Source organism: Colius striatus, chromosome 3, assembly GCF_028858725.1.
Source record: "Colius striatus isolate bColStr4 chromosome 3, bColStr4.1.hap1, whole genome shotgun sequence".
Taxonomy (NCBI): domain Eukaryota; kingdom Metazoa; phylum Chordata; class Aves; order Coliiformes; family Coliidae; genus Colius; species Colius striatus.
Genome location: NC_084761.1, coordinates 88,764,174 through 88,908,352, shown reverse-complemented (window position 1 = coordinate 88,908,352; position 144,179 = coordinate 88,764,174). Strand labels below are relative to the sequence as shown.

General features: G+C 39.5%; 2 protein-coding genes across 2 annotated transcripts; both read right to left on the bottom strand.

Annotated features, from left to right (window-relative positions):
- Positions 1–45,288: 45,288 nt before the first annotated feature.
- On the bottom strand, positions 45,289–80,453 carry CPZ (carboxypeptidase Z). Its single transcript, XM_061993530.1, has 11 exons — positions 80,366–80,453; positions 67,785–67,808; positions 66,170–66,544; positions 65,173–65,385; positions 62,750–62,946; positions 61,627–61,788; positions 55,745–55,903; positions 51,332–51,467; positions 50,095–50,234; positions 47,387–47,486; positions 45,289–45,644 (listed from the first exon to the last, which is right to left on the bottom strand). The coding sequence occupies exons 1-11, from the start codon at positions 80,451–80,453 to the stop codon at positions 45,289–45,291; spliced, it is 1,950 nt and encodes a 649-aa protein (XP_061849514.1).
- Positions 80,454–100,120: 19,667 nt separating this feature from the next.
- GPR78 (G protein-coupled receptor 78) lies at positions 100,121–105,596 on the bottom strand. Its single transcript, XM_010210889.1, has 3 exons — positions 104,929–105,596; positions 104,185–104,298; positions 100,121–100,358 (listed from the first exon to the last, which is right to left on the bottom strand). Exons 1-3 carry the CDS (start codon positions 105,594–105,596, stop codon positions 100,121–100,123), a joined length of 1,020 nt encoding a protein of 339 aa, XP_010209191.1.
- Between the last annotated feature and the right edge of the window lie 38,583 nt (positions 105,597–144,179).

The following is a 144,179-nucleotide window of genomic DNA, read 5'->3' as shown; positions in this document are numbered from 1 at the left end:
CTGTTAGTACTGTTTCACCAGTTTAAGAAGTTGCTGCTTATCTGCAAAAACAAACTCCTGCTTGCCTCTTTGCCAAAACCAATAGTGAGATCACACAGTTCAGCCTACCTTTTTGTTAGTTATACACTTATACTGCCTCTGTAATTTGCCTCAGGATAGGAACACTTTTCTTTGGCCAGCTGACCTGGAGTGGCTGATATGCATAGAGTGCTGCACTTACTTCCATGGCATAGAGCATTTAAACAGTTCCTTGGCTCTGCCCCTACCCACACACCTTTTCAGCTCCTGAGCACAAGGACTGTGTCATGTATAGAATATACCGGCTCCATACTCCTCACACAACCACATCAGCTCACTTTGTAGACTATATTTCATTTGAAGATGTGAAGAGCTGTCTGCATTTATTGGAGCAGAATCACAGGCCAAGTCTGTGAACTAACTATGAATTTCATTGTCTTTTGTTGCATGCCAGAAGATGAGCTCGAAATGATCTAGTAAGCACTAAGGTTGCCATGACCACCTAATTTTTAGCAATTGCTGACAGAAAAAAAACACATCTAATTTCTTCTAAAGGAAGAAATAGCAATAAGCATAAGTATTACTGCATGTCTACTACTATTTGGTGCATTAGTATTTACACGAAAGGCAGCATTACTTTTTTTATTGACATTTTTCCTTCCATGTCTCAGAAATAGCAATGCTTCTAAAATTGCTAGAATGCTATAGGGAAGAGAATTATGAGATGTAAAGTAGAGACCAAGCTCCAGTTTTCTTTTCATCTATGCGAGCTTCTGTAAGAAGTTCAAGACTCTTAGTTTATCTGATTCACTGGGGCCTAAAAGAGCTATTTTTTTAGAACCCCAGATCAGCTTTATAAGTAGCAGATATTAAGAGTAATTTGAAGGGGATTCAATGTTAGCAAATATCATTGCTTTTATTTAGAAGCACTACTGGTCTGTACATGCAGCTATCACTATGTTGCGCTTACTCGTGTTATCATGGCAGTGCTAATCCCAAAAGAAGCTTGTTTTACATGAAATCCCTTAGGAGTTTCAATTTGTTCTGGTAGGATGTTATCCTATTATTTGCATTTCTAAAATCAGAAACAATGGCACACTGATGAGATTATTATTATCCTCTCTTCCTCCTCCTCAGTGGATATTCAGGGGAACACTTAGCCTGTTGAACTCTCACAAATACCAAATGCTACTCATACAGACCTTAAAATTTTGGTTAGGATTGGACCTTTTAGCTCATTACTACACTGATTACAGAATCACTGAATGGTTGAGGCTGGAAGAAATGTACGGAGGTCATCTGGTGAAACCTCTCTGCTCAAACAGGAAAGCAACCTGAGTAACAAAATGATTGTTTCAAAATTAGGAAATCTGACAAATGTCATCTATACTAATTACTGTTGGAAACCAGGTGATAGTAGCCCATGTGCAAGCAGGGATTTAAGGAAAGAAGTTCAAACTTGATATCTTTTCTTGTGATACCTACGGTTTTAACAACAAGTGGACATTTCCTATGTTTTCACATCTCCTGTGACCTAGAAATACATGTGTATGTACACAAAAATCCATACAACAATTCCCTGGGACAGAACTCAGCTTTGACCATCTATGTATGTTCTTACCTATGCCCCAGATGTTCAGCTGTCACATTGCCTATGGTACAGTCAGACATGCAAGGATGAGAGATAGAAGGAGAATGCTTTGAAGCTACTCTGTCAATGTTTGAGAGTGAAAGATTATCCAACTGTTCTCAATAGTGCAACCAGCTGCAATGTATTCTCACTTAAACATTCTTAAAAGCAAAGGGGTCTGGTCATCTGGAAAGGTGAAATACCCTATCATTTTACTTCCGCACCAAGGGGACACCGAGACTGTGATTGATATCAAAAGAGTCCTAAACAAGAGGTCCCAGATGATCTTCAAGATTCATAGTTTTTATTTTTTTCCCCCTCAGTTTAATTGACTATAGAAAGTAGGTGTTTTACAACAGAATCAAAGACCCCTACCCAAGCTAGTCATGTTTCAGGGGTATAGCACAGGTACCATGGTTTGTCAGGGAATGCAAGATTAAGTTAATAATTTGTACTTCATTGTTTTGTTGCATTTATCTTGTAAAATTTTCATAAGAATTAAGTAGAAATATTAATTTTCTTTTTAAACTTTAATATGGAGCTTGTCTCCAGCCTTTTAGGAGCAAGAGGAACAGATCAAAGTGGGTGAATTATCCAAGAAAAAAATACTCTAAAGGAAAGTGATTGTCATTTGGGCTGCTGTCACCTCAGGAAAAAAATTACAGCAATATGACTAAATTCTTTCTCTCTCTAGGGCTTCTGTCAAGGTCAAAGTCATTTGCACAATATGTCTGGTATTAAAAGACATCATTTTAACACAGAAAAGAGAGATGACCCAGAGTAATGTTTCAGAGTGATGGATCCCTTGCACAAAAGACATCTCCAGACTCATCACTCCTCCATTCTCTTGCAATGCTCTTTCAAACATTTCCCAATTATTTCTTACGCTGCTTCTGTGAGCTATTTCAATTTTTCATCTCTCCCCGCCTTTACTATCTGCATAATCTCTTAATCTCCTTTCATCTGTCCAACTCTCTGGCTCAAGATCTGTACCAAACAGATGATAAAAAAAATTAAAATAAATAAAAGAGCAGACACTGACTTCAAGGGTAGAGTAAATGTCTCTTTCAACCCATACCATTCTATGAAATGTGATGTGTATGTTATGAATTGGTGACCTCTGGAAATGGTTTTGTATAGACCTTGACATCTCCTTTCCTATTCCAGTCCTGCTTGGTTTTGTTCTGAATGTTATATCATGACTGCCACATTCAGGGGTGAAGGCATTTTAATTGTTGTTTTCTGTCTTTCTGATCCTTTTATTCTGGCTCACATTTACAGTTACGATAATGTATCATTTTTTCTTCTGACACAAATATCCCATTCTGAAAAAAGTGTCTCTTCACAGAGCAATAGTGTAAGCTGGAGGCCCTGTAAGTCAGCTTTACAGGGGAGGAGAAACCAGTGACACAATGTCTGAGTATATTCTAAGTGTAAATTATTTTGTTTGTATATATAAACCAGACCTGGTAATAGAAGTAGTAAAACAGCACTTTAGGCAATTATTATTTTAAGGAATATTTGTTTAACACTGTGTTTAATTGTCAGAGAATAATTATGTCAATTAAAATATTTAATCAGAGAAGAAAGGAAATAACAAATACCAGGGTCACCCACTTTTTTCCAGATCTTTATTCTAAAAAGGCAACATTATGTGTCTTCTCAAATCGAAAATTTGCACAGGTCATAGGAACTTGAAAAGCTGAAAGTAAAAGTAGTACTTAGAAACATCACAAAAGTATTTTCTTCTTCAGCCAATATTCCAGGGCATTTCTTACTTGTCATTACTTCAAACTATTGGACTTTGACCCTCCTTTGAAGTCTGTGGCATATGCTGAAAATTAAGCAAGTTCTTAAGTGTTTAGAGGATTGGTTTCACTTAGAAATTGTCAGTACATTTAACTTCCAGGGCTAATTCTAAACTTCTGTCTGCAGCAAACTGTGTCTCTAGATGACATTGCATTCAACCATGCTATAATGCCATGGCTTCTTACAGTCAGTTATACCCTTTACTTTCACTGAGATTATGCCTGAAGTGGCTTACGATCAAAGCACACAGTAGTGCAAAGCCATGGCACAAAGGTGGTGCCACCTTGAGCTGCCAGCTGCCAAACTTTGGCAGGAGCATGGAGACCTGAGTATGAAGCAAATCGCAGCCTTGGTCTGATGATAAACGTGTGTGATTAGCCAAGAGCTAATATATTCGGATTAAAACCGAATTCTTACAAGTAACTGATAGGGATCAAGATTTGTAATCAGAATTCTTGACAGAATTGAAAATTGCAGCCCAAACACATTGTGTTGAAGATTGAGATAATTTAGCAACTCGGAATTTCATAGTTTCTTTGGTATACTGATAATAGATTTTCTTCTCTGTCCTCCAACCTTTCTCCACCCCCAGGTCTGGAAGATCTCACATCAGATTTTTGCAAGAGAGTTTCTTTACCTACAGAGACAGATGGGGAGCCTGCTTCCTTCCTTTAATGGGTTTCTGCTGAGTTGAGATCCTGCTCATCTATAGAAATAATTGAGAGTATGGGGTAGGAGAGGAAGCAACAACTAGTCTGCACTGATTACTTACATAAATTTTCTCAGGGATGAGGAGAAAGGATGGATGATGGATTTCTGGATAAATATTGTTACCTTCTCTATTGTCCCCTTTAGTGTCACTTCTGTCTCTGTGGTAAAGAAGATGGATTGAGCCTTAAGGCAGAAACTTCTGCCAAAGTGGTGGAAAAGGACTGGAAGATCCCTTATTCTATGTGCTCAGAGATTTTTTTTTTCCATATGAGGATGCAACTAGAAATGTAAGACCGAAACTACAAGCTGCAAGTTTACTCTTCTAGTGTGATCCTCCCCCTCAGATTAACACAACAGTCATACAGAGACCTTGTAGTTGCCTTTAGTGTCTGGGCAGTTTTGTGTATGGGACTTGCTGTGAAGTCAGATGTCTGTTTGCACAGGTATAAGTTGCCATCCACGTAGTACGAGCACACAGGATGTAGCACTCAAATCTGATACTCCAGGTTGTTATACTCTATTTTAAAGCAAACTGTTTTCCTCCATTAATTCACTCACCAGCTGAAGAAAACGGTGGGTCACAAACATGCCAGGATGTACTAAGCAGAATACAATGATATTGAAGATAATACACTGATTGCAAAATCCTTAAATCTTTTCCTAACTTTAAGTCTGCAATTATCCCACTGACTTAATGAGATAACTGTCAGAAGTGAAGTCAGGCATTGCTTAGTTTTCATCATGTTCATCACTCAGAATACTTCAGACAGTTATTAATATCTTAAAAAACACGTTGCATTTTATTGGAAATTTCCCACTATTTGGCTGTGTGGTAGAGTTTAAAGAAAAAGAGGAATCTCACAAAAGTATTTGCTCACTTGAAAAACCCGTGTCAGCTTCAAGGAGCTCTTCTGGGTATGGATAAGAAATATCGGCTTTTGAAAACGATAGGTACAGAGGATCAAAGGGATTGGCATCACACCTGGAGGCCTTCCATTTCTTATCCTCAGTAAGCTGTACCTCTTGTACAGATGGCCTTACGGGCACATGTCCAGAGCCATGCTTAGCACACTCAAACTTACAGCAGGTTGTCTTACTTGCTCTAACATTACCCCTCTTCCTCTTGAGCAGGTTACAACAAAAGCATCTCCAGGCACAAGAGTTTTTCCAGAAGCAAACATTTTGTGAGCTGCTACTTTCTTTTTGGTAAGTTGAATACTTCAGGTGAGATCATTGACTACTGTAAATTGCCTTAATTGTCTTAAATAATGCATATCATTGTTTAACAACTCAAAATCTAGATCTGATGTTGAGGTTATAACAACATCCTATTGAAATTCATGTTTGTTTAGTTACTTGGAAAGTTGTCCTATAGAAAGTACACCTCTTCTGGTCAGCAACAAATTTCTCCAGAGTTCACTGTGCTGTAGAGGTCTGTTAATGACTTATGCTGAAGGCTATGGAAGTAAAGATGTCTTAGACAATAAAATCTCCTTTAATTCTATTTACAGTTGAGGTAGGTTTTTTAAGCACTGAGATACCCCAACTAGATTTGGTTTTAGATGGGTTAATGATGAATATTTTCTGGTTTGTGACCACATCAAAAAAGAAACTGACTTATGTTAGAATCAAACAGGATTTTGGTTGCACACAGAGCAAAAATGAACTGTGAAGCAATAGAAATGAATTTTGAACCATGTAAAGCTCTTTTGCTCTATCTAACTCTTATTATTTTTTTATTATTTTTTATTTTAGGTCTGTTTGAAAGCCAAAAGAAAGCCATTTGAATTAAAAGATAATCCTTAGGAAATAAGAACAAAATATCTGATCTTTTTTAAGCTATTGCCTCTACATTTTCTAGTTCTTCTATCCCTCTTATTTCCTTGACTGAAACGAGTTTCAGTGTTTAGCTGTTTTAATATTTTAATTAAGTGTTAATTTCTTCATCTCTCTCACTCAAAAATTCAGTTTCTGGGAGGATATTACTTGCTAAAAACCTCCTTGTCAGCTCTTAATAGGGAATGACAAGTAAAAAGTGGAGAAAGCACCCTGAAAATGACAGATTTTGTGTGAGTAGCAGGAATAACTCAAATGTGTTCTTGTGATCTGGGCACTGTGAGTAGTAGGCAAATGGTAATTCTATTAAGTAACCTAAAACCTAAAATCAAACAGGAAATTAGGAGATTTAGAAGGCCTTCCACCTTTGACAGAACAGCCAAGTACTAGGACGTGACAGGTACGATAAAGAGCTTAGATGTTCTTCTGATATTGTTCTTAGCCATAAGCCCCCAGGCTTTGTTCTACATGCTTAGTTAAACTGTTTTTATCTTACATAAATCCTGGTAAGCTACTTTAAGACCCATCAGACTACCTCAATTGCCATTTAAGTGTTTTTTTCTGCACTAACTGCTTCTTGTTAAATAGTTTGACATTTATGTGTCTAGACTTGGGTTGTTTTGTTATTGATTTTGTACAGAATGATAATGGAGCATAGTGGCAATATTACTTTTGCTGTCATACCTAGTAGCAATATATCTCTTTGAACTTCTTGTGTTGGAAGCAAAATCTACACATATATGAGTCTAAATTTGGTCAATTCTTCAAAGCTACAATTCTGCTTTGCTTATTTTCAGCTGCAACTATCATTTCTCTCCTTACAGTGCTGAGAATCTTTATTTTGTCAGAATACAGAGCTTCCAGCTCAGTATCTGCACAGGAAAGATGATTGTGGTATCAGCTAACTCTCTCCCTCCCGTGTTAATGACCTTACCCTGGGTATGGAAAGCTGCTTTCTGTAGATGCTTAAAGTATCCATAATAAGCCAATCACTTTTAATATAGCTGCTGCTATCTGTTAAATGAGATGAGCTCCCCCCTCTCCATGTCTTTTGCTGTTTATCTACCTCAGTTCAAAATACTGGAAAGAACCTCATTTGTCTGGCTATGATTTAAATAGAGTTACATAATGTACAACTCAGACACAGATTTTTAGGTAGAAATTAATAAAGTCACCAATTTTCTGGAAAAAATCCATGAGGTAGGAAACTTTGTGCTATGAGATACACAGACCAGTGTCAACAATCAACATTTTTAGATGAAAAAAGCTTTCTCTTGAGGCATTTACATTAAATATTGTATTAATTTTGTATGCTAAAATCTTCGGAGCCAAGCTGATGACAGTGTTGACCTTTAAAACTGCTTGGGTATTCACCTCAGTATTTGTTTCAAGTCTTTGATTGTGCAAGGATCTGGAAGTCATCTTTTTTGAGTAGATGGGAATAGATTTTGCCTGGAAACAACTGAGATTTTTCATGCCATTTCTTCCTCTGACTCTTCCGCCAGTGTACAGTGGCTTCTCTTCCTCTGTCCTCTTCACCTTCCTTCCCTACTTTGCTGATAACTGAGGCAGCAGAAGCACACGGAGGTGTGTGCTTGGGGATGGCAGCTCAGCTGCTTGCCTACAGCCAGGACTCCTGACACCATCAGTTGCACAGCATTCTAAGGTGCAGTTTGTCACAGCTCTGCCTTTCTTGACGGTAAGTAGATGCAAGAAATTTTGAAAAGGGCATTTCTGGTTTAAGTAAATATATCCTAAACAAGCCAGCAAATAAATTCACCCATATTAAATACATAAGTTGAGAAAACACAGGATAATAGTTTCTTTTTTTTTCTGAAAGTAAAGATAATCACATATAATCTGCCTTTGTTTTTTCTGTATATCTCCATTGATATTAAGTAGAAGACATCTCTATTCAAGATACTTATTCTTCTTTTTCAGCATTTGTATATTCAGAGCTTTTTAACCTAAAGAAATGAAAATACTGGCTGATGGATGAGGTCTGGCCAACCTTGCTGCAGTGATTTAGAACAGTATGGATTGGAAGGGATCTTTAGAGATCATCTAGTCCAACTTCTTCATATCCTTGGGCTAGAGGTTGCTGACTCATAGTTCAACTCGCAGGAGATAAATAGCCTCGTGAAGCTGCCATCTGGGGTGACTTCGACAGGAGTGGCCAAACTTCATACTCAAGTACTGACTGCAGCTCAGCCATGTATTTATCCTCAGAAAATTGTTAACTACTGCAAACACCATGTTTTTATTAGTACAAAAATACAAGAAGCACCAGGTCATTTTAATATTTATTTTAGAAATTGCTAGTAAACCTTGGTTAACTGTTCTGACTCCCATGACACTGTCAATCTTACTGTACAGGTGTTCAAGTTCAAAATTCTCTGTTTATAACTGAAAGGAAGATCTCATGGGTATTTTTTTCACTTGACAATGCAAATATATGGCTTAGTCAGTTCCAGCTAATGCAAGTCTAAGTAAAGAAATTACACCTTTTAAGCACACCGACTAAGGCCAAATTCTCCATGCCTATTTGCACTTATTAACACAACATTTTTAGTGCAACCTGTGATATGTAAAATTTTACCTTCAGTTTTCATCAGAGTGATGTAAAATGACTATTTCTATAGTGTTCATGGCCACCAAGAATTTAGTTTTCCATTAATTCTAACAGGTTTTTAGAGCTTAAAGATCCTTCACTTTTTTATTCCTTCCCTCAAACATTTTGTATAGACTGACAGCCTAGTTTGCTGGAAATTTTTACATAATTGTGCTCCAAATTGAAGGTGTGACCTCTTAAAATAGGAAAAAAAATTCCAAGGAAATATATCTATTTCAGGAGTTTTGGTGATTGCTTCAGTTTCCTGTAATCCTTGTCTAAACTTGATGGTTTTGACTTCTAGCTGTAATTTCTCATACAGAGGGAAATACACATTGCCTCTAGCTTTAGCCCAGACAATCTTATCTTTGCCCAGGGCTGTCCAGCAATTCCAGTCCTCTGGTTTCCACTTATATAAAAATATAATATCTGTGAACTTCAATACTCTCTGTAATTTCAAAATCACAGACCTTATGATGAACATGACAGAGCAATACAGGTAACACACACATACAGAGAAACATTTCTTTTGGTCATGCTTGAGAGTTGTATTGAGACATTGAGGATAAAAACCATTTGGTATCTAAGATATCTTCTAAAATTTCACTCTATGTAGTAGGAAATATGCCCTTTTGATACAGTCAGTTAATTTTGCACAGCTGTATGTATGTACAAATCTTTTTTCATTTACCAACCAGCTATGTGTCCACTTGATCTGGGATCCCCAGGACCATGAGAGAATCCAGTCCCTCATGCATCTTCTTCCTCTGGGGAAGGCAGTCTTCTGCCTCTCTATGTTTCCCTGATTCTTGCCTTTTCTGAGCTCTCCCTGAATCTGTTCATGAAAAAGCTTCTCTATATTGCATGCCTTGGAATGATAACTTAAAATATATCCTAGACATCATGTTATTCTCTAAATTTGGTGTCTAATTGAGCTAGTTGTCCAGGCTTGCAATGTACTCAGAAAAGAGAGATGGGAGATTCCAGAGGGCTATCTATCTCAGATAAAACTAGGTGGCTAAGACAGCAGCTGAATTACCCTCTAGAAATGCACGTTTTAAATGATTATCAAGAAAATTTGAATGATTACCTTACCTGTTAGCAAAAAATAAGTAAAAGGGATCCCTTTCTCAATTAAAATATAAGAAACTGGGTGTTTCAGCAGTCTGGGATTTCTGGAGTGCGTTCAACTTGCCTAAATTTGGTCCTTCACAGTAAATTTCCATTACAGTTAGTCAGATGAAACAAGCTTTTCAAGAACCTTTCTCATTTGCTTTACATAACTACATTTAGTCTCACCTATCAGTTTCAAAAGCCATCACTACTGCCACTGCCATTTAACTTATTTCTTTGCTAATGAGAGAAAAAATATTCTACAACAGATCAGTCTCTTCTGTGACAAAAGATTAGCCTTTTACATACTTATGTGTATGATACAATGCTCTGCTTTTTCAGATGTTTGTTTGGAGCATGTCTGTAAGTGGAGATGGGAGAACAACACATAAAATGAGCAAATGAGTGCTCCTCAACATCATCTCAGCTCATCTCGGTAAACAACGAGCTTTATAACTGAAGCTATGCACTTATGTCAGCAAAGGATAAAGCCCAAATTGAAAAAAACCCCAAGAGTCAGACTACAGTAAATGAGACCTAGTCCTTTAATGATGTAATTAAACATCTTTGAATCAGAATGAGCTCATGGACAGTATAACCCCATGCCTGTTTAGAGCATAACACATAGATATCTTTACTTCATTGATAATGGTCTGTTACTGTGGAGTAGTAGATGAATAAGGTTTATTGTCACCCCTAATTTTGGATAAAACCTTAGAGTGGTTGCCGGTTGTAATAACTGTGACATTTTATACGGTTGTGTGACTAATTTGACCTCAAATTGTTTTAGCTGAAGTAGTTTGTTTTACATTGCATTACATTTTTTTTTCTATTTAGTTTCTCAATGTGGTTAACAAAACAGATACAAATGCAAACCTTCATGGGCCAGATGTTTCTTTCCTAGTGTTCGATGTACTGCCGGGTACATTAAAGACAACTTAATAAGCCTAATAACACAGTGGTGGTCCACAGAACCTTCCCATTAAAGTCCTATAAAGTCCCAGTCCCATAGGCTTCACTGGAAAGCTTGGACTTGTACTTTTAGACCATAAAATCGTTAAAATATTTTGGAACTTTTGGAGCTGGTTGGTAAACACTTGTGAAATTAGATGAATACAGAAATTAGGCTGGAGTAAGAAATTTAAAATGAATTGGGCTACCATTTTGGTGGCTGAAAATATATCTATGTCAAAACCTGTGGGCTTGCTGCAGCTTACATTTTTCTGTGTAGGAATTGACATGATATTGAATCAGCCACATACTGCCACCTATTTTGGTAAAGCTTGCAATAGAGAGCTATGACGATCATGTAGTGGTCACATGGAGAACTGAGAGTTCTCAGAGTCTGGTAACAACCTGCTGCTGGGACAACTTGCAGGTTCTTCTACTGCCTACTCTCACACCATGAGTAAGTTACGTGGCACCATTGGCACATCAGACTGCCATGGACCATCCCTGCCTTGGAGGCATCTGCCCATCATCTGCCCCAGCGAGCAGTTGGAGATGTTTTGGAGCTTGAAGGTGTTAATAGCCTGGGATTAGATGAGGCTTGAATATGGCCACAATTGAAAGTACATTTGGAGAGGCAATGAGAGCTTCAAGGGAGGGACACTTGAGGCTGGGACACTGGACAGAGGAAGAAGGAAAAGAAGGCAGGCAGAAGCCAGAGATATCAGCTCAAGGAAAGGGCCAGTAGAGAGAAATGCAACACAGAGGTGACTCCTACTGTGAAACATGAATGGAAATGGCAGAGGAAGGTAGAAATTTAGAAAGAGAGACAGAAAGATTAAAAAAAAAAAGAAAAAAAATGTGGGGAAGGATATACATGATAGAGAAGACCAAGGAAAAATGATAATGTTTGGCAGTGCTAGCCAGAGTGAGCAAAGATTGTGACAACAGGGCCTTGCCCAGAATGTACTGATAGGTTTTAAGAATGGCTATTGGTCTTCAAAGGAGAACTTGGATTCTTAGCTGCCTTTGATATCTGAATGATCACGCACTGTCTAAGTGAGCTTCAGGAACGTGCCAGGGAGATTTTACAACTCGGGAAAAGTATTCCTGCTTTTTAATGTGATAGCAATAAACAAGTACCAAGTGTGGGAACAATTAAATAATAATAAAAAAGAGATGAAGAATACGGTATGTGTTCCCTTCTCTCATCCAAAAATAAATTCTCTTTGTTGAAAGTAGACTTCTTCCAGCAGACTGCAATGATAAATAGGAATGGGTGTAGTTAAAATAAAAATGGCTATAAAAATAGCAGTTCTGCTTCTTTGTAGTCCAGTTGGAAACCACTCTGATTTGAAAATTGGACACATGACAATGGCAAAACACACTAACTTGATAACTTGCAGGCTTTACAGGTGGATCAACTATGGAGTTATGAGACCCAATAAAAATAATGGTTGGACAGATATCGAGTCCATAAAATGATGGCAGTCAGGCACATGGTATAATACAGTACAGATGTAGGTGTATTGCTCTGAATAGTTTGCACTCTGTTTCAACAATAAAAATGTGTGATGTTTCCAGTACCCACCACCAGCCATGTGAGAGAATAAGTTACCCATCTGTTTTCAATACGAAATACGCCATCCTAAAATCACTTGATATTTCATACTCTTTGTATTCTTCTTTCCTGCACATGCAGGAAGTATTAATGGTGACATGATTGTAAGTTTCTGTAGTTTAACAAAATGATCAGGAAGACAAGCTATGTTAGCAGCATTATTCAGACATTTAATAGCATTTATCCTTTTAACTTCATTATAGTGCAATGCCCCACGGCCCAAAGAGTTATTTTTAACATGACTTCAGACAGAAAGGAGTAACTTCTCATATGAACATGCACTGGCCTTTTTGCTGAGATATATTACCAAGGCTCCAGGGTACAAAAATAAGGGTCTGACACTTCTATCTCCCCTCTGCCCTCACTCTTCCTTGCAACTATTCCATGTGGTCAGTACTCTCCGGTTTCTCCCTAAGGTCAGAAACAAAAGTCCCAGGCCCTGAGGCCTTCACAGATGTTACCACTCTCCAGATGTCAGCACTCGCCTTTTCCTTGCTCCTCCTTCCTTCTCCAAAAACCAATCCAAGTCTATTAAAGCTTGCATGTTTTCCTGTGTCCTCCTTCAGAACACAGTACGAGCTACTCTGAGAAGCTGAGCATGTGTTTATGTGTTCAGATGTGTGTGCCTGTGCAGGAAAAAAACATCTTTTTCTCAATGAGTATCCTCCCTCCCCTCCCAAAAGGGGAGGAGAGGGAATGAAGAGAAGGAAGACGAGACATTATCCCCTCTTGCACACAGCAGAGCCATTTGATTCCATCAGATGCTAGTGATTTCATTAGTGCCTACATGGTATAGTGTTTCATGTCATCCCCCTCAGATAACCAACCTCACCACCACCATTCTTCATGTCAATGAGAGAAAAGTTTCCAGACAACACTGCTAGTGCTCTGGAGCAAGTCATTGATAACATTTAAACTTGTAAATTTAATGTAAACTTCTCTGACTGTATACTGCCTTGTTCTATTTTCATTTTACTTCTCCCCTATACTCATTTCATTTACTATGCCTTTTTCTATTTCCTTTACTCTTCATCACTCTTCGAGTTTTCCACTTTAGCCTCTCTGTTCCTGTTCTTCTCCTGTTTTCTATTGCTTAACTACTCAAACCTATCTTTTCTTCCCCATTCATTTTTCCTCATCCCTAATCTTTGTTTATTTATTTGAGGCTGAAATTGACTGATATAATTTCTGTAATTACAACTACCAGTCCGAGCAGTTACTCTGTTATTCTGGCATTTTTTCCTATCTCTTAGCTTTGTTTCCTCTTGAAATGTGAATTCTAGTACTGATATATTTACATCTTTTCATCTCTTGGGTGAAAAATCTCACATTCTCTCATGGGAGAGATAGTGTTTGTTTTCTCTATGTCTCTATGACACGATTCACTTTCTTTGGACTCTCATTTCAGCAATACAAAAGATGATGAACAAACCCTATCTCAGTATTGCCATTCATGGATACTTTTCTTACTTGTTCTTCCTTTCAGAGTTCTGTACTGGATTATCTACTACCCATGCAAAGAAATCAGCATTTTTCATAGCGGTGAAACATCGCACCTGCTGCTCACAGATCCATCTCCTCCCATTCTATGACTGTCCTTTGTGGAATTCTCAGCTATTTCCCATATAGCCTGCTAAACCTGTAATTTCATTCATTTCCCTCAAGGGTTCCTCATTGTTCCTGGTTTTATTGATCTTTCTTCATGGTTCTTCATGAACTCAATTAGTCTTATATATAGTGTGCTACTTCATAAGGTAACTGTCTTTCCCCTAACATCTTGTTTAGTGTTAGATACAGCTAAATGATCTTCTACAGCTCTTTTCTAGCCTCATTCCTTCCTACTTTGATGTGTTCAATGCACTTCAAGTAAAAAAATCCTAGTGTCTATGGCTTTGCTCAGGTAACCTTCATCTCCCCCCGGCCTCCATCCTGTTAAGGTTTTTCCCTATCTTATTAAACATAAGAAGTGGTGATGTTTTCCATCAAAAGGATCTCATGTCCCTTTAAAACTCTATGTCAATCCTGTTCTAGAATAAATGAGAACATCAAACACCATACAGTCACCCTAATCCTGCAACAGTCAATTGGCTAATGCACTAATCAATTTGTATTTTCAACATAAACCACTTCCTTATTCCTCCAGTTTTGCACAATTATTTCTAATAAAAATTACACCATAATAACACTGTAAGCTTTATTTTGTAACAAAAATAACACTGTAAGCTATTCACCTCATCCATTTGTTCTAAGTACCCATTTCAGCTACTGGGAGACGTGCACGTCTGCCATCTGATCTCAATGCAATAATAGCCCAACTATAGTGTATAAAACATCACTGTGCTGAACTAATCAGACAGGGAAGGAATAAATTCCTGGAAGTTTAGGATCCCAACCTCTTCTGTAAAGTAGGATTGACCTCTCTGATTGCTGCACTGACTCCAGCACTGGTGAGTTTTTGAGGGATGGAAGCACTTTTTTGAGCAGGCAAAGCTTCAGACAATTCTGTCCTGTTTGAGCTAGTGTGACAGAGTCAAGGATATATGCATAAGACTATCACCCACTGTCTTCTACTTTTTTCCCTTTTGGCTATTATGAGTAATGACCTGTGTCTTCTCTCCAGCTCTTGTTAAAACCTGAATACTTCAAATTCTTTGACATAGTCTCCTTGGTTGGGATCCACTGCACCTCATTCTGGTCATGTAAAAATATGTATTAATTCTTAATTAAAATGATGTATAAAATAGCTATACACAAGAAGAATGAACATTATAGAAATGTTTTTAAAAATCCAAACAATACATTTTGACTGCTCATAAAACACATATATTAACCCTCAAAATTTGCCTGCTACACAATATTGTTTCATGTTCATATCAAGAAATAACTTTAAAGGAAATTACACATGTGTGAGAACACAGGATTAACAGACGATCATCTGGCGTATTTACATGCAACTGTAAACAACACAGGCAATGAAAATGGTGGAAATGACATGCCAAGCTGGCAGAATTTTACTGAAAAGTGTCTAAAAAGAGAAAGTGGGATTTTCCTCCGTCTTCTTATCTTCTGTTCTAATTGTGTGGTCATGTATTGTGACCCCAATAGCCTACACTGCTTGTTTTGGTAAGAGTATTGCAGCATGTTGTCCTCAGGCTTTCATTGCACGTGTTCCCTGTTGAGGCAGGTTGTCATAGGAACACCTTGCACACCGCTGTCTTTTCCCTCCCATCTGAATCGGAGAAGTGAATGTATCACCCACATTGAGGATAACAGCACAACGGGCTGATGAAGGTAGGGGAAGATTACGAGGATGGCTGAGGAGGCTGCTGTACAGAGAACCAAGGAAAAGTGCTGCAAAGGGCATGAAACACCACCACATCACTGTGGTGCAGGATAACGCCAAGGAAATGAGAGGATGAGATGTAACTAACTCATGAGTGGGAAATAGCAGATGTTCTTCCTCAAGGGCATAAGCAGAACTATAATTACAGAAAGCAATGACATCCTATCAAGCAGAAGAGCATTAGATATGCAGCTGAGAACGCCACAGATAAATTGACAAGTATTATTATTTGCCTTTGCATAAACTAGGTATAGAATAATGACACAGGGACATCCCCAGACACGAAGAAATAGGCATAGGACAGACAGAAAGGGCTAAGAATACAAAAGAGAACATTTTCTTTGCAAGAACAGAAGACATTTAGTAGTGCATCAAGAGCAAAATGGTATATGATGTGCTTTAGACAAAAGAAAACTTCATATATACTTCATCAGATCCCAGTGAATTAGTCATAGTCTACTCAAATCCCATTTTATATGAAAATAACCATCAGTCAGTGTAGTCTCATGTCATTCAGTGGGAACATGCCTGTATGAAGGATTGGATGTATTTTTAAAGGATTAATTTATAAGATGACACTGAATTGCAGTGTCAATTATTCAAGCAGTTGCTGCTGCTTCAAAAAAGCAGTGCAGTTGGTACACGGTAGGGAGTCATGATGATTGGGGCTGGAGGAGCTTGAGGACACCAGAATCATGCAAAATCCCACAGACTGAGTACTTGTGGCAGATGCTATGTGCCGAGCTCTATTCTGTTCTATGTGCCTGTACTTCTGGTCAAGCCGGCGTGATCAGGACACTCTGCAACATCTCAGCTGGAATGGACATCAGCATATGCTGACAAAAACTTTGTAGGTATATGAAGCAGATATGACCAAGTGGACTGATTGATCTTGTGCTGAAATGATGTGCTTGCTGACAGAAAATAATATACATATTTCCAGGCAAATAGAACTAGTCTAAACACTGCCATCCATCTGGCAAATCCATTATGCTGCTTTACAGCTACATTTCTGAATAGATATTTTTTACTATAAGATACAAAACCAGGTGATAACACATGCAGTTAGTTGAATGGTGTGGGAGCACTGGCCAGATGTCCTTAAGAACTGATGAAGGTTGCTACTGTGCTCTGTTAACCTTCATGTACAAAACATACCCCTACAGCCCAAGGAGAAAAACAAACCTGGAGCTGTTGTTTACATTTCACTTCTTTGTCTATCCACCCTATTTTGATGTGCAATTGACAAGTGCAACCCTCATCCCTCAACAAATATCCATACAGACAAAAGAAAAATCTCTAGTACCATAAAGTACTAAATCGGCAAAGATAATAAAAAATATCCTAAGGGAGAGAGAAATTTTCACTGGCATTCTGTCAGCTGTCAGTCATACACTTTTATTATCCTTGTCTGGCCTCTATAATTTGCCCTCTATGTTGGTTAGGAGAGAAACTTTACTCTTTTTATCTTTTTTTAATTTGTGAAAGGGAAATTTTGATATCAGCATTAATGTGATGGACCCTATGCACCTGAAATGTGGCAGCACATAATGCAGTGTGACATGAAACAAAAGATCCACAAACTAGAATTGTTCTTAGATACAAACACACTTAGAAGGTTCAAAAGTGTCCTGTACCTTGCAGCTATTCATTCTTCTTCTCCAAGTACCTTTATCCACCCGCTTCTAAATTCACTTTTTCAAAAATCCCTATTTCTCACTTCCCAGATCAAACTTTTAGAGGAAAATAGAGGAGTTGGTCTTACATTGCAAACTGGCTTTATGTGGGGAAGAAAGGAAAGAGCTGAACAAGGAGCCATCTTTACTTGAAGAGATTTGCTTTTGAGATGTTAAAGTAGTCTCAAGAAACAAAGTTAATTCAAAAATATTTTTTGAGTTATGAAGGAATACACAAATGATTCAATATGTTGGGCTTGTTTTTTGTGTGAAGGGTAGTCTTGGGCAGTGCCACCGTCAAGAGTATCAAGACCCAAATGATTCTTCCATTGGAATTATTATCCTGAACTATATTAGAAATTTATTTCTCCTCTGGCTTTAATGAAACCCTAAAGGTGCTGAATATTTTCCATTCATAAAGGGAAATTATACACCAAAGCTTTTGCATAGGTCTGGAGTGTACAGCAAAATAATGTGGAAACATACTGTAAAAATCTGTCCATAATATATTTGCTGCATTTTGTCCAAAAGCCTCCGCCAAGATTTAATACTTCTTTGTTTTAAAAGAAAATAGATGTGTAAATTGCGGATTGTTTCTTGGCAAATGATGTTTTCAAAAGCAGAGTTGGCAACATAGGTTGCCTCTAGAGACTTTGCATCCTAGCTTTGGTTGTTATTAAAAATAATTTAAGTTTAATCCCGGTCTCCAGTTGTCAACATCACAAAGTCATCACATAGTCCCAAACTACTGCAGTCTGTGGTTAAAAGGAGTCCAGAAGTGAAAGTTCAGAAGTGTTATTATTACAGGTCATGACTGACATGGCAGGGACCGGGGCAGAATTACACACATGAGAGATTGCATAACATCTGCTTACATTTTGTGTTCCTCAGGTCTATGTTACTTGATTTTGCTTTTTAATGAGCACTGAAGTCACCCATTAAGAGGGCAAAATGTACCTTAGGAAAACTAAAAGCAAGATAGTTTTCCTTTATTCTGCAATGAACAGAAGTGCCCTGATTTCCTACTTCATGATGACTCACCACAAGTTCTTTTTCTAATGATCATTTAAATGCTTCTGAGGTCTCTAAGTTGTCAGTATCTATAACTTTACTGCTTCTTTTAGTCCTTCTCACCCTCACCTTTTCTGCTGTGCTGGTAGGTGAAGGGCTTTTCCTTCATTTTCCCTCTCATTCTGTTTTTCCCGTTCTTCTATAAATATCCTTCTGCAAATTCCACTCACTAAAACCTGCTTTGTCTGGCTATTTCAGTGTCTGACTTTCCTAACCCTCAGTGTCCATGGGTAACACCTACAGCTTTCCTCTGCTTCACATATGTATTTGCCTAATCCTGTGTTTCCACATTTCCTACAAATGCAATCCTATCCACAGAGTATTAAATTCTCTCCTTTTCTGTGCACGTCTGTTGAGCAGTCCCGATTGACAGATCCACCTGGAACCACTCAAAACACCGACAATAAAAGTGATTAACAGGTTAGATTGAACAATTGATATAAATTCCATTGGAACAGTATTTTAAAGCTTTTATTATAGTATATATAAAAAAAATTAAGACTATGTGATGGAGGCATGACTCTTCAGAGATTAACTCCTTGTAATGGTTATTTATCAGAAATTCCTAGAATGGTTTGTGTTGGAAAGGACTTTAAAGATCACCTAGTTCTGAATCTCTTGCTTTAGGCAGAGACACCTTCCACTAGAACACGTTGCTCAAAGTCCCCTCCAACCTGCCCTGGAACATTTCCAGGGATGAGGCAGCCACAACTTCTCTGGGCAACCTGTTCCAGTGTCTTACCACTCTCACTGTAAATTTCTTCCTTATATCTAAATCTAAATCTACCCTGTTTCAGTTTGAAACCATTCCTCATTGTCCTATTACTACATGGTCTTGTAAAAAAATCCTTTACAGGTTTCTTGCAGGACTCTTTAGGTACTGGAAGGCTACTAGAAGACCTCCTTGGAGCCTTCACTTCCCCAGGCTGAACAACCCCAAATCTTTATCTGTATTCATAGGACTGATGCTCCATCCCTCTTACTATCATGTATAATTTCAGACAGAAGTCAGTAGCAGGCTGTTTTCTGTAAAGTATGGTTGTCAACTCTATGCCCTAGAGAAAAGACACATTTTGTCTGATATTGCAAACTACTTTATCAGACACAAAGAAGTATATTACTTTTCTATGGGTAAGATTCTGACAGAATGACATCAAACATCTAGTTTGCCAGACGTTGTAGCTATTTTCAAAATGTTGAGGAAAGTTATTAGAAGTTCAGAGCCATTTTCCAAACTGAAGTCCAATAATATGAGAGAAAAACTGAGAATGGGGAAAATACAATCATGCATGAAGCCTCTGACCAATCTTAAGTAAAGAGAAACAAAAGTTTGTACACATCCCAAAGTGAAGGGTACTTCTTGTAAAAGACCTCTCTAATCAAACTCCCTGGTGCTATGGGTTACAAGACCATCTACATCTATGCAACTAGGTATGAGATGGAGACAGGTCTCCTGGATTTGATCTTGTAGACAAACATGATTTTACTTTCTGTCTCCTGCATCCCTGTAAACCTTTGTAATGCTATTTTGGATTTAATAAACAAAGAAATACTCTTAACTAGGCTCAAGGTAACTATAGAAGGTTAACATTAGAGCATCCCATTAGTAACATGGTATCCCCAAAGAATTTTCCAAGGTACCCAAAAGGTAGAAAAGGTCATCTCTGAAAAACTATTGAGCTAGCTTAAAAGTTAGTAGCATTGAATAAATAGTATGGAATAAATGTCTTCTAGTCAACAAAGCTACTAAGAATAGCTCTTTGGTATACAGCAAAATATCTCTAGGGCCAGAAGAGAATTTATAATAGCCTCACACTATTGAAAAAGATATGAACAAAAATCAGATCTGGAAGTAGGCAAGAATGAACACAGTCCCACTGCACCTTTTCACAAACAGAAGGTGCTGAGAAATGGTTACTTAAGTTGCAAATACTCGAAGCATGCTGAGATATCCTCTGCCAGATGTATGTGTCCCTTACCTCATCTAGCCTTTCATGGGAGGTTTTTTTGTTTACAAGCCATCCATATGGCAGCACCATTAAATATGTCATAAAAGGACTATTCAAGTGTTTGTCTTGTTACTCTAATGAAATTACATGTTTTTTAAAACCTTGCCATTCCAACTGCCATATGTTATGAAAACTCAGGCCTACTGGGATGCCACTTCATGTAAAGTTTAAGTGCCTCACCAGTGAATATAATTAACCATAATAGTATTTTATTAGCTTTAGTTACAACTACAACTAAAAGAACACTTTGCAAGTCATGCCAGCACACATAAAGGAGAAAATACATCAGCTAGGAAGGAGACAGCTACTCCTAGCAATTGCCCTCCTGTCTGGCTTAGACAGCAGGGATAGAGGATAATCCTCAGAAATCACTGCTATAGGACATAACCATTGCCATCAGGAGGATAGCAAGGAAGGAGGTAACTGTTGAGGATTACTGAGGGAAGGCAAAAGCCAGACTGATTCCCTGCAGTCAACTCAGATCACAGCTGGGAGAAGACATAAAAGAGAAATAAGGGATGATAATACTCATGGAGGGTAGGAAAAAAGCAGGCAAGGTAGAACAGAGGAAAAGCCAAATGCTTGCACAGGTGAATAAACATTCAATAAAAAAAGAAAGCTCTTAAACCTGGTGTGCTCATGTTGATGTCCACAGGTCCTTGCTGAGGACACTGAAGCCAGTTACATCTTTCCTATATGTAGGAACTATAAGACTATAATATATATGTATGTATATATATGAACAATTTCTTCTTGCCTAGGAAGAAGGTGAAATATCCTAGAATGGATCTCATTACACTGCTCTGAACCTGGGAATGCTTCAGGAAAATGTAGTTTAACTCTATCTGCCCCCTTCCCTCTTCCCTTCTTTGTATCTCTTTCCCGTCTTCTGTAGTATCCACTGTAACATATTACTGTCATCACGGATCTGATTCTGCTTAGCTTGTTGCTACCAGTAAAAACCAACAAAAATTACAATAAAAACTCCTTGAAACAATTCAGATACACTGCATATGGCAAAAGAAAGGAAGATTTTGGCTGAAATCACCCCCTCTTTCAAAATGGTCTTTTAACAAAATGCATTTGCTAGTGAATGTTTTGGTGAAATATAAAGATAGTCAAGGAAAACAACGTACTTCTACAACTGCTTTAAATAGGCAAGTTTAGATTTTACATCATGAGAAGGGCTGCTATGCAGTTGAATGAGTTTTAACCTTTCTTTAGGGTGGTGAAGCATGTAGTGGAAGAACTTGGTGTTACCTTTGATCATGTTAATTATCAGGGTAGGGTTTTATCTTTATATATGTTCAAAACATAGAAAAAGAAAATAAAGAAAGATATTGATCTTTAAAAACTTATTTTATGTATTATAGCATTGCAATTAGGTAGAACCCTGCTGCTAAAGACCTGACAGATGACAAAAATATTTTAGTTAAAAGGCAATTGACAAAAAAGACAGCAGCTGAGGGACCACTAGCCCCGTAGATATTTGAGGCATTTACTTTGTCAGACTTGGGAACTGAACTCAAATGTGTTGATTTACAATCTTGTAGAGGAAAAGTGGGCTTTATTTTGCATCTGTTTATCATAGAATCATAGGAACGTGTTCAGTTAGATCTTAAAGACTTCCAAGGAAGGAGACTTCACAAAATCCTCTTAAATAAGTTTATCTTAAATAGCTTCCCTGTCATTTTAATGTTGGCAGAGAATAGCAGACATCAGATCTATGTGATGTCCAAGAGCTTCAAGTTTCTATGAAACTGCTGCTGCCTTGGCCTACAGAGCAAAAAAGGAGATAATCTGTTTTATTTTCTGTAACCGAAAAGCCCAGTGTGTGCATGGCATCATTTCTCTCCACATCTGCACATGACATAAACAGAGATCAAAGCTTCAGTCTGTTCAACCTTTCTTCTGTTTTAATGCTCCTTCTCTTCCCGTGGCTCACTGGAGTATTTTAAAATAAGACACTCTGTGTCAGGATCCTACAGTAACAGGCTTTGACCTTTTTGTCTCTGCTTTGCCCACTGTGGTTATTTGTTCTTTGTGTTAGCTTAAGCAGGATCAGCTGACATGTTGGGGATGTGGATGATTTCATCTTCAAAGTCTGGGGACATTTCTTTACTTTTGAATGGTTAGGAGGTAAAAATACCCACCCTGTAAACTCTGCATCTTCTTATCATGTTTGTTTGGGTCTTTTTTAATTCCTCTGCAAATTACAATGGAGAGAAGACTAATAAATTTTAGAGGAGTCAAAATACTGCTTTGAGATTCTTAGAAATAATTAATTCCACTTGAGAGGCACAAAGATATAGGCTTTTCACTATCTCTTTGAAGTAACTCTGTACTTTTAAAATCCATAATCTGGGAGATTTGATATTCTGTGCATCTCAAATTTGCTGTTTCAGCCCTTTGAAGCACACAGCAACAAGACTCTTCAAGCATCAGAAAGCCTTTCCTGAGACCTTGCAGGACATTAGATTTGAGTTTTATTGCCCTTTCCCTCCTCAACCTCCTACCTAGCTTTTGCCATCTTAAATGTCTATTTTCTTTCTCCACGTTTTCTGTCCTGTCCATTGAGATGTCAATCTTTTGTGTCAATGTCTGACTGACATAGCTTCAGCATAGGTCTCATCTGGATTGCAGACTGATATCATGACAGATCAAAGCAAACCATTGACTCATTGGTCATAGAAATGTCACAAGTCCTTGATTTCTATTGATGGGCTCATTCTTCAGAACTGGGGAATATTTTTCAGACAGAAGTTTCAATAGACAAGATACTACTTGCTAATTTTTATTCCAAATTCATTATTTATAACATGTGACTCACTATTCAATCAAATGGCACTATCATAATTTGCTACCTGGATGAGAGATTCTTTAAAGAGGAGAATAAAAAATACAAAGTCCATTGTATATTTTATATATCATTTTTCTATCATATTTTCATCAAACATGTCCATCTTTCCAAGGTTCTGTCTACTGTCCACCTCTCTTAACACCACATTGAAATAAGTGGTACTCATGTCCTCTAAGCAACTGGAAACTCTATATGGCCTCATAGAAAAAAAATCAAGGAAGAATATTTCCAACAAAAACCAATTAGTACCACACATATTTAGTATAGTGTGTGTGACTTAAAAACAATCCATGATGTAAAAAAGAGGTACAGTAGACATTCAAATGTGCATATTTGTTTAATATTTCTTTGTGATATTATTCAACCATCAGATTTTCAATGATAAAAACAAAAGAAAACTTTTAATTACACAATACGCAACCTGATCTAGGTGGACCTGCTTCTGCAGGGGGGTTGGACTAGATAATCTCTAACATTCCCTTCCAACTCTACCATTCTATGATTGTATGATTGCAGAAACCTACTCTTCTGTTTGCCCTGTACTCAAAGGCATTCTCTTCAGACATTCCGAGCCACATTGCAGAGACTCTATAAGATATCCAAACCGAGTCCGATATTTACATTAACATCTGGCAATATCTTTATATACAATTTTTCTATCATATTTTCATGGTATGTTCACACTCTGTTTTTTATAAGCAGCTAAATTCAGGAAGTCCATGTCACCTATAGCACTCTGAATTTCTAACTCTTCCCTTAATTGCTATCCCTGACATTTTTTCTAGAAACTTTTGTCCTCAATACATGTTCTTGACTCTGCATTGCACTGGAATTTTTTCTGAATTTTCTTTAAAGTACATTCTTAAACACATTGAATTTCACAAAGGGCATTATCATTGGGTTTTATCATTGAGTTAATGACAGTGGTGCTAAACACCTAAACGTTAAAGTATTTTGAACGTCACACTGGGTTGTTTTTTTTTTTAATGTGACTCTCAAGGAAGACTCTTGCAGTTTCTCTTTTTATATAGAATATAAGTAATGGAGCAAAAGAATGTTCTTACATTAAATACAGAAGAATATTTCACAGTAGTATTGCTTTCAATATTGTTCATGTATAACAGGGCATGTAATCTAATAAATGTTTTGTTTAACAGAGGATAATGTAAAACAGACAGAAATAATGTCTTCTGTCTATTGTTAGGCATTTAAATTGTATCTCTACTTCTTGTTATATCTTAGACTCTATGCCTCTAATTCTCATCCAAAACACATCTCAAATTTCATGTACTTTCTCTTTCCTTTCTACAGCATTCCTCCTTCTCCATCCAGTCCTCCAGTCTTTTACTCCTGTTCTCACCCATTCTCCCTCTTTGTAGGAATCTGCCTGCTCTGGCTTCAACCCAAGTGAGTAATGAGCTGAAAAATCTCCTCTACAAGCCTTATTTTTCCAGCCGTTTTTCCTGGCTACTCTCCCTAGCATTCTCCACAGTCTTCTTCCTGAAGTTTATGTAATGCTTTCAATTGCCTTTTGATAGTGAGAGTTGAAAACTGAAACCACTTCTACAGAGGGACAAAACTGTGCAAAATAAGTTCTAAACCACTTAAAATGTTTCATTCCTGAATTTCCTTCCTCTTTCACGGATAATCCTATTGAAGATCTCTATTAAAGTATACCATATAACAGCTATAGACTTTGCAGTTTGGACAATTATAAACCTATGACCCCTATAAACTGTTTAATATCACATTCTGTCTTTTCTGAGTATTGCCTTCTGCTTCCTTCTTTTTTTTTCCCTGCAAAAGTGGTTGAATTTTCCTAGCCACAGGCTAGTTAAGAGACTACAATTCCATTTCTACTGACATATAAGCTCATTTCTCATAATAAAACCATGGCAACAGGACAACATTCTCAAAAAGATTAGCCAGTTAAAGTTTTCTTAATAGTGGAAATACCAATGGATTTTTTGGGAGGAGAAAAGTAAATCTACTTAAATTTTAGGTGGAAAATATCTGATACCGCTTTAAACCTCACTCAGCAAGTGTTAACAAAAATGCCAAAATGAACCAACCTGCAGCATATGTAATATAACTATATATTAAATAAGATTATTCATAGCAGTATGAGTCAGTCATTTATTATTTTTAAAGAAAACCAATGTACTTTATTAATTTCATAAGAAGAGACATCTTTGCAAGCTTCACAGTTTCTCCCTGTATAATAATGTCACAGCAAACCTAGGATCGGGTCTTATATCATTGTCAGTGGGATAACTCTAGCTACATTTAGTGAGAAGAGATTCATCCCCTGAAAGTCCCTTTAGTTTTGTTTACATGTTGCCATGAATAGGCTACTAATTTGTTTCCATTTATTCTAATTTTCAGTATTTTTTCACATTAGCCTTAGTAACTCTCTTGTAATTCTCAGGCTATAACAATGACAGAAGGCTGTAAATATACCATTATACCATTGATAAGTATATCAAAATGTTCTTCTGTAACCTGCTTTAGCAGGGGTTTGGAGTAAGGCAGTAAAATAAAAGTTATAGAAAGAAAAATCCTATAAGGAAGGAAAGCTTTTTTTTACTGAGGAAAATATGTCAAAGAAAGATAAAAGATTGCTATTTGAAAAAAAATTAGGGTGTAGCAATTGTTTCCCCAAATACATCTAAATCTGTGCAGCGCAGCGTTACATACTGTGTGATCACAATATTCCAACTCTATCGTCCAGATATTGAAAGTATTAGTCCTTATTTTTGTCTGCTTGTCTGTTCTATGGAAAACATGAGTTCCAGTAAGCTTGTGGCAGTACATGATTCACAAGAAATTTTGGGGACCATATATTTACTTTGTGAAACGTTGTTTAACAAATATCATCTTTCACCCTAGACGTGAATTAACTGTTAAGAGAAAGAAAAGAAGAAAGTGAGGTGTAAATCAAGAATGAAAGCAAACACCCTCAAACCTAACTCTATGGCAGTGTTATCACAATCTAAGGCTGGTATTCTTTTGCTTTTCACTGTAAACTCAAAGTGGCTTGCTTAATTTCCTAGAAAATGTCTTCACTTCTGTCGGTATTTCCAAGTAGAAATGTATGCATTTTCCAGGGAGAGTAAAAGGATGTAAAATCAAAACCAGACTTATTTCTGAAAGGAAACTGGCTCATTTTTAGAATGCAAATATGTCTTGTGTTAGGGAAGTGTGATCATTCTTGATTTTGTGACTTCCAGCAAACAGAAACTCCAAACCCCCAAATCCTATTTGTGAAATGGAAAGAACGGGACTTTCCAAACTGGATCAAAACAGAGGCCTGGGTAGTTCAAAATCCTGTTTGTCACTGCCCAAGAGAGCAGCTTCAGAGGAAAGCATGAGAATGCCCCCAGGGAGCTTGTTTGACAAAATCTATACCCCTCCTGACAATTTCTAAGGGTAATATTAGCTTCTAAAATTGGAAAATTATATAAGTTCTTAAGAGCTTTAGTATAAGTTTCAGGAATTTACTCACAGGCTCTAATTGAAGGTATATTTATATACTCCTGCTATCATAAGATTCTAAGTCACCCTTGTTTAATTTGTTTGTAATGAATTGTATGCAGGAATTTATATTATTTTAAGGTTTGCAAGAAAGGTTTGCCAGAAATTAATCATCTCAATATCTGCAACCAATTAAAGCATTTCTCTCTGATGACTACTGAAATTTTCAGAGGAGGAGAGGAAAAAACATGAAAAAAAGAGGAGAAAAATATTTACCTGGTCAATATCTAAGCACTTAAAACAAGCTCCAGGTAGTGGAGGTGCAGGTATGTGATGCAGGAGTGTGTGGAACTGGCGAGTAACACTGGTGTGGGGCAGAGGCAAAGAGCTGCCCTGCAGGATGGGGCCATGTTATGTGGCTGCTGCAGCTATTGCAAGCTGAAGAACATCAGTGACCAGCAGTGAAGCATTAACAGTGCCGGCCTACCTGCAAGTGGCCTGATGCTAATGTGAAATGGCAGCTGAGAGCAGCTCCATACAACTTTCTCAGCCTCCCTAAGTAATTGGTAACCTCTGAACCCTGCTCACATGAGTAGCTGGGGAGAGCTGCTCCCAGTTAGGCAGGGAGGTCAAGCCAAAGCCTGATTGTCTGGACCTTCAAACATGTGACCTTCTTCCTCGAAACTTTCTTTCTCACACCTAAAGATCATGCCACTGGCCCCTAGAACTGCACTTTGATCCGTGCTTGGAGCGTTTTGTTTACCTTATATATTAAGCCCAGTCAAATGCGCTTGAACTGTACAGTATCAATTTTTCTCAGGTCCTTTAAATTTGAGCAAAGAGAAACTAGCCCGTCTTAGCAAACTTCTACCTTACTTAATGCTGATCTTGCATTTTTGCAAAACTGACAGTATTGCTAATCTAATCCTGATGTCTGCTATGAGGTTTAACACTTGGAACATCCAAATGAAGTTTAACCAGAGCAATTGACTGAACTTTGAGGTCCAGTATTTTTCTGGTGCATATTCTGCTTTTAGATTGAATATGACAGTATGTCCTGATTAGCCCAGTGCTGTGAAAAGTGGAATTAAAGCCTCATTCCAGGCAGCTACCAGGTACTGTGGCATTCCTAATCACACTTAGCATTTGACCATGCACACATTAAGTTTTGCCAGGGCTTTTGAAAGGTCAAATCAAGTTTTTGGTTTTTAAACAGAAAAGTAAAAGAATGGATATCAGCAGCTGTTTAGTTTTTACGGGCTTTAAATATTTTTATCTGGACAAAAATCCAAATATTTTAGTTGTAGCACAAAATGGTTATTTCTTCTCTACTTTCACTACCAACATTTTCTGGAAATACTCTTCACTGGCTAGTCGTGCACTTATATTCCAGATAAAGATTTGCTACATGTTTTTCTCTGGCAGAAACTCTCTTGTGCAGAATCACTGATTCTGGCTCATGTTAAATATCTAATTTCCTCTAATAATTAAGAAGACAGTTTGGATACAGTTATTGCTATTTCCTTCCTAACTATTCATCTGCTCTACTCTCTTTTTCTTTTCCTGTATTTTGATTTTGGCGGAAATAATTTTCCAAGCAGGCCACTAATAAACTGGCAATGGTTCTGCTCAGAGTGGTATTAAGAACAAACATTCTGCATTCTCTTATGCTGAATTTTACATAGAAATCATTGGTAAGCCCTAAAATTGTTGCAAGTTTTACCAATATGAAAGGACATCCTAACACTCCAAAAATTTGATACTCACTTAACCTAGTCAAATTCTTTTACAGTTTAGAAAGCCAGCTGCCTTGCAGTGACCGTCAATTTTATTGTACAAATCAATTTGTCTCCACTGACGGAAAATAATTGCAAAGCAAACAAATTATCTATGCTACATTGAACCCTATTCACTCCGGGGACGCTGAGCTTACAGCTTGAGAAGATTTTCCTCTGCCTGTCTCAGAAATGGAGCTTGCTATTAAAAAAACAACAATAAAACATTTTAAAAATGTACTGCTCTTACTCTTACTGCTGCTGGAGAATTTCAGTATATTAATCTAAGTATATTCAAACCCAAGTCTATGACGCTGCTTTATATAGTACATTTTTAGTACAAAGAGCACTGTTGTTGAAAGTGAAGGATTTGGAAGCTGCTGAATGCTTAAAAGTCGCTCAGGATCTTATGTAAAAGTACAGTCCAGTGGCTTTTTATATGGGCCAATATCCACAGAGGGATTTAAACTCCTGAATAGACTATATGGTTGGAGTCTGTTTACTCAAATTTCATTCCTCAAAACCACCACCCTCTTTTCATCTGCCACTGGAAACATTTATGTTCTATCAACACGCCTAATGCCCCAGCTCCTGCAGTCCCCCCAAAGTACCTCTGCTCAGCGTGTGTGTCTGGCTGCCCTGTTTAGAAGACGGAGAACACTAGTTTGGACTTTACAAAGTGTGGGTGCTGCAGGTGTAATTTCCCAGGAAACACCTATCAGTGACTAGTTGTTGCTCAGTAAATGTGGACAGCCCCTGGAGCTGGTGTTGAGCAATGTCATATTCCTTCTTTCTCCCTCTAGCATAACAAATATTTAAGTACTTTGATGAAAAGTAGAACAAACTTAACTCCTTCTTGGGAAGACTGTAAAACATATGTTTCATCTGCTCCTCCATGTCCCTGTGAAGCCTCCCCAAGGAGAGCGTAGCCTCCAAGGTGACTTCAGTCAGCTCCTGGGAAGGTTGAGATGAGGCGAACACCAAATCTGAGTAAGACTGAAAAAAGAGAACTTACCTTTAGGGAAAGGTCTGCTTGTAAGCCCTGAGCAGAAGGAGGTCTTTCATCTGTCTGGGAAAGCTGTACAGCTGCTGCAAGAAATATCTTGTACCTTCAGCACTCCCTAAGGAGCTGGAAAAATACATGATTAAGACCTTGTTGCCTTTGAGAATCAAAGTCATTATATCTACAAATCAGGAATGCCAGCTCACAGTCTTAACTGAATATGTCCAGCTGCAGGCCATATAGTTTTTTCAGATTCTTGTCCTAAATTCAATGATTAGAGAGCTCAGTGCCAGGCCTTGCAGACCAGTTCAATATCCAGTGGAGAAAAATGTATTTCATTTTTTTACATCTATCTGCTTAGAACTGAGGTGCTGAAGGTGAATCTTCCTCTCATTCAAAATCCTTCCTTATTTTCTGATATCAGCTCTGTGGGGTTATTTATTTATAACCAACATTCAGTGATATGGCAGAAAAAAACTTCAGTATTTGCATTGTTTTGTGATATCAGTAAATTTCAAAAGAACAATAGGATCATCTTACCTATTTTTAAACAAAAATAGGGCACTATATAACTCTTGCTGATCATTCCAGTCTGTCCCAAAGATCACCTAGGTTAGAATTTCTTGTCTCAGTAAACCAGTCTTTAGAGTAGCATTACATTCCAAATGTAAGTATTTCATTTCACTGTCTCAGCATTCCAAACAGAGATGCCACCTGGCAAGAAATGCAGTGGTAAGCTACATTTTTTCCCAACGATGACATTGAATGGATTATTTAAATAAATACATCCCACATGGTTTCTCTTTTTTAAAGCTGGAGTTTCCAAGAAATCAGTCCTGTGGTGTCATTCTAAGTGAATATTAAAACCTATTGGATTGTCCATTTTTCTTATTTAGTGGAATATTCTAGCAAAATTTATCAACTTGTATTGATATAAACTTGTCAGGGGGGCAGCTGGAAGAGATCTTATAGACACTTATTATTAGGGAAAAAAAGTTGTAAATTTACCTCTTCTGAGGAAATAGTTACAGTAAAAACCCTACTTCTTTCTTGACACCATAAAACCTGCATGAAAGAAAAGCCTTAGGAAAGTTTTAAATGCACAAAATGAGGCATAGACTGGGGTAGAGGTTGCTTCTTAGGTGTCAAAGCCTTTAGACAAACAGCAATGAGGAGCCAGACTTCCTCAGTTCCAATGTTCATCAACCACCTCAAGCTACTTACCAGACATGAAAGAAAAAGAGAGGCCAAGAAGTCAGTGGAGGGAGTTACAAAATACTTGGTAGCATACAGCCTAAATTCTTTAATGACAGTTTTTAGTAAATGTTCTTGCTGCCAAATGTGGTTTACTTCACTATCAGATCTGTCTCCACTAATAATGCATAGCTCCACTTCAAAATTATTCCTGTAAAGCACTTTTTTAATAGCAGACATCAGCTTTGTGCATTGCTACAGGAGTCAGTCAAACTCGGGTTTTGTAAATGTATGGAGTTCTTTATCTGAACATTTGCAAGTTAAAATATTAGTAAGAACTACAAGAATTCCCGGCAGAAATCCATCCTGAGAGACTAAAGTCAAATCACTGGAGACACATTTCTATGATCCTGACCTGGGAAGAATATTACCCAATCTATTCTATGATGGCAAAACATTTGAAACAGGGACAAATTTTTCATTGACCTCCTCTTTCCCCCACTAAACTCACATTCTTTACCTCCACTTCATAATTTTTCATGGAACTAGAAGAACAACATGTATTTTTTCCATGTGTTTCTACTCAAACTCTAGTTGCATTTGTAGAGACGTTAAGTTTCCAAATAAGGAGTAACCTCCATGTTTCTATAAGAAATAAGAAGGGGTAAGGGTATAACCTCCATATTTATATAAGAAATATGAAGGGACAAGAGTATAAGCATTCAAATGCTAGCAGGAGTAGAAGGTCTGAAAAATAAAGAATACATTTTTCATGAAATTTCCACAGATGCCTTCAACTGCTCCCCAAATAACCTGAAGTATTTTTGCCTTAATCGTGTATTGCTTTATATCTACTTCCTGTTGAAATTTTGTGAGGTTTTAGAAATTAATATATGGGAGGGAAAAAAAAAAAGTGAGGAAAAAATAGCCAAAAGGATTCGTTTCACTGCTCATTAACATCCCAAGAATGGTCTGTAAACCACCTTTATCACTGTAACCTACTGCTAAACATGATATATGTTCAAGTTATAGATTAAATATCATAGAATAAAACTTGGCTCCTAGTGAGCATTTTAGAAGAATTTCTACTTAAACGTCTGATGTTTTTCTCTCTCTTTTTGCATCTCATTTATCTGCTAAACACTAAAAACATTAATTATATGGTTATCATAATATCATTATGTAAAAGGAACCAAGACAAGCACTAAACTCAATCATGTATAAAGTAAACAAACCTCAAACAGGCAGATGGCACATTTGGGACCTGACTCTGCCCTGTGAAGCCTTTTACTGTTCTAAAACTGAAAGAGCAATGTCTGCATGCTCTTTGTCACTGGTTTAGCAAACCCCTTTTAAAATTACCTTTTTCCTCAAGTTGGTACAACCCTTCTTGCCATGGCCATGCTTTACAGGTTCTGTACATAAATTCATGAAGCACAACTTACAGATCTATGCTGATTTAAGAGTCAGGTAACTCCTCTACCTTTAATGTGCTTCCTCCCAATTCCCACCTGCAATTCTGAGGGATAAAGAAGCCCATTGCACTCATTTAATATTTCATTAATTGCATTTTAAGTCCATGGTATAACCACGCACGGCTACTGGGAGGACAGAAGGAAACACTGTATAAAGATAATATTGATTTATTTAACTAGCATAAAATGAGGAAAAGGTCAAACTGGTGCAAAGCTGGTGCAAACACATACATCTCTGAGAGTTCACTGTTGTGATTCAGCTACAAACAACCGCAGGAAAGACATGGTAAGACTCTCCAGTGCTCACTAAAGTGTGCCATTAGTCTGTTCTTTGGAGTCATCAGACAGCCTCGAGTTGGGTTTTGTCCCCTAGGCAATCATCACAATTAATTGGGCATGCAATTTATCATAGACTAATTAAGTGACTTCTACTGCATTTATTACTGCTTGTAAAGTGAAGGAACTCAATCTGGCTTTTTATTTGTATCACTGGCAGTTTAAAACATATGGATTCATCACTTCTAGATGAGTATTAGATTCCCAGCAAGTGAGCACCCTTGCACCCAAGAGGGAAAGGCAGTTCACTCCACTGGCCTGGGGCAAATGTGTTTGCATCTGCAAGAGTATTAGGCTGGTTTCTGCAGGAAAAGACCTTGGTACGCTTATGGATATGCATGGGTGTGTCTGCATGTGCTCTCAGGCAATTTTCTGTACTCTCCACTGACTTTTGGTCAATTGCAGTCAAAATTGGAGAGAGAGAGGAAGATCTCAAAAGAAAGAAATCCTGCCAAGGCTCCCACTGAGAAGGTGACTTTACAGTGAGTTTATCTCTGCTTGGACATGGGTGATCTTCTTGGGAACTCTACCTTAGGGCACAAATCAATAGTACATCGGACACCTTTGGTTCCCATGCTCACAGTTATGTGCACTCACCATTGCTCTTCTGTTGCTATAATAACTTTCTGCTGCCGCCAGAATATTTGCTTTGCCTGTGCTGATCTAGGAGTCCCTTTGCAGTCATTAAAGAACGTAGCAATTTTAAAGGAATTGTCCTTTGAACCAGACTCAATATTCACAGCTATGTCACTTTAAAGGATAAGGCAGATCAGTGTTACCTGTATGGTCATGGCAGGGTACAGTTGTTTTTGGAAAGCATTTTGTCATCAAAAAGCTTTTGAGTAGAAGCTCTATTGCCTTATTCCTACTGACATTGCTAGTTAAACCAAGAACATTTGCATTTGGTGGTCTTTCTTGGTGCAACATATTCTGCAAAGTTGAGCCAGGTTTTAGACATCCCAATTTCCCCATCATTATCTAAGGAGCACTCCTTGGCCCACCACTCCAAGGTTAATGTTGACCTAGTCAGTCAGACACATGAAAAGCTTCAGGTAAGTGTGTACAATGTTTTTCATTATTCCAGCGTTCAGCTGTGTGGAATTGTTTACAGAGGAATTAATTATACAAAGTGATGAAGGATGGAAGGATTTGAGTCTAAATGGTAAGAGGAAAAAAGCATTCAGCATTGTTTCTGTAATTGACATAATAAAGCAATCTATTCTCTAGCAAGATAAGGCAGCTAAACTACTTTTTTCAATTATTAGGGCATCTTAGCAAATAATTCCGAGTCCTCAAAATGACTAATCCCAAGTGCCCCAAAGGGTTGTGTGTTCTCTTCTCCCAATCTGTGCATTGTAAGGTTGACTTTACACACAGAAAATCAAGATTGCAAAAGCATTTCTCAACAAGGAGACACTTATTTGGTCCTCCGTTCCTCACTATATTTCCCACCCACTGAACCACAACATTTATTTTTATAAAACAAACTGCCAGCAGCATGCCTGCACCACCCTTTTGCATTTTTAACATGGACTAAATAGAAAGAAACTGTCTTGTGTTATGTCAGCTTCAAAACTCTGCATTTACTTCCCTGTTCAAATAGATTTTCATTCATTGTTAAGGGTGGAGGATGTATTTAATGAAATAGCTATACTGCACCTTAATATGCTGGGTAGTGATAATCTAACCAAGTTACCTTTAAGTCAAACACATATCGGTGCTGGAAATTGTCTAACTATAGGCAAAATGATGTCTCCAAGGCCTTTTTCCCCTGACTTTTTTACATGTCACAATTTTTTTTCATTTTACAGCGGAATGGGAGCTGAACGTACCTTAGCAGCAGCAGCAGGAAAGCAGAAGAACCCTTTCCTCCACTTCAAGATGTGTCTCAAAGAAATATAAGACATAAAGATATGATACAGACTGGTGCATCCTGAAGACTTTCTCACAGCCTAGGGGCCAATATGTAGTATCTGCTCCATGTCCATCCTTCACCAAATTTCAATAGTCCTTTACTACTCAAGAAAGCATTCAAATTTGCATTCAATGAGGTGCAAGTGGGCAGTTCTCACCAGAGGGATTTCTGCACCACAGCTTCTGCAAATTGTTTCTAGTCTCAGCAGTGGGGCTTAGTTTTATTTAGATAGTAAACACATAATCTTAAAAAACCTAAGAGCATTAAAATGTCTGCAAAATATGGAAACAACTGCCTCAGAGTAGGATTGAAGGAAAGTACTTGTCAAGAGTTTAACATAATGGTTGACACTAAATAACTCTTGAAGACATCTACAACTATATAATATGTTAAGGCATTATTTTAAAGGAGATTCTCATTTTTATACGTCAGAATTATATGCCTTTCTGTAAGCTCAAAAGATAAGATTTCCACCACTATATTGTACTTCTAGTAACAGAGGATTTCTGAGAAATCCCTGAGCAGACAGATCTTTCAGAGGAATGAGTGTAGTATATCAGGTTGCTGTTGTTTCCCATCAATGAAGTAGACAAAGTCTGAATGAGAGGAGAGAGGAGAAGCAGAGAAAGCACTGAAGAGCATTGTGGACCTACCTGGAAGCATATTTATTGCATGAGTGCTGTTACTGGACAACAATTCTTAAGGAAGTTTCCCTCTACCTTAAAGATATCCTAGCAGTAGCAAGATAAGCTTGGAATTCTCTTCTGTATTATGTAGAAAGCTACATAGGTGTTTGTGATTATACCTGTGAACTTAATGGCTAAGACCAGACATTTTAGGCCAGGTGATTGTCCCCATCTCTAAAAGTTTTATTTATCTACCTGATTTTTCAATTCACAATGGTTAATTTTGTGTGAAGAAAAGCTAAGCACATTAGCTTCTGCACCTTCAGGATTCTGTGAAAGAGTATCTGCCGAAATAGCCACCAGTGTACCTCCACTAAAAGAAAACTTGTTTGTACAGACAGTAGTCATGCAAAGAAAATATTGGTTTTTACAGCTCCTTCTTTGTGTCTTCTGAATATTTCTACGTGCCAAGTCTTAACCAAAATGGTTTTCCAATCAATCCTTTAGGATTTTCATAAGAAAGTTGGAAACACGTTCCCTGACTTGTAAAATATTCTGGACTCAGACTGATATGCTGGTCAAAAAACATTAGAGTAATCCACAGAGACTGAGGTCCGTTCTGTTTCTTCTTTTCTTACTTTAACATAAAACAGGTGGAGCTGTGCTCTCTTACTGTGTGCATACGTGCTTCTTAGTACTTATATTTCTACATGAGGATGAGATCCTCAAACATGACCTAATCCTTACGTATTTGATGACCATTGATTTTTTAGTTTTGTCAGTATAGTTTGCCAGTAACCTACATGTGTCTTTTTATATGTGCCAAGAATTGTGCCAGAAATTGCCCCTATGTTGAAAACTTAGGACCCAGATAGTGTTGGTGGGTTGCTATGAAAATGTTTGCGTCTGAGATAGTCACCTCTTAGCAGATGAAGAGAAATACATGCAATTTGGAGACAATCTCTTCTATTTCAAAGCATACATGAAGTAGATATCTAAGTTTGATGGCTATTCACCTGAAGGTGCATAATTCCTTGCATTAACTATTAACTGAGCTTAGAGTTATTATCTTGATTGTGTATATTTACAAAAAAGTCTAGTGAGATGAAGCACTCTACAGGTACTCCACCTCTCTTGGTAAGTGTGCTTTAACACAGTTTTATAAGATTCAACAACTACAGAAAACAGGGAGCATAACCATGATATAATGTTCTGTCGTTTTGCTTTTTTTTTTTTAAATTGAAAACTCATCTATAAAAAAGCATAAGAAATATCAAGTAGGCTTAGCGATCAGAAAATTATCCAGTTCAAAGGAAAATATGGGACCAAAATACCCTTTGTGGAGGGAAGAGCTGAAGATGTAGCAGCTATACTGCGAAAATTGGACTACTGAAGTTTCTGCCTTGACTAAACAGGTTTTAAATGCAAGTTGACACAGCCACTGGAGTTTCCAGATGAGCAACATGAGTGCTGACTGGACCAAGCTTTTCACAGCAGGCAGTCAGAGGAAAATCCAATTTGTGAATCCCAGCAGAGACTGAAATAGGAACTGTACCCCTGAACACACTAAGATTGATGCTTTTGAGCAAGCAGACAAGTGAGCATTATTATCATCAGAAGCAAAGTAATCTGCATACTTTTGGTATACAAGTTGGAATAGCAAAGAAAGGGTTTGGAGATTTTAAAACTTGGACTTGTCCAGTTCCTAGTTCCTTCATTTATCTGCATGGCAGCTGTGCCAGCTGAAATCCTCACCACCCTCCTTCCCTGTTCACATCATCCTGCCACCCAAAAGGTCATTAAGTCCCCAGTCTACTGATCACCTGCTCTGGTTTCATAGAATCATAGAATGGTAGGGGTTGGAAGGGACCTTTAGAATGGAACTTCTTGTGTTCCAGCTTCATCCCATTAGCCCTTGTCCTGTTGTTAGCTACTATAGAAAAAAGGGATGTCCCAACCTCCTGACACCCACCATTTAGATATAAATGTTAATAAGATCACCCCTCAGTCTCCTCTTCTCCAGACTAAACAGCCCCAGTTCCTGCAGCCTTTCCTCATATGAAAGATGTTCCATTCCCCTGATCATCTTGGTGGCCCTGCGCAGGACTCTCTCCAGAAGTTTCCTGTCCCTCTTGAGCTGAGGAGCCCAGAACTGGACACAGGACTCCAGATGAGGCCTCACCAGGGCAGAGTAGAGGGGGAGAAGAACTTCCCTTGACCTGCTGGTCACACTCTTCTTGATGCATTCCAGAATGCCATTGGCCTTCTTGGCCACGAGGGCACATTGCTGGCTCATGTTCAGTTTATTATCAATCAGGACTCCCAGGTCTCTCTCTGCAGAGCTGCTCTTCAGCAGTTCGACCCCCAGCCTGTACTGGTGCATGGGGTTGTTCCTTCCCAGCTGCAGGACTCTGCACTTGTCCTTGTTGAACCTCATGAAGTTCCTCTCTGCCCACCTCTCAAGCTGGTTGAGATCCCTCTGAATGGCAGCACAGCCTTCTGATGAATTAGCCAGTCCTCCCAGTTTGGTTTCTTATAGTCAAAATGACACAGCCTGAATAATAAGTCTGTGCCAACTTGATTCTTGGTTCTGATCAGAAGGGATGACAAAACCAGTCTTACCTGTGTCTGATAATCCTTACCATTTTTTAGAAGCACCTTCTCTGTAGATTATATAAATTTATAAAAATGTTTTGACTATATTCCTTTTTTTGTACATGCACATTATCTGTCTCCCAAAGATTTACTCCTTCTATGGACCTGCTTCTGTGAGGGGGTGGACTAGATGATCTCTAAAGTTCCCTTCCAACCCCTACCATTCTGTGATTCTGTGATTCTGTGATAAAGAGAGTTTGATTTTTTTAGTAGATTTATGGACTATTTTATAACTACATTTATGACAGATATTACAGTTAATGGAGATTTCCAAGGTATGACTTAATGTTCATTTGAATATTGGGTTATATGGTTCAAATATATATTTAGATGCAATGTTATTACAGACATAAAATGTTACTTAATGTAAGAGCTATGCTGTCTTTGTTTTAATTAGTGGTACTTTGCTTTCTACAATATCTTGCTGCGTACTTCTCTGTGATTTTTATCTGTGAAACTTTATTTTCTGATGACAAATGCTATCTTTATTCCTGATAAAGATGAATAAATCAGTGAATTCTGAAGTCATTTTTTATTAATCTAACTTACATGGGTTTTACTAGTGTACTCATGGTTAATCATGTATTATTGCTACCATCTGCATTAGCTGCTACATGTGTAGCTTTTAAAAGAAATTCTCATTTTAAAATGGATCACTGCAACAGACTCTCCAGTGTGGGTCTTGCATAGTGCCACAGATCCTTCCAGAAAACCTGATTCTGCATGGACTTATCTTTGTGAGCCACATATCTTGCCAGGGGCTGTTCCTGTGCAGGCTGTCCCTGGAGTTACAGCTTTCTTCAGGACGTATCTGTCTGCTACAACATGTGTGCAGGTGGATCTCTGCTCCAACATGGTCCTCCACGGCTGCAGGGGCAGGACCTGTCTCAGTATGGCCTTCAGCATCATCTACATGGAAAGCATTGCTTCAGTGTCTGGGGCACCTTCTTCCTCCTTTTCACTGACCTCAGTGTCTGCAGGGCTGGTTCTCTCACATATTGTTGCTCATCTCTCTCACAACTGCTGCACATTTTTTACCCTTTCTTAAATATATTATCACAGAGGCACTAGCAGCATTGTTTTTTTGCAAGCAACTAGGAATAGAGTTAAAATCAGGGAAGAGAGCTGCAAATGAGAAGCAGGAACACCACATCGCAGAGATGAACTACCCTTCTTCAAAGTCAATGGCATAAAGGAGGCCCCTGGGCATGGAGCAGCCACTGCCTTGCATGGGTAATGTTGCACAGAGCCTGGCTTGTCTGCTTGGGCTCAGCAGCAGGAGTCATAGAATCATAGAATCACAGAATGGTAGGGGTTGGAAAGGACCTCTAGAGATCATCCAGCCCAGTCTCCTGCTAAAGCAGGTTCCCCTCCATCAGGTCACACAGGAAATCATCCAAGTAAATTTGGGAACATCCAGAGAAAGAGACTCCACAGCTTCCCTGGACAGCCTGTACTGGGGATTGACAGGCAAAACTCATTTGTGGTGTTCACATGATGCAGTGTGAAAGGGTCATGATGGTTGCCCTGCTACAGAGCAGGCAGTGCTGTGTGTGCCAAGCAGCAAAGCTCGTATAATTAAGGCACATCAGGGGCTGTAAGATAGGAAACACAAAGCCTTCAAAGTTAGGCGAAGATTTTGAGCCCTTACTTACTGAAATTCCAGGCCAAAAGTTATTATGTTCTTAAATTTTCTTGTAAATTTACACCTTAAAATGTTAAAGTCTTAATTTCCAATACTGCAACCCTTCCAGTATTTTTATACATGTATCAGTAGGATAAATGGAGGTATCCAGCATAGCATGTATTACATTGAATGGTCTGAGGCTGCTCAGTGAATTTTTCATGAGAAACTAACAGCTTTTACATTATGTCAGGAAAAAAACCTTTCCTTAAACCAGTAAAACAAATAAAATACTGTAATTTAAGACTTTGATTATTCAAAATAACAATTACTAATGAAGTAGAAAAGAACAAAAAAGAGTTTTGCACAAACTAAATCAGAGTTCCTTAGAGAGAAGGAATAGAAATTAGAAAGATCTTTCCCAAAATGTAATGGGATGCAAACTGTAAAATAAAGTTTCTGTCCTGAAGGAAACTGAGAAACTGATATTTCAGAACTGTGCTTTTATATGAATCATGAAAAGGGAAATATCCTGACATCATTAGAAAGGAAATTTCCACTGGTTCTTTCTTATCAATTTCATTGAATTACTATTTTTGAAACAAAAAATCCTAAAAATGCTTAATCAGATCGAGAGTAGAGCAATATCAACACTAATTGCATGAAAATAAAGAATATGTATATAGTGGCACAAAGAAAACTGAAAGGGATACACGTGCATTACATTACTGAATGCGTAAAAATATATAAATTCCATTTTCATACAATCATAGAATGGTAGGGGTTGGAAGGGACCTTTAGAGATCATCTAGTCCAACCCCCCTGCAGAAGCACGTTCACCTAGATCAGGTCACATAGGAATATGTTCAAGCGGGTCTTGAAGACCTCCAAGGAAGGAGACTCCACAACCCCTCTGGGCAGCCTGTGCCACTGCTCCATCACCTGAACAGTGAAATAGATTTTTCTTATATTTAAGTGGAACTTTTTTTGTTATAGCTTCATCCCATTACCCCTTGTCCTGTTGCTAGCTACTTGAAAGAAAGAAATTAAAATCAATGTCAGTAATGGTTGTATTTCAGACACACATGTAAATTTATAGAAGTATTTTTAAGAAGCTGCAACTTTTTCCATAATCCAGTTCTGCAGCAACAAGCACCTGATAAAAAAAATCTTACATTTATTAGTTTATTTATTTGCCTCTTCAGTGATATGACCACACTTTGCCAGCTGCCCTTATGTGCTATTCCCTCTGAATGAGACAGGAAAGTGGTTTATGCTTCTAAGCTCTGCCCATAAAAGCAGCCTGGGTCAGTCCTGGTATTGCAACAAGATGCTTAAAAACAGCATGCTGCAGAGGTGTTCAGCCTCTTCCCTTGCATGACCACACTGACACTAGTGCTACAGTACCAGTGTGACCCTGCTGGCCCCTGAGATCCAAGAGGAGCTGTCAAATTGTAGGGAAATCCTCCATTCGTCACACACTCATTGAAGAAGTCCTGGAGCCAGAAACAACCAAAAGTCTCTACAGAGAAGTCTTTCTGCATGTGATGGGCAGGAAGCAGCTCACCTCCTCATAGAGGTCTGACTGCCCCATCAAGGAAGCCGATGTGGAGCCCTTGGCAGCATGATTTGAACCTACACGATGGCAGAAAAGACAAATGTCAAATGAGATCTCTCCTCTGACATGCTAAAAGGCAAAGATGGCAGGGAAGTATACAACAAATCTCCCCATGCACTCCTTTTGCATTGCAATAGCTTCAAAAGACAGGAGTTTTGTAAAAGGGGTACCATCTTTGCCTCACATTTCCATCCAAGACACCCAAACTGCTCCATTCCCTGTTGTTTCTCATCTCCTGAAGCACCGAATCTTCAATGCTTTGCTGCTACATAAGGGATGTCTACACACCAGAGAGATTTCCCCACTCTGTCTGCACACATCACAGCAGAGACGTACAGTTTTGTCTTACTTTAATGGCTGCTTTGGGAACCGCCAAAGGCATCTCTGGCTTGTTTCTGAATTACAGTACAGTACAGAGGGATGGACACAGAATGGTTCTGTCTTGGCAAACTCTGGCTTGACAGTTGGTTTGCAGGACTTCAAAACAGAGTGCAACATCGTTTTGGAGTACTTCCCTTTAACTGCTAAACTGAGGCATGAATAGGAGAATTGTGTAAACATTATGAAAAATAATAGCACGAAGAACTTCCACTAGTCAGTAATTTTAACACTTCAAATTTTGTTTTCAGGTAGTTAGCTTAAGACACCCTTCTTTCCATTTCTATCTTTAGGAAAATAAAGAAGCTCTTTCCTCCATGTGGGTGGCCCAAGACTGGAACACCATTTTGTTACAACAGATGAAGATGTCAACAGCTGCAAACATTTCTGCCTTTGTTTATTGTTGTTATTTTTGATTTGTAAAGTTTTTTGTATGGAAAAAAAAAGCCAGATCCAAACCTTCTTTGGTCTAATTCATGCATACAGCTCATGATTTCGCTCCTGATATTTTTGGTATATATTCTTGACTTTTTTTTCTGCCATGTGAATGAAAGAGAAATTGCACATATGACATAAGCAGACCTTTTTCTTTGCTCCTTCTGCTTATAATGTTGTTAGGTGGATTTGCATGCTTTGACTTGTTAGGAAGATTCATTGCTGGCAGAGCAATGAGGTCTGGACAGTTGGCAGGTCAGAACATTTATTAATGTAATTGCTTTGTTCAGAAAAAGTTTGGCTCCATAGTAGAGAAGATCCCCTTTGAAATGAATGTGGAGACTAGGAAATTAATTATTAAGGAGGATGTTACAAAAACATATTGGTCAATACTGTTCAATATGTGGTTGGAAGGTAATTGAAAAAAATTATGTAGACTCTGACTTAAAAGGAGAGGGAGTCTCATGAACACACACTATAATTCCTGACAGCACCGTCTGGCTGCTGAACCTGCCACGCTCCAAAGTAGCACTGGAAAAAGGCCAAGCTCAATCTGTAAGGCATGGTTTAAGCATGATGGAGACTGCCAGGAAACTCTGTTTTTTCACTTCTTCTCTGTATAACTTGTACTTAAGCTGTAGGAGGGCATGGTACACTGAAACATTTCAATCCCTCTTCCTATTCAGAAAATACTTAATAGACTCCTTAACTTTATGTTTCCTTAAACTCTGCACATCAGCATCTTCCAGAGAGCTGCATGAGAGAGCTGATCACTGTGTTAATTTTCATATATTAATTACAGAGCTGTCTACAGCTGCTTAAATTTCACCATCACTTAAATCCTTGTAACCATCTTATAGTTGTGGGGTTGGTTGTGTTTTTTTTTGTTTTAAGGGTTTTTTTTTGTTTAGTTTTTAAAAAACAAATCCCAAACAATCTGATGTTAAACACATATTTCTTGACTGAAATAAATATTGAATAATATTTATAAAATCCAGTCCAGGATACAAATTCAATCCAATACTTTCCCTCCTAGATAATTGTAGAACTGAATCGATATTCATTTCATAGAAAAATAGAAAGGTAATACAAACACAATCTTCAGAGAAAATCGTCTTTCCCAAGTCTTGATTGCCATCTGCTATTTCAGCTTGAGACTCCTGGAAAGAAATGGATTTTCTGAGCAGTCATTCTATTTTACATTTCAGGAGGCTTGGGTTTACTGTGATTATGTGAAAAAATTCTAATTAGCCCTATGAGAGTTTAGGAAATACTTATCAAAAGCCTCTTTCTAAGTGTACAAGACATTATGTGCATAAAAAGAGCGTCTAGTATTCAGCAATTTGGCATATTGTTCTGATTTTGTTAGCTTTACCACTGTTTTCACAGGGTGGCAGCTTTGAAAAATGACCACAGAGAGCTGCAGTAATACTTATTACTGAAAATAGAATTTGGAGGTATATCTCCTGCTTATTTATTTTCGTCATATTTTGGATTCAGAGTTTCTTTAACTTGGCAACCCACAGCAAGGAATGCTTATCCATGTGCATGTATCCATATATAGTCACTGCCATATCATTACTTTTTGTTAATGCTATGAAATTGTTTTATTTTTACATAGTCACCAGACCTGCAAACATTCAAGCACATGAGTAACAGACTTCTAACTTCAATCAGATTACAACTGGGAATAAGGTACTTAGGCATCTGCAGCATCTGGATGCAGAATTAAGATCATTCATCTCTTGGGTCTTCTTAGGCAATTAAACTATGAGATTTGTGCACATGGACTACAGGATTCACACAATATGGGCCTCTTTACCCAAGTCCAGTGAAAAAGTTTTTAGAAATCAAAGGACAATCCAGACAACTAATCCAGCAATTTATGCAGTAAGTAGATCAGCTCCAAACAATGACCCTAATTCACACACTGAGGCATTTAAGTGAGAAAACATTGTCAACATATAGTGTTCATTAACCAGTTTAAGTCAACAGGAAGTGAGGGCCTATGTGTTCCATCAAATTTAAGGATATTTTTTACATTACCCTAAAAACACATTTCATCTGATGCCTGACAGAACAGCTTCTTGCAAGATTTATTCACCTAGCTTTACTCAGCTATCACAGAATCACAAAATGGTCAGGGTTAGAAGGGACCTCCAGAGATTATGCACTCCAATCCCCTTCTAAAACAGGTTCCCATCGATCAGGTCACACAGGAACATGACCAGGTAGTTTTAGAAACCTCTGGAGAAGGAAACTCCATACCTCCCTGGGCAGCTTGTGTCAGGGCTCCCTCACCCTCAGAGCAAAAAAGTTTCTCCTCACATCCCAGTGGAACTTTTTGTTTCCCAGGAACTTGCAGTGTCCCTGCCTGTTACCCATTATCCTGTCACTGGGCACTACAGAAGAAAAACTCGCCACAGCCTCTTGATGTCTACCCTTTAGGCATTTATAAGTATTGATAAAAGAAGTTAATGTTTTCTTTGATGTCTACAAATTTCATGAAGTACATAGACTCAAAACAGTGTACGACGCTAGCAACCTTAGTGTAATACATCACATTTTAACCTAAATTTCTCACGAATTACCTAATATATTTTTCTAATTCATAGGATGTGTGTATTTCCAGCACTAAAAATTTTCATTATTTGCTGAAAGAAATGAAAAATCTGTTTGCTTAACAGATTAAGAAATGTTCTAATTATATTAATATTTAAATATCATCAATGTTGGATATTCAGACTCTTTGGAACACAGTTTACTTTCCAAGTATTTTCCTTGATTTGATGGGCTTACTTCTGTCACAAGAGATTTCAAAGGACAAAGGCTGCAAAGATTTAACACCTTCAATACACATCTTCAAAGGATAACTACTGAAAATGTACTTTGGAAAATGCATCATTAGTGATATTGACCTGCCTATGAGCATCCCATCCTTATGAACATGTTATTTATTCAGAAGAAGATTTATTACCAGATTCCTAATGATTTTCTTTTTCTGTTTGAAATCAATGCTAATATCAAGTAATGAATTTTCAAGAAATCAAGGTGGCCTGTATTAGGAGAGTTAATGAACTGAACTTAACATGCTAAAATAATGTAAAAAGAGAAAAGCATTTTCTGTTTGTTTCCAAAAATTGCTTTTAGTATGTAGTCATTAATGTGTTAAGACATGTACAAAAATGCATTAAAGAATCAGGAATATTTTTCCTGCAGGTACTTAGAACCTAATAAATAATGAATGTGATGATTAATTACATGGGCAGAAGTACAGAGCATTACCAAGAAAAAAAACTGCATAAAATCTGGCCTTTGAACGGGTCTACACCATCTTTTTTAATATATAAAAACACTTGAACATACTCAGTTGTGTGTGAGGAGAAAATAAAAGAAGTAAGCATGCTTGAATTATCATTGCATTTTCAAATGAAACAGATTTAAATACTGCCAAGAGCAGCAAGGACATCTGGAGTCGGGTGGAAAGGCAGCAGAGTGAGGGGAGCAGAGCACCATGATGCCCTTCAGCGCTGCTTGAGCAGCCACAGAGGTTTGTGCAGGTCTAGGGAGCTAAAGTAAGACCACCACCAAGGCTTCTCCCTGCCTGGCGGTGACCCACCTCGAGCCTCAGGCTGTCCATGTTGGGCATGAGGGTCAAAAAGTTCCAGTGGGTCGTACGGGTCATACACGTCTTCCATTGACCGCCGGAGGAGCTTGCTGGGCCAAGCCTCAACAGGTCGCAGTACAAAGTCCACTCGCCCAGCTCGTTTCATTTTGGCAGGAAGAGTGACTCTCTTCATCACCCGACTGTACCCCACCGCTTGGGCACTGATTAGATATGTCCCCGGAGGCAGGAGTCGCCAGTAGTCACCATCAGCGGCTTGGGAGAGGTAAAGACACAACAAAATTGTTTAGTTTTCAGTCTTGTATCTGTTACAGTTACATACTCAGATACACACACACGCAGAGAGAGCACAAACTTTTACAGGCGAGGTTTTGAAAGGATCTCAGGTTTTCCTTCAGATTTTGAGAGAAGTTCAGGTGCAAACTCTTGAATGATAAAAAGAGACTCTACCTGTGAAAATCTGGCATTTGGGAGCTAATAGAGTAAAATTCTGTATAACAACAGAGTAACCGCTGTGCCTGTGTCACAGGGAAGTGAAGTTTTCCTTCACACTGCTTTCCCAGGGGTACAACAGAGAAACCAAACAAATTTAACTATGTGAAACTTAAGAATATGAAAGCAGAATCCAGGCTACAATATATATAGAGAGAGTATGTCTAAGGAGCTAAGAAATCCCTTCTTTTATTATATTACATTTGATTACTTTGCAGACGTTATAGCACATAAGACTGGAGAGCTGAGGTTGCAGCTGGTATAAATTGCCATTAGTGTAAAATGGGTGTAAATTTCCTCCAGCTGAAGGTTAGAGCCTGCAGACAAAAGCAGGGAGTTTTAAAACAGAACAATATTCTCTATTTTATATGTAATTTATTTGAATGGTAAGTTTCTTAACTCAGTTAATGTTGTTTTCTCATGGAATTTCTCAGTCTTTTTTAACACTGAAATTAAAAGCTGTTTTAATCATATGATGTTCTTAACCTCATCTAATTCAAGAACAAACACTCCTTTTTCCTTCAATATAAACACATTTTTTATTTAATTCTATATTCTTTAAAGGTTCACTGCCAATGGAAAGCCATTGTCTGGAAAGAAGTTAGAAAAAGACCCTAATTCATGCCAGAGTCTCCCACCAGCCTCAAGAATCTGCATCATCTCCACTATTGTATCCCCTCTAATGTTAATTTTTTTGAAAGCTGGAAAGCATCCACTACATTATAAACCATTCTGGCTTTCCAAATTGATTCATTAGAGCAAAATGTTACCATTCATGTCTTCTGTTTTGCACTCCTATGGCCTGCCCTCTTCTCGTTGAAATCAATAGTAAAACAAGAGCATTGATTTCAGTGAGAGCCTAAAAGCTCAGAACTCTATGACTGTGAAAATTAACAGTCGCATATGCCTCAATATACATTTAACAGCTGGTGACAGGTATAAAGTCTTATATTATTATAATCATAATTCAACATTCTGATTTTTTGCATTTGATACAACTATTGCCCAAAATTTGCATATATTTATGCTTTCACACATGAACAGAAAAATTGCTGGCCCTTCAGTCACTGCAGTTATTCCAGTTGTTCAAGTCTGTGTAGATGCTACTCTAACATCTACACCTCATGCTCACAATAATTCAACTAATTTATTCTATGAGGTCTCTGCACCTTCACGTGTTGACTTATAGCCATTGCCATATTCTCTCAAACATGAAACATAAAGGAAGATTTCTGGATCTCACTGAAGAGAGATCAGCTTTCATGAATAGCAGGCAATTCCATGTGGAAGTTTTAATGGCAAAGACTTATGTCATCTCAGGGACATGACATACTCAACAGCCAGTCTGACATATCTACTCTCTTGTTATTCAAGAAACAAACCCACACCTGAGCTTGCAATTCTCCATTAAGGTGCCATTTCTATCACATACAAGAAGACTTTTGCAGGTTAAGCTCTCAATGCTTTCATCCTACCTAAGGAAAAGCTCAAACTAAAAATATTACCTGTGGTGACATCATGCTGGATGCCCCTGACTGAAATACGAGCATTTTTTATTGGGTTGCCAAACTTGTCAGACACAATTCCTTTTATCCCCCGATGAACCTGGCAAAGCAAAGTTAGATGAGAGTCATTTATTACAGTACCACCTCCCTGTCTTGTACAAGGAAAGCCCTGTAGAGAGGAAACAATTTTCAAGAGGTTCAACCCATTATAGAGGGTTTTGGGTGCTAATGTCCCTTCAGACCACATCCTCAATTTTGAGAGCTCCAAGGGCGCTGAGGAAAAGGGATAACTGAATAAGATCATTTTTGGGCTAGGTATGTGGCTCCATATTGAATGACCTTTCTCTGCACGGATCACTGCCACTTTAGGATCTGACAACAGCATTCAAAGACTGTTTCTGGATTTCAGCCCTAGACTCAGAAAGAAATTAACAGTTAAGGCTTTAAAAAACAATCTGATGCCCTATACATAATGAGAAACCATTGCTTTAGCCACTTGGGACTCTTCAACACTCTGTTGCCTACACCTACTATATGTCAGAATGCCATGATAGGAGTGTGTATAATATCCTCTTTCCCTTTTCTAAAAGCACAGAATGGAGTTGTTGAAACGTGCCTGGTGACAAACTAAAGAGCCATGTGAATTGTGTCACGCAAGGAGGTGCACAAACAGCTCAGTGTATTTGATGTTCAATAAACTAAAGCAAAACAGGAAAAAATGCAAATATTTAAACATTAAGCCTCTTAAGGTTCTTTTTTTTACAACCTCTGAAATGAAAGCATTTTATAGTAGAAATTCTATATGAGCTTTTTAAATTAAAAGTAATTCCATTTAGATTTTTCCACTGAACCGCCATGATCAACTTGAGCTGTTCTTTACTTCACTTCCCCATCTCCTCTTTTCCTTTCATTTTCCCCTTCCCATTATCCTTTGTCACAAGAGAACAGAAAAAAGAACAAAGCATCAAAACAATGGGAAAATATATTTGTAATTCTGTTGGAATATAGAGATTTTTTAAAACAAACATTAAAATACTCTACAGTCATTCTTAATACAAAGGAGGACAGCATTTCTTTAGGCTGTGTTGTCACTGCTGTTGTTAAACAGCCATTCTGTACAGAGTGGATTTATCCACTGAAGGGTTTAGGAACAACTTGATGTAAAGGTTTGGAAACTGTCCCTTAAGAACTGTTATGATGAAGCATTGCAATTTGCTTTTCAGCATGGACTTGAGGATTTACCATATGGATAGTGGGTAAATCTGGTCAGAGGAGTCATCTCAGACCCAAATTTAATTTCCAATGTAGACATTCTCAAAGTAGTATGACCTCATCCAAAGTCAGTAATAATTTTGCAATTACAACATGATGGGATAAAAATGACAAAATCAGAATTTCTTTAACAATGTTGATTCAGTTTGCTTTAGTAAATACACTATTTTTCATTTTGCCTCATGTCTGTGCCATAGAAGTTTGGGAGAGCATTTTGATGTCATTTCTGACAGAGAGAAGAGATCAATACTTATGAAAATTAATTCTCCTTCTGCATGTTAAGTCAAGTAGATCTGTACACACACCAAACAGTCTGGTATATATCAGAATAAGAAAAGTTTGAATTGGTTATGGCAGACTTAATCTTTATCAGGAGTAATTCAGTCACTCTTATCTACAAAGTTGTTTTGCTTACTGTCCTGCATTTACTCAAAGAGCTTTTCCAGCATAGATTTCTACAATATCTCACACTATAAAAGTCTTTACATCTTGAAGACTTCAATTGCAATATATATGGATTTAACCCAGCTCCATTTGGATTCACTAAAACTCATTTTCATCAGACAGCTGTAAAATGAAATGAGTTTGGTGGTCTGTACTGTAGACTTTATTGAATAATAATACTTACCACAAGTAGCAAGAGGTTGCTTAGAAAGGCCATAAAAACACTCCTAACAATTTTAAATTACTGTTTACTCTATCAAAATAAGGCATGACAGAAAGCTAATCCACTAATGGCTGGGAGAAAGATGAACAACTTCTGTTTCTGTGTTCACTTACTTATTGTCAGTGAGGTATTTGTTTTTGCTGAGCTTAAACTTATTAATGATTTCTAAATGGCATATTTTAATGCTCATATGTAGTTGTTGCTTTAGAAGATTGACTTCAGATCTTTTTAAACTGCTTTCACAAAGAAATCAAGCCGAGAAGTGTGGAAATGGCATTTCTAACAAGATACGTAGAACCTTCCTGTTTTAGCTGAAACTAAATCTCCTGCTGCCATGCACTAGAGTTTGAGCCACAAATACAGAATATGGAAAAGAAAAAAAAATGTTCCAGGAAGCTCTCTGGAAAGCCAATCTTGTTGGTTTATTCTTCAAGAGAAAAGATAACTCATTTTTTTCCTGAATACATGGTGTTTCTCTGGCCTTAAATTTCCCACAGTTGATTTATAATGTTGCACAAAGTATTTACAAATATTTCACTTTTTCACTATTTTCAAGTCTTTTACAGTCCTCAATCTCTATCCTTCCTGAAACACAGGCACAATATTGTCTACGTGTCCTGCTAAACAAACTGAGGCACTGGAGCCCCTGGTGAGGTGTGATGTTTGAGCCAGTGCTATCTCGATAACTAACTGGGGAAAATGTAACAAAACGAATATTGACAAAGAATGGAGAAGGAAAACTGTAAGGTCTGTAAAAGTAGATTTGTACCATTTCCATGTAATTCAGAAGGGCATCTCTGTTTTCATGCCAGATTGTAAACAGTTCTTCCTCCAAAGGAAACTTTTCGCATCCTACCTCCACGGTAACTTCAAAGCAATTTGTGTGAAGGTAATTAAAATCTGCCATACCTGTAGGTTTAAAAACAAAAAGGAGACATTATGAACCAGACACGTAACCCTTCACTGGAGCTTTTCTGTTGCATTCAGCTGAATGTAGTCACTGTGGGTGTGGGTTAATGTATTGTAAACAGTGTGCATTGAATACTATAAAAAAATATTCAACAAATTCAGAATTCTACAACTTGTTTCAACTATGAATAAACTAATAACAATTACACTTCTTTCAGGTAAAATAAAGAGCATCATTTTAAGTTATTATTGATCTGACCAAGAAATAGCAATAGAGAGATAAGGATTGGTTAATAATGGTAATTGGATAATCGTCTGTATCAGAGGTGATTGCCAAGGGTCACCAGTAGAGAGATGACTTTTGCCATGAATACATTCAAAACTGTTTCTGTATAAAAGAAGTTGGATATAATTTTCAGAAGAATGTAAACTGAAGATTTTTAAACCTAATTCTCACTCATGTCCCCAAACTTTCTAAAAGCCTAGTTTCATCATAATTATTAGGATATCCGTCTAAGTCTCATTTGAAAACAAAACTATAAGCACTGCTGAAGATTTATACCATTATAAATATATACCATTATCTGCCATTATTTCAGGAATCTTGAAGAAAACTAAATACTATTATGGGGGAAATTAAGTTAGCAACCTAAGAACAAACAAATGGGATGTTTGTTCCTGTCTAGTGTTCCCTGAAAAAAGAGTTTGTTTAAACAGATTGAAAAAGCAGTACTTGCATCGCCTTCAAGATGGATTCAAATTAAAACTGCTATGGAATGAAATCATAGCACTAAGCATTTACATCTCTATTTAAGATTTGAAAACTAGAATGATATCATATTCAGTAAGAAATCTGACCCTTGTATGACTTGTTAACTGTCCTCAGGTTGTATCAGGGCTGAATATATCCCACTGTATATGGATACAAGTGTCACCAACACACATTTTACTACTTAGATCCCTTACACGTTACATTTTGCAGCAGGATGACCAAAAGAAAATCGAAATGATCAAAATTATTCTTTTCAAACCCTTGTGTCTCATAAAGGTCATATAGAGGTTTTACCTCACTTGATATGATGGTAAAGTGGTTTTACCTCCAGTGAAGCTGTACCACTCAGCACCATTTATAATACCTCCACGCTTTACAAAATTTCCCCCACAACGAAGTTCAGATCGGTCCGAGATGACTGGATGTGCATCTGCATAGGCTTTAGCCAGCATTTTAAACATCTGTAACAAAAGGGTTCAAAATACATTTGCTTTTACAAACTGTAAAGATTGCCATTACTGCTAGCAGCCATTGCTCTTGCAAGACCCGACAATCAGCCACTCTGCATCCTCCAGACTGATGGAGAGGGTGAACCTCTGTGCAAGGATATTCTGCCAGAAAGTTTTCACTTGTCATCTCCTCCAAGGTCCTTCTCTGCAATCCAATCTGTTTAGCCAAAGATGGCACAAAATACCAGTGAATTTTGTGATACTTGGCTTCAACTTATCATCTGGGGCAGGAGTAGAGGACTTGTTTAGTTGTACTTCAAGTCCCAGGTTTTAAATCTGGAATTAGTTCTCCCTATTACATTTTAGCTCTTGCTATTTTTGTCCTTTCAAAAATACCTATATCAGCCTCAGCCCCAACAGATCTTAACATTGGCTGCTTTAGTTTAAAATAGACAGTGTCAATTTGCTTCACACTTGTCACTCACATAGGACAACCTGCCAGTTTGATCTCAATGACAGTTGCTTCTTTGTGGGGTGGAAACTGTTCCTAAAAACTGAAGCATAGGATGTGGCGATGGAGGATGTCATCACTGATTTTTTAAGAGTGTTGATACTGATGAGGAGCAGAGAAGTCACTACCCAGAAAGGACAAGTGACATGTACATGTAGTGAAGACAGAAGAAATAGCAGTGATCTACTGAAAATGTTTCCTTGAATCATGTTCCTGCCAATTTTCTCCAACGTTTATTCCAGCTTTGTACAGAAATTCCCCTCTCCTTTTTGTTCATTTGAACTTTATCTACAAAAGCTATAACTTCAGATTTCATCAATCAAATGACAGTAATTATCAGATGCTACAAGATCCTACAACTCAGCATGATAAATTTCGTTTCATATTGCTTAAGACAATTGGGTACAAGAAATCGGGTCGTTAAAATCCTATTTTTAGAACTGATCCTAAAACTTGATGTTTTCATGAAGGATAAAGAACAAAATGACCAAGCCCACAGCTCTGATCTAATATTTATGAATGTTTCTAATAATCACAAAGCAGAGACTATTATGGGATCAGGTAGGTGACCAAGGAAAGGTGGAAAGACAGGGTTATGTAAATACAAAGACAATTTATCAAGATACTCTGATGACCAGACACTAAAAATCCTGACTTAATTTAAAATGCTTTTGCATCTCTTTTGAGTGTCTATGTGTCAGTATATTAAAAAAGCATTTCTTAGCTCAGACAATTAAGCCTCCCTCTAAGTTCTGCTGGAAAAAAAAATGGATGTTAACTAAATATGTTAAGAGGAACTTTTACTACTGGTAGTTTGATGTCAGGCCCAATATCTTGAATTTTTACAGGAATTTGGCCCCCAGTTCTTAATCTTCTGTTGAAGATATTTGGTAAAAGTCTACAAGATGCCTATGTGACTTAGGAATATATTCCTCACCTTTCCCAAATGTTTTATTTCCAGTGACCAAGTCTTTCCTTTATGCCAAGAGACATAATACTTTTGCCTAGCCACAGTGCAAGTGAACAAAGATGAGTGGTATTGAGAAGAAAAAGGGAGAAATACAAAATCAAGTGAACTTGATTTAAAAACAACAAAAAAACCTCCCCTCACATTTAAAAACAAAAAAAGGTAAAATGTCCTCTGATAAAAATATACTTCAAATCACAGAATCATAATTCTATGGACAATATATTTATTATAATTTAGCAGCTATTATATCACTATTGATGGACCTCAAAAAAATAGACATTTAGGTATATTGCAATGGAAAAAACAGGGTAAAAACACAGAGGAATCCTTGTGAATTTGGAAGCAGGATTCTTCATTTATTAAAAGGGGGCCAGTGCTGTCACCTTGGCCAGCACTTTCACTGTACTGACTATCATAGGCTGGGTTTTTCAGGGGGAGGGAAGAGTTTCTCCATTCACCAAAGAGGGTGAGCTTGGCTCCATGTGGACCTTTCTGTTTCAGTGAACACAGGCATCAGTGAAGCCTGTTGTGTAACACAAAGCAACAAGACCCTGCTAAAAACATCCATCTCCACAAAAGTAAAAAAAAAAAAGGGAAAGTTCTGGATTAAGTAGGCTGAAGTAGAGGCAAGAATGTGAGTGTGAGGACATGGTCCAGCTTTGAGACTCCTTGGTCTCAACAAGTACCATCCCAGGCTGTGATGCAGGCTAAAGATGCTTGAAATCCTCATTGTTTTGGAGCAGGTGGCAAGAGGATCCCTGTGCACATATACCATGAGGGACACAGGGAGGTGGCAGCACCCAGATTCATTTTCAAAGAGGACAACTTGGTTTGAATATACTTCACAGAAATTGACTTGATTTCCGGCCATTAGCTGCAGTGCAGTGTATCAGTCTGGGCTGCAGCCAAAGTTGCAAACTTGACTTGTTTCCCCTTGCAGAGCAAATTCAACAGGTCAGTGGTCAGAACAAGAGTTATGGCTAACACATGGCACCTAAACCAAGCTGCTATATTTCAGGGTGTAGGATCCCCAGCAGCAGCAGCTGCAGATGCCCTCATTTAAATACGGGTCACTTCACAGGTACAGATTTTCTGGGTAAATTTTAAAATGACACTGATGGTGTTAAGGTTACTGTGTTGACTCATTTAAAAAATTGGTTTTAATTGAAGACATCCTCAAGCCCTCCTTTGTACATGTTAAACTTCCAAGTTTGTAGCTAGTTTATCAGGCTTTGCAGTCACTGACTACATAGCAGTCACCAGTTTGAGGTCTTCTGTCTTACACTGCTTCAAACCAGGGATGCTACCAGGACCTGACCAGCTGTGCATGGCATTGAGATGGAGCACTTTGTCTGTATGACTGCAGTGTTCCACTCAAGAGGAAATGGCCTCAAGTTGCAGCAGGGGAGGTTTAGATTAGATATTAAGAATTTTTTTTTCTCACTGAAAAACTTGTCAAGGATTGAAACGGGCTGCCCAGGGAAGTGGTGGAGTCACTGTCTCTGGAGATATTAAAAAAATGTGTAGATGTGGTGCTGAGGGACATGGTTCAGTGGTGGATGTGGTTGTGCTGGGTTACTGACTCGATGCTCCTTTCAACCTAAACAATTCTGCTATACTGTGAAAGCACACATGCTGTCCCTGAGTGGACGTGCTGAAGGGACTGCTGTTCTTCCATCCCATCTGAGCTAATTGATAAATCACGCATTCCACTATCTACACATAAATCAGGATGATATCCCAAGCCCAGGCAATGGAATATAAGAGCACAGGTTTATGATCTCCCCTAGACCTCACCAAGAGCTTCTTAGCTTTCATTACCACCCATCAGATATTTCTTACATGGACTTTTTACTGTGCAGTGCCTGGTTTGTTTTACTGTTAAATCATTGTCATTTACACATTCAGTAGGTATCACACAGATCAAGTGGATTGATACAGAAAATGTTTAACAGTCATAAATACCTAGGTATTAAATATGTGCTGTTGAAAACTATCACTTTTAGAAGTCAGTCTCAAGATATGCTCAAAGATAATGGATACTTCACCTCAAAGATCTACTTCTGACTCTTTTCAACTGCTGTTCATGATATAACGAATCACTTTCTCTTAAGAGGCCAGGGACATTTTAATCATACTCCAGGAGCCTGAAAAACTGGCTATGTTCCTAGTGGGCATGTCAACAATGAATACTAGATTGGGGAAACCAAAGGGAAATAGGAAAGATGGCAAAAAATTTCACAGAAGATTTACAGTGAGTCCCAGATGAGGAACTTTCCAGGGAGGAGAGGAGAAAACCATTCCTGTTCATCTGACTTGGAATAAATGTTACAAGGCTGCCACCGTATGGCAGCCAGTCTTTTGGTTCCTTTTCCTACAGATTTCAATAGAAAATAACACTGCTGGTCAGGCTTGTTCCTTTTCTTCTGGAAATCAGAGGAAAAATATCACAGCCTATACTCTTTAAGTAGTAAAAGCTTGGCTTTTGCTAATCTATGCCTCGTGAAATTGGGTTTGGCCCCACAAAACATGTGTTAATCTTTACAGATCAAGCTGATAGCATGTAAATTATTCTATTGTTATGAATCACGTTAAATAGATGTATAAATCATATTACATATATGTATATTTACATGCATTAAATGTATGAACATGGGATTTAGTACATATTTAATGCATACATGCATAGTTAGACACACATGTATAAAATCTAAATAAACCAAAGTTTTTTAATGTTAAAGGAAAAAGTTTCATAGTTCCACATGTAGAAACCATATCAATATTCTCACCCTGCAAAACCAATATTACCTTTTCATCAGGTGTAGGAGAAAACATTTTTTCTTCCATAGGATGCCTTGAATAGTCATAAGGATAGGTCACAACCAGCTCACCCCCATGAAGGCTGGCAGAGAGCACAAATGGGATAGACCTCAACCACTTCATGACTGCTTTCGTCTCAGGGGCCACCTGCAATCCAGAAGGAAAAAAAACCAAATATGAGTAGTCAGGCAGCTCTAAAGCGATTTGATCCTGAGCAGCATTAAGTCCATAAGAGAAAAGAGTGTCAGAAAGGAAAATGCTAAGGCTCTGTAGCTTTTCCATCCCAAAAGTTAATAGAAGAGTGTCAATTTTCTCCAGGGAACAGATGAGCCACACTATTTACTGTGGAAAAAACTTTGACAGTAGAATAACTTTTTATTACCGTGACATTTTCAGCAGTTCAAATTGATGATGGCAGTATTTTAGGCTTGAAAAAAGTTACATTATTCCACTGTTTGCAAACCAAACTCCTTATCTAGTTTCATTTCTGAATCAGCAGGATTGACTTTGGATGGATAAAGTGGAATATGGGGACCAGTTTGTAAATCTCAGCATTCATTGGAAATACATTGCCTAGTTTGCTGTCCTTTGGTTCAGGTTCATCTGTAAATAAATTAAAACTAATGGATAATGATTACAGTTCACCTGCAGGGAACTACTGCAGGTAAGTCACATAATTTATCTTTCTGACAGCCCACGCTCAGTACTAGTGGCCAAGGGAATGGAGTCCTTAGTCCCAAAGATGCTCAGCACCCCTCTGGCCCCGGCACGGAGGAGATCCTTCACTCCCTTTTTCTGAGCAGTAATTTCAGGCCTTCTGCGTTAATTCCTTGGGGTAACAGTGGCATCTGCTGGCCAGGCTCTGTAAGCCCAGGCACGCCAGTGCCCTTGTAGAAGGCGAAACTCTGCCGTGCAGCTTGTGAAGTTACCAGGGGAAAGGTGGGGGACGGCAGAGGCTGCTGATCCAGCCTCTGCTTTGCACAACTAGAGACAAGCGGGTTTAAAAAGAATGAGCAGAGTCTGTTATGCTTTGATTCCATCAGCCACTAGAAAGTCAGGATTCCAGAGTGGCTAATGACTAGTAACAGTGGATCAAGTCAGGAATATGCAGGCAAAAAAACCACAAAACAAACAAACAACAAACCAGTCAAGCAAAAACCCTAAAGATCCATATATTAGGGTTGGAATAAAGGTGATTTCTGGGGTTTTTTTTGGATGAGTGTCTATTCTGCTATTGGTAAATCATAGCTTTGGGAATGCAGTGAGTAACACAAACTTAGGTGTCGAGCAGATAAAAACATTGTGAAGCAAAAGTGAACCATGGATGTATTACAGCTTCCAGCCATGAGGGAGAATGTAAAGGGTTTCAGGAAAAAGCCATGTCTAAATACAGTTTTACCTGGAATGATTTATGAATCAGAGAATTATAGAATGGTTGGGGTTGGAAATGACCTCTAGAGAACATCCAGTTCAACATCCTGCTAAAAAGTGTTCTCCATGATCAAGTCACACAGGAACGAGTCCAGGTGGGTTTGGAAAACTCTGGAGAAGGAGACTTCACACGCTCCCTGAGCAGCCTGTGCCAGGGCTCCCTCATCTGAACAGCAAAGAAGTTTCTCTTCGTGTTCAAGTGGAGCTTCCTGTGTTCCAGCTTCTGCCTGTTACCCCTCGTACTGTCACTGCGCACTGCAGAAAAAAGGCTCACCCTATCCTCTTGACACCTGCCCTTTAGGATGTTTAGAAGTGTTGATAAGGTCCCCTCCTCAGCTTTCTCTTCTCCAGGTTAAACAGCCTCATGTCTCATAGCCTTTCCTCAAAAGAGAGGCAATCATATTTGTAGCCCTCCACTGGACTCTCTGCAGAAGTTCTCTATGACACTTCAACTGGGGAGTCAAGAAATGGGACATGGTACTCTAGATATGGCCTTCACTCTGCCCGTTCTTGACCTAGGCAGGAAGCCACCTTTCAGATGCCACAGTTATTAACTGAGCCCTCCTGATTTTCAGATTTCCTTAAAATGCCATTTTGTATTCACTGAGCTGAACTAGTCACTCCAGCCACTGCAGCTGTGCTATTTGAAAAGATTAAACCTTGCACTTGGGAAGAAATAAGAATCTGAGGGTCTCCACTGCTGTAGGGTGAATTGTTAAATCAGTTGCTCATGGTTAGCATATGGACACAAGTCAGACTGTGACACTTGCCCTCAGGAGAAACAGGCCAGGTCCATTTCATCTATCTACCTCATGGCAATCTCTGAATCTCTGTGTTTTATAACCCTTTCAACCTCGATATTATAAAAGGGCCACTTAAATGTAAGATAAGATGTAACAAGTAAAATCTGACCAGCTCAGGAACACATAGAGTACACATTGCACACCAAAATCTTAACCAAGGCTTTTTTCATAATTAGGAAGATTAGACACAGAGTTTCCAGCAAGGGTATGACCTGAAAAACATTTTCAAAAAGGCAGATCAAGGGTATGCAAAAAGGAAAGGACAAGTGCTCTGCACTTTCTGCAGACTTACACACCTGCTCTCACAGCACAGAAGTGGGAGAAGAAAACAGCCCACCAGGCATTGTGACAAGGAATATAGCAGTATCTGAAGAATGCTACCTGCAGTGGTAAAATAATTTGTTTTTCTGGTCTTTGGACAGTGACCTGGGATGATCTGATAGTGTTCCTTATCCCAAGGGAATTAGGGACTGAACCAGCCACTCTCACCTGAAGCTGAAAGTGTTTTGTTCATTCTTTAAGACCATCTCTTCTGAAAGTGGTTTGTAAGAGGCTGCAAGCAGCACTGCTGGGTCCATGGATCCCTGTTAGGGGGTTCATGGAGTGGCTGAACACCTGCCACCAAACCTGCACCCTACGAGCCCCACAGCACCAGCACTCCCCAGGAGGATACTGTCCCACAATCTCAGTAGCTCCCTGCCCTGCCTGCAGCTGCTTCATCAGGTCATATCTGATGCCAGAATCAGCCCTGTTTTCAAACAGCAGTCTCAGGCCTTGATAAGGAGATTTTAAAGTTGCTTCTACAATTCAGTGGGCAAGAGTGAGATTCATAGTTTTATTTAGGGCACTCCTAAATTCAATCCCTCCCCCTGATTGGCCAACTCGCTCACTAGGTACCTGCATAAGCCACGAGACACTGCTGTGTCACACAGACAACATCTAATTGAAGCGAATGTTATGGAAAATCAGGACTTTCAATGTCACTATTTTTATCCTAATAGCATTTCAGTGACATTATGTACAAGTGATTAAGGCTTTGAAATGTGCACATCCTGGTTCAGCTCCACCGGATGACAGCAGATGATATCTGTGTCACTCTGGCCTTTGACTATTCATAGACTTTTCCTTTAATGTGGGTTTTGTGGATTTTGAATTTTTTTTCCACTGGAGCTCTTGCTTTTTAGTCAGAGAAGATCAATTTTGAAGTATTCATCTCACAAGAACAATTTGGAGTACAGCTAGAAAACAGCTAAATTATTTCTGCACAAGTACAGCGAATGGCCACTACTCTTTTTAAACCTGAATCTAATTTCTGTCAATTTACTGCAATTAGTCACTGTCTCCATGGCTTTCAAAGATTTCTTTTTTCCTTTTAGAAGCGACCAGACTCATTTTCCTAAAGACTATGCCAGCCTCCACTGGCACAGACTTCCAAATTCTGTTTGAATCAAGACAATTTAACTGACTTCATTTCAGATAAAGCCTCAAGTCTCTTAGTCTGAGACCTCAGAGCACTTATTGCAATAAGTCATAATAGTGGGGAACAAAACACACTGTACAGCAAGGGTTACGGGTAGGTGGGAATCCTCCTGAGTTTATGAGATTGGCTGGGAGCTCACTTTCCATTTTCAGATCTTTATACAATGCTCTGCAATACTTGGATAATTACTTTAATAAGGCAGGTAATAAACACTATTAAGTAAATGAAAGCTGAGAGGCTGGTGTTGAAAGATCAAATGGAATGCTTTTGCATGGACAAAGCTGGCTACCATAAGAGCTATGAGTTCATCTGCCTGACAAAGATTGAAGCTTATTAAGGGAGAGATTATTTGACTGTCCTTTGATACCACCGGTGGATGAGAGGGGCAAGAAGCTGCCTAGGTGACTCACTGTCATGTTGCTGAACCATGTGATACTGCAGTCACCAAACTGATTTTTGTGGTGCTGTCCAGATTACAGGGAAATTGGCTCCCTCATTTGTTCTGGGAGGCATATGGATTTGGAGATGCTTTAGGTGTTGTTTAGATCAAGATCCACTTCAGAATCAGGAAAGAATGGAGATGTTCTGTAAGGTTTTGTGCTCTGAGCAATGATCAGTGGACCACCACTTTTTTTCGGTTTCTTCTTCCAAAGTAAGAAAAGGTTTGCAGGAGAAAGGATGTAATTATGTCCCTGGTTCTGTACCCACTGAGGCAGAGCTCAGATAGAGGGTGATTATGTGCCAAGGCTTCCTGGTCCCTTATATGTGGTGAGAGACATCCCAGGGTGACCGGCATGCTGCAGTTGGGGCAGAGCTGGATGAAGCAGTGAGATTAACTGTGGGACAAACATTAGGCTGTCTTCACCCAGCCCTCTATAAACTGCTATGATGTTATCCAGCATATAGGAAAGATAAATACAGGATCATAGAAATTACTTCTGTAAGTGGCTGCCAATCACTGAACATCCCAAAGAGCATAGAATCATAGAATCATAGAATCATAGGGGTTGGAAGGGATTTTTAGAGATCATCTAGTCCAAGCCCCTTGTAGAAGTAGGTTCACCTATAGAATAATTTTTATTACAAAAATCCTTTAAGATCATCAAGTCCAACCACCTCACACTGCCAAGCCCACCACTAAGCCATGTCCCTCAGCACCTCAGCTATGCATCTTTTAAGTAAGTCCAGGACTGGGGACTCCACCACATCCCTGGGCAGCCTGTGCCAGCGTAACAACCCTCTCAGTGAAAAAGTTCTTCCTAATCTGCAATTTGAACCTCCTCTGGTGCAACCTGAGGCCATTTCCTCTTGTCCTATCTTTCATTACTTGGAGAAGAGACTGGCCCTCACCTCACTACAATCTTGATCCAGGCACTTGTAGAGGGTGATCATGTTTCCCCTCACCCCCAGTTCCCTCAGATGCTTCTCATCAGACTTATTCTCCAGAGCCTTCACCAGCACTGTACTTGCATTTACCAGGTGACTGTTTTCTGTAATTTCAGTGAAAAGTTGGACACTGTTAAGCTTGTGACCCTATACTCATGCAGAAATCCAGTGACATGAGCTAGGATCTGTATGATTATATGCATAAAATAGAACAAACTTCTTGAGCTTAGTTATGTTGAAAATCAATGGTCTAATACAGTGTGCACTACTGAGCTTGTCACAGCCTTGCATCTTCATATGTGCATTATCCTGAGGAAGTGAGTAATTTACAAACATCCTTCTTGTGGAAGCTGATGCCACACAGCTCCACATGAAGCCTTTTTATGTTTTCCAGGGCAGAAATCTCTATTGCATCAAACCTGTGCAGAGCTTAGTGTAATGAAAGCCAAATGCACAAAGTCTTTAACATGTTACCACAGTTTAAATCATTAATGATGAATCATTACATATTTGTGACCACCTCCTAACAGTCATTATTCTTAATTTAAAATAACAAAATCCAATTTTATGCACATTTTCCCAATGATTTGTGAGACCTACCTCTTTGGCCAGAACTACACGTGATTTTTCATGCCAATTCAGAGCCTGACCACTTTAGCCCTACTTATAAAAAACTGATTACCAAAGAATAACTTAAGACCAAGCAATCTGTTTCTTAATTCCCAAGTTGCTCTGTAGTATACGTGATTTATAAAACCTGTAATTCATACCTTACCCCACCAGTAGGACTGTGGAATGGGGATGTGGTCAAGGCGGGCCCCACGGATCTCAGCTCTTCTGTAAGCCTCAGACGTCAAATCAGGGAAATTTCTGTTCAGGTCCAAGTTTTGAGCTGTCTGTCGTCCCATGACCCATCCATTGTAACCAGCTCCCTAATTTGTAAAACAGAAGCAGCCAATCTCAGAATAACCTCCTGTTTGAAAATACCACTTTGTGGAAATTGTTTAAAATGCCATTTTATTCATGAGGAAGGTTTTTAAAAGTTAATTGGAAATGTTGATACTGTTAAAAAAAACCACCCTTATTAATCATTTTTTTATGTCCACAACACTAATGTACTAACCAGCATGCAGGAGGCATTTCACTCACCAATGATGTGACTCATGAGAGGAATCCAGCAGCTTTTTACTCAGCACAGAGCAGCATGCAGAGTGGGTTAGAGGATGAGAAAAAGAAAACAGAGCTGATGCTCCAAGACAGGATGAGGTGGAATGCAATAAAGCTAAACTCATACAACAGACAGAACTCATCACATCAGCAATGCAGAAAAAGAAAGGTCCTATTTTCATGCTAATGGTGCTAGTGATAAAACTAGAGGTGAGAAGGAGAATGTCAGGTAACATATAATAGTAGTGCTGCTTTCATGGGTCTTCTTGAGACACCAGCTAAACTCTGAAAACCATCATCCATTATGAAAGTGTGACAGTAAAAAAAAATACTCACTTTTTGTTATACCTGCTCTTCTAAAAGAGGAGGAACATCTATTCATCAGTATCAAACTACATTACTTTATAAAATAATTTAACAGTCATCACAGTGAGTCAGTGGGCACTTTGTTCTAGAACTGATAGCAGAGCATGATAAATGTGTGAAAAACTAACACAGTCATTCCTACATCATTGCATGCAGGCAGCAAAAATTACAAACATGGCTCTGATTTCCTCTTAGCTCTATTCACATCATCTTTGGAAAGCAAACTACCAACAAACGAGTCTGGTTGCCAACTATTAACACTCCCTCCCATATGTGTCATTCCCCTCTCAGTTTGTCCCTTCCCATGAAGAATTTTAGAAACAACAAGCCCTGAATGTTTCCTTATAAAAAGACTTTTACCTCTTCTGCAGCCAGTTCATATCCATCAGGGTTGAGTGAAGGTAGGAGATGAATTCTGGTATTATTAATCAAGGTCTGGATACGAGGGTTCCCGAGAAGATACTCCGAACAGAGATACTGTGCAAGGTATATTAGCAGTTCTTTACCCACAACTTCATTTCCATGCATATTGCCAATGTACTTGAATTCTGGCTTGACTGTGAAATATGAAATAATGAGATGCTTTCATTTGATTACACCCGGATGGCTTCCAAAAGCAGAGTAACCCAAATGGTTTACTGATGAGTCAGAAAGTTTTATTTACATTAATTTAATGTATACATTCCTGTAAAAAGCACACCAGTTCCAGATGAGTGCCCTCCATTACAGTCAGTTCAGTGACCACTTAAATTGTGAGAAATAAAGTAAATCCATAGTTTTAGGATCCCAAGCCATAAGAGGTAAATGTTGCTCTGAGCTTTTGCTGAACTCATCATTAATTGTGAGCAAAGAATACTGCAAGCAAAAATGTCAAGCCATGTCCAGGAAAGAACAAAATACACCTCTGGCACTCTCACTTACCTTGGGCAACTTCAATGCCTTATATTGTCACAGATACTCAAAATGACCTGCAGTTGTGTAATATATTACCCCTTTATTTGGAACAGAAATTAGGTCATGTGGAAAAAGTGGCTTTTAGGATAAATAGCCTTGGAATAAGACTATTAGAAGCACGTAACTTCACAGTTCCCCACAGTTACTCTCTCAATTTCCAACCTTCCTTAAAGACTAATGGAAAGTACAAGACAGATGCACTTTGAAGACTACTACATCTTTGAAGACATCTACATCTTGATCCTGGCCAGACTAAAGCACTACACACTGGAGGAAGGCCAACACAGAACTATTATGCCAGTCTATGCAGGCTGGCAAAATCCCCATCGCTAGAGCTATTTCCACCTTCTTTTATGCTGCCTTGAACAGCACAAAGCAACAGATTTAGAGTAAATGGATAGGTAATGTGTTAAACTACCATCTTTTATCATGCCATGTCACAATTTGAATTTAAAAGCCTAATTCACTGGCTTTATGTTTTCTTGGCAACTGGAGTAACAGCTTAAAAAGACAACTGCAACTTCCTTTCTGTACACAAGAGAGGAAAGATGATAGACCAGGAAATATTAATGTAGATCTTTGATCTGTTAAAGATATCTACGGGGATCTTGACTAAGTTTAAAGGCATCTCAAAATATCTCTACACCATGCAAGGTAGCATGGTTGAGAGTAAACAAAGTTAGCACCAGTCTTGGCTGTCTTCTCTGCCTCTCCTGCAGCCCAGCACACAGAGAATATAGTAGCTTGACCTGAGATGATAATCTCAGTAAAGTATTAAGTCAAGTGTATTTCAATTCTGTTACACCGATGAGGGAAGCTATTTTGATGCCGGAGCAAGTCTGATGAGAAGCAATCTCAGGCACTTTGTATGCAGCAGTAGCCATAGTAGTCCACTAGACTTAGTCATGTACTATATTTGATCTGAGAGCTGCTAAGTGGAAAATTATACTTAATACTCCCCTAGGAAAGTATCTGCATTTTGAAGAATTTAAAACAATTATAAATATGGCCCTTGCTCTCTCAGTGATGAATCTACAAAATAGAGATCAGCACTGTTCCCCTTCACAGAAAAGTTTTGAGAACCCGTATTTTAAAGGTATTGGGTACTATGATAACATAGCAGGGGGGTTGGACTAGATGATCTCTAAAAGTCCCTTCCAACTCCTACCATTCTATGATTCTATGATTCCATCATATCATTCATCTATCATGCACCTATGATTCACATATAATTCACCTGTTAGGCTGGCAGGTATTGCATTGTCCTGAATCTCTGTTCAGGAGGATTGTTTTCTCTCATGCATTGCCCTTTTTTTAAAGTCAATGTCCTTCTGTATCTGAGGCCTTCTCACCAGCTCTACATATTTTAAGATGTGAAAGACTATGTTGAGATGAGGGGCAGGCATTTACTTGTAGGAAATGTGTAGGGTTTGACAGTACAGTGATATATAAAGGAGGCTGTGGAAATGGTAGATGACGTAGAGAGCAGAGCAGTAACAGAAAACCATCTCAACTTCTTTGTACACTGGCACAAATAAATGATAGCCATGTCATTGTAACCAAGTACATGATCATACATCTAGGAACATGGGTTGTCAACCATGGTCATAAACAGAGGTCATAAAGTTAGGAAACTGCAACTTGTCTATGACTGAAATTGTGATGGTGAATCTTCAGCTATCACTGCAGTTTGGGAACACAAAGGAGGAGAAATGTTTTTGAATCAATGATTTTTACAATGTAAGTAATATCCCATTAAGAGGACTTGGTTTTACTTAGATAATTTAGGCTCCCTCCCAAGCAACCTGATCAACACTGATATAACTCACGCAGCTCATGGTGTCCAGGCTTGGTTGAAAACTCAATCACAAAAAGATCCTTCCCTTCAAAACTGCGACCTATGCTGTAAGTTGTTGCAATATGGGAGCACTTAGAAGCGGTCTTCTTCAATATGCTCACCATTTGGGAATATGAATGGTGTTTGAATTGAATAAAAGTTGCTGGTAAGTCTGAAGGCAAATCTTCCTCAACATCTACTTCTCCTGCAAAGAAAAATTGTAACACAGTTTTTAAAACTGTAATGCTCAGAAGGACTGTATGAACACCTGCACTTCTCTGTAAACACCTTTTTCAGTAATAGAGCTGTAGAAAATACAACTGCAATCAAAAACTTAAATCTATGTGCTATATTCTACACTGTTTATCATAGCATATTTTGTTTGCAAAAATCATAGTAATGTATATGTATACTGATAAATATTTTGAGCAATCTCCAGTTATAATTTGGACTTTGTCATGCTTAGCACATTCTAGTCCCAAATTGTACAGGTTTTTTCCCTCTGAATCTTGTGGATCAAATTCATTTTTTATGAAATTCAGCTGTCTTCAGATATCTGGATCTTCTTAATCTAAACAAAATCTGTGACAATCATTAATGACATTATTTTAATGAGCTGTTAAGCTTGTCAAGTATTCATGGATTTATGACTGCACTAAAGCTTAAATTTTTAAATAAAGTATGTCAAATATACAGACAGCTATCACACAGGGCAGGTCTTATCTGAAATGCACATTGCCACTCCAAACATCTAGCTATGAGCTGCCTACCTTGGTCCTCTTTGTATATAAAGGAGAGATGCTTCTTGAGTTCAGCTTAATCAAGTATTTAAAGTAGAACAAAATGAATCACACCTTAGAGCTGTCTCTAAAGATGACAAACTGAGACAATAAGCAAGAGGTTTGGTGCCATAGATATATCAATCTGAGTGAGATGAGACCCTTGCCATCTAGACGAGTAAGATGTGTTGGCAGAGCTTCCTTCCTTACCTCGCAGTTTTGACAGCGGGTCAAAACATCCCTCCTCTTCCCCAGCAAAGAAGCGGTCACAATCTAAGAAGTAGGGCCAAGCCATGTCTATTGCATCAAAGGCAGGGAGGCAGTTTTTTCTCAGGTTTTCACAGACGTGCCTGCAGGGCTTTATAACTTTGTCCTTTTCGCACTGCGGAGCCAGCACGGAACAGCCCAGGAGCCTCAGGTCTGGATTGCATTCTCCCTGGAGCAAGTTGTGCAGCACACTGATGAGGATGTACTCAGAGCTGTATTCAATCACTTCTCGAGACTTCTGATCCAGAAAATTCGGGTACATTGTTTGAGTATAGGCAACATCAGTACAAGAACTTAAAGCAATGTCCACACATTTTGCTATGAAAAGGAGATGAAATGTTAAAAATAACTTGCTGCACAGACATCTAATGGTTCAAAGGTAACATGACAAGTAACATTCAATGAACTTATTTTTTTGTTCACAGATAGAATAGAGACAGTTTGCAATACTTCAAATGAATTTGATGTCTAAAACCACTTACAAAAAGATGATGGAAAGTATGATTGATCTGAAGATTGATTGTTAATTGTTTGTTGCAAGTAGATGTAACTCAGAATTCAAATGGTATCTGACAATTTGATGGGGCATCAGAGGTTATCTGATTGATAAGCACTGTTCCTAAAATATGATTTATTTTGTTAATTCAATACCTGAATATCAATGAAAGAACAAATCCCTGGACAGAAGACACTGGAATAACTGGTACATATCGCAGTTCATTTAGCAAATAGCTTGGAAACCAATAAAAGTAATAAAGCCTAGTTTCCAAAGGAAAGGTTGTCTCATAGTCAATTAAGTCTTACCTGATTTAAATGAAGACTGGAGTCAGAGCTTATTAAAAAACAGAGGATTCATAGGAGAGAAAAATCCCCTGTTGGTGTGAATTGGTTGATGTCTAACTGGGAAAAATTCAGGTTCCTAAATAAAGTGTATTTGTGATATCACTCCCCTGTATGTATTGTATAATGCCTTTTAGTATGGATTCACTGATGAGGTATGAGTTCACAGAGGTTTTTGTTTTAGTGTGGAATGTATCAGTAAGATGTTTCTCTACTTTGTCTGTCCACAGAAAATTTGGAAGACTTTAATATCACGGAAGCTGCAGCTCCTCTATTAAGTTTGAGTCAAGTTGCCAAAAGAGATCAAAAGTTATTCTGGCACTTGATTCACAAGCAAGCAGGCTCACAAATGTGCTTACATGTATGTTCTCATAAATCTAACATATTTTAAGAAAACAAGGAAAGAGGTCTTAGGAAGGATAAATGTTGATAATATCTCCAACCTACTCAGAGGTAAAAAAGGAAAAATAAAGAGATATCTTTTCATAAATCTACTGGCTATTAATGGGCCTATGTTTGAGCTTTCTCTTCCTAATGTCTCTGATTAGTAACAAATACCACTGTCACAGCAGGAAAATCCTACTTTGTGTGAGAGAGATCATCTCTGTAGGAACAACACCTACTATAGCACCAAAATTAGAAAACTTGTCAGGAAATAACGAAAAAATACTTAAGGTTTTGAGCTCCTCCAAGGACAGCGAACAAAGTCACATCATACCTTTCTGTACAGTTTGGCATTGACCTGCAAATAAAGAAGGGGGAAAAAAGTATTATAGGGTAGGTATTAGTGATACTTTCCTCATGTTAAGAATTGTCCCATCTAGTACCCCCACAGAGGCTGCTGCAGCTCTGTGTCCTTAGGTCCAGCATTACCAAGGATAAGCATGAGTTCCCAAGAGGCACATATTACACATACATGAAAAGAAAACACAGTACAGGCAAACACAACACCAACACCAAAAACATTGTCCTGTGACCATTTCTGGTTAATCAGGATGAAAGACCATAGATGGGAAATAGGTACAGAGAGCCCTCCGATAGCACAGATTAAACACTGGAACCTCAGTAGCTCGGTTTCCCCATTAGCTGACCCCTGGATCCACTGATCTCCCAGTTGTCTCATAGAATCATAGAATCCTAGAATTATTTTGGTTGGAAAAGACCTCTAAGATCAAGTCCAACCACTAATCTCACACTCATCACTAAACCATGTGCCTCAGCACATCATCTATGTGGCTTTGAAGTATCTCCACATATGGTGACTCCACCATCTCCCTGGGCAGCCCGTTCCAGTGTTTAATAAATAACCCTCTCAGAAAAAGTTCTTCCTAATCTCCAATTTAAACCCACCTTGGTGTATCTTGAGGCCATTTCCTTTTCTTATCATTTGTTATGTGGGAGAAGAGACTAACTCCTCACTTTACTACCGCCTCCTTTCAGGTAGTTGTAGAGTGACCATATCTCCTCTCAGCCTCATCTTCTCTAGGCTAAACATCCCCAGCTTCCTCAACCACTCCTCATCAGACTTGTTCTCCAGACTCTTCACCAGTTTTGTAGCCAATCTCTGGACACTCTCTAGCACTTCAATGTCCTTGTAGTGAGGCCCAAAACTGAACACAGTATTCAAAGTGCAGCCTCACTAGTGCTGAGTACAGGGGGACAATCATATTCTTGGTCCCGCTGCTCACACTATTTCTGATACAAGCCAGGATGCCATTGGCCTTCTTGGTCACCTTGGGCACACTGCTGGTTCTTATTCAGACATCTGTCAATCTGTCCTTTTCTGCCAGACAGCTTTCCAGTCCTTCTGCACCCACATACATGCTGGTCTCTCTGGTAGCTGGCCCAAACCTGGGATCTCAAAGGTAGCCAAGCCTCAGACACTGTGGACTTCCTAGAAGCTGTTTTAGAGCTCGTGGTTCCTCCAGAAGCCAACTCCAAGACTCTTTGGTTTCTTCAGTATCCAGCTCTGGCTCACAGACATTCAAGTGTCCTGTCTACTGCTAGCCCAGCTTGTGTTTGCTAGCGGCTGTGCACACTGTCCTGTGCACAAAAGACATTAACTCTGGTGCCTCCAGCTGCTGCACCTCAGATACACAAACCCCTTTGACCTATGGTCTCACACCAGTCAGTGGCATCCACATACAAAAAAAGAGAGAGACTTTCACTCAGCCAAAGAGTTGGAAATTGAGTTTCATAAGAAGACAGGACAGACTGCATGGATCGGGTGCAGAACATGGCCAGAAAAGCACACTGACCAGCTGGTCTTTGATCCACTTTAAAAAGAGAGGACTTAACAATATATCTGAAGTGTGGTTGTGTAAGAAATCATGCCAATGTTTGAAAAATATGTTGAATTGCCCAGCCTCGACAACTTGACAATATTTTTAGGTGTGCTTAAAAACTGTAAGTTAGATATTTAGGAAATGTATCTAATGAAACAGTAGGTCTTTAGTAATCTGACTTAGTCTAAACATCCTTGGGAATCCATCTGTACATACCAAGATGCTTTATGGATCTTCCCCCAACAAATCTATGGGTGTCACGTAATGGCATTCATATCTTTTCTTGTAAAGCAATTAAGTCTGGTAGATATAAAGACATGTGTTTCTTCTCCTTCCTACTTCATCCTATCTCTAGCAACTGCATTTTATAACCCTTTTAATAACATCTTAAAACTAATTATTTCCCTCCCCAACTACTCCCATGGGAAAGCTTTTCCAAAAGTTCATTCCTCTAATGGCTAGAAATTGCCTTTTAATTTCCTTTCTAAAAGTATCTGTGGCCAATTTATATCCATGTGCTGTTGTGCCAGCATTGTCCTTTAGATTAAATAGCTCTCTGCAGTCCCTGGTGCACGCCTCCACCATCTCTCTGCAGAGAGCAACCAGATCCCCTTGGCTTTCTATTTACTAAGACAAATAAATGAAGCTCTCTTGGCTTTGAAGGAATGTGGTTTGATGATTTAGAAGAGACTTTTTTTGCTTCTGTAGCCAATTGTTATATATTGCCCTTCTCTGGTACTGGCAACCAAAGAAGAGTGCTACCAATAGAGATATGATATGGAGCTGTTTTCACCGGTGCCTCATAGGAGCAAGGAGCACAATGTACAAGGTTTTTAAACACCAACATGTCTACTTTCCTTGTGATGTGCTGGAGATCTAGCTATGTTGCTATTTTTTCTAACTCTTACTGGGGGAACAAGCATCTAGCATCTTGCTCAATGAATTGAGTATTTGTCTTCATTAGACCAAATTTGTTATGTTTTCTTTTTGTCTTACTAAAAAGAGTTTAAGTTTCTACTCCTGGCATATCTGTTTCAATGTAATGATCTATGTCCATGTTGTTACAGAGTTGATCACCCTCTAGCCAAAAGAAAATTATTGTAATGAGAACAAAATTCACCCTGGAATTTTATCTTGAAGGGAGACATTTAGTCTGATTCTATGCTATGAATGGTCATTTATCCACATTACCATATAAAATAAATGAGGGATCAGAAGTAGCAGAAATGGCCAATCTCCAACACCAGCAAGTTCAGGTAAGCAGAAAGCTGGAAAAAATCATATCCATACAAACTCCTTTCCTGGTTTGGTACATTATGCTAGCAGCAATAAACAATACTTGGTTCATCAACAGAGACTTCTGTTACAGGCTTTCAGTGATTCCCTTAGTTAGGCACAATCCCCTCAGTGAGTTATTTAGTAAGGTCAAGACATTTATAAAAAAGCTTAATCTCAGCCAAATACTGTATGTAGTGTTACATCTGGGGGTAATCAAGGAATAACATTATGTACCATGCTAACTGGGAAAGAGAAAGCAGTGATCTCTTGTTACCTCCCTGATTCTGGATAGTTTTATATTCTTATGTCATCACATGCATAACAACCTCTGGGGCCTTGGCCATAAGTCTGAAGCCAGCCAAACATCCTATACAGAGGGATAATCTTGGTGTGGATGGGACTGGCTTGAGTTCAGCCACGTCCCAAGAAGCAGAGTGACACCATCTCTGGCTATCACCAGGGTTATTAGTAATGAATCCCCTTCACTGTCTTAAAGAGTGTCTATGAAATATGCCACACTGTTTTTTTTTTTCTCCTCAGCAGAAAATGACTGTATTGTAGTTATTGTTTTACACTAGAAGGTTGTGTGTCTTTCTGCAACTGCCCACATTTCCTCAAAGGTATGAGGCATTTCCTCTCTGCTAACTCTGTGATCAAGCTACAAACACCTTTGTTTGATTGTCTCTCTGGTGTGTGCTGATCAAGCAATGAAACTGAGGCATACATGATCTCCCAGATGGCTATTGCTGTGTAGGAGTGTGACAGCCAGTAGTCAGTTGAAGACGTGGCACAAACCTGTTCTCAATGGTGTCTCAGTATTCTGCTTATTCAGCTGGAGCAAAAAGGTGTTCTGGCAACACGCTGGAACAAGCAGAGGAAACCAAAGGGAAAATGCAGCAAGTAGGATCTGGGCACAGTGCTGCTCCTTCCCTCTGCTCTGGCTATCCCAGTCTTGCTGAGTTTAGCAGATGCTTGTTTCTGCTCAGCTGGCCAGCAGGAGAGGTGTTGGGAAGCAATGGATAGCTAATGGAAGAGATATGTGAAATTTCGCTAAGTCATATGCTGCAGCTGAGTTCATAAGAGGACTGGATTGTTTTGTGAGCAGGAGTAGTTGTTAGCACATAAGGGGTAAAGACAGCTCTGGTTTCAGATTGTCTGCTACCTGCTTCTACGCTTTGATATTTTTACCATATTTGTGGGGAGAGGCAATCTATTATATAATAGGCCTATTACTCATTAAAAAAATGCTGAGTGAAGAGGATAGTTGAAGAATTCACATATATACAAACCTCTCCCACAGCAACTGAAGTTGCTCATCTCAGTGGATGATAAGCAGGGGTGATTCTTCAATATGGGGAAAAGTTGGCCCAGAATGTTCCTCACAAATTCAGAGCCACCAGGACTCATTCATTGACTGGCAGCAAAACTGACTCCTTCTTCCTAGGTCCTAAACCTAGATCTCAGCCTAAACTTAGACCTAAGCCTCACATTTTCACAGTATACCATGCTATTGCCTCCTTGTCTCTCTGCCAGAGACATCTGTGCATCTTCTCCTACTGTCTCAGAGGCCAGCTCTGCCCAAACCCTAACCTCTCCCCACCATAGCCCCATGCAAGCTGACATATGACACATACATCAGCCATGGCTCTGTCTTGTAAACACCATGGAGTGAAACAGCTTGAGGTTATCAGGAGTTAATATACATACAAGCAAGAGAGAAAAGGTCTGGTTTATACTAGACCTTGCTTTATAGCCAGTTTTGAATATGTATGTATGCTGATGTGGTCTTTGGACTTTTCCTACGTTTCCTAACGCCAATGCTTGCATATGTGTTGGAGGGTGCGGCTCTGCGAGGGCCAAAGATAACTCTCCAGTATGTGTACTTATATAAATAAGTGTGGATGCACGTAGCTGGGCCAGAGCTTGCCTGCCTGGAGAGCAGGCAGCAGGAAACTCTCCGAGGCCAGCTCTCAAGCTGCAGCTCCCAGCTCTATTCCTGGAGCCCTTTACCCGCTGGTCTGGATCTCTGCACACAGCAATGACCAGCAAATCCTGATCTCCACCCATTAGAGCTCATTTTGTCAAAGCTCAGGCTATTCAAGAATTGTTCAGCCACTTCCTTTCTCTGCTGCATGAGAGTAATGACAGGCAATGGTATACAAAGGATTTCTCATGTCTCCAGATTAACTTGGCAGGCTTTGGTGGCTGCTTCTTCTGTGCTTGAAAGAGCCTAAACCTTTTCTATTTTTTGAGCAGAGACTTCCCTGGGCTCAGGGGAGACAGTGCTGGCTCCTTTAACAGTCTCATCTGCAGACAGGTTGGTACAGAGAGACCTTTTTCTTCCTGACCTAGAGCAGCCTTTTATTTTTTTTTATGTTTATTTTTGTACTCTAGCTATTTCACCAGAGCTACAAAAGTCCTTTCAGTAGCATAGCTTCTATCTAAGATTATGGATAAAATAACTTATTGAAGAGGAGAAAAGCCATTTCAAGCTCTCTGAGCCCTCTCTATAATATACGCTTCTGGTTTTAATTTGCAAAGGCAAGCTTGAAAATCTACAATGTAGCACATACATATTTTACTGCCAAGCTTACATTTTTTCCCCTTGATGATTCAGCACTGAAAGAAGCAAGCTGCTGCGATTAACCCTAACCCAGACAATAGAGCTCAATAGTTACTTCCAGTGCCATGGCTTGGCCAATTGCCTTTTCGAGACCAAAGCCAACAAGAGACTTGTGTGCTTGAGGATATGGAATAAGCCCAAGGGCTGGTCTTAAATTCAAAAATATCTAAAGCATTTAGTAAGGCTTACACAATTGCATTGTTGTGACTGATAGATTGAATAACATCAGATAATTTATCTTATCCAGACCAGCACACCCCTTACCAGCTTTCTGGGTTTCTTACAATACCATTTTAAACTGGAAGGCATGTTCATTTTAATGTGTTTATAGCCAAAACCTCTGCTTTCCCAAACAAAGCATTTCAGTTTCTGATCATATTAATATTACTCTCCTTGGGCTCTACAGTTCATTGAGTCAGTTTTTGAAGTGATAATCTGCCTTGTAACACCAGAGAGACAAACCTTAATATCAGTGGTAACATGCAAACACTGCTGGACTGTACCATGCTGCAAACCACTGTAGCAGCACCTGCAAATGTCAAAGCACAGTCTGCATTGGGAGTTGGCTCCTGGCAACAGCACAAGGGCAACAGAGGGACATTATAGAATCATCAGGAGAAGGGTGCAAGAGGAAAGGAGAAGAAATGGGACTAGTGGCAAAGGAATGAAGTAGTCAAATAACTTGTCTAGGGGGAAAACTATCAAGCAGAAAGCCCAGTAAAGAAGGCATCTGCTAAGGTATACATCCAGGGGCAAAAGTGAAGATCCCCAGCTCCAGAGAAGGAATTCCAGGAAAACTGGAGGAAAGAAGAGTGATTGCAAAAAAAAAGCAGACCACATGGTGAACTCCCTGTTTTGGTTTTTTGTGGATACATCAAAGCTTTTGAGAATAGAGGACTGAATTCTTGTTACTAATCTTCCACTCCAACAATTGCTGTAGCTGTCCCAGGAGATGATGGGTTTGCAAACAGGCAGAAGCAGCATGCAGAAGACTGACATGCAAGCCTTGAGACAAGCCTTTTTTTAGCCCTGCTCCCTCCCATGAAGAAGCTTGAAAGCACCTGAAAGAGATTAATGCTTAATATGCCTTCACTTTGCAGAGTAAGATCACAGCAGGAAGACACAAGCCAGTCTTTGTTATTAATCACCCTTCTTTCTAACCCACCTGCTGCCTAGCATTCAGTTAAGCACCCATTTTTATTGAATTACTGAAGGTGTTCCCACAGCACTGATGCTGCAGCTGGCTCTTCCAGGGCTGTTTCTCTCACAGGACTGGTCTTGGACCTTTGAGAAGATGCCAAAACTTCCCCACAGATGATGAGAGTTCACACAACCTGCAGACTACAGGTCAAAATCTGTGCAGATGCACACCAACACTTGCCACTCGACAACAGCTCAAGGTCAGCCTCACCGATGGCCAGTAATTCTCCCTCGTTTCTAATTGTCCAGATGCAACTCAAACAGGGCTGCAGTTATAGCAGCCTGAAAGAACTGACAAAGAGTATTTCTGTCTGTTCCCACTGCCTGTCTCAGTGCCTCTGGAGATAGGATCCCTGGTGTCACTCCAGCTGTGTCTCTGACCAGTAAGAGACACTCCACGGAGTCCTCCTTTGAAATCCTGAAGAAAAGCACAGCTGAGATCTTTTCCAAGCTGTGAGGGGAAAAATTACTGATTATGAAAACAAAATGCAACAAAGATGATAATAACAGAATGGCTGAGCAGTTGCAAAATTGGCTGAAGAGCTTCTGGGTTGCATGTGTAGCTGAGCTGCTGCTGAATGTGTGTTCTTTGTGCACCCAGATGATCTGGAGACATACAGGGGCTATGTCTTGGTGTCTGGTCAGTAAAGGAAGGAAAAATCAGCTCAGATCTGGGAATGCTTGTGTTAAAACAACAGTTGGGGTGAGAAGTTGGAACAGGTCAGAAAACCTCTAGAACTATAATCTGAAAGATCAAGCTTTTGTCTGAGTGACTGAGTAAGGGTGAAAACATCATGTTGCTAATATGGAGCTGTAATGCCTCCATAGTTTTGTTTTGTGACCACATACTCTCTATGGCTCAATTTATACTAAGAATGCAGTACTCTCTAAGTGCTTTGTCCAACAGCTTACCCCATAGTCAGAAGCTCACCTTTGAGTAAAGTTCAACTTATTTGAATGCCACTGGACAGAATCATCATAGAATCATAGAATGGTCGGGCTGTCAGGGACCTTTAGAGATCATCTAGTCCAACCCCCCTGCAGAATCATGTCTGAAAAATTGCCGTTTTCATCTTTGGCACTATAATCCTTCCAAAACATTTGCCAACATCATTCCATCCTCTCTAAGAGCAATCTATGCAGCCCTCTAGCATCACTCTGTCTTTTCATTATTTTAGATGTATGAAAACTATTGTAATTAACAGCACATCTGGTTCTTCTGTAGGTCGTTGAGTTTTAGCCAACTGTGGTAGTTTTATGTTACAAAAGATTGACAGTTAATTAAATCCATGCTTTAATCTCATATTGTCTCCTAGATAAGTATGTCCTGTTATAACCCTGTAAAACTGAAATAGTGCCAATTAAATTAATGGAGTTACAACAGGATAAACAAAGAGATTGAAATTTCAGTTTTATTTCTGCAATGGGCACAGCAATTCTAAATCCTTAAACTCCATTTCTCTATGGCAGCTGCATCCAACTGGGAAGGTGACTCTGGCCAAGCAAGATTCAGCAGTCATAAAGACCCTGGGTCATAAAAGCCCAGCAGAGAGACCAGATTGTGGCCCACTAGCCTCAGACACCAGGTTCACAATATGATATGTGACTTCTGCATGGTAGACCTTTATGCTCATCCCCCTCTCAAACAATGATGCCTGTGACATTTATCCAATATTTGGTCCAAACTTAAGGAGGGAATGGCTCTCACATGGCCTGGAGAGCTCAAAGGGGACCACGATAGCTATCAAGCCAGCCAGCACCCTCAAACAACCACTAATGAACTGTGTGAAGGGAAAGGCAATGTCTAGAAGTGCTAAAATGGATCAACCATTAGTATTACTAAGTCTAGCTAAAAGCCTGGTTGTGCCTTAGGGCCATGGAGTTTTGTTCAAGTTTTGACTTCTGTGTATTTTATATACTCACACTTTAAAAATGTCTAAACAAGTATTCTGAAGAAGACTTTTCCTTCAGAATAAAATCACACACCAATTATTTTAGCAGTAAAAGGATCTACTTGTGTGTTCTATTTTCAATATAAACTTACTTTCCCCACATAAGTGGCTGGCTTTAATCCCATTTCCCATGTTAAACATGGCTGAAGATCAGCATTGCTAAAATAATAACTGTGTAGAAATACTAGAGTCAGTGACAGGAATCCAGACCAGCTCACATGACTCAGTGATGACAGTCAGGTTTATGAGAGCTGGAATCTCTCATCTTGTGAGTGTGCATGACTAGATGCTAGTTCTGCATTTCTTTGTTTTGTTTTGCTATGACAAGACTTGGACACATCTATTGGGTACAGCAGGCAAGTTTCCTACAGCATGGGTTCCCCACATGGGGTCGCACAGTACCATGGCCACACTCCATGTCTCTGCTCACTGGTGCTGGCCACAGCAAGGTGAGGGATCCGGCTGGCACCACTGGCCCTTGGGCAGAGGAGCAGGCCCTGACCACTGCCAGCTCAGCCAGTACAGTCACATAGATGACAGCAGCAGTAGCTGGAGAGGGTCTGCCTGTATGTGTATGCAGACATGGGTTTCACCAGGAAACAAGCATTGGAAACAGTCACAGAGGGTCTCATGGAGCTGGGACCAGCGTGAAGCTCATGGATGGAAATGGCTTTCCCCTTTTTCCCCTTTCACTTCACAAAAACCCTGGCACAGTGTGGAGATGGAACAGCAGAGGAGTGAGGAAAGGTATAGCATCTGTATGTGAAGCCACATATTTTTGTCAGTCTGATTTTCTGACAGTCAGTCTTACTCAATGCCATAGCTTAGAGAGGAGTCAGCACCACAAAATCTCTTCTGGGCTCCAGAAGAAATACACTACCTGTTCCTTGCCTCCTATCCCAGTGGCTTTTCCCTCCCCAGAAATCTTCCTTATACCTTCCACTCCTCCCATCTCCAGTGGTTAGCCTCAGGATGAGTCAATGTATGGCTTGGGAGCAGAGTGATCCAGGACAATGGGAAGCACCAAGGTGCTTGGAAGAGGCAGTGGCTCACCATTGACAAGTGTACGAGGCAGGACTACCCCAGGGTGCGGGGCTGTGGCTGCCCTCCCATCCCCACAGCTCCGGTCCCCAGCAGGGCCATCTGACGGGCCGTGACACGTACCCCTGGCGCTTTCCGCACGCTAGGACGCGGACCTAGTGGTGGAGAAACGCCGAGTCATCCCTTCTGCGTTTAAGCGGCGTCCAGCTCTGGCGTCTCGCCGGAGCCATCTGTACAAGCCCAGGAGCCCACACGGTGGCACTACAGACGGCGGCGGAGGCAGCGCTGGGGCGACCGGGCCCGGGGCGAGCGGGGCCCGTGGCCACCCGTCCCGGGGCAAGCGCTCGGGCGCTGTGTCCCTGCTCCCCGTGCCAGCCCTAGCGGCTCGCAACCCACCTAGGCACTAGGGCACCTCTGCCCCCAAGTCCCCAGTAAAGCGCATTCCGAGCATGAGTGATCACGACAGGTTTTATCGCCGTAAGTCTGAGCCTGACCAAGTCTGAGCACCTCAATGGTAGAGCTGGCCTCAGTTGCAAGGAAAGTCAGCTGCTTTTGGTATTTCCAGGCATGTGACTTCAGCCTGCTCCTACTTTGCTTTTGTTTTTGTTGTCAGTAATGGTAAAGTGCTGCATTTAGCTAATTACCTCTGGAATATTTCAGTCAGAAGCAGAGACATGCACACTCTCATAAAACAGGAACCTCTACTATTAGCTCCCTTCACCAAAGGCTGGCTATCTTTCAGGAGAAATGCTCAAACTAGAGGTTAAAAGGCCAGAAAAATTCATTAGGGTCTGAAAGCACTGCCTAGCTATGGAGCAATGTAGCATCTTGTTTCAGAGGGAAACAGTACTGTCTCCCCTGGGATACAGGACACGTGGAAAAGGGATCTGCTCCCTCTCAGTGTCATTTTTCCAAACTGCTGCACAAAAAGGCCCCCACCGTGTGCAATGTCTGTGACATAGCGTGGGGCTGGATGACAGTAATCATTCCCTTATTTTTCTAAACAGAAGAGCACAAAGCATTTTGTAAGGATCCTGGCATTGTAAACCATGTTTCACTTTGGTTTCTTATTTAAAAAAACTAAATAAATAAAAAGGGAAAATGAGTCACTGCAGTGGAAATATCACCAAGAAGACCAGGAGACCAGGCAGCCTGGCAGAAACCAGCTCCAGCCTTGCTGGGAGTCAGTGGCAGTGGTTCCTGCTGCCTTCTGTCCTGCATGAACAGCTCCAGACTGGTCTTCTACAATTACGACACGTTTGGCCACTGGGATCCATTCAAACCTGCACAAGAGATCTCAAAAGAGTGGAGAAAATCTCACTGCTACAGCTGAAGAGATAACCACCTGCTTGGATGCTGAGAGGAAACCCCTGTAAAGTGTTTTTGCGAACATATGTAGCACTGCAGTCCCTTTTCTTTTCATATGGCCTGACATGACCCTATTTTCCCTTTAGAAAAGAAGAACTCTCAATGTCCAAGCTGCTACTTTATTCCCTGGTCCATTCCCTACAGCATGAAGCATGCCCCTTCCTCACGTTGCTCACTTTCCCTACCACTAGCCATTCCTCTAGGGTCGTATTTATCAGCCCAGATCCCCCACATGCAAAGTGTATTTCCATCACTTGCCTGTCCTCAAACCCTCCCCTAAAGACAGGACAGTTGTCAATACACACAAAACATTCTACAGCAACAGAGTTATCCCCTCTGTGATCCTTACATTCGTGGTTGCTGGGATTAGAGCAGAGTCATACCTCAAGAAGAAAGGGCATGCTGTGAACCATAATGCCTCTTCCTGTAATTGGCTGTAAACAGTCTACAACACTTCTCTTTGTGCAGCTTTATCCAAAAATAAAATCCCTTTGGGCTGTGGTAGACCTCACTTTGATGTGCTTGGGAGCAGCTCTCTCAAATTATATGCAGTACATGGCACATGGACTGCATTGTGTAGCAGTTTAATGCCAGTGACAGTCTACAGCTTATATTTAAGCACTGAAATATAACCGAATTTCCTTGGGTAACATTAAGGTCAATTTCAGATTAATTTATCCCTTCCTGTATTCCCATTAAAAAAAACACCCTATTTTTCTGAATAATTTTGAGTTTGCATTCTCTGAAAATAGTTTTCCTGGAATAAACTTTGTCACTACACTGGAATTCACATCTTTACTGACCCAAATAAATGAAACTTTAATTAAGCCCACTTGATAAAAACACTTATTTTTAAAAGATCCTGTTAATAGTTTTTATTAGCCAACTGGTTACTGAACTGAAAGCTTTCATTTCATTTAGCAGCACGTTCCTATCTAACCTTTATTCTGATGTGTAAATCTGCTTTTCCAGCCAATCAACTCATACAAATTCCATATTGCTTATAGCAAGATAAAACACACCCTACAGCTGTCATCCTAATAAATCTTCTCATACTTTGGACTTGAAATAAATGACCTAAAGCTAAATGTAAGGAAAAGATTTTTTTCTTAAGCAGAAAAGCACACAGAAGGTCAAAAGTTCATCTTCTTGCAACCCGACTACCACATTCCTAGAAGGCAAGGTCAGAGATGGGGTGAATCTTCTGCATTCCCAACAGCGAGGGACTGGGAACTCTATAAATGTACAGCAAGACACATCTACCCATGGCTTTAAAAGATAGTGATGGGGAAACAATATTTGATTTTACACCATAGACTTGTTTTTCTATTACAGAGCCACACCATCTCCTGCCTTCTCATTCACCTTTCCCAAGCACAACCCCAGTTTCATCACTGAAGATGAAATCTGCAGATTTCCAAAGAGCTGATCCCCTTATCTCTAGGGATGAGTGACAGCTCCTGCCTCCCTCACTTTGAAGTTGAAGCCCTTTGCCTATCTCCAGAAGAAGAAAGGAGAAGAGAAAGGGGACTTTTGGGGTGGTTATCCTTACCTAGGGTCTCCTGGCCAGTTTTACAGCGGGGTGCCGGCTCGGTGGGCCTAAGCAGCACGCTGAGGAGAAGCAGAAGCCTCAGGACCATGCTGGAGTCACTTGCACAGGCAGCACAGTGATGTGGCACTCACTGCCTGATGGAGCAGCTCCTCACTCAGAGCCTCAGCACGGCTCTGGCTCTCCAAGCTGCAGAGGAAATCAGTGCACTGCAAGGGCATGCCCACGTCTCACAGTATATGCAGTCCAGGCGTCAGATTTCAGCTAGTATTTGAGCTTGGAAAGCAAAAGGCTTTGAGAGAGAGGGAGGAGGAACGAATTCCCCCTCCTCTCTGCCTCCCGACTGTCTTCCTCTTGCGGCATGGTTTACAATTTCATAAACAGTTTGAGCAAAGGGGTTTCCTGCAGTGATGAGCCTGTCTACTCCTCAGCCACAGGTCCAGAGCCTTTGGTCTCAGTGCAACAGTTTTCCTAAGGGACCCAGGAGCTTCCTAAAGTGTCTTGCTGAAGCGAGAGCGACTGCCTGGGGAGAGCAGGGGGGGAAGAGACAAAAGCAAACAATCAAAAGCAATGTTCCTCCCAAAGAAGGATCTTTCATAACCCACTTAACTGCAAGTTTGAAACACAACATGACAGCAAAGGCACTCTAAGCTGCATTCCCTCCAGCACAGCAAGAATGGGAACCCACCAAATAGTCACTGGGATCCCCCTCTCCTCATGCTCCTCCTGGGCATTTTACTTAAGATTCAGTTTACAGAATCAAACTTGGAGGGATGCCAGTCTTTTCTACTTATTCTTAAAAAAAAACCCCACAACAACATAACTTCACAAAAATGTAGAGAAGATCCCAGAACAGCAATACAGGCTTTAACTGGGTGGTATATATATATAATACGTTTATCTCAAACTGATGAGGGTTTTAGGATACTTCTTTTCCAGAAATATGTGCATTGTATGATTTTATCTCTATGCAACTGGTAGAGTGGAGAAACTTGCTTTAGGCAGGATATGAACTCCTCATTTCTTACCTATACATCAAGAAATACCCTGTATCAAAGGAAAAGAATCTTTTCTTCAAAATCTAGACCAAACCAGATCAAAGAGTCATATCTCCCCAGGCAGTGCATGCTTCTCTGAGGACAGATACCTGCTTACACAAGGGAGCTGAGAATCTGTCCTTGTTATCAGAGCATGCTGGCTCCTGTTCACCCCCATCAGAGAGATCAGTAGGGAGTTATGGTGCTATATGATAATGCAATCAAATAAATCTTCCTATAGAGAAACACTAAAGCAGCTGACAGAGTGGGAGAAAACTGTATGCATCCCAAAAAGCAATTGATGTTTCATCATATTTGGAAGAGATTACACTGCTAGATGGGTTGGGAAGCTCAGCAGTAAAGTACTGCTGCCAGGCTCTGCAAGAAAAGTTGGCTTTTCTTGCCTCCAGAATTTCCTACTACATCTGGAGATCACAGATTGCCCTGGGACTTAACTGTGCCAAAGCCCATCAGGGTTCAAAGAAACAACTTCTAAGGACAAAGGTATTATTTAGCTGCTTTTTTTTTCCTCTGCCCAGCTCCCCTGCAGCCTGTGGTCACCTGCTCTGAACACCAATCTCTCCCATTCAACCTGATGTCCTGAGCTACAGCCAAGGGTGCAACCACAACCAAGCCAATATTTTGTGTTAAAGGGAAAGAATGAGGCTACCCAGGTCTAACCTAAAGGATGAGGCTAAATTCTTTAAAGAAAAAAAACTTGCAGAGGTTATAGCAACAAACAGAAACCGACTTTCTGGAAATTCTGGTGTCGTTATTGTCATTTTCTGCATCCCTTAAGAGCACAGAGCCACATCTCTTCCATACATTTGTTCCTTTTGAGGAACAAATCATTCCATAGCTGTAATACCATCAGCTTTCCCCTTTTCTGTCTTTTTCTTGTTGGCATTGTTTCAGCCTACGATTTCTCACTCAGTTTTGCATCCTTCAGCCTAGGCACTATAGCTATGTGAATATCTCCTCCCTTCCACCATGCTTGAGGCCACCAGTTTAGACATTGCATACTTTAGGACCACATATTTTAAAGTGTCAGGAAATGTATATCCACTTTAATAAGTTTCCCTGAAACATTTTGAAAGTCATTGACACCTGCTTTCACCAGTGCTATTAGTTCTACTGTAATACTCCACATTCATACTGTGCTGCATACCTTATTTGATATGTCTGAATTAATCAGACTGGAAATTTAATGATTTGTTGTCATTTGGGAATGTCCACTAATTATTTCTCTGAACTAAATGATTGTGGTACACTTTACACCATTTCTTGTTCTCAATATCCCCCTAATACGGATAACAATAATTATAATGTTTATATATGCATTTATTTCCACACATACTCCCTTGTTCAACCAGCCTTTGGTTTATTATATAACATTCACCAGAATCAAATGGAGAGCACATTTCTTCTGCTTTGCAGAAGGCAGTAGAGTCCAACAACTTAGATGAGCTCTGGAACAAAGAGAACCATAGAACCCTGTATTAGTTTAGGTTGGAATGGACCTTAAAGATTATCTGGTTCCAACTTCCCTGACATGGGCAGAGACATCTAACTAGTCAGGTTGCACAAAGTCCCATCTAGACTTGCCTTGTAACTTGAAGAATCACAAAGTAATATTGAGCAGGAGGAGAGATAGACTTTCAGCATTTCTGCCAGAGACTTGTCACACCCAAGGTTTGCACATCCAGCTTTGTTCAAAACATGAGAATGGGAGAACTGGCCAGGCTCAGGGTTAGCTTATTCCATGTAATACCTGGGGTATGGTGTGCTGTGTGGTTCCTATACACACCAACATACCACCCAGTAAGGTCTGCAGAGACAGGCATGATGAAGGAACACTTAGTTCAGTAAGTTCAGTTAAAGACTATCCAAGTAGAGTGGAATAAACAAGTAATGAGGAAAATGATAAATTAAACCCACAGACACTCAGAAATTAATGAATAGGTGACCAAGGAGACATAACAGGGACCAGAACACGTTGGTCACTGACTGATGGATAATTAAAACAACAATTTGGGTGTAGCCTTGAAGAGGGTCAGCCTGCCCTTTGTCACTGATAAGAAACATACTATTAGTGATAATCACATTTCGTGGGCTATTAGAAGTTACTTTGAGGACCATGCAAAACTTATTATGGTCTACCTAGGGGAAGGAGGAAAAGGATGCACCAGAGTGGATCAGGGAGTCACAAGAGTATGAAAATCAGGAGAAGGGGGATAAAGGATGTGCAGGCAGGATACTGGGCAGTATGCTCATCTGAATGAGTCCTCTGCCTGGTCCCTGCAATCTGGTTTATTTGCATACTAAATCTCTTCTTATCATTTCTCTTCCTCACCTACATGTAACTGCTGAAAGGTCAAGATGTCAGCAACTGGAAAGACCAAGGTGTAAGCTACAAGGTATGTCAGCAACTGGAGAGTCCTGGATGTGTTTACATTTCCAAAGTGAAACATAGAATGGCAGGGGTTGGAAGGGACCTTTAGAGATCACCTAGTCCAAGCCCCCTGCGCAAGCAGGTCCACCTAGACCAGGTTGCATAGGTCTTGAAGATCTCCAGAGAAGGAGACTCCACACCCTCCCTGGGCAGCCTGTGCCAGGGCTCCCTCATCCTCACAGTGAAATAGTTTTTCCTTATATTTAAATGGATTTTTTTGTGTTCCAGCTTCATCACATTACCCCTTGTCCTGTCACTAGATACAGGTATGCCCCAATCTCCCGACATCCACCTTTTAGATATTTGTAAATATTAATGAGATTCCCCCTCAGTCTCTTCTTCTCCAGACTAAACAGCCCCAGTTCCCACAGTCTTTCCTCATAAGGAAGATACTCCAGTCCCTGATCATCTTGGTGGCCCTGCACTGGACTCTTTCCAGCAGTTCCCTGTCCCTCTTGAGCTGGAGAGCCCAGAACTGAACACAGGACTCCAGATGAGGCCTCATCAGGGCAGAGTAGAGGGGAATAAGAACCTCCCTCAACTTTCTGGCCACACTCTTCTTGATGCATCACAGGATGCCATTGGTCTTCTTGGCCATGAGGGCACATTGCTGGCTCATGTTCAGTTTATTATCAACCAGCAGTCCCAGGTCTCTCTCTGCAGAGTTGCTCTCCAGCAAGTCAATACCCAGCCTGTCCTGATGCATGGGGTTGTTCCTCCTGAAGTACAGGACTCTGCACTTGTCCTTGTTGAATCCTGTGGCCACATGTGCATGTGTAGTTTGCTAGAAAACTTCAGCCTGGATTTGCAGGGAAGTAGGAGAAGATTTGCATCTGGAAGACTCAAGGTCTGCATCAGTGGCTGGGTAACAGGTCCAGATGTCCTGAGAGGTTGTGCTAACATTTGAGGAATTTGTGAATATAAGCATAGATGTGAACCCAGAGAATGGGAATATGTGTGTTTTCACTAGCAAAACTCAATCCTGAACATTCATAGAGTGGTAACAGGAGAGGGCTCTCTGTATTTGCATTTATGTGAGTGTTATTGGTAAAGACATGGCTCTTCTGGCATAGTGCATGTGTATATGTGTGTGTACATACCACTGTGGGACATCCTCACTACTGCCTGAACCTGCAATTAGAAACGGTAGTAGCTGCACACATATGTCTGAGACAGATCCACAGGCACTAGAGCATACCCAAGAAGGGGGAATTCCTCTGTTCTGATAGCTTGGATCTGGCACTTAGAAACCTCACATACTTAACAACTTTACCAACTAAATAAAACCCTCAATAGCTGGCATCCAAAAAGCTCCAAACATTTGTTTCTCAGCTTACATAGACCTTGTACTTCAAGCAGAATGTCTATGTGGTACCAAGATAAAAAATTTACAGCATCAAGAGAGTGGATGAGGACCTAAAAATGGCATTAAGTTAATTAGCAACAAAGGTAAATTTATCAGTTTGTCACTACTATCTATAAATGTTCCCATGGTTGCATGCCGTAAGGCACAGAAAACAGAAGGTCTGGAAGGCTATTTTAATTTGCTCTTACCTTAGATTACATGCTACTTTCCTCCTTTCCAAGATATTTGATCCCAGGCTTTACAGTATGTCTTTCTGTGAAGCTTTGACCATTTCCCTGTGTACAGTTGACATCTCTGGGTTCTACTGTAGACTCTCGCCTTTCTCAGGGGGACAATAGTTCAGCTACTGCTCCTTTCAATCATATGGTGTTTCCAATCATCCATTATTTCTACCTTATTTGGCTATTTTTCTGTTCATTATTAGTACTCTATATCACTTGCCCTTCTGTTGTGTGTTAACACTGACTATATGAGGTGAGACTACTAGCAAGTATTGAGCAAAGTCTCAAAGCATTAAAAGCAGCAAGGAAAGTGGTGAGTGGGAATGGAGAGGTTTCCACACTTCTATCTTTTCATTTAGTAAATTTCAGTAAATCTTGTAGACTTTCCAGGGACTTGACATTAAGTTTTGGCATAGGCCTTAATAGGATATATTTGCCCCAGTTCTAGAAGAATGTTAAAAAGGAACAAACAAATCCCAGAGGGATGAGCAGATTTAGCAGCATCAGCTGGGTTCGATTGTTTGCACTTGAATTAATAAAGTTAAAGAAAGTTAACAATAAAGTTATTTAACTAGCTCTTATTGCTGAACACCTCTTTTCTGATCAGATCTTTCTGTTAGCAGTCCACAGCAGAGCAGGAATCCAGAAATTCTCAGACAGGCCTAAGTCCTAACATCGGTTTATGTCTTTGGCAGGTGCTCAAAGTGGGATTAAATACAGTACATTTAACTCGCTTGCATTCTCGTGATTCTTAATCATAGAATGGTAGGGGTTGGAAGGGACCTTTAGAGATCATCCAGTCCAGTCCCCCTGCAGAAGCAGGGTCACCTAGATCAGGTCGCATAGGAACATGTCCAGGTGGGTCTTGAAGACCTCCAAGGAAGGAGACTCCACAACCCCTCTGGGCAGCCTGTGCCAGGGCTCCCTCACCCTCACAGTGAAATATTGGTGGAGAAATTTAGTAGAAGGCTATATCAGGCTCAGACTGGTTTTCATTAACTGATTCTATTTATTTTGACTGCTGACAGGAGGCTGAACAACAGACAGGAGCAGTGCTGTCTAGATAACTGTTTTCTGCAGGACAGACAAAGAAGAGATCAAAAATGCATCTTCATGTCTTGTTATTCTCTCCCACAAAAGGTGCTAGTGAAGCTGTCAGAAGGGTATGTGGCAGTACATCACATCTGCTTCAGTACAAAGTCAGCAGGCATACTTTTAGGGCTTTATAGTAGTGCAAACTAATCCAGAAGATATTTTCATTTGCACAGTAGAAAGTAATCTTCATCCTGTCTATTTTACCCTCTTTCTGCAGAAGAGGGCAGAGGAGCAGAACTGCTCTCAAGACAGACAAGGAGTGAACTAGCAACTTCCTGTAATGCAATAGCAACTTTTTAAACTGCCCTGTATTCTACCTGTCTTTGCAAGGCCTTCTCCCTTTTTGCCTTGATTGTGTTTCATGCAGCTGCAGGGATCCGAGAAAGGTCCACAAGGGCTTCTTCTTCAGTTCTAGATGCCAAGTTAAAAGAGGAAAACACATTTGTTCTCTAAACAAATATTTCCAATTCAAATTAACATTCATGTAGATAAGAGAAATGACTATTATAGTGCAAAAATACAGAGACTATTCTGAGCTCTGCATTTATTAAGAGGAGCAGATATTTTGGGATGCTTCTCTGTGCCTTCTGGGACCATCTACATCATGTTTGGGGAGCTTTTAACTTTCTCACAGAGAATATTTTCAGCAATGCCTTTTATTTCAACTTTCCATTTGTTCCCTTTTTGATCCACAAGATTAAATCACTTTTAGAAACTGCTGCACAAACACAAAGTGCCTGAAATTTGATGGAGACACTGATAAAGAAAAAGCAGAGTTTTCCTGTTTTCCTGTGCTGTACCCTAAGAGTTTAACCTAGATCATGAACTGCAACTTTCTACATGTCTTAAATATTTCTCAAATTCCGTATAGCCTCTAGCAGTTACCTTACATCATTATTGGCCAAGTCCATATTTATACCAGCTCACTAAGGCAGGGGGAGTGATGTTCAGGTACAGCTCTCTGGAGTGATCCAGTCTAGCCATACTCCAAAAGTTAAATTCCCTGTCAACCTCTTTCCATCAGTTTTAATTAGTATGCTGGAAACAAAAGTAAGTAATGAGTGAGTAGGCTTCCTCTTCCCCCTTTTTAATATTAAAGTAATAAATATTTCTTTCCTCCTTGGTTAAATACAATAAATGTAAAAGAAATATTGCTGTTTTAAAAATATATGTAATTTAACATCAATATAAGTACTGCTAGTGATAATTAAATTGTTGTCAACTTCTGATTTGTCACAGGTTAAGTCAAAGACCCACAAAATCAGTTTCTTATTCTACTTCCAGGTGATCTACTGAACTGATCCTATCATAACACAGAGGAACATTAAAGCATGAAAAGGTCTTACCATCCCAGAAAGTTTCCACTGAATACATGCCTTTCTTTTATCATATACTTCATGTGATCTCTGTGCTTGCTTCAGCTGACAAGGAAGAAATGAAGCCACTTTAAAAGTTTATTTTGATGACAGGGAAAATGATGTCTAGTTAAAATTCAGCCATGATCAAAGGCATAAGCAATAACAAAAACTGGAAGGGAACCTGGCACCAGATGGTAGAACCAGACCACAAAGGAACAATAGTAATGATTATGATTCTATGTCCAGAGAACATGTGCAAAATAACATGCACTGATCAGCAAACCCTGCTATAAGCACACAATCTTACTTAAATTAGAGAGATAGAACTGACACAAAGAACCTTGCTGGCATTTCAAAGGCTGCCTCCTATTACTCCCACTTGTAAAGTAGCAGAGCAGGATTACTACTAAGTGGTTACTGCATCTTGCAGTTTTAGTTCAAGATAGGGCTCAAAGGTGACTGACTCCCATAGAGCAAGAAAAGTAATGCAGTCTGTGAATCATAGAACTGAATATATAAAGGCTACAAGGAGAAGTAAGTGTGCTCAAAAAAAAAAGATCTGTGCTGAGAACTAAAGGTCTTTCTTTTCTTCTGATCACAGATGGAGCATTAAAAATTAATGCATGCTTTACCAGAAAAGAACTTGACAGTCCTATTTTTGAGACTCATTTCACTTTGTCTCTTCTCCCTGTCTCACAGAACATTAATGCAAAACACTCAAATGAAGTCTTCTAGGGTTTGCTTAGCACATTTGCAGAGGTGCTAGGAAGCATTTTGAAAAAGCGACCTGGAATGCTCTGATTCATAGATATTTGATGGGGAAACAACTTAACGGACCCCAATTCCTTGAAGGCAGATCCTTGGCACTTGGCAAGAAAATAAGGCACTCCGAGGCTGACACTCCCCAGAAACCCAAGCAGGGACCTATTGCTATTTCAGATGATAGTGACATAAGAACTCTGAGAATTCCAACTTTCAGAAGTAACCTTCAGAGTTAAGACCCAAGCCTCACTGAAAGGCAGGAGAAATAGCCTGCTAACTAGCTAATCTGAATGATTTGGATGGTATTTAGGCATTTGAAAATGACATACCAATATTCTGAGAGTTTGCATACAATTATAGATATCTCGGTTGTGATAATTTTTAAGTGTCTTGTTAACCTTGATAACAAGGTTCCAAGTCTTTAGAGTGGCAGAACCTAAACTCTCCTTAAAGAGAAAGTCTTTTAAAATATAAGCAATTTTTGTTCCATTTTTATTTTCTTCTTTCATTCAGGGAATTTACAAACCATCAGTGGAAACTACAGAGACCAAATATAAAACAATTGTAATTGGAAGACATTGTCTCTAGCCTGTGATATTCAGTCAAGCTCTATTTGCCGTGCTCAGATTGGTGATATGCTGAATTGCCACAAAGGACAAAGACCAAAACTCCTGGATAGGATGAGCAAAGCTGGAGAGGCCAGGATGTAAGCCATCCTTGGGATCATGGAGGATCAGCATATTCAGTAGCATCATACCCAGCCCCACAGAGGCATTACAAACAGCTTGCCCGCTTTACAGAGATCAAGCTGACCTCAAAGCTGTTCTCCCAGCTTTGTAAAGTCTATATGGACATAATCTATGCCAGATTCCTATGCAATATCTCAGCTTCCTAAATTATTTCTAAGTCATTCGTTCCTAAATATGGATGTCTATTTCATATGTAGCTTGCAACAGTATCTGTGGAGAGGTCATCAGTTCAGGACTGTTTTGTGTGATCTGTTCCAGAGTTCAGCTGAAGTCCCACTTCAGCAGTGCCATTTTCCACCCCTCTGACATGTTGTCAGGCATCCAGTGACATTAAAAGCATGAATGTTTTCATCTCAGGATTAACATTCATTAACAAATTGGAAGAGAATTGAAGAGAGGTAACAAATGGGATGCAGGCTTAAGCTTTGACTCATCTTGAGAAATAATTTGAGCTGCTGCATATGTTTTTTTCTCAGCTGAATAATGACTAATGGATATTAGTCCAAAAAGTTGTATAGGACAGGCCAAGCTACAGTTCTGAAAGGTCAAGAGAGCAAGGCAGAGAGAGTAAAAGAAAGGCTGTAATTACTTGCCACTAGCTAAACTCTGGAACCAATATCAGCCATGGGCTAAACTCTAGTAATAGCTCCATCCATTAGTCAAGTCCTTCTCCCTGCTTTTCAAAGCAGCCAGCAATTTGGATTAAAGTCTCTACCAGCATAATGTCATTTAGTGTTACTGATATAATGATGTCACTCTAGTTCAAGATTTGATGCAGAACTACCAAGTTTTCTACAAATATAAGAAATGCTTTATCATAAACATATCAGACTAATCTCCATGGGAGAGGTTTCTTCAGCCTACAAGGCTTCAGGACAAGACCTTTAGCAGCTCAAAAGCTGTCATTAGTTGTCCTAGCCACTCTATTGACTCCCTGAGCTACTGTAGCAGTGAGGTCTCTCTGACACCTACAGATTTGTCTTCCTAATTTCCCCCAATTGTTCATTTCACTGAGTTATTCTCTACTCTTTTACTATGATTAGGGATCAAAAAAGAAAAAATAGTGCATCAAAAATATTTTAACTTGTCAGGTTTTTTATTAGTTTTGATTACCTTCCTTTAAACCACTGTTAAACAAGACAACCTTGGAGTAAAGATAGATATCCAGAGAAATTCCTGCAACAGTTGAATGTTTCTGCCTTCCCACAGATGATTGTGATAGATGTGTCTCTCAGTACCTACTCCTTTCTCCTTGAAGTAAATTGCAATGCACTAGGCAACAAGTCCAACCTCCAGGTCTATCTGTGAGGAAGTCAAGATGTCAAGAAGCCTCTTTAGCTCAGAGCCATTTACATACTCCACCTGATGCTGGACCTGTTTATCTTCAAGTTGCCAAGCAACAGCTACCCTCAAGACTCATCAAATCTTTCCAGAGCAGTGTGGGAAATTACAAGGTAAAAGGTCCTGGGATCAATTTATCTGGGTTTTTTTTTTTTTTGTAGGTTCATATCACATACAATTGAAAGTTAACAGATGATTGACACTCTCAGGGCTGAACCTGAGAGCATCAGTACTGGAAGGCTATGAGCTGCTAGGACAATAACAGTCATTTAGCTATTGCAGAACAAGCTCAGAGAAACCCACTATGTATCCACATTGGGTAGGCTGCATTTCCACCCAGTCTTTCCTTCATGAGGCTTATTGGGACAGTAGGTGGAAAATTTTTGGAAGCTTCAAAACTAAGAACTTTATTTTTATGAAGAATTCATGCTGAACACCTTGATTCAGCTATAAATGGCTATTTGGCAATTTTATCTGAAAGTAAAAATGTGACAGTAGTCATATTACTACTCTGTGTGCCACTGGCTGCAAAAATCAGTAGGCTGTAAACCAAAGGCATGAAATAGATCCAATAGTTTTATTCCTTTGCTTGCTTTCTTTGTTGAGCACAAAAAAAATGTGAAGGACACAGCTTTCTTTCTAGTTTATTTAATTTGCATGTTATTATCCTGCTCAGCTGCACAAGATTGAAAACTGAAGATTGTCAGTAGAAAACTAATTAAAAAAGCAACAAAAATACCCCAAAAAAACCCAAAGGCACAGGAAAAAAAAAATGAGAATGCCACCACAATAGCCTGAGGGAATGCATCAAGGAAATAAGGGGTCTGAATAGCTTGGCTTTCAAGTGAAGGGAGAAAACAGATGGCAGGTAGAGACTTCAAAAGGTGATGAAGCTCCTGGAAGCATCGGGATTGTCTGAGATTTTAGCAGTTGCAAAGGGAGCATAGACTAGCCGAGATACAAATAGCAAATACTGCTCTTCCTTTGTCTGTTCAAGTCTAAGCACAGAGATGAAACTGTTATTCATAAATTCCCCTCTACTTGGTTAAATAAGGTTTTTAAGAAGTAACAAACCCTGTGCTTGAATCACTTTTCAGAGTCAGTGTCCCAGTGCTCCTCTGGGTCTAGAAGAAGCTGACAAGTGCCAAATTTGGTTGGCTGGTGTGATTGTAGTTGCTCAGAAAGCCTTTCTCCATCAGAGAGAGGACAGAAGGAATAAACACAGACATATGAGAAAGCTTAGGGAAAAACAGGGCTCAGAGATGTAAACAACTGTCAGAGGACTGGAGTGCAACTTCCTCTGTAGCCATACAACCTGGATTTTCAGTCTACTTACTATCTTTATGTTATTTGAAAAGAAAATATTTCACATTACATTTCCAATCAGTGCCATTAATGTGGAGACACATGTTCCTATGTGACCTCATCTAGATGAACCTGCTTCTACAGGGGGCTTGGACTAGATGATCCCTAAAGATCCCTTCCAACCCCTACCATTCTATGATTCTTTGTGACTAATTCAGTAAGTAGACTTAACTGAGTTGCTCTTAAACAGTATTATAGAAAGATTTCTGCAAATTCATACTTGGACTTTACTGATGAAAATCTTCAAATAAAATCTTGACTTACCTCCACTTGAAGTCAAGGAAGTCAGGATCTTCCTTTAAAGTATTTTCCCCTTCACTTATGTTGCTGCCCACTAACTGAATGAGTGGGATGTAATACTTAGATTGGATCTAGGCAGCCCTTTGAAGAGGATCAGTAGCATCTTCTCTGCCTTTGTAATAAGTGCTCTACCCACTACATGTCATCATGGTATGCACACAGTCCCTGCTCTCTCACACACAGCATCTCAAATTTTTGTTTGTGCAGAAGGAGATTAGGACCCCTTTCTATTCATATTCCAGCCTAGCCAAGGTGACATTCTCCAAAGATAAGTGAGATCCCAGCCTGAGCTCTCACATCCAGAGAAGACCATTGAAGATCCATCTAAAAAAAAAACCCATAAAAGGAAGCTGTGGTTTTAACACATGCAGCTGTGTTTTATGAGTAAGGGGTGTCTGTCACTCCTTTTTGCATAGTATTGGTGTGACAAGCACCTCAGGATGAGAGGAGGAACATGCTATTCTTATATCCTAAATAGCTTTTTCAAAGAAATTAAGCTGCACTGTCCACTCTAGGGTGTCACTAGCCATCACGAGAAGTGTGCTTTTAGAGACCTGAGAAACTTTGAGCAAAAGATCAACCAATTTAGAATGAAGTGTTTGTCTTCCATTCCTAGGTCATTTTCTAAACCATTTTTCATGTCATTTGATCCTTTCTTGGCTGTGTGGTCTTTCCTCTGTCTGTGCCTCAGGTCTCCGGAGAAAAGCAGATGGAGTATTTCCTTAGCTTCCAGCAAGGTAGTAAGGATAAAATACAATGAAATATTCAAACTATTGTCTGCATATCTGCATGAGGAGACCAAAAGATATTTTAAATGCCTAAAGCAGGCTTCAGCAGCAGCCACAACAATAAGAGTCTGATTAGCTCAAAAGCCAGATTTCAAGCTGAAAGCCAGTCTGAGCTGTGCACCCGTAAGGAATGATCAGCAGTCATTTGTGAAACAAAGGTCATGTATCACCAATCAATACTTTGTTTTACCACAAATAAGGACAAATATGAAACAGAAAATCTAAAACATGCTTAAATATTCTCATGAAAATACAGACACAAATCAAGTCTTCAGTCCCATGCCATGGAGCAAGGGCACTGAGCAATTTATTGGCTGTCAATAAAACATTCAGAAAACGAGTCAGGGCAGACAACTGCAACCCAAGAGAACAGAGTGATTGGATATGTAAAGATAGGAATTATAAGAGTGAAAAGAATGTTTTAATGAGTCTGCCACTTAATATTAGGCTTCACTGAAATACAACTAGAGTGCTAAGCCTTCAGTGGGGAAAAAAAAAAAGCCTTCAAATTGATAAAGTAAGTTGAGTAAAGCTACTCTAGGGTTAGGTATGAGGAACAGAGGTTGTCTTGGAAAGTATTTAAAAATTTCAGCTATTTTGGTTTAGGAGAGGAAATCTGGAAGCTTAAAACCTATGCTCAATAGTTTGCTCCAAATTTGCTGGATACAAACCTGCATATGCCACATGCAGACAACCAGGATGCAGTGAAATAGATGAAACATGCACAACAAATAACTTATGTCCCAAAGGGGATACTTTTGCTTTTTATTTGGAGAGTCTTTACTGTCCACAGCAGCTGCTCAGCAACTTGCACAGTTGTGATAGTATAGATTGGACTCAAAAATCAAAATTCTTCAGTTGTGATTTATAATGTTTCTGAAGGCATTTGGTAAAAAAATAGTGTGAATGGACTGGAATGATCTGTAGCTCTCCACACTCAGATACCTTTAACCATATGGATTCTATGACATCCGACATACATGTTTTGCAGTGCATGCATTTGCATAGAGAATGTATGAGAAGCCTGGCTGGGAGCAATTCATGGTCCATGCATTGTTCACTTAGAGAAAAGAGCAAAAGCACCTACTTTGCGTAATGCACCTTCATGTCCTAGCAAGGAAAACCTGCTGTTAAAGGGAGAACTAGGGATATGCAGAAATGGAGCCATTTGTTTAGCCAGTGATACATTCATAAGCTACAGGGAAGTGCAGTTTCATCTCAGTGAAGGAGCTGGTTGTGTATACTGTGCCAGGTGACATTTTGGTCTCCCAAGCTTCTGGCACTGAGAAATTCATATATTTACAACCTTTCTTAAGGTCATCTCTGCTGTGTCTCCAGCTGAGCCATTAAATATTAATTGGGCCTGCTTTCCAAAAATAAAAAGCAGAACCTCTAATTTACTTGTGTAATTAACACCTCCCACAAACCAGGTGTCCTCCTGAACCAGACTGAACAAGCCATTTACTCTTCAAAAGCCCAAAATACTCGGCATGCCCTTGAGACACACAGTTTCTTGTTCATTCTGTGTGCACAAGCACATATACTTATTTGAAGGGAAAAAAAACCAACAACCAAACCTTAAATGCCATAGAAAATATGTCGTCTGGGTGATGTAGTCAAGCCTTCCCACTCACATAGGACAGCTCTTCTCAGTTTGAGTTTTGGTGAAGTATTTTTCTGCAGGGTGAGGGGCGGTTGTTATTTTTAAGTACTTTACCAAGATGAGTTTGAACGTCTTGCCACAGGTCATTTTCATACAATCATAGAATGGTAGGGGTTGGAAGGGACCTTTAGAGATCACCTAGTCCAACCTCCCTGCAGAAGCAGGTCTACCTAGATCAGGTCACACAGGAATGTGTCCAAGTGAGTCTTGAAGACCTCCAAGGAAGGAGACTCCACACCCTCCCTGGGCAGCCTGTGCCAGGGCTCCCTCACCTGAACAGTGAAGTAGGTTTTTCTTATGTTTAAATGGAACGTTTTGTGTTCCAGCTTCCTCTCATTACTTGATGGGTCTTGATGGGGAAGAATCTGGAGGTGCTCAGGTCTTGATGGGGAAGAAAAAAAAGATTTTGAGCCTGTGCTTGGTGTTGCAAAATGTCTTTTAGATTTAAATGGAACTTTTTGTTCCATTGTTTTGCTTCATCCCATAACCCCTTGTCCTGTTGCTAGATACAATAGAAAAAAGGGATGTCCCAATCTCCTGACACTGACCATTTGTAAATATTAATAAAATCCCCCCTCAATCTCCTCTTTTCTAGACTAAACAGCCCCAGTTCCTCCAGCCTTTCCTCATATGAAAGAGGTTGATTTTGTTCAACAAGGATGTGAAATTTCTCAGAGTTCAAATTTTAACCCACAGTTGTAAAGAGCACAATCACTGTCTGGCTGTATAAGAGCACTTGCATGAAATAACTTTGATTCCCACATGCTTAACCATGTAACAAGCCTAACATGGCAATTAGCTCTGAAATTTAAGATCAGTACCAGCATCATTCATGTTAAGACAAAGTAAATATGTATTCAATAATCACTGAGCTGCTCAGATTATTTGCAAAAGTTTATCAAGTGCTGATTTACCCAAATCAATGATATGCCTGCTCTTCAGTGAGACTAAGTGATTTGTGAAGTGAAAATTCACACAACCCAAAGTCCTCGTTGCTCAGTTGCCATCTGAGCTCAGAGGTACCTAAGTTTCCTATATCCCAGAACCTCCCCAAAAACAGTTTTATTTTTTCACTTGGACTGAAGCACATCGTTTTTGTCAGGATTTAGCAGGCTATGCTCCAGCTCAGACCTACAGCTTTTGGGAATCTGTATTCTAAGTACTACTTCAACATTATTGCCTCAGAAACAGTCTGTTTGTCTCAGAGTGACTTGTAACATATGTGTTAGGGGAAGAGGAGATTCTCTGTAATAGGCATCAGAGCACTCACCTGGAAAATGGAGGACACAGACTTTCTTCCTTCCTCTGAACAGGCAGATTCAAGACCCCATCCTGGATTTTACCAGAAAATATCCAAATCATCAGGCTTACAAATACTTTGGTGTGAGTGTTTTAAGAAAAAGATTGAAGTTGAATGTCTCCTCAGTTGCATGGACTAACTAAGAGTCAGTTGCACTGTAGAGTTTATATTCTGACTGCCATTAGGAGAAGGCTGGTGCACATGGAACATACAGCTCTCAACTCTGCTCCGTGCAGTCAAAACACAAGTTTGCAAAAGAGGGTAGGACTTCTTTACTGATTTGGATTGTAATCAGGAGCTGAAAGATCCTAGAGGCCTTTCAGATCCTGATGTTACTGTTCTGATAGAGTGGCCCCTCTCTTGTACACTCTTAAGAACTCATCATCAATTTCCCTAAGCAGTCACAGCTGGGTGGCAGCTCCTTCTGCTAGGGAAGTCCTAGTATCAAGTAGTTGCTGCTAACCTCCATGGCATAGTCAACTCTGCAACACACCTGCTACATATTTGTCAGTCTCTTGTCTCCCAGCAAAAGCCACTCCAGGCTATTGGGCAGGAAATTCAGATAGTTTCCCGGAGCATTACTTTCAAGTTGGCAAGATACTAGTTTGGATATTACATTTCAGTTTTGTTAGAAATGGTTTGATTCAAACTAAATCCTTCTGTCAGGACTGTATATCCAATGTTTGTTTCAACTAAAATGTCGGGAAGAGGGAATACACAAACTTGCCACCTCTGGTGAATACTCCCATCATGTAAGACAGATGTTCTCATCTATGGTACAGCACTTTGATTCTTTTTGCAGCAGCCTAGAAAATGGGGGCAAAGTGTGGTTTCCCTCTATCTCCTCCTATCTCCAAATAACCCAGAGCGTGATGAATGAAGCATCAAGCTAACAAAAGTTTTGCCTACATCAGGAACCTGAGCGAATGAAACACCTCTCACTGAACACCTGCTCAGTTAGAAGAGTAGAGTAAGCCCTTCTCTGGTGGAAGCAAGTGATGAGAAAAAGGGAGAAATAAAAAGTTACTTGCAGACTTAGCTGTACATAACAAGCAGAGTTTCCTTTTGGTAGTGCTAAATAAGGCAGTTAAACTTCATTGCAAATCAAGACTTAAGTGGATTACAGTTCTGACCCTTCCTTATTTTCTGGTCTAAAGAATACTGTAGCTCTTGGCTTCCTGATTCTCTATGAAAATTAAATCTAAAAGACATTTTGCAACACCAAGCACAGGCTCAAAATCTTTTTTTTTCTTCCCCATCAAGACCTGAGCACCTCCAGATTCTTCCCCATCAAGACCCATCAAGTAATGAGATGAAGCTGGAACACAAAACGTTCCATTTAAACATAAGACAAAACTATTTCACTGTTCAGGTGAGGGAGCCCTGGCACAGGCTGCCCAGGGAGGGTGTGGAGTCTCCTTCCTTGGAGGTCTTCAAGACTCACTTGGACACATTCCTGTGTGACCTGATCTAGGTGACCCTGCTTCTGCAGGGAGGTTGGACTAGATGATCTCTAAAGGTCCCTTCCAACCCCTACCATTCTATGATTCTGTGATTCTAAGATCTGAGCACCTCAAGAAATACTCGATGCTTTGTGAGGTTGAGTGCTATTGTAAAGTGTGTGCATGACATACTCTCAACTGGCATAAATAGGATTAATTAATTAATAGCAGATGTAGCAGTTTAACTATGTTCTGTTTTATACTTTTAAAATGTGGCTTATAGTTTAATAGCTTTGGAAGTTTATTGCTGTAATGGCTTTAAAGTTTATTACTTTTTTTTTTCTCATCTACTATTTTATTGATACTAAGAAAAAAACCAAAGTAAAGCTTTATTTCATTTTTATGTCTTGGAGGTGACAATTTAATACACTTAACTAAATGTAACATACTCCTTTCTTAAAGTAAGCACAATTTGTTTAAGACACCAAAGGTAAACTGACAATTGTAGGTATCATTAAACTCATGTTTATTCACAGATAAAATGTAGTCTATCAAAACTTTTTGGCACAAAACCGACAAGAAAAGAACTGAAAATTTAGCATCCCTCCCACCCCCAGCAGAGATATCTGGTCCTTATGTTGCAGTTGAAATGAAAGACTGAAGCATCAGGTTTTTGTAGTGGCACAGCACAGGGGGAGGCATGTGGAGGCAGACAGGAAGATGGTAAAACTGGAAAGATTCCACAGACATTTTTTTTTTCTTCTGAAATACTGTATTTACACAAAATTGGAGAGAGTACAAATACTTTACTAAGAAGACAAAACCATTATAGTACATTCAATTTAAACACAGGTAGAACAATAGATGCAAAATACAGAGGCCTAGGGTACTTGCATGGGAAAAATCAAAACCATCAGAAAGGCCTCAGAGATTAAAAGCAGGAGATAAGAGAACATTGTATTTGTTATGCAGCATCATCTTTCCTTGCCTTTAGTGGGACTGCAATATGAGGCTCTCCTTCCTCAATTGTGGATGGTGGGAAAAACCCTGTCAGTATGCTGACTGCTCAACACTGATTTTACAGAACAGTTAAGCATGTACTCAATTTTCAACAACAGAGCTGTTAACTTCAAACGAAATTATATTTGTGTCTAATCACATGCTTATATGCTTAATTTGACCAGGAATGGCCTTCTCAGTGCTTAATAGGTTCCTGTTCATTGTTGTATAAAAAGTGTTCTGCACTGTCTTCTTTCCTTCTTTTTTTTTCTTAAAATATACATTAGAATTGCTTTGATTTTCCCCTTAAAGGCTCATCTAGACAACAGTTGCTTATTGAATGCCATAGAATATTCTGATTCATGTCTTATATAATCAAAGGAATATTGTTCAAAAATAATTCCCACATTTTTCCAAAGCCTGTTTAAATTTAAAAATAAATGAAAGAGAAAAATACATATAATAATAAAGCAGCCTTATCTTTCTGGACATTTGGCAGCAAGTCTGTATAATATCTCTCAAATATCTCTTGGTATCATTTAAAATTACCAGATTAATTGATTATTAAAAAAGAAAAGATTGTACAATATTATTACTACCCACCAAATATAGCCAATGCATGAAATATTTTACACATTATATATTCCTTAAAAAAATTAATATATTTTAGCCTGTTTCTTCAAAAACAGATAGCTTCTGAAGTAATATATCTTAAACACAGTGGTATCTGTCATTTCTACTGTCTAACTGATTTTTGTTTTGTTCTGAATAAAAGCTTGTTTGTATAGGATTGCTAGCTCAGTGATGGAACTACAGTGCTATTTACTAAACTCCAAATACATCTTTGTTACTGTTGCTGCTATTATTGTAATCACATACCACTGAAGTGCTAGATATTAATAACTCAGATATGTGGACTTTGGTTATGCTTGACAGAATACTGGCCTATCAAATATATGTACCACTTCCTAAAGGCTATGTTACAATCATGATGCCTAGTAATAAATAATAACCACAATCTCAGATTCAAAGTGCTGACTCACTTGAGGCACCAATACAATAAATCAACCTATTAAAAGACTTATTTGTAAAGTTCAAAGCTAACAGAGCAGATCCTGGGCTGCCAAGTTACATGTGCAGCACAGAAGACTCCGAACCTCTCCTTCCAACACGGGAATTCCTGTGGTCCCAGAAGACACTGGAGTATCACATCTGATGTGGAATGCTCCAAGACACGCCAAGTCTTCAAATGTGAAACCTTAAAAGCTCTCAAAGCTTCTGTAAATCCTCCAAAGGCTCTCTTAAAACCCTTCAAGCCTACTAAATTCACTTAGGGACAAGGCTTTGCCATATATTGTACTGGATTGCAGATCAGGGAAGAAGTCCACAATGAAACGCGTTGCATTAATACTGCTTCCACACCCTGGAGATGCTGTCACCACTGTCAGCATCAGAGGGAAAAGGCAGCTTTCCAGCAGCAGCAAGTCTCTGTCTCACTCAGAGGAATGCTTTTGATGTTGTTAGTTTGTTCTGTGCAAGCAGTAATCATTTTCTGTGTCAAGAGAGCTGTTGTACCCTGATGACGGATACAGGTCTCTCTTAAGTATCCTATTGACAATGTTGATCAGAACTTTTTTGTACTGTTGACGTAAAAGTGAGTAAACAAATGGATCTGATGCAGCCTTACTGTAGGTGAGGCACTTGCTTATAATTCCCCAGTAGTAATTTATGGTAACAAAAGGAAGGAGCTCTATCAATCTGTTAAACATTAAAGAGAGATGGAAATATTTCAGTATTATATTCACACTGAACCCAGTTTGCAACTCATGCTTCATGAAACATTAAAGTAGCATTTATTTCCTTACAGTACATGGTCCCAGCAGGAGAAGGGCCCTGTACTTACTCCTTGAAATCAATAAAGGCAAAGGGAACTTTCCTAGCAAGGCCATTGGGAGACAAGACTCATTCCCTCCACGGAAAGACAAAGTGTGTTTTCAACGTTAATGCTCCCATGCATCAGAGATAAGAAAGTGCTGCAGTTTATTGCTCACTTTCTGAATTTAGAGAGTGGTTCTGGTAAACAGCTTACTCAGCTGTGAAACCTCACCCATTGCAGTGACACTTGAGACATTCAGGAATTACTCTTGGCATCAGGCTACTGCTTCTGAAAGCTGTATCTCCTCTAGGTCCTGTGTCATATCTGCCAACCTATACAGAGATTTTGACTACTGTACAGCGTCTCAAATGACACTAGAAACCCAGTCTAGGTCACTGAATCCACTCCCTCAGATAAAGAACAGTGAACTTGCATTACACTACAGCTGTGGATCATCATACATACAAAGAAGATTCATGTTAGACTGTTGTAGTTTGAAGAACAACATGGCAATATCTCAGAGAGATTTGAGTGACACCTGCAATCTCATAGTAGGCTTAGAGGTACAAATGAATCTACTTAGCTGTGAAAGTTTGTGTGCCCTTGACTGCCAGTTTGGCCAAAGTAGACAAGGAGACAACACTTTTGTTGTCATTACATGACCTGTGTCTTCTGGTCTGTACTTCACAGCTAATTAGTGGCCTCAGCACCTCAGTTGGGATGGGTATATGGTAGTGCGGGGGTGGTGTGGGAGAAACTGCAACTAAGTTAGAACAATATTTCTACAGAAGTAAGAGAAAACCTCCAGATTGTGTCAGCAAATGTCTGGCATACAGCTCATCTGCAGTGGGCAAACTCTCCAGGAAGGTGGAAAGAACAAGGTGAGAAGGTTTTATTATCTGTACACTTTTTGTGAATCCTTTTGCAGGAGCAAGAGTATATAATTTTTTTATATTCATTCCAGAAGGAAAAAAAAGAGCTAAACCAGCCCTGTTCTGTACCCTAAAATATCACTGTTTGAAAATGTAAGATTAGAGGCTTTCTCAAGGCGTGAAGGACCTTCTGGCCTCCTTCCAAAGTGCAGAGGTTCCAACTTGCACGACATTGACTTTTGAAGCATTTCCAATCCCTGTGCATAAAAAAGCTGACTTACCACCACTAAGACTGAATATGGCAACAAGTGCTTTAACTCTAACAGGAAAATTTCTCGTCTGTGTGCATAAATGTGAAATCATTCCTATGGCAAGTGTATTTAAAACCCAGATGACTTCTATTTGAAGCTGCTTCAAAAAAAATCCAGTGAATTGAAACCACAGAGAGCAAAAAGATACAAAATGTGAGAAATAGACGTACAATAAATGACATTTGCTGCATGATTGCTCAGATTTATCTCATCCTGTACATTGTCCTAATACACGAAATATACATTTGATGCTTATATGATTGATGCTTTTATAAAGATGTTAAATAAGAAGAGTCAGGTATCTTTCAGTTATGAAAATAGATGTATTACTATGTGTTCCCTTTCATGTATTAGAGATGCAAATATAATTTTTCTGAAGGCAAAAGAAAAATTACACAGATTTTAATAAGATAAAGGGCCTGGCCAAATCAAGTCAGCCTTAGAAATATCCATCTGAACGCATCTTAGTATCATTTTCTTGTTTTCACTTTTGTTACCAAAAAAAAATGGAATTCATATGTCAGCTTTTAGTGAACAGACAAATATATTGCTAATGATCATAATCTCATTCACATTTCTGAAATGAGGATCAAATACTGAGCTCACAAATGCAACCTGAGTCATCAGGCCAAAGAGCAAGAAAACACACAGGATATCTTTCACATTGCCTCCATAGGGATTGCTTGAGTGCCACCCTCCTAAAAACCGGAATGGGGAAGAATGATGAACTGGCCATGACAGCAATCTCACTTCCACCATCACCTTTATCTAGTGCTGCCTGGATACACTCTTGCTTTTGGGGCAAAGAGCCTTTGAGATTGTTCTCCTCAAATAATTCCCATTTTGCCATCGCTGAACCAACTCACTCCTTGTTCCTGAGACAGAAGCTGTACTTTGACACACACATTTACATAAGCCAACCCTCAGTCTTCTCTGTAGTGACATATGAGGTATAAGTTTGTCACATGTAGTAAATGCACCTTTTCACATTTGCCAAATGCAAGGTCTGAAGAATTGGAAGTCACTTTTATTTTAGAAGTTCATGAGAAGTATCTCCATCCTGAAAAATGTGGAAACGATGGAATTTGCTGAGCTTAGCAGTAGTCAGATGGAAAGATGATGGTAAAATCTATTTAACTCAAATAATTATATTCTGATTATGACAAAAGTTAATAGAAAATGGCTCAGAATGTACTGAACAGTGATCAATTAACCTTTTAACTTTGTGATGTAATGTTAATATTTGTAGTAATCTTTTCAACTGCAGGCAAAAAAATGCAGTTATCCAGAATATCAGTCTGGAACTCCTTTCAACATATAAATGGGAGCTGAAATAAATGTCATCATAAAGGTTAAAAGCCACTGTCATTTTTGTGCACTGTCCTAAATCTGTCCCCCTACCCAAGTAAGAAAAGGGCAATGGCAATGATCATAAATGGCCTAGATATATGTAACTGTGCAAGATCAGTGTGCTAAAGCTGGCCCATTTCTGTAAACTTGTGTGGTTGCAGACCCTGGCAGCTTGATAGAAACCCTGGGGAAGTCTTCACCAGGGTAGTTTTGTAGACTACTGCACCTTCCTCGACAGAAGTCAATACCCTTCAGGAGTATCTTGAACACACTGTGAAGTGGGAAGTACTTTAAAAAATCACTTGTGAAAGATATAGCTCATTTTAATTTAGTGATGAAAGGCTACATCCTGAGGTGCTGCAATTCAGTGTAGTTACTTTGGCTTCCAGCTCAGTGATTTATGCAAGATTTAAAAATAATAACCATATGTTGTATAAAGGCTATGCAAGTACAGAACGAGAATGATGCATGGCTATTTAAAAAGGTGCAAACCACCAATAATGCCAATAATTCTGGCCAGTTGAGGAGCATGGTGTTTCTTACACAGTTTAGAAGTCTAATTATTGGTTTTCCTGAGAGATAACTCTTACACCTCATCACCAGGCCATGCTGCATCATTAGCAATACATTTACAGACATCAATGTTTCTGGATATAGAGCTTATCTGACAAATTATCAGCCTAGATATATTCAAATTATTTCACTCCAGCTTCCAATAGCAGCAAGCTTGATCTTATGCCTTTACATACATACAAAAAAAAAAAAAGTCCTGAGGTAAACAGAAGCTGTCTGCTTTACTCTCTGTGCTTGTGTTATGCTACTAAGGAAGGGTGGCAAGCCTTTTAAACTGGTTTCTTCTCCCACCAGCATGTAATTAATTCCTAGTACTTGTCCCAAAAGCCTCTTGCTCTTGACAGAGGTGCTCAGACCTGGCTGCAATGAGGAAAAGAGAGCCAGAGGCTATTGGGGGCTTCATCCAGTGCAGAGAGGGTCAGGGTGTATGTGAATGTGTATGTTGTGTATCAGTGTGTGTGTGCTCTGCCCCTCAGAACTGGCTCTATGTCTCCATCTGGGTCTGGGCACTAAAAATTAGCTGTATTTCTCCCTCCAGACACCTGTGCATCGGAGGGCATACTGGTCCCGGATAGTCCCCCGCCCCAACAGGTAGTACTAACCTGGTGATAATGTAGGGACCAAAACAGATCACGAATGACCCTATAAAAATACTGATTTTCTTGGTAGCCCGCTGTCTTCTCCGTTTCTGCTCGTTAAGACAGCGTTGCTTCACACTGCAAGGGAAAAGAGCAGTCGGCGGGTTAAGGCAAGAAGCGTGAGACGAGATGTGGACACAGGGGAGAGCGGGAGGACCAGCCTCCGGCCCCAGAGGCCCTGTCCCGGGGGAGAAGAGGGCGGGACAGCCCCTGAGCCGGCCGGGGAGAAGGCAATCCCTGGGGAGCGGAGGGCAGCCCCGAGGAGGGGAGGGCAGCCCCGGCCAGGGGGAGGGAAACTCTCGGGGAGAGAAGGGCAGCCCCCGGGGAGGGTGGCAGCCGCTGAGGAGGGAAAGGCAGCCCCGTCCGGGGAGAAGGGCAGCCCGTGAGGAGAGGAGGGCAGCCCCAACCCCGGCGAGCCTGGAGACGATAGCACCCACCATGGCAGCGGCTCCCTGTTACAGGGAGCTCAGGCAAGTGAGAGCATCCGGCGAGCGGGACTAGCATTTAAGCAAAGCCGGCTACAGATACCAGTCTTCTGACACTCTAAGTGGCGCCTGAAAGTAGTGGCAGTAGCGTTCTCTGTGTGTTCGGGACAGACAGGGGCACAGGGGAGACAGAATGGGTACTAGAGAGACAGGGCATTCTCTCCTCCTGGGGTACCTACCGCCAAGTGCCCCGAGGCTGTGAATACGAACATGCACTCATTACCTGGGGTGGATATCCACCAGCAATACCAAAGTCTGCATGGTAATAATGTCTATCCGTTTGCAGTGGAACCGAGCAACTTTCAACACCTTTAAATAGGTGAAACACAAGATCACTAGCGACAGCATGAAGCTGGTGGAGTGAAAGACGATGGTGAACACTGTAAATCTTCTCCGCTCTGTCTCTTCCTTCAGGTGCAAGGTGCAAGAGGCATAAACGCTGCTGTAATCTACCCATGAGTAAAACAAGGATACCAAGGGGAACGTGAGGGAGTGGAGCCACGAGTAGCCCATCAGTATCACGGCGTCCTTATATCGCATCTTGCTGGTGTAGCTTAAGGGGAACACCACGGCAATCCATTTGTCGATGCTGAGAGCTGCCATGCTCAGCATCGTGTTGGAAGTCAGGAAAGTTTCCAGGAAACCCACCGCTTTGCAGACGCAGCCCCCGAGGGGTTGCTGGTTCCTCAGGATCCCTAGCAGGGTAAAAGGCATGTTCAGGACGGTGAGGAGCAGGTTGCAAAAGGATAAGTTCACCAGGAAAACCCCGGCCACCTGCTTGCGGATCTCCGTACTGTAGACGAAGCATAGCAGCACCAGGAGGTTGGAGAGCAGAGAGACAACCAGCACCAGCACGAGGAGCAACGCCAGCAACACGCCTGCCAAGTCCATCTCTCAGCGGGTCGCCTGGAGCGGGTGAGGGCAGGAGGAAAGGGGCATCCGAGCCGGCACCGCAGCCTCGCCTGCCGCCGCCCGCGGCCGCCCGCGCATGTTGCCGGGGACGGGGGCCGAGGAGCCGGGGACAGTGCCGGGGGCAGCAAGGTGCAGGGAGAGGAGAAGAGCCGAAGGTGAAGAGGGAGGGGGCAGGGAGACTGCGAGGAGAGCAGGGCTGGGAGGCAGGCCGGGACAGAGGGGAGGGAAGCCGCGGGGTTCCCTGATAGCTGTGCCACGCAGAGGGGTAACGGGGTCCGGGAAAAGCGTGGCCGAAGCCGAGGGTAGGGGCAGCGGAGCACCCGGCGAACGGAGGTAGAGGGGTAAGTGGGGGCACCTGGGAATCGGAGCCGGGGCTAGCGGCTCCGAGGCAACCAGGGATCGGAGCCGGGGCTAAGAGGAGGCAAGGATTGCTGGGAGCTGGGGGAGTGGGACTGGAGGGAGCAGGGAGCCAGGGGATCGAGGAGCCGGGGTAGCTGGGGCCGGGGAAGCTGGAGCCGCCAGAGTCGGGCCGGAGGAGCAGGTGCCGGGGGAGCGAGGAGCTGGAGGAGCAGGGAGTTGGGGGAGCCGGTATCGGAGGAGCCGGGGCCGCGGGCGCGAGGAGCTGGAGGAGCCGCGGCCGGGGGCGCGGAGCTCGCTGCGCGCTGTCCGCGGTGCTGAAGCGGACTCTGCCCCGACGGCCGCGCCTCCCTGTCCTCGCTCAGGTCGCGGTCCGCGGTGCCCGCAGCGCCGGTGCCCGCTCCATGTCCCGGCGGGGTCCTCGCTCCGCCGGGCGCACGGCCTCCTTCAGGCACTGAGCATCTTCCCCCGCTGCCCAGCCCCTGAAATACTCCAGCCGCGGAGCCTCCCGCGGCGACTCATGCGCAGACGAGCGGCTGCGAGGCACAGGCTCAGCCAGGGATCGCGGAATCGGTCTGATCCATTCCCGGACCGCAGGCGAGAGCAACAGGAAGCCCAACTTTCCTCTAATGCGCAACTCAGGAAGAATCAAGCCTGGCGACGAGTTGCTAGTACTTTATTCCCTGTGCTGTGCTCAGGGACACCTTGAGTGCACTGGCTACACTCAGTGTTCCTGGAACCTGCCGAAAATCTGGTGTCTGTGCACTTTGGAAGGTCTCCCTCCTCCTCCACCCTGCCTTTTTCCACTCTTTTACTTCATAGTGCCTAGAGGAGCTATGGTTGCTCTCTGGGTATTCACACCATACCCATTGGCCAGCGATGAGCGATGTTGCCTGGTTATAGACTTCACTTTGGCTGCTTGGACTTTAAAGCCCCAGCTGTCTGAACAAGTGCCCACATTAGGGTGATGCTAGCACATTCTGTGACAAACTCAAATCTCTCTTACCATTTTCTATTTACACAGTTACACTACAGGACAATGATAAGAAAGGTTCTTTCAGTTATCACATTGTGGCAAAACCTGAAAAGACAGACATAAAAGAGCCCACAAATTCTCCCTCTACACCTGTCAGGAAAGTTGATCACATGACTAATTCCCAAAGATGCCATCAATCTTTGTCTTAGATTTAAAAAAAAAAAAAAAAAAAAGAGGGACTAAGTTTTGGTGCATCAATACACTGGTACACAAAAAAGCTGCCAAGTCTAATCATTGTCATGTTTTACAGTTGATTGCCAGAACTGACATGAAGAAAAAGAAGAAGAAAAGATAGCTTTCCTACTATCTAAAATTACTATTAATATCCCAAGGAAATGCTTTATTGTATATATTGTCCCTACAATGTAGTCTTGTCACGCAAGTGTGACCACTGTGTAAATAACTGCACACAAAACTGCTTGAAAGAGCCTGAAGGCAGTGGAATTAGGTTTTGATTTGTTCTAAGCAGTTCTAAGTTTTGGCTCAGTCCCTAATTGAAAAGCTTGCCATGGCAAGTTATATGTCTTAAGGACAGAGCAAAGCAATAAGACCTGAGATGTGTTACTTGGAAGGGAAACAGTGCTGCATTGTTCCTCAGGATAGAAAAAGAAAGAAAAGAATATTTTCTTTGATCAGAAAGCTGTCATTTCCAGAGTTAAAAGAGAGCAGTTTGACAGTGCTTATGCTTGACAAACAAAAATCAAATATATATCTGTGTAAGCATTTGAGAAAAAAAAAATCTACAAAAGCAAGACAGTATCATTTCTCTTGGAGTTCAGTTGTTACATTTCTCTCACCAGGGAACTTACATTGCAGAGCCATACACTACACAGACAGATTAGAAGAATCGAATTGTCATGGGAGAACCTGGCTCTACCCATGCAAAACAGAGGTTCTGCAACTACTCCCTCTCTCACAGCTGCAATTCCTAAGGTTCCTACTGGCCAGACCCCATCTATGACCTAACTTTCATTTAATAGTATCACAAGGTTATAGGGCTTTTATATGAGCCATCTAGGATTAGAGACTGTCTGCATAGTGATGTTGGATGGGGTAGAAGCTATTTTGTATCATCACAGAGACAACCTAGATGTGCTGTTCTCTTACTGTGATCGCTAGTTGAGAAGCTGTTTCCTGTTGGCTCCAGACAGAAGGCAACTTTTTCTCTGTCTTCTATACATACAAATAATTTCTGTCATAGAGCGTCTTCAAATGAAGAATGAATTGTTTCTGAAAACTAATGGAGAAAGAATATATCAAAACAAGACAAGGAGCAAAAAAAGGTGTCAAGTAGCAGAAAACCAGGAAGAAAAAAATACTACCTTTTCACACATACAGTGAGTTGTATGGTCTCCTACAACAATATCCTGAGCTCAAATAATCCAGTAGGGATGACATTGTTAGATTTCCCTCTGTTTTCAGTGGACCTTTGTCAACGCAACAAGTTAAGCATATATGTAACTTCCTGTGTAATATGGGTCCGCTGCTGACACTTTCCTGTTTTAGTCAACTCCTAACACTTCATACCAACCCCCTTTCGGTCTGGTATCCAAATGTCAGTTTAGAGTTTACAAGACTTAAAATAGTCATCTGTGTAAGACCAGAAGGCTTGAACTTGCCACTGTGGGTTTGAAAAAATAACCATCTGCCAACTTAGCCTCTGAAAACACACACACAGAGGTTTCCGTTTTGTATATAAGCAAACATATGTAAACCACTGCAAATGTTCACAGTTGTCATGCTAAACACACGTTTTCTCAATTGAGATCTTACAGTATTTACTTTCCTAATCAAGGATTCTGCCTTGATTGAAACTGGGGACTGGAGACAACTGCAATACAAATCAGAAAAGTCAAAAAAAAAAAAAGTGAGGTGGTTATTAATTGTCCTTTAATACACATAGACTATTCAGTTAGCAGAGATTAGGTAAGTACTTCAGACTTTTAGTGTAGCTGCATCACTCATTAAATCTACACATGCATCTGTTCTAAATATTGACCATAACTTATTTATTTTAATAGTTAATGGACTGTATTCATTGGAAAGGAGTAGGGGCCGATTCAAATACCCTTTTAGTTTCACTCCAGGAGAGATGTGTCATGCACATTTCAATGTAGATCACAACTGAGCATAATTCGACTCTAATCAATGTATTCTGCAATGGCTAGGAACACATTTAATTTGGTCCTAATTTTGAGAAAGCACTATGAAAAAGGGCATCTCAAGCAAATAATATTAAATTATTTAAACCATTTCCCCTAGATTCTTTTACGATAGGTGAAGAGAGGGAAATGAAATTATATTAACCAAAATGAGGGGAAATAGAATGACTCACAGAACTGATGGTAAGCACCAAGCTTTTTCACTGCTAGACCACTTGCTAAAAAAGTGACCCATTGCAAAATTGAGCAAGATTAGTTAATACCCGTAAGATTTTTCAATATGCTCTGTAAGCAGTTCTGATACTCAGCTTCCAACAAGCACGTGGAAACTTCTCACTACCACAATCACAACATTGTTTTTGTGTTAGTTTTAGTTAATTAAGCCTTAGTGAAACTAAAGTCCTTCAGTATATCAAGACCTCTCAGCAACTTAAGTTCTTTTTTTTTTATTCCCTCTTTCTATTTTTGTTCCTTCTCTCTTTTCAGAGTCCTGGTTTACTATGACTTGAACTATAGGGTCTTTGAGCAAGCAGGGCATCCTTACCTGCTAGACTAATACAGCTTTTAGTCTTTCTGGAACAATAGGACAAATAAGCAAGTAGAGAGCAGAAATGTAATAACTGACATGCTGTTAGTCTCTTCAGAAAAGATGCAAGGCCTGACTCATCAGTATAATACAATTCTGCAACACTGTTCCCGTGGCAGAATTCCAGTGGGCATATTTACCACCTGTGGAATAGCTTTGTCATAATGATCTTCCTAAAATGGAATAAAGCCAAACTGAAAGGCCTACACATTCCTCCTGCAGACCCTACTTTGCAGGGAAAAAAATGGAGCAGTAAAAAGTGTGTGTAGTTATCGTAACTACCCGGGAAGGGAGAAGAGGAAAAGAAGTATGAGGCTCAACCATGCAACTGGAATTACTTCAAAATTACTTAAATATTGGAATGGAGAATCTCATAGTTCAACAGATAGTCTTGCAGTTTTATTAAACTATATAGTTGTGGAAATCTTTTGGCTCATCTTTCTGCTTATGCAAACTAGATGTTTTCCTACAGCCTACAATTGATCTCAAAATAATTTGAGCAGAAAATATTTGATTTTGGAGAATATATCTGAGGTGTGAAGAAATGGTAAAAATACCACAGGAGTAGCTGGTGAGACCACAACTCAAATACTCTGTTCTGTTTTGCGCCTCTCACTACAAGAAGAATATTCAAGTGCTGGAGTGTGTCCAGAGACAAAGCTGGTTTGGAGCACAAGTCTGATGAGGAGCTGAAGGAATTTGGGTTGTTTAACCTGGAGAAGAGGAGGCTGAGGGGAGAACTTTTTGCTCTCTACAACTACCTGAAAGGAGGTTGTAACAAGGTGAGCATCAATCTCTTCTCTCAAGTTAAAAATGGTGAAGAGGAAATGGCCTCAAGTTGTACCAGGAGAGATTTAGATTGGATATTAGGAAACACTTCTTCAGCACAAAGGTGGTAAAAAGTCAGAATAGGCAGCCTAAGGAAATGGTTGAGTCACAATCCCTGGAAGTACTTGAAAGACATACAGATGTGATGCTTTGGAACATGGATTGGTGGATGTGGCAGTGTTGAGTTAACCATTGGACTTCAGTGATCTTCAGGGTCTTTTCCATCCTAAATGATTCTATGATTCTATTCTTGATGTTAGTTAAAGGAAATAGAAGTGCACAGATGCTGAAGGATGAAAGGAAAAGAGCAAAATATTCACAGAATTCAAAGCATTTCGGCCACAATACAATTCCAAAAGTGGATATGAATAGATACATGTCAATACATCCTCTTTCTCCCACCAGTTCATTTTGTGTTTCCCTTCCACAACATGAGGCAGCAGATAGAACCAGAATTCAGAATTGCAAGATTTAGGCTTTGGAATAAAGTTAGCTGGATTTTTATTTTTTTTATCCTAGTGTACACTACAACAATGTGAATGAAAAAAAATATGTTCTACTAAGCAGTAAAATATATTGATTTCAGTGTAGTTCATGTCAGGATGTAAATAAACGCTAACTGAGTTTGACACCCAACAGCTTTACACCTATAATACAGGTCTGAAATATTAATGGAGTAATACTGTCCCCTTGAGCAAATGACATAAGAACTTGAAACTTTGATCTTCCGTAAGTCAGTATAAAGTTTTTCAGGACACCTTGACTGTGCTTTCCTCAGACTAGTTCTACAATAAAGTTACTTTTGTTTTGCTGGAACATTCAAGACTTGGGCCATAACCAGAATTCTTTCTTTTACAAAAGTATAATCTTTCTGAAGTTTTAAAAAAATAAAATAGTCACTTCCTATTGAATCCCAAAATAGCTTCCTTCTGTTTTCATTTATTTTGTCTGCTTCTTAGGGCTTTGATATGTTGATAGATTTTAACCTGACAGGAATAAAGATTAAAGTGCATTTTTGTTGCTATTTTTCCGCAGCACTTCACAAACACAGTGGTTCATACTAGCAGTGCTAGTATACTACACCAGCTTGTTTTAAAACTTATCAAAGCTGCAGGCATGTGGAAGAAATTCCCAGGAGACTTTTACTGGCATTTTCAACAAATTTGACAATGTTTAGCACTCCCAGGGGCCACTAAACATTAAATGGCATTTTTCAGAATCTGCTGAGGCAATTTATTTACTGTTGCAGTGAAGTTCCAGGAGCCAACGTATGAAAAAAATCAGCATGTTTTCTACTGCTGTACTGTAGAAATTCTCCTTTTCCTGTCTTACTTTCACAAAATCCCCTCCACATCTTACACAGAAGGTTTGATTCTGCTTTCCTTGAGTAAATGCAAAGCCAAGGTAAGTCCTTCAAAACCCCTGGGAAAATCAGTTCAGTGGAAACGAAAGGAATTATATATAAGCTTGTAGAAATAGTGTGAATCTTCTCCAATGGAGGTCATTTTGGTTATAGTTAGTTATTGTACAGATCACTCCCAAACACATCAAGAAAAAAATAAGGCCACCTTGTACAGTGGAAAGGCTGATCTGACAGAGATCACCACTGAGCTGTTCAGGGACAAAGACATGCAAAACAAGCTCACCCTTTGGATGGCTGTAGAAGAAGGACTGTATGCAAAAAGACAAGACCTCTTTCTTAAGCTGTTTTCTCAGGAGTAGTTTAAACAGATACTGAATCAAAGAAATGGAGAGAGATGGGCTTGCATGATGGGCAAGTCACCATGGGTTGGACTCAGACACGACCAGAGCAGCCTCAGAAAGGCAAATTGCCCTGACATTATGGCACAATACCTCTCAGCTCTGCAAATTCCCTCCTATGGGATGGATGTGTCACATAACTTATTCCCTTATGGATATGCAGCAGTCTAGTCCCTATAATTCAGAGCAGCAGCACTGTGTTGTACAGAGTTGACCCTTCTTCTCTTCCCTATCCCTTTAACCTTCACACATTAATCTTTCTGCAGCAGGTTCTTGCTTGAATAACTTAAGCAATAGTTTGCCTTTCCCTAAGCTATCACTGCAGAGAAATTTCTTCACACCCCTGCTAATAGGTACAGCTTCTGTTGGTTAAGGTAAGTAACTGTCTCCATCTGCTTCAAGGAATAAATGGCAAGATATTTCATACAACAGCTCTGTAATATTGAGTTACTGTCCTTCCATCACACCCACCTGTTTCCCCTGCTTGCCCACCCACCCATCCACCCACCCCCACATCCATCCACAGGAACATATTCTTGAAGAAAAAGCCTTGGCTCTGAAGTGACTTCACTCTAAGAAATGGTACTGGCAGGTAATAAATAGGCCTGTACTATGCTGCTTTCATGAAAACACTCTCTGGGGCTTATTATCTCTATTATCATGCACCTTTCACTTCATGTTTCGCTGAGTGTATTAAAAAAGTCCCAATACCAAAAAGCACCCCTTTCATTAAGGTAAAGAAAGAAAATCAACAAACTGCCAGGACAAAATTGACACTGTATAATGCAAACTGCACACTGGCATAGCAGGGGTTCCCACAGTAAGTGATGTTGCTTAGGAACAATAATAACATGTAGCCCCAAATCATCCCCTCCACTTACTTAGGAAGAGAGATTCAGTCTCCCACCAGCAGCACAGAATTGAAGAATATCACACCCCCTCCAATGGTCTCATTCTCACCTTTCCTGGAACGGGTTATCATCTGGAGAACATGGGACAAGTCAATCCCCAGTTCTGCCAGGAACCCCATCTCAAACAAATGCTACCAAAGTTGATAAGAGCTTCCGAAATACACAGGAATGGGGAACCAAAGCTTATGCTGCAGATGATGTCCCTCTAAAGCCGTTCCTTCTGTATCTCCTACACTTCCCCTTTGGACAAGAAGGGTGCAGAAGGCCACAGGAAGGGCTCTCTTCCCCAAAACACTATGCTGCAATAACCTTTCCCTGACGTCTCTTGTGCATGTGGCCACAGGGGCTGAGTAACCCTTGAAATGGACTCTGTCCTGTTTCCCACACAGCATTTCTGCATGTTATTTCTTCAAGCCTTGGTCCTGACGGAGGCCGGGCATGTAGGTCTTTCACTGGTAGGGAAAAAAAAAGTGCTACCTGTTCCTTCTCTCCACAAGGGCTCAGGGAGATTATCTACAGCTGAAGCTCTCTATTGTGCTTGGCTAGGCACAGCCACTCAAAAGTACCAGAAAACTTACTCTGTGCTATGTCTGACCCTCATTTAGGAGCCCAGTGTAAATCAATTATTCTCAGAATACTTTTCTCTCCTTATGCTGTTGAGGTCCCTTGAGTTTTGTAACTTCTGCAATTTCTTTGGAGGTACACTGAAAATTATTAGTTTATTCTGAGTTATGAATGATTATTTTTTTATCATTATGCTCTTTTTCATGCCTCTTAAGGTCTTTTCAGGTTTTGTCTGTTTCCTGAATAATTGTTTTCATTAATAGAGCAGTAGTCTTGGAAACAGCTAAGCAGAGCTTTCTACCCATCATCTAGCTTCATGCAATGGGTTGAGCAAGTAAAAATACGCTTTTCTGTTGACATACACAGAGCAGTTCTGGGTGACTGGTGTCTAGAGCTGCTGTGAGCTCTCCCTGACATGCCAATACAGGCACAGCTGCTGGTACTTCTGACACCGCAACAGCAAAAAAGGAAAAAAAAAGGAAAGACATCTGAAAAAAACCCAAACTTTTATTTCTCACAAGAAAATGTTCCAGGAGTTGGGAAAGCCCTCTCATTGGATGTGCTAATTCAGTTGCAAGTCTAGGATAGGAAAACCTTGGATTTAATTACCTAATCTTCCCACGTATTCTGAGGTAAATATTCTGCCTTGCTTTAACCCAAACAGGGAGCTGTAGAGACCAGTAACCAAATTGCTGGTTAGCAAAGGGCAGCCATTTCTTGTCTACAGTTTAGTGAAAGATTTGGAAAGCTTTTATTTTGTTCTGACATTGGAGCAAAACAAATTTAACATCTTGAAATGTCTCACAAAATTGCTTTCTGTCCATTCCTAAACATCAGCCATTAGCCTGTAGCCTCATTATTCAACATTTTTTTATTCATTCTTACCCCAACTCTCACTCCTCCCACTTACTTGCACAATTTGCTATGTCCCATCTCACATTTACATCACCAAATCTATGTGTAGCAGTAGATTTTTAATCTGTATCTTTAGTCTCTGCCTGTGAGGTGTCACTCTGGTTGGTAGCCCTGTACACTACCCTTATTAAAAAAGCAAATAATGATACTTGTCAGTATTCTTACTATCCAAGCATCACCTGAATCGTGCAAATTCCTTAAGAGTAGTTTTCTAGGAGCATGAGACATTGCTGTCTTTGCTCATGTGTCTGATAGGTCAGTGATGGGAAGGAGGCTTCATAGTAGGTAAGAAACATGTCAGGTCAGAGATGACAGGTTCCACTTGGAGCAAGAGGAGATGGCACCTCACTTGGTGGAGCTCAGTGCTTTAAGTTCTGCACGGGACAGAGGGCATGGATGCACCTCAAACATAAGTCAAGGCGAACTGGAAGTAAAGTACAGGGAGTACAGACTCTGTTGCAGGAGGCAACTGTGACAGTTATCAACATAACCCATTCCTGGCCTCAGTAATTAGGGCACTTATGAGCAGCATTTCTCATCATTTATGAATGGATATATCTAGTAAATATGTGCCAGGAACAGCTTCATTTTATAAAATCTTACACATTTCTTGAGATATGTATGCACTACTCCTTTTTAATTATGATTAAGGGAGTGGAGCATCTCCCTTATTAACAAAGGCTGAGGGACCTGGGACTCTTCAGCTTGGAGGATACTGAGGGGTGATCTCATTAATGTTTACAAATATGTAAAGGATGGGTGTCAGGAGGATGGAGCCAGGCTGTTCTCAATGATGTCCAATGATAGGACAAGGGACAATCAGTATAAGCTGGAATATAAGAGGTTCCAAAGAAATACAGGGAAGAATTTCTTCACTGTGAGAGTGACAGGGCACTGGAACAGGCTGTGGAGATGGACTGTGGAGTCTCCTTCTCTGGGAACATTCAAAACCCATCTGGATGAGTTCCTGTGTGACCTATTCTAGGTGGTCCTGCTCTGACAGGGGGTTGGACTAGATGATATCTCAAGGTCCCTTCCAATGCTTGAGATTATATGATTCTGTAATTGTATTTGAAAACAAGGTGTTTGCTAACTTTAAATGGCTTTATGTATAAGAGATTAGAAGAGAGCATTGCCTTGAAAGTTGTGGAGTCTTTTTAATTAGCTAATGTTAAAATCAATAATCAAGCTATATATACAGAGGTTTTCTAGATCATAAAACCAAACAAAGGGAAGAGCTGTGATAGCTTCTTCTGCTGTTCTATCAAAAACTTCTTTCTGCTGCTCTAGTTCGGACTAGAGCTTAAATAAAAATCCAATCTTGATGACTGGATAAAAAATTTTATGCAGACAATCTATTGCAGGGCATCTCCCAAATTTGTTCTGGCTGGTTGCTCTCGCTATTGAAAAAGGTACAGCTCGTTTCTGAACTGCACATATTCAGTTTAAGCTTCAGCCAGGGTGTTGCTTACACGTTTCTTCACCAAAGATGTAAACTGACAGATTAAGTCCACCAATTTCCAGTTCTTAATTTGAACCCTCTCCAATTCAATGTGTGTCTTTAACCATGAAGAACCACACTTAAGCACAGAGTTCCAGATGTGCTCACAACAGCTGATTGTGGAGAATACCTTGTTATAAGCTGGAGGTTTGTATTAAACAGCATCACATTGTGGCATCAGATACAACTGATTTCAATGTTACCTGAAAGTATTTGTTACAGTACTTTCTTCTCAAATACAGAAAGCTCCTTCTTACCAATATAATCTAAATTAAATGGCCCTACAGGTATGATTTTATGCTGCTTGTTTTAAAGCATACACTGTATAGTACTTTTTATTTGTCTGTCTGATATGGACCACTCAAAGTTGTAGACTTCGTCTCATTATTACTTATCTCCATTCTCTTTTGGAGCTGAAGCTTTTATCAGTGATCTTTTGTTATCTCCTGGGTCCCTGATCAAAGTATTAAATATCACAGACCAAAACCAATTTCCCATGTTATTCTCTAAGAAACATAATAAATTGACAGTATTTTTCAACTTAAAATTGCCTTTTATGTAAATAGATTTTTGCAATAACTAGCTCACAAATAAAACCTGACAACCTTATCCCACTGTTAGAGGAAAAAGCCCCAAAAAACTTTCACGCAAGTAAATCTTGAAATCTGGCCATTTCTACGTTCAGAACCTCCAAATGATGCTTTTTAATATAAATGACATGCAGGACAATTCTGCAGGCTACGAGAAGCAAGAGTTGCAATCTCATAAAACATTGTGTGTTCTTTTATAAGATTAACATTTTAAAAATAATGTCAGTGTTGGCTGGAAGCATGAGGAGGATTCCTGATGTGTAAGCTTTATTCTTGTTCTTCTTTAATCTGGTGCCAAACCAGATTTTAATCTGATAGAATTCCTGATCATTCCAGGTAACAGGAAAAACAATGTGCTGAGGGTGGTATTTCCTCCTTTCCAATAGACAAGTGATCAGCTCATACCCATTCCCTTTCTTCTTCCAGGCTCAGCTGGCCATGCAGCTTCCCACCAGTGCTTAGGCCAGCAGCTCTGCTGAAGCCTTAGTTTCCTGGTTCCCAAAGGCACTCAGTAAGATTAAACTGGAGTGACTAAGCATGCACCTTACTTCTCCTAGCAGGTCTACAAGCAAGGTCAAACTATAATTTCTGGTTAAACTGATAATGCTTTCCTGTGGTTTAAACAGTGAAAATAAATAACATGAAAATAAAATAGTGAAAAAGTTTAAAATCAAAATGCTGAATATGAAAGAAGAATCTGTTTTAACTGGGAAAAATATTTTCCAAGTGATCCAGTTTAAGGTTATTTGATTTAGTTTCTTGTTTGCATTTTATTTATCTTTCTGCAGTTTCATTTATAAGTAACAGGAAAAAAAAAAAAACACCAGAATTTTAAGTCTTTTTTCTCCTCTGGGAATGTATATATTTAGCCACACTTGGAATAAACTGCAGCATCCCAGCATCTAGTTCTCTATTTGACTGCCTTTAATTATTCTCAATTTATAGCATTAGTACTGGAAAGCAAGGGGTGTCATATTCAGTTCTTTTCAGCTGGATAAGCATTAATGGATGATGATTAACAAGAAAACCTCTCTGCTTTCCAGTCCAGGCTAAAAGCAGATTGGTTATTTGGCCAATATGTGTGTTTATTGTTAACATATGTGAAAAAAAATCGAGCAAAGTAACAATGTGTGTTGTTGTGTTAACTAGTGGACTAACCTAGACTGTCTTGTCAGGTTTGTTCAGATTAAAGTTCAGTTTCAGAATTGGTTCACAGTCATTTTGTCAGGCTGAATACATTGGAGACCCGGTTGCTGTGAAACTGTATCCAAATACCCAAAGACAGACCGGTAGGTGCTGCTCTCTGGTATACCAGCTGGTTGAGGTTTGGGTGGAGATTGGGGCAGCAGTCAGAAGATAATAAGGCCATAATAGATCAATTACTTACAATATTTCTCATTACCTTAGATCTGAAGACTCTTGGTCCATTCACCAAAACAATTTTTCATTCAGTCCTCTTGTAAATGTGGAGCAGAAGTCTCCCCCAACATTTATCAGTAAAAGCTTATAACATCTCTAAGTACATGATGACTTCCCAACTTTAAACCCAATTTTTGATGGTAAAAGGCCACATCCTTTGTAGCTGCTGCAGAACTCCCAAGGTATGACTGTAAAAACAAGTCTTTGCACAGGGTGAAATAAGATTAATGGGAATGTAAATATGTAAAGTCATTTATTACATCATCGTGCTATACAGTTACCAATTATCAAGGGTACCCATTTATTTGTGATGTTTTATTCTTTAGTAAATAACTCCTTTCATTGAAAAGAAACTTAGATTATTCAGAAGCTGAAGATCTGTTATTTGGAAGGGTCCTGTAAAACAACTGACACATTGTAGGGTTGTGTCAGAGTAAAACTACAGTGAAATGACTGCAAAATGATTCTTAATTTACATACTTTTCAGTCAAGGGGTGTTATTTTTCTTTGTATTTGCAAAGTACACTTTGAATGCTAAGGGAATTTTCAATAGTATGCAAACTGTTTATGTTTACTTTTAGGTTTTCCAGAGGATTTCAGTGAGACTGTAATGGAAAAAAATATCTCTCAATATTTTCAAGGAGGAAAACAGGTAATAGCTCTTAAATTTTCTTAGTAAATTCTGCAGATTTTGCTCTTTCAGTCTTTCCTTGAAGTCAAGAACAGTTCATTTATTTGGTCTCTTTTACTTCTCCTTGGATGTGTTTTGAGTAGTATGAAGAATAGTCTTCAGGAAGGATAGTCATCTCAGAGCTATAAAGGAAAGGCATCTGTGTTACTCATTGTATTTCTGTAATGTCAAGAGATGGCTTAGAGCTCCCCTAAACAAATTGCTGTTCGACCACACAACAGAAGAGTCATTAGATTTTTTTATGTTCCATGGGAGAAGATTATTTCTAAAAATAGTGGTGAAATAATTCTAATCAACATGGTTTATGTTACAACAAAATGTGTGTGTTACATCATGACTTTGTATGTACACTCTAAAGTCACTATTTTACTTTGTTCCTGTGGCACATTGCAAAGTTTTGTACAATGTACTTCATTATTGTCAATAAATCATTACACTTTTCCAGTCTTTTGTCTCTCATTGGATTTTTTTTACTCATGTAACTTGTGGGTTTTTTTGTTGCCTCTGTTTTCCATCCAAATTAATCTTTTTTTCTAATCTCTTAGCCCTATATTTCTATTCTTTTCAGGACTTTTGATCTCTAGACCTTAAAAAGACTGCAAAGCTATATATACTTCAGTCAGTCCAGATTTGGGTCTCTCTTTTCTGTACTCTTAATATAGTATAATGAGATTTGATTAGTTGCAGTCCTCATAGTATATGCCACTAGACATATATCTTTAATACTGTAGAAGAAGGACTTTTTATCGCTGCCACATGTTTACAATCTGTCAGGCAGTTTTCAGCCCACATGAGTATGCTGCTATCCAAGCCTATCTGAATTGATTTAGCAGTAAGATTTCATGAAAAACAGTGCCAAGTACTTTACTGAACTCTAAATATGTAACATCCTAAATTTTCCCTTCACACATGTATATTAGAATGGGTGGTGAGGGAAATTTTCAGAGACATGCATATTTAAGCATGGAACCCATTAACTTTTACTTAAGTTTCACTTTGATTTAAAAAGGCATTTAAGGTTTCCATTGGTGTCCTGTTGTGACTTGGAAAAAGAATCATACTTGCATAAAAAAATGCAGGTACATCTGTAGTCTTCCTAACCCTTCTGTTCAGCTCCTTCCCAGCTATGCCATAAGAAGAAAATGGACTATTCAGCAGATCCAGGAATCATTTAAACACAGATTAATCTCTCATATCATCTTAGGAAGACAAGCAAACATTCCTGATGAAATTTCCACCTCCACCCCCCCCTATTCTGCTGTGCAAATAGATAATGATCAGTAGTGTTAGTGCTTTGGGGAAAAAAATCCCATTAAAGGTGCTTTTGTCTCTGATCCATACTAGTACATAGTACTGGAGCAGATTGTTATAACTTCAGTGGTTCCTGCAGGGGACGCAAAGCAAACTGCACAGTAGTCTTCCAGAACTGATATGTCAGTGGGGAATATGCTTCACAGGTGATGAGGAGCCATGAGCCAACACTATACTGCACAGGTGGCATATGATCTCTTGGGCTGCATTAGATAAAGCATTGCTAGCAGGTCAAGGGAGGTGATCCTTCTTTTCATTACTGGTGAAGCTACACCTGGAATGCTGAGTCCATTTCTGGGATCCCAAATACCTGAGAGACTTTGACAAGCTGGAGAGGGTCCAACAAAAGGCCACAAAGTTGAAAAAGGGAGTGGATCAACTCTCCTATGAGGAAAGCCTGAGGAATCTGAGACTGTTTGGCCTGGAGAGAAGGCAGCTTGGGGGACTTTATCAGTGTTTATAAATATGTGAAGGGAGAGTGCAAAGAGGATGGAGCCAGACTCTTTTCCATGACGCCCAGTGACAGAATCATAGAATCATAGATTGGTAGGGGTTGGAAGGGACCTTTAGAGATCATCTAGTCCAACCCTCCTGCAGAAGCAGGTTCACCTAGATCAGGTCATATAGGAACATGTCCAGGTGGGTCTTCAAGACCCCACAACCCCTCTGGGCAGCCTGTTCCACTGCTCCATCACCCTCACAGTGAAAGAGTTTTTTCTTATATTTAAGTGGAACTTTTTGTGTTCCAGCTCCATCCCGTTACTCCTTGTTCTGTTGCCAGCTACAATAGAAAAAAGGGATGTCCCAACCTCCTGACATGTACCATTTATATACTTATAAATATTAATAAAATCCTCCTCTCAATCTTCTCTTCTTTAGACTAAACAGCCCCAGAACAAGAGGCAAGAGTCACAAGCTGGAACACAGAAGGCTTGCTTTGAATATAATGAAACATTTTTTTGTCGTGAAAGTATGAACACTGTCATGATTTGCCCGGGGAGGTTATGGAGCTTCCATCTTCATAGAGAGTCAAAAGCCACATGAATACAGAAATTGGTTCTAGGAAGCATCTGTTCAAGCAGGGAAGTTGGACCAGATGACAATGAGAGGTCTTTTCCATCTACAACCATTTTATGGTTCTGTGACTCTGTGACTGGGATTGTGACTGTTTTTATAAGATTTTCAAGGAAGAAGGTGATCAAGGTTTTCTATCTTTAGCTCTCCTGGGTAAATGTTCAACCTCTTCCCACTCTGTTCTGACTACTCTCAGATAGGATGAGAGAAAAATATTTAAACTTCTGTTTTGCCCTATTCAGGTCAAGTTTTTCTCTCCTATCACATTTTTCTGTCCTGATTACAACAGATGAAGTTATCTCCTCTACTTTCTCTTTAAAACACACCACACAAATAACAGAACAGAGACAGAGGTTAAAACCTCAATTAATGCTTGTGAGATATTTGTTCATCGGTCAGCCATATTCATGATCTATAATTAGAGGCATTGTACCCTCTATTTACAGGAGGATCTATATCTGTTTCATATGCTAATTTTTGCTGGATTTAATCTCCGTGGTTAGTAGACTACCTTTTCCCTGCACCTTTCTATGGATTCTTTTCTTGATGGTATTTAATTATCGTTGCATTTCAGCATTGTATTTTCCCTCTGAAGCCATGTCCTCATTTCTATCACATTCCCTACATTGCATTTCTCTAGCTTAAGAAAACATACTTTTTTTTGGTGAAACTTTGAAATAGCTTCTCCGGGAATGCACATAAGGCTGAGATTAAAACTATCAACCCCCTAAAGTTATTGAATTAGTATATATGAGTTAGTATATATGAAACTGGATATCATGGAAAGTTAGTGAACTTGATATATCTCAGTTACATACAGATTTCTGATATTTTTAAAGATAGAATTCCTGAGACACATTCATGTTAACGTTGTAGATAAAGGCATGTCTTAGAGTGAACGCTGGGACACTCAATTTAGCTGTGTGCTTCAGCAATGTAAATAAGGCACTATTTCCTGCAGAAATAGTGCTGGTGACCACATCTGAGAGAAATGAAAAATATAAAGAAAAAATGGAACAGAGTAGTCATAACACAGACAAAACACTATGTGACAATAGTTATCATAATGATTCTAGCAAGTTTTATAATAGATTGCAATGGCCAAGTAGTCTAATGTATGTTCATTAATCCTTCTTTCCTAACCCTTTTAATAACAAGAGTTTCCTTTTGGGTCAGACTGGTTATGGGGGGGTTATGGGGATTTTGACTTGTTATGTAGTATGAAAAAGAAATTGATTCACTGAGGTTGTTCTCCTGGCTATTTTCACCTAACACATTTCCTTCAGGCACCTGGGACACTGATGATATCCTTGATGTCTCCTCCTCCTCTCCTGTACTACTCCTCTCCTGTTTTATGGCTGTTGGCCCTTCAAAGTAAAAAAATTCAATTCATCATTAAGATTAGAGAGAGTTTTCTGACTATTACAGCTTTGGGAACAGATATAGAAATTGTATATTTATGGACCCTCTTTGACATCCACTTCATAAATATGATGGACAATAAACCTAGGGGTGCATACGTGGTACACAACATAACCCTGAACAGAGTAGTATTCACTCAACTTGATGCTGGTGATCTGATCTACCATTACTCAGGATTTCATAGAATCATAGAATAGTAGAGGTTGGAAGGGATCTTTAGAGAGCATCTAGTCCAACCTCCCTGCAGAAGCAGCTAAACCTAGATCAGGTCGCATAGGAACATGTCCACGTATATGTCCAATATATGCATGTCTTGAAGACCCCCAAGGAAGGAGACTCCACACCCTCCCTGGGCAGCCTGTGCCAGGGCTCCCTCACCTGAACAGTGAAATAGTTTTTTCTTATGTTTGATTGGAACTTTTTGTGTTCCAGCTTCATCCCATTATCCCTTGTCCTGTTGCTAGATACTATAGAAAAAAGGGATGTCCCAACCTCCTGACACCCACCCTTTAGATATTTATAAATGTTAATAAGATCTCCCCTCAGTCTTCTCTTCTCCAGACAAAACAGCCCCAGTTGCAGCAGCCTTTCCTTGTATGTTCCAGTCCCCTGATCATCTTGGTGGCCCTGTACTGGACACTCTCCAGAAGTTCTCTGTCCCTCTTGAGCTGAGGAGCCCAGAACTGGACACAGTATTGCAGATGAGGCCTCATCAGGGCAGAGTAGAGGGGGAGAAGAACCTCCCTTGATCTGCTGGCCACACTCCCAGGATGCCATAGGCCTTCTTGGCCACAAGGGTACATTACTGGCTCAGGGTTAGTTTATTATCAAGCTAATTTCTTGACCTTTCAGCCAACTAGCATTCACTGTGTCACTTAGATATTTTGTGGTGTCCATAAAAAATGTCTTTGAAGCTCTCCTATACATATATTATCCTCTAGACTCTCCTGTCTAATTCTTTGTATATTTTTCCTGTGATTATCAACCCAGAAAAGTATTGTCTCTGTTTAAAACATATATTTAATTTATTTTTTTACATATATAATTCAGAGCTTTATTACTTTCATCTCTCCCTTTCTATCTATAATTCTTACTGTAATAATAAGCACACCTTTCTGTGTCTGACTGGTTTTTGGCATCATGAGTCTATTAGCTGTGCACAGATCTAAAATTTCAGAATTGCTAAAAAGCACTGGCAAGAATCACGCATGCTTAAAAGTAAATACAGTAGTCTTTTAAAATTAATTGTTTGAAAATGAGTATATAAACAGAGAAAAAATATAACTACAGCTATAATGTTCCTACTTCTCTAGTTTTACATTTTTCCCCTCAGAATCACTACCAATTTTATAATCCTTACACTAGATTTGAATAGTCCTCCCCTTCTACTCTGCCCTCGTGAAAATATTGTGACCAATTCTGGGCCCCTCAGTTCAAGAAGGACAGGGAGCTGCTGGAGAGAGCTCAGTGCAGGGCCACCAAGATGACTGAGTGGAGCATCTCCCTTATGATGAAAGGCTGAGAGAGCTGGGGCTGTTTAGGATGGAGGAGACTGAGGGGTGACCTCATTAATGTTTACAAATATGTAAAGAGTGGGTGTCAGGAGGATGGAGTCAGGCTCTTCTCAGTAATGCCCAATGACAGGACAAGAGGCAATGGGTACCAGCTGCAACATGAGAGGTTTCAAAGAAACGCAAGGAAAAACTTCTCTGCTCTTCAGATGAGGGAGTACTGGAACAGGCTGCCCAGATGAGTTGAAGAGTCCTCTGGAGACATTCAAAACCCATCTGAATGAGTTCCTGTGTGATCTACTGTAGGTGGTCCTGCTCTGGCAGGGGGCTTGGACTAGATCATCTTTTGAAGTCCCTTCCAACCCATAAGATTGTGTGATTCTGTGATTCTGTTCTTATCTATTGGTATCGAAAGCTTTTGTATTTCTTTCTTGATAATGCCAAAGCATGTCAGTCTGAGAACATGCAAAGAGACCTGAGCTGGTTGAATACAAATACATAGCAGCTGCAGAGCCTGGTGTGTGCCTAAGTATGTAAGGAAGCACATCTTTACTCACAACACTGCAGGGAATTGTGACTGTGGTGACTGATCTACAGTCTACAGTAGAGTTACCTTTTGCATATCTTTCCTCAGGGTTATATTAATTTAGGTTCTTTCTTTTTACCCTCTTTAATAGAATGAGTAAAAAGTTAGCTGTGGCCAAGACTTCTCTTTCATTTTTGGTTGAAACTGGCCAATGCAAGCTATTAGATGGGAAATGAGAGACAAGCAGCATGACAGCTGTTCCTTAGGAAATCATGTAAAATATTAAGAAAAAAAAATCTGTCAGGTAAACATCAGGTATAAAGAATATACACTGTGTTGAAAAAGAAATAAATCTTCATATTTTCTCTGTTCTACTCTTCCATTCATTGGTCTGGAGAAGGAACTTGAAATTTGGCAGAGCTGGGACGAAGTATGAGAAGGGAGGAGGAAAGAAATAATGGCCCCCATGGGAATATCTGCCAGATGTATCAATCTTAAATGTTTTTGAAAAGTGCACTTTGCCATGGACAGTGAACTTGCATTTAGAAACTGCCCTGCCTCCTGCCCACTGAGCACCTGGGTTCAGAATATCCTCCCAGTCTCATTGTGGCAGTGCTGTCGTCTTCAGAGCATCTCCCATCCAGGCATTTAGCACAAAACTTGACTTACTATGTCAGACAGACATCATCAAATTCTCTGGGATGTTGTAAAGCCTAACCCTGATACTGAAAGCAGGAGATTGCTTCATCTGTACTTTAAGCAAGGGGCAGTCAAGCAGGGTTTAGAAGGCAAAGCATCTAATTTAGGTGCTAAGGGCAGAAAATCCAAAGCCAAGGAGACAAATAAGAGCAAGTTTTCTGAAGGAGGAAAATAAATCTATTTATTAAATTGATACCAAGTAAGATGACCAAAGATAACAGAATCTGAATTGTTTAAAACACTAATCCAGCTTTCTTATCAATTTGAAAGTCATCGAGTTAGCAGCTGTAAAGTCCCTAGTATGCTAACAGCAGCACTGAGGAGGAGATCACTTGCCAGTGCAGGAAGCAGCACTGTGCTGTTGGTGAAAATGCCAGGAAACACATGACCACAGCATCATGCTGAGAAGTCCTTTACAGTCACACAAATTTATACATTTGACTGCAATTTCATAGCACATTTCCTGTCCTCCTTGTAACGCCTTTTTTCCTCGGCTTCAGTCAATTGCTTTCTTATTCTTAGATCACCGATACATAAGGGCTCTGATATGCACCAAAAGCCTCATCTCCATAGGGTGGTGTGAATCTGCTTCCCTTCCTTCTCACAGAGGTTTTTTTCACTCCTTCCTGACATTACACATGTTCAGAGGCGCTACCGCAGAGACACACAAACCTCCTGATAGCTGTTGTTAGCTTCTGTATCTACTGTATTAGAAGAAACTCTATATCTCAGAGGAAATATTTTTTCCTGCATATAGATATTGAATAATTTTTAAAATGTGATTCATGTTTTTCCCCCACCTTTTTTTTTTTGAGGAAATCATCTGGTAAGAAGTTGCAGACAGCTTGGGGTAATTGAAAAACCCTATTGAAATAGCCTCTTTTTTTCAAACAGCTGATTCTAGTCTGGTAGCAAACACAGGGCTCTCCTCATACCACCCATGCCACTACCCTCAGATATTCTGGACTGCAGCGTGTGGGGTCTCACAACTCCCAGAACTTTCCCAGATGTTATATCTAAATATGCAGCTCCCACCATTGGATCATTTATTTTTTCAGCTGTGCAGGGAGTTTCTCCCCACTGTTGAGACTCTTCAGGAAGGTATCTGGAGGCCCATCAGGTTCTATTTGTTTATTTTCATTCCCCAGGCACTTGTTTAAAGACACAGTTTGACATCCAGAATAAACTGGTAAGAGGGGTTATGAGACTGATTGTAAATGTATATATGTGAATATGAACCCACAAATGTAGGAATCTTCAGTAAAACAAAAGTAATTTCTAAGAGTGTACAATATCTGGTAACTGCAGTGTTTTATAACTTGCTATTCAGTCAGGCTGGTATTCTTTGTCTCCAGCTCATCCAGGCCTGTTCCTGGGCCTTTAAGATTACCTCCTCAAAAAGTGTCCAGCCTTCCTGGTCTCCTGTAACCTTCAAAACCGACTCCCAAGGGAGTTTTCAAGTAGTAGTTTATCAAGTAGTTTCCTAAACAAGTCAAGGTCTGCAAAACAAGTTCCACTTGGTTTGAGGCAAAATGTGTTCTTCAGAAGAGCCGTATCTATGTCCTTGATACAAGTACACCTTTTTCTTCAATCTCTGTCCTGGAAGAGATTTAGCATATTACACGACCCAGGAATGTGTGGGGAGAACTGCTTTTATCACTCAGCAGCATAGAATCATAGAATAGTAGGGTAACTATAAGTTGTTAGCAATAAATGATGCAATTAAGTGTTTCTTGGAGTGATTTTCATACATAATTATGGTTCCATTTTGAACTGTGTGTCACTAATAACACTGTACTTGCTCTGTAATTAGGTGACTACCTTATATTTCTGGTGTTCTCACAAGCTGTACAGCAAGAACAAGCTACTCCATGGCACTGTAAAAAGCCATCTCTCACTGAGACATGATAGACATCATCTAATCAATACAAAATGTATTTTAAATACTGTTTCCAGAGTTAGCAGTAATTAGAACAACTTTTTTTTCCCCTCAAAAGTATAATTACATTCCGAACTTGAATGTCTTGTTGATTTTCAACAAACATTCTAATTGCAGCACACAACCTTTGCTACTTTTCAAGCATACAAAATGGTACTGATTGTTTATTACATACATCAATGTGGACTCCAAAGAAAGACCTCAGCAACCAGCCGAGGAAATATTTGCTCTCAAAGAGCACCAAAGACCCTTTTACCTCCCATGGTTGGACATAACTAACTGGGACATATTGTGTAAGGAGCAGACTCATAGGATCTATATACCTATGATGCATTATCCACAGCTGCCCAAGACATTTGTTAAATTACAATATGTCCAGTTAAAAAAGTCAACAAACAATTAGCTTGTGAAGGACAAAGATGTAGGAAGATGTATTTTTTATGTAGAAAGCACCTGGGTTTCATAACAGTCTATTTCTATCTATGAAGAGAAAGGGAGACCTTCCTTTTGCTAGAAAACGTTGATTGACAAGAATGCATTCTCCAAATAGCTGAATCACAGAATCACAGAAAGACAGGTTTTGTGCCAGTGTCAAACCAACTCAATTTCTGATCTCAAAAATTGTTTCAAACTCATATTCTTCCCCATGTTCAGCAATCCCTTGGCAGGACGCTGTGTCTCTGCAACCCTCCATACCCAGAGGAGGTGCATCAGCTGGCACTGCATGTCTGCAACCAGGACATCTAAATTACCCCAGGACATCTCAATTACCCCTCACAGACCTATCCGTAAAAAGGAGTTGACTGGGAAAAAATGTTCCCTGGGAAGTGTCTGGGGCAGGTGAACCTCTTTGACACTAACCCTGTTAAGATAACTGTTCCTGAGCAGAGGAGGCCTGCTGCAGGCAGATGATGTGTATTTCTGTGGCAGGAACATCTTGTGATGTCACTTCTCACCCGCATTACACACAGCCCAGTGGTGGTCACTCTGACCTGAGATTGCTCAGAAGGAAAAGCATGTCTTATTTTACTTATATTGTCTGCCTCAGTCGTGTGCCTCAGCCCTGAATCTGAGTACAATTTTTGTAGGTACCATAAACATTAATAAGAGCAGTGAATATGAAGACAGAGTGTGAGTGCTGCTCTGTAATTACAGGTTTTTCAAATAACATAATTTCCTAGTTAACATCAGAAAAGTGACTGTGAATTGCTATAAATGTAAACATATGGACGTGGGTGCCTCTTTCCTGATATCAGCATTTTCCTGAAAGCCATTTAAATAAGAGGAGTGCAAAAGGAATTTATTTTTAGAGTGTGCTTTCCATAAGTGTTTATAGTGCTAAATGAAGTAATGCAGAAGAAATGTTCAGAATAGAGTGCCTTCACTTTGAAATGCACACTAATATGAATTTTAAATAAAACTCATAGCTCCATATTAGCACAAACACCTTACAAAATATTGAGCTAGATGGCAGAGCAGTATATGGACCTTTCCAATTTATTCTTTATAACCTGAACACTTTCTTTTTTGTGCATCCATTGATTAGACCTTGACAGAAGAAGTTCAAATGGCATGGCAGATGTGATGACATCACAGTGCTTTTTTGAGACGAAAGACACCAGTAAAGTGATTTGCTGTGACCATGTAAGAATTTACTTTCCCCTAAGCTATCTGCCTTTCTGATCACTTTGCCTGCAAAACCCACCATGCAGATTCAGATTTATTTGCTCAAGTGCACTTTAGTCAATGGACTGTAAGTGCAGGAACTGAAGTACTGGCTCACATGCCACACCGCTGTCTTAGCTGTGATGTCCCTTATCTGGGGCATGCATTAAGAGTGAAGGAAAGAAGGGAAATGAGGTTTTAAATCTGCAGCTCAGAGATGCTAGCTGGAGCCATAAATATAAATTAATCTTTTAAATTACCAGAACAGTAGTTTATAGAGATTTTCCTACAGAACAAATTTATTTAACTTCAACAAGAAACCTCTTATATGGTCGAACTCTCACTTAAGGAAAACCTTTAATGTCTGAAGGAAGAGTTTTGCAAATGGAAGGGGACAGCCTGCGATGGAGGAAATGTGACCAGTTATGTTATCATCTTATGTATGGAGGTTGACTTATTGTAACTAACAAATCCATAATTTTGAAACAGCTTCACCTTGCTAGTAATTTATATTGCTTTGACAGAGCTCAGGTGTCACCAGGAACATTTACTTTGATTTCAGTAAGTTTGTGATTGAATCTTTCAAATCCTTGTCAAGAAATCTGGCTGACAAAAAGTCCATTCTCTAGAAGTTTACAGTGCCTTAGACTTGGTTTAAAGATTAATCCCCCCCCTTTATTTTTTTTAATCCATGGGCTCCAAATGACAGAATTGTACTACAATTCACCAAAATAGCAGACTTTCAGGCAGCAACCTCAGGTACTTTTTGAGTCAAAGGAACATTTTTGTCTTTCTTGGTCTTTTTTTTTTTTGCCAATAGTTATCAGTGTCAGTTTAAGTTCCACTGCAAAGCTTTTTTCACTAAAATCAGGAAAGTAAAAAAGAAAAAGGTGACTGTTTTATTAGGAACAGCTATGAGTAATAAGAATCTACAGTGGCTAAATGCAGTTTTGCTATTAACAGAAAAGAGAAACAAAGCTCACCCACTTGCTGAGGACGAATGGCTTGGTGCTGTAATAGAGACATTTGCATGTGGCAAACCAAAATTTAAATTTCAGGATACAGAGATTGCATCAGGGAAGCTGGAGAGGAAATTACTGTCCTATAGGTCAAAGCTACATTCAGAAGCCCATTGGATTCCTGTGACCTGGCTTCCCATCAAAGTTGAGGACCTTCAAAGGAAAGTCCAAACTGAGGAAGCCTTACTGGTTTATAAACACCTCCTTTAAGGGCTTACACCCCACCTTCCCAAGTGAAACCCGTGTGGGATGTTGCCAGCCAAGCCAGTCTCTTAGCAGGAAGCTGACTGTTAGGCAGAGAGACTTATTAAGCCACTTAGTGTATTGGAAATTCATAAAGGCATGGTGAAGTCAAAATCACTGGTCCTATGCTAAGACAGAATGGAAAAAGTGACCCCTTCATCTGGTGATCCCTTCAGATGAAGTTAGGCTTCCTTTTGAGGGATGTAGAATCTGGATTCTGAGCCTGAAAATGAATACTGTGGGTTTGGTGGCATATTGTTTGACAAAAACATGGAGGAATGAAGGCTACAAGGCCATAACAATAAGACATTTAAAAATATTAACAAAAGGACCATTAAAAGGTACATCAGACATGTAGTCTATCTAATGCCCTTTCACATCAAACTCAACTGCCTTCAAATCCAATGCTGAGCTGAACCACAGTGCCATGGAGACAAAGTGGTATTCTAAGCTCCTGACTTTGGACATGTCCTCGCTGGCAGGCAGACATCTCCAGGAGAAGATTCAGAGCAGGTATGTTAGGCAGCCATTAGGCTATTCAGCAAGGTGCTCTGAATCATGCTCTGCAGGAATATGCACCCTAGATTCCTAGTTAAGCTACAGCGAATATCAACCTGAATAACTAAGACTACTTACATCTGAGCAATCATGAGCTGGGATTTCTACTTTTAGAGACTAATGTAAAGCCCAGGAAAATAAAGTTTGATTTTAGAGATACCAATGTATGACCCCAGGCATCCAAGTAGCTTTTTTGACCTTACTGTAATGACCTGTATGTATGAGTGTCTATAGAATTGGTGCTACAGACAAAGTTACAAAAATACTTCATAACCAATAAAATACAAGTTTACTCTGGAGATTCTTCTCCCTCTACTCTGTCCTGGTGAGGCCTCATCTCAAATCCTGTGTCCAGTTCTGGGCTCCTCAGCTCAAGAGGGACAGGGAAGTGCTGGAGAGAGTCCAGCACAGGGCCACCAAGATGATCAGGGGACTGGAACATACAAGGAAAGGCTGCAGGAACTGAGGCTGTTTAGTCTGGAAAAGAGAAGACTTGGGGGGGGGGGGAGGATCTTATTAACATTTACAAATATCTAAAGAGTGGATGTCAAGAGGTTGGGGCATCCCTTTTTTCTACTGTAGCCAGCAACAGGACAAGGGGTAATGGGATGAAGCTGGAACACAAAAAGTTCCATTTAAATATAAGGAAAAACTATTTCACTGTTGAGGTGAGGGAGCCCTGGCACAGGCTGCCCAGGGAGGGTGTGGAGTCTCCTTCCTTGAAGGTCTTCAAGACCCACCTGGACATGTTCCTGTGTGACCTGATCTAGGTGAACCTGCTTCTGCAGGGGCATTGGACTAGATGACCTCTAAAGGTCCCTTCCAACCCCTACCATGCTATGATTCTATGATTCATTCTATGACTCTGTTATTTTTTCCAAAATAATAGTATTTACCAAAATCCACAAGAAAGAGATACAACTCAATCTCTTAACCCAAAAGAACATTGTACTTCTCCTGTAAATATTAATAGAATATTTGTTGGTTTTCATTTTCTGATAAAATTGTATTTTTTGTTTCTTCATGTAGGTGTATGGTGCACTAATGAACTGGACAACACCCTGGAATGAGAAGAAATCGAGTTCTGTTATTTCATAGTCAGTTCATTTTGCTTAGCACCCGTTTCTCTACTCTTTTTTGTTTTTTTTTTTCTTTGTTGAGGATCTGTATTCTCTGTGCATAAGTAAAGGAAATCTTCCTAGGATGCTCACCAAAGAGTAACTTTGTTTACAATGGAAATAGACAGACAAGAGACTCTTATCGAGATGAGGCATAGGCAAGAATTCTTGGCAGGAGCTTGGCATGTCTGCATTGCTCAGAAGCATGAGCTTCAACAGCATTTGCTTATATTTGAGGCACAAATTTATTTTTCCAGTTCCTTAATTCCTGCTTTCCAGTGTTCTTTAATAAATTGTTAAATTAAATGAGGCCAACAAAACATGATTATAAGAATTGAATTTAAACCAATGTGTATCCTGTCAAAATGGTATGTGAAGCATCCATTTGTAGTGCAAAGGATCCCAAACACCATCCTCCTTTATTCTGTAGGGTCCACATGCTCTCTATACAGAGAAAACTTAAAGAACAGCAGGGAGATTCTTGATCAGAGAACAATTGATATAAATTATGATTGCTTGAACAGTGCATGTTTTAGAGGGGCAAACAGCATGATGATAAACAAGTGATAAACACTTATCTAGGACATTCAGAGGTAGTGAGGTTGCTCTGTTTCATATTGCAGCAGTCAAGGAAAGCTTTGGAATCCTCTTTATTTCTACATCAGAGAATCTGACAACACCCTAGACAGCCACTGGGAAAAATGATTTTTTTTTGTAACTGGAGAAGACTTGGATGAAAGTCCTGACTGTACTTTCAACCTCATCTGGGTGAAGGGAGACATGTGCTGTCCATCGACTCTCAAAGAGCAACTGGAAGGCTCCAACTCGAGGACCTACCACTGCTGGCAAACATTTCCACTCTTAAATGCAGTAATCCTTCCCCCCCCCTCCCCTTTTTGAAGCCAGTAGTTTCTGTAGATTCTTCTAGATTTGTGTATCGCATTTCTTTCAGAGTTTTTTAAAATGAAAAAGCAGGATTATTGACATCCAGCTGTCCTGAAGGTGTTTGAGGACCCTGTGCAAGCTCTTCTGAGAAACCTACCTGTATCTGAAATAAACCCACAGGGAAACCAGCCCTTCTTTTGGCTTGCCAATAGAATGAGTTGATGATATACAGTGGCTGATTGGAGAGGTTTAGTATACTTATCACTGAAGTGGACTTTCAGCCAATTTTGGGGGGTTTGCATGTTTCTTCTGTGAGCTTCACTGAGGCAAGGTTAGAGCTCAGCATCTGGAAATCATGTGAACCCAAACGGCTTGCTATAAGTCTTAACATTGAATCCTTAGTCTAATATTACATGAACTCATATTCTTTTAAAGAGAAATTTAACTTACTGAACTATTCACATTTCAATAGAGGAGGAACAAAGTAGTATATATAGCTTGCCCTTTTAGTGTTTCAGGTAAGACTAAACAGGACCATATCTATTTGCCATTTCCTTCTAATCAGGAGGCAAGTGAAACTGCATAAGAATATTGCTTTACCATATTTTTATGTAGGTTTTAAAAATCTTATGTAAATGCCTTATGCTGTGAGATTTCCATCATAAAAGGTATCTCTGGCCATTCTGGGAGGCTGCAGTCATGAAGTTTTCCTCCTTCAGGCTGACAAAAGATGATAAATGTACATATGTTTTGTGCTATTGCTATTAGGCAGCTATAGAAAATAATAAAAAAGTCATCATGGGAGGAGGAAAAAAAAACCAAACAAAAAAACCCAAACCCAAGCCTTTCTTAGATCTTCCAATTAAGTGGCAAAGGTTACTATTTGCATGGTAGGGAGCTCAGCATGAATTACAGGTGGCTGAATGCTTGAGCCCCACTAAGTTCTGAAGAAAGAAAGGATTTCAGTGACCTTCCTGTCACCATTTTTTCATACTACCTAACTTTTGGCATCTTCTTACCAGCTGCATGGGGATTTCAAACCATCCAGAAGATTTCTGCAGGCTCTATAAATAATTTGTAAATTTTCTCTCTCTCTCTATCTCAGTGTATATGCAAATTATGCACATAAAGATGTTACCTACCTAAGTCTGGATTTCAAATACTATCTGTGGATTAAGTCCTTAAACCCAAGGTACTGTGATGCTCCAATTTCACCCGTAATCCAATGAACAGCTCTGTGTAATCACCATAAGTGAAGCATAATGACTTCTATGAAAACAAGCATTTCTTCTAGGCTGCATGGAGTGTTCTATTTCAAAATTTTTGTCTTCATCAAAAGAAACCTAATAAAAATCAGGAACAGTGGAATAAGTTCCTTCACTGCTCATTCTCTTACTCAGCAGGAAAAATGCACTGGAAGGAGAATGGTGAGAGTTTGTAGCTGACAAAATATTTTTCAGTTGTCAGACACAATAAGAAGGATCATTTATATACAGGTTATAATGTATAGACAGAGCGGATGAACATTTCAAAGTTGAAAACTTTAGAATGGAAGTAATGAGTTAGTCATGTGGCTTTGAAGAAGGCATAGGAAATAGTGTCTTCATCTTTTTCAGTCTAGCTGATCCATTTGGCTTTTAAGAACAAGATTAAATCTTTCTATTAAAACTGAAGTCTCTGCTTTCTGTGAGCTGGATGCTGGAATTGCTTGCTACTATGGTTTTATTTTTCCTGGGTTTTATTTTTGGTTTGTATTTTTTTCACATGGGAAATCAGAGTAAGTGATCATAATGGTCCCGATAGACTTAAGAAATGAATAGAAATGAACAAATCTGACATTATAACAGAAGAGGTTTTTTTATGGGATTGTGTTTTTGTTGTTGTTGTGGGTTTTTTTTAATCTTGAACAGCAAAGCCATGGAATTTCAATGTGAGCACCTGACTCTCTTATATCCTAGCTATTTTTTCTTGTCAAATTAAAATTAATAGGTTCCAGTTTTTGCAGTTCATAATTTTCTCACACAATAGTTTATTTCTTCCAAACAAAAGAATACTTGCTTTGAGAAAAAAACACTGAAAAATAATCAGATGGTTTTCAGGGTCCTTCGTACAGCCTGAGACTTTTTTTGACTCATGAGTGTTGAAGTCTTGTGTCAATCCCAGGAATTACAGATTAGGACCCTAGGGACACGTGCAGATGGACTTCTGTGTCATCTGGAATGTTACCATAGGATAGTGGCCAATATGACTTTTAGTGAGGATGCAATTCAAGAAAAGTGTTTCTCACTGCCTATTGGAAATTAGTTCCTTTTTTTCAGGATATTAACTAATGAGTGTCTGCTCTTGTTCAATGCAAGCAATTCAATAGCTGATCAATACTTGAATCTTCCCTGAGAACTTTAATCTGGATAGATTTCAAGGAAAGTTCATTATTTTATTTTATTTGTACATCTAATTAATTACTAACTAAATAGTTTAGCATTTTTTAAACTGGATATATAAGTACAATTGATCCAAATATTAAAAGGAAAGACTGAAAACACCAGTATGTTTCTTATTTCACAGTAAAATCAAGGAGCATTGATCAATATTTTCAAAATGATCAATTCACTATTCAGTTCCTTAACTAATACCACCTTAGACTCCATCTCTTATGCAAAGCAGGGATGTGCTTTTTTTCTAATGACATTATGGCACTTCCTTTGGTCATATAAAGCTCTCATTGACTTCAGAGGTCAGGCACAGTGATACTAGGACCACAGAATTCGACTCATGGAGTGCTATTGGCAGCTACACTTAGACGTCTAAATAATGAGATACTTCAGACTAAAACCTCTGCCCCAGGAATCCAAAGACTTTAATAGGCAGATTTTAGGAGGTTTTGCACATTTACAGCTCATGTTATTATAACTAAATTGAGAAGTCAGCTATAAAGGCTTAATCCTCAATACAATAGAGGGATGATCCTAGTAAAGGTTACAATTTATTCCTTTTTCTCCAGTGATGCCTTTTTATAGTTAAACTCACATTGGCTTCTCAGTATATTCTCCAAATGGAGACCTGCAGAGGTACACTGGTAATGGGGACAAGTGAAAAGTAATTTGAAGAAATGAAAACCAAATTTTAGCACATTTCTGTTGGTGAAGGATGAAATGAACACAAGAAGCAGAATGCAATAATTTAAGCTGAATATATCAGCTACAGAGTCCATTAGAGTACAGGGGGAAGATTTACAATATCTGAAATAATGGACGCAGACATGTCTAACCTGCATATCATTGACATCATCTTTACCAAATAAAATCTTTACATTTTAATTAATATATTTTCTCTTTTTATTTCTCTAGAAACTTCCTGAAGTACCTAGTTACCTCTAAGTTGAGAAGTAAGGACAAAGATGAAATGAGTAAACACCACAATATCCTTTCTCACAAAAAAAGAGAAAGGAAGCTGATTACCAGGGACAGACAGGTGCAAGGGCTCCCATTTTGATTCATACATTTTCCTTAGCAGAATAATGTCTCTGAATCAATACTGCTGAAAGTCTAAGTCAGGTTTACAAAGTTGCTCAGTCTGTTGCACATTTTGCACTGTTCTCTCAAGCTCTAGCAGAGAGTGCTGGGAAACAAGACAAGCAGTGTAAAGGTGTTGACACTTCTTCCGATAGACGTAGTCACTGACAGATATATTGCTTGGCTGAAAGTAGCATTTTTAGAGATTCTTGTTATGGATAATGTTAACTTATTAAACCTGAAAGAAAATTTAGAATCAGCTAGTTCTTCACTGCTTGTGGTTTTTTTCATTTGTTTTTTGTTTACAGTAATGGTAAATTGGACTCTTGCTTATAATCAGCTTTTAATCAATGTGACTGTAAAATTGGCATTGGAAGAATTTAAAAATAGCCAATACTGTAAATAGCACTAAGAATGCTGATTTAATAATGAATGAAGTGATATTCATTGCAGTTAAAATATAACCTTCCTTGCTGTTTAGGGTTAGTTTCAAAAGAAAAATGGAGTCAAGCTGAAAGCAATGCACAATGACAGTGACAGTCAGCAAACCACAGGAAAATTCCCCCCTGATCCTTTCCTGTGTAGCACTGAGCAACTTTCACTCGTATCACCATCAAGACTCTTGTCAGTTGATTGGAAAATATTTATCAGGCCACATTTCAGGACTCAGTTGCTGCTGATCAGTGTGGGATGGTAAATTTAAATATCACCATTGTCATCACCTGCAATCGGTGAATTCATCCACAGATCTTCCTGCAGGTTCTTGTTTCCATTGATTTTAAAAAAGGTAGGTGTCAGATATCTTGCCCTATAAAACAAACTTGATTATCTAGTTCCCTGGGACTCTGGGTTACAAATTTCTGGACTGAAGTCTTTCTGACAAAGTCAGAATTTGTATTTGAAAGTTGTTCGAAGATGTGGAAACCCCTTTACTTGCTCTGGCAAGTAGAGGCAAAGGGACTGGATGTTCAATGCATCCTTTTGAGTTACAGAATCCCAGAATCTCTGATTCTGTGATTTCATGCTCGGTGCAAAAGTTCCTGCAGGTGCAGGAGAAAGGATGCAATCATCTTTGTGGTCCTTTTTTGTTCTTATATTCTCAGGTGAAAGAGACATCGGTTTTCTCTCCCATGGACTCTTAATAGGTGGTAGGAAGTACTAGCAGAAAGCACTGTGAGACGTACAGGCAAAAATTTGGTACCTGAGGCACAGAAGCAGCTGGAGGAATCAGGAAAAACCCTCATGGCAGAGAAGTATTTCTGGGAAAGAAGACAGGAATGGTGCAGAGGGATTGAGGATAGGAAAAAAATTATTACAATTATACTTTTTAAAGAAATGTGTCAGTATGCTAAAAAGTAGTTAAGAATAATTATATACAATTACAACTTCTGTAGTCACTATAAGATCTTGCATGTTTACAAAAAGATGAGTCCACAGATTTTTTGTATTTATTAAGATACTATCTGCAGTATAGCAAGTTTGGAAACTCTTAACAGCAGCTTCACAAGATGTCAAAATGACCTTGCCATGTTTGCTTACTTATTTGTTCTTCCGCTTTGGAAATGATACTTCAGGACAGAGATACTTATCATTTTTGTATGTAGTCAATGAGCTTCTACAATCCAAATCTCAGTCATGGCACCCTTCATGCCAAGCTCCATAGAATTTATGTAAGGAATTTCGGCAGTCCCTGTCACTGCTCTGTTGTTGTACAATCTGAGAAAAACTGTGAAGTATCTTGTGGTTTATTAAAGGTAATTCAGATGAGGTCAGATCTCCTTCCTTAACACTGAAAATATTTGATTCCCAGCATGCTTCTTTACCTTCACATCTAGAACCTAGTTTCCATTGTGTAAGAATCCAAATAAAAAATAAAAAACCCCAAAAACAAGCAACCCACTCCCCTAAAAGAAAACAAACAAACAAAAGGAATCTGAAGACTTGATAACCCATGTGAAGGTTTTACCCAGCTTTCAGGAAGCACGAGTCCCAAAAAAACACTGACAAAAGGCTGCCACCTGAGCTAACACAACAAGCAAATTAATTTGAAGGTGATACACTCTCCTGCTTTCTCCAACAACTAAAGTTAATCTTACTTTGACATTCTTTTACTACTCACTGACTCCTGGAAAGGTCTCATGCCATCATCTCTCAGACCAAACTAGTCTAAATTGCTGTCATGTGCCTGAGAATATACATTTTCTACCCTTTCTGCTTTGTGGTATCTTAGGAATACTTGTCACCCTAGTCACCAGCAATATCTTTCAGTTATATTCATGTTCTGCATGCTGACTTTAGACTTTCACCAAAAGCACTGTAACAGAGCAGAGGGGTTTTTTTTCCTGAAACAGGTTGAGAACAGATAAGATTTCTCAGCAATTCAAGGAAGCTCACCTAACCTTCCAGTGTATCTATAATTCAGCACACTGCAAGATAAGATGAATTTTGACAAACAAAAATAAATAATGCATGCTTTCAAGGAAAAAGAAAACTGTATGGAACAGGAAGCAGCATTCTTATGAAAAAATTAACCAAAGGGAAAAAGAGGGGGAAAGATTGTTTACCAGATATAAAATATTGAATAGTGTAAGTTCAGAATCCTCAAAATAACATATTCTTAGTCCAGTAATTGGGATAGCCCTTTACTGCACATAAAACAAATATATATGTTAACAACAGGAAGAAATGTATTTAGTGAAAATTTAATCCTTGTCCCTGGCTGGTTCAAAAATCAGCCTAAAATTGCTACCAAAGAATTTGAGCTAAGCTGATCCTTTTGCACTCTCCCAGCATGTGTCTGACAGCTGGTCAAAAGCCAGAAGTGCTAAATACCTACCATTAAACTCCAGATTAATTCCAGATATACACCAGAAATAGATGTAGAATCTTAAAGCCCTATTGATTGTTCAGCATCAATTGTTAATATACAAGAAATCAAGCTGATTCTCCCTTTGTGCAACTCTGACTACTATTTTACCTCTCTACTATGAAAACTCTCTACATAATGGATGTGATTTTTAAACATTAGTTGTATGTTCAAATACTTATTCAGTATTGATGCACTCAAAAGGGAAATTAGCACCTAGGACCTAGCCCATGCATTTTGTCGTCATAATGTCACTAGAAGACTAGTTCAAGGGCATCAGCTGACACTTTAAGATGTAGATATATTTTTCATATTTAGTTTCCTGAATCAAAGTAAACAAGTGGTTAAGATTTATATAGGGAACTATCTATACTGCATATATCAAATTGGAAAGACCTTCTTTCAATTAAGTGAAAAGGATAAGGAAAAACAAATAGTTCATGTACTAGGACTGATGAGCTAGCTCATGAACCTGTAAATTCAAAAAGACACAACTAAAGAAAAAAAGAAAACAACAGGAAAATGTATTTCAGATGGGAAGGGAAAAGTAAACATAGGAAAAGATGAAGTAAGTCTAAATGAAAAGAGCAGATGGCAGGATTAAAATAATCTGAAACAATGCTAAAGGAAACTGTGGAGCTCCTTGTCACAGAGGAGCTATCATGGCTGTGAAATTTTTTTCTTTTTTCAAGAGAGAATCTTAGAAATTTGTTGAAGAAAACTGTATTAGTTGGTCTAAACTAAAAACAGATGATGTAAACCACTGGAAATGTCACTGCATATCTACCTTGTTCTGATATAAATATCTGTTGTCCATGAGAAAGAGCTAGAAAATGTGACCAGTAAACCTGGATTTAGTGTGAAAGGCAGAAAAAGCAATTTTGGGTGTGATACAACCCAAACAGAACATCTGAGATGGATTTGAAATCCTGGAGAATGGGAAAGTTGTGATTAGGCAAGACCCAAGGCCCAGGCAGGAACAAGAAGAAGTGGAATTTTGAAGGTAAAGTAAATCTTAGTAGACTGAAGAAAGTCTGAATATGAGAGGTGGTTTGAGACACTACATGTGCATGTTCAAGACTAAATGGCTTAATAGTCTCTCCTAAGGTGGCAAATTCTGGGAAATAAAATGAGGCTACTATGTATATAATAAACACAATGATACTTGATCAAAAAGATGTGAAAGGGACTGGAATTCAGAGTCTTTTTTTTTTTCTGTATGACAAATCAGATTATTAAAAAGCATCCCATTTTAGCAAGATAAAATACCAATGTTCTTTTCAGAATAGGTTCTAGATTGTATTCATTAGATGATGGTTAAAGTAGCTGTTCTTTAAATTGCTTTGTGAGACATACATTTATGCTTACAGATCAGTTTAATCCAAACTGAGATTACATTGAGGAGGAATCAGCCAGTGACCAACTTCTTAAAAGTTGTGTCCAAGCTATGTTTTAGTTGTTAGATCTGTGCAATGAAGTGCAACAAGCTGTTCCTTCCCTCTGGCCACTGTGAATTATTAATTGCTGTTTGTCTCTGAATCTGTCACTCCTTGGAGGATTTCATTAAAGTAAATGACACAGTGAGAATGAATACTTGAGATATCAAGTCCTCCACTTCCAGGCCTGTTATTCAGACACATCTGTTCACACAATATTGTAATTTCAAAGACATTAAACCTTGTATCAGAACAGCTTTACAACTCTGAGTGTCTATGAAAATAGCAGTTCACAGGTGTTACTCAAAACTGATTAAGCCATAAGGACTGTACACTTTTGGGCCAATTTTTGAAAGAGCTTGAAACAAAATGAATGATTAGGTATTTTTAAGAGTTCAAAACTTTAAATCTTTTGATAATCCATTGGTATCTCAGGGAAATTTTAGACTCTTAGTTATAAAACCTCACTTTTCTTTATGTCTGAAAGTTGAACTGGAAAAAATTTCTCTGTTTGAAAACTTAGGCTCATTCTATGTGATCTCTCTTCACATTATAAGAACCTGATTTAATATTTCAAAAGTACTAGTCTTTCAGCACATATTCTTTTCCAGTGTTGAATTCATGATTATTTGTACATCCAGGAGATTAACAGGATACAATGGCACAAAATGTAGAAATAATGAAATACTGTTTACTTGTCAAGCCATTGGCAAGTGAAATCTGTTGCTGTTCAAGAAGTAAATCTAATTTTACATAAAGGTTTCCCATATGTAACAGAGATGAATAACAGTCAAAATGAAATGGGATGATTCCTGCTTCCAAAAATATTTTCTTATTGCATGACTGAAAATAAACTGAAACAGTTCATCTCTGATTTACACTTGACCAATGATACCGTTTGAAAGTACAAGGCACTAATATCATTGTCATATCTGAGACAGAAAATACTAGTTGCTAAGTTCACTAGGAAAACACTCTTCAAGAAATTTTATAATAAAGACAATCAGAAGAACTCTTATTCATTTTCTTGAGCCATCAAGTACAATTATGTAAGATATAAGTTCATACTTTTATTTAGATTACCATAATTTTATTTAGATTCCCATGGTCAAGAAATACAGTTGTTTCACTGCAATCCCAAGATTCTAAAACAGTCACATCAATGCCAAAATAATCCAAGATCCACAGTAGCATCATGGCATCACATCATATTTTATGCACTTTAACAAGAACACACCTCTTCCAAAATTCAAGTCTCATTCATTGCTTGGTAATTTTAAGAGAGATTTACATCTAACCACTTAGACATACTTATTTTAGTTCCAGCTTAAGATAAGAAGAAACAATTGACATAGATGGTATCAACATCAGATTTGTGTCCCTATATTTTCCAACACTATTACCTCACTTTCCTCAAACTTCATTATTTTTCAACTTTTGGAATTTTTCCCAAGTTAGAAGACACCAGATAAGCAAAAATCAGGAGAATCATCTAATCTTTTCACTCAATGCCTCCATATTAGCTTCAGGGATCTGGATCAGCTTTGTTAAGTCTTTGCTACCAGGATTCATCACCATGCATAATTCATGACTGGGAGAGAGGGTTAGTGGGCAGTCATATGTTACCACCACAGTGGGACACAACTACCATTGCCTCTCCTCCAAGACCCAGGGAACTCTTCCTCCTGCTTGCAATATTCTTCTTTAACAGATATCAATGCAAACAACTCAGAAAAACACCTCCTGCTTTCAAAATGAAAAATAGAGCCAAAATTCACGGGCCTCTTAGAAAACTCTCTTTTCATTTTTGTTTTGAAAAGAAAACAATGAAGAAACATAGAAACACTAAGGTTGAAAAGGACTTCCAGAAATCATCTCCTCCTCAAAATAGAGCTAACTTCAAACTTTCAGCAGTGTAAAGCGGTATTAACTGTCCCACTGTTTCCTGAATACATTGGCAATGCATCTGATGTCACTAAGGATTTAGGAACACAAAGGGCAGATGTTGGAGAAGTCTTCTTGATCAGCACAGACAGTTTCCCACTGCTGCAGAAAATAACCATGCAAAGAGATTCAGAAGTGTCTCAGGCTCCATTTGGAATCCAGTTTGATTCCTACCTCCAATATTTCTGCTGGAAAGTCATTCCAGAGTCACACTATAGACCACATCTACCTATTAGTACCTACAATGCCTTCAGCTTAAACAGCCTTTCCTTCACACAACTGTCACTTGGGGCTTACTTAGGCTGCCCATCTTTCCTTAATGTATTTATAGAAGACAATAATATCCTGTTTCAATCTTTACATGCTCATACTAGTAGGACAGATAAACAAGGTCTTTGAGTAATAAAATAGTTCTACACTAGTCTTTCAAGTAAGATTGACTAAAATATCAGCTAAAGGCCTCTGTCTGAAGAAGAATGATCTATGTTAATGAAGCCATCCACACACCACCCATGCAGGATGGAAGTAGTGCCATTGTAGTCACAATCTGTCAGGGAAGACACTGAGAGGAGTAATACCTGTATGGTTTCATGACCTTCAGCTGTGGGAAGAAAGATTTGTGCTTTGGTACAGCTGAGCCAAACTTTGGGCAGGTATAAGAGTCTTCAGTTGTGTTGGCTGCAGAGACGGTAGAATATCTGCACAAGACGTTTAAAATGGTCTCCATAATTAAATTTGTTCTAAAAGCCATATGATGCCTTCCATTTTGATTTATAATAGCCTTTGTTTTCATTCATCTTCAAATCAGCATGACTGAAACTGAAATACAATGATTTGGTAGACCATAGCATGGGTTTAATGACACTTCTTGGTGCATTGGTTCAGCTCAAATAAAGGTCAAATAAAGTTAAATAAAAAAAGCCCTTGGTGCATAAAGATAGGGTCACTTGAAGCAGCTCCTAGGGAGAGAGAATCTAACATTTTTAAAGATATATAGGGGAATCAGCTTTATGAGAAATTCTGATACAGTTAAAACTAGAAGGCTGATCAAAAGTAAATTCATTCACCACGTCAAACAATATATCATGAAAGAACAAATGAGTTATAACATTTGCAAGTTATCTGCACAAGAGTTCTTGTGAACTGAAATATATTGAAGGAAACAAGGGAGATTTTCAGATGTTGGTTCATATGAAGAAGGGAAGATAAAAAAATAAGAAATCAAGAAGAATTTTAACAAATTGTAAATGTAGTAGTGTCGTTTGACTTTGATTACAAAATATATGAAAGAAGAAACGAGCATAATGCAAAAGTGAAATGAATAAACAATTGTTTAAGATAAGACACTGTTACACAATGCTGGAACTAATAAGAATGTAAAAGAGACCGTATTTACATTCATATTTTCCTCAGATAATTCTACTGTCTAAACTGACCTCCAAGGTGACCTAAATATGCCAAAAAAAATTCTTGGGTTTCTGGTCTATATTTTCTAAACAAGAATGTCATGGAA

What these genes read in the sequence shown, in the direction of transcription:
- CPZ (XM_061993530.1), bottom strand. Translation starts at nt 80,453, where the DNA reads ATGGTCCTGAGGCTTCTGCTTCTCCTCAGCGTGCTGCTTAGGCCCACC. An exon ending in AACTGGCCAGGAGACCCTAG is followed by an intron (nt 67,809 to 80,365) that starts GTAAGGATAACC and finishes CTTTATTTGCAG; the next exon opens with GTCAATGCCAAACTGTACAG. An exon ending in CTCCTACACCTGATGAAAAG is followed by an intron (nt 51,468 to 55,744) that starts GTAATATTGGTT and finishes CTTTTGTTACAG; the next exon opens with ATGTTTAAAATGCTGGCTAA.
- GPR78 (XM_010210889.1), bottom strand. Translation starts at nt 105,596, where the DNA reads ATGGACTTGGCAGGCGTGTTGCTGGCGTTGCTCCTCGTGCTGGTGCTG. An exon ending in CTGGTGGATATCCACCCCAG is followed by an intron (nt 104,299 to 104,928) that starts GTAATGAGTGCA and finishes TTTCCCTTGCAG; the next exon opens with TGTGAAGCAACGCTGTCTTA. An exon ending in GGTCCCTACATTATCACCAG is followed by an intron (nt 100,359 to 104,184) that starts GTTAGTACTACC and finishes AATGTTTAACAG; the next exon opens with ATTGATAGAGCTCCTTCCTT.